Source organism: Natator depressus, chromosome 25, assembly GCF_965152275.1.
Source record: "Natator depressus isolate rNatDep1 chromosome 25, rNatDep2.hap1, whole genome shotgun sequence".
Lineage (NCBI taxonomy): Eukaryota > Metazoa > Chordata > Testudines > Cheloniidae > Natator > Natator depressus.
This window is the reverse complement of record NC_134258.1, coordinates 11,338,154-11,480,366: the sequence shown is the minus strand read 5'-3', so window position 1 is coordinate 11,480,366 and position 142,213 is coordinate 11,338,154. Positions and strand designations below refer to the sequence as shown.

At 51.4% G+C, this 142,213-nt stretch overlaps 3 protein-coding genes across 3 annotated transcripts in view; all 3 read right to left on the bottom strand.

Moving 5' to 3' along the window:
- The window catches only part of WDR18 (WD repeat domain 18), a 21,214-nt gene extending 13,244 nt beyond the window's left edge, over nt 1–7,970 (bottom strand). Inside the window, exons 1-3 of the mRNA XM_074939448.1 lie at nt 7,671–7,970; nt 5,161–5,271; nt 785–918 (exon numbers count right to left, since the gene is read on the bottom strand). Coding sequence (XP_074795549.1) covers nt 785–918; nt 5,161–5,271; nt 7,671–7,880 — 455 coding nt within the window. The 5' untranslated portion in view covers nt 7,881–7,970. The remainder of the gene's footprint in view (nt 1–784; nt 919–5,160; nt 5,272–7,670) is intronic.
- A 12,885-nt stretch (nt 7,971–20,855) lies between these two features.
- ARID3A (AT-rich interaction domain 3A) lies at nt 20,856–112,191 on the bottom strand. The gene is made up of 9 exons (XM_074939675.1): nt 111,792–112,191; nt 98,135–99,127; nt 91,536–91,869; nt 35,132–35,204; nt 25,262–25,445; nt 24,393–24,640; nt 23,228–23,539; nt 22,385–22,474; nt 20,856–21,540 (listed from the first exon to the last, which is right to left on the bottom strand). Exons 2-9 carry the CDS (start codon nt 98,557–98,559, stop codon nt 21,353–21,355), a joined length of 1,854 nt encoding a protein of 617 aa, XP_074795776.1. The 5' UTR covers nt 98,560–99,127; nt 111,792–112,191; the 3' UTR covers nt 20,856–21,352.
- Nucleotides 112,192–126,389: 14,198 nt separating this feature from the next.
- Nucleotides 126,390–137,198, bottom strand: KISS1R (KISS1 receptor). Its single transcript, XM_074939676.1, has 5 exons — nt 136,864–137,198; nt 130,634–130,758; nt 128,997–129,132; nt 128,059–128,297; nt 126,390–127,410 (listed from the first exon to the last, which is right to left on the bottom strand). The coding sequence occupies exons 1-5, from the start codon at nt 137,105–137,107 to the stop codon at nt 127,054–127,056; spliced, it is 1,101 nt and encodes a 366-aa protein (XP_074795777.1). The 5' UTR covers nt 137,108–137,198; the 3' UTR covers nt 126,390–127,053.
- Nucleotides 137,199–142,213: the final 5,015 nt, after the last annotated feature.

The window sequence follows — 142,213 nt, the reverse complement described above, 5'->3', positions numbered from 1 at the left end:
GAGCTCAGAACTGAACCCAGGACCCCCCACTCTGCTCCCTGAGCTGGAAAGAGAACCAAGGAATCCTGGCCCCCACACTCCTGCTGTAGCTAACTAGACCAGGCTTCCCTTGAAGAATTGGGACTATAACCAGGAGTCCTGTCTCCATATACCCCTGATCTAGCCACTAGACAATGCTCCCCTCAGGATGCCTGGGTTCTGTTCCTAGTTCTGTCTCCCAGTCCTCCCTCACCCTCGTTACTAGACATCATTCCCCACTCAGAGCTAGGAAGAGAACTCTGGAGGTCTGACTCCTAGCCCATGTGACACCAACTCAAACACGCACACGGGGTTACCGCATGTGTCTGGTTACATGGAGTGTGCTCCTTGGGAAGGGCCCCTTGACACAAGCAGTTTCCTCATATGCAGGAAATAGCACCTTCCTGGCAAGGTGTATCCAACCTGTTTATCTGTGTGGCTGTTTTCCTGCCTGCTGCTCCTTGGTTTCTATACGTTCGGTTTAAGGACAGAACATCCCTGGTGGAACAATCGAGTGCAACCCCTCACCAGGGAGAGAGTGAACAGCATCTGGCCTGGCTCCTACTCTGCAGCCAGAGGGTGCTGCAGCAGTGATTTGCAATTCCTTCCCCACATCGCGTGGTAGCTCCCCACAGCCACGGCTCCTGCACTGGGCTAGACAGCGTCCCCGGGTGGGAGAACACTAGGGTGGAAGATGCCCACATTTCCACTGCTCCCCAGCACCGGTGGACGGAGACCCAGCCCCTGCCCCGCAACGTGATGCTACCTGTAAAGGTTCCACACCAGGACCAGGCAGTCCTTGCCCCCAGAAAGGAAGTGACTGCTGTCATCGGTAAAGCAGAGGCATGTGAGGTCTTGGTAGTGTCGGTTCAGGATGGCGAGGAGGTTCCCGCTGGAGACCTGGAAAGCAAGAGAAAATGAACATGTGAAAGCCCCTAGACTTCCCAGCCCTGGGAGCCCGGCTTCCTGCTCTCAGTCCTTACTGGCCTCGGAGCAGCATCTAAGAACCCCAATCAAGACCCCAGTGAGCTAGGTGCTGTACAGCCAAGCAGCAAAGAGGACAGTCCCTGCCCCAAGGAGCACACAGACAGGATGCAACAGGTAAACGAAAGAGAGAAACAGCGTGTGTGAGCGCGGCTGACCTTGCTTAGTTCATCTGCGGAGTTGAACTGGACCACGGCAGCTCGATGAGCTGGTATTTCACTTCTGGAGGCTGCCCTCTTGCACTCCCCAAACTAACCTGTCATTTTAAAAGAGCCATTCGCCCCCAGGGTTGCAAAGAGACCCTTCAAAACGTGCCTGAGCGTAACTGACGCAGCGACGTCTGCAGTCAGCTTGAAACCAAGAGTTTAGAGAGGTGAGAACTGTCCCCCGTTAAGCTCAGCTGGATTAGACTCTGGAACCTAATGAGGTCAGTTAATATATCAACATTGTTACCTCTTTCGCTGCAGATCAAATGACAAAGGAACAGAAACTAACATATGATTCCCCCCTACTCTGCACCACTAGCTTTTCTCCCTCGTTTATTGCCAATAAAGTTGGAGATTCAGGGCCCTGGGATGTTCCCACCAAGAATGGCCACGCCTCTAAAAATACACAAGTTCATTTTCCTGAGATCTAAATATCAATGCAGCAGAAAACACCTCTTTCAGATCAAGATTATTAGACATTTTTATTGCACATAAAATAGTAGGCGATCGGGCAAGGGTGCATCTCAGAGTTACCATTACTGTCCCTCTGGGTTAGGCTCCCCAAAGAATAAGTTGCACCCCAACCCTGGTTCCCTCTCCTTTGAGGGGGCAGTGGATGTCAGGAAGGAATTCCCCCTGCTCAGATTCTCTCTGAACTCATCCAGGCACAGCTAATTACCCATAAGGCTGGAGGAGCTGCGAGCCCACACAGGGATGCCAGACAAACACATTTTCGGGGACATAAAGAGGGCAGCTGCTGGGATGAAATACTAGCTTCACTCCCTCGCTCTCATTAAGTCCAGGTGAAAGGCTGTCAAGGGCAGAGCCCTGGCTGGAGCTTGGTGGAAACAGGACTTCAAAGAAACCTGGCATCAGCAGTTTTGTTCCGCTTCAGGGTGGAATTATTCCGCTTTCGTGGGCTGGCACAAGGGGGAAAGCCAAACAGAGCTGTGTATCCACATAGTGAGGAACAGGTTCTGCTCTGGGTGACAGAGGGCTCAAGTCGAGAGGGCTGAGAAGGATCGATCTTTCTAGGTACTTACCTGGCTCACAATCCTTAATGTACTGATTGTGCAGCAGGGCAGTGCTGCCGTTACCCCTGTTTTACAGATGGGAAACTGAGGCACAGAAAAGAGAAGTGACTTGCCCAAGGTCATGCAGGAAGCCTGTGATGGAACTGAAGCTGGATCTCCCAAGACCTAGACTAAGGCTAGCCCAGTGGTTAGGGCTCGCCTCTCCCTCTGGGTGGCTTAGACAGCCCAGCATCAGGTGTGAAACGCTATTCTCCCTGGGACTGGAGGGTCCATGCCCTGCTCAGCCCTTCAAGGCAGGTGAACCGAGCACCACGCAGCCCATTGCGTTCTGGCGTCTCTGACGCGCCCTTACAAACCAAGATCCATTTGTTTTGCCTGCACATTAGAGCGCACACTTTTCATGGCAGTTTGTCCCCTGGTGTCTCTCCCCTACGCTGCTGTCTGTTGTGCTGGACTTGACTCCACCTGAGAGGTGGCCGCATTTCAGCCAAGCTCTGTGCTCAACAGCATAAAGTTCTTTGGGATGCTCTGGGAGAAAAGGTTGCTCAAGGTATGCCCTCACACCCTGTGCTTTTCTTGCTGAAAGGTGACACTATCTGGGGGCCTGACAGGGAGGGAGCCACACAGAAGAGACAGATCCAGTTTCCAACTTGCTTTCAGATTTCTGCATAAAAAGAAGCCAAGCCATGATGAAGTGGAGAATAGATGGACTTGCTGTTAGGCACGAGACTCCTGGGTTCCATTCCCAGCTCTGGTTCTGTGCGGCCTCAGAAAAATCCCCTCCCCATGCCTCAGTTTCTCCATCTACATGATGGAGGAAAGACACTTTCCTATCTATTGGGGGTGGGGAGTGGTTTGTCAGGTGGAGTTAGTCAGTGCAAAGCATTTTGAGAGCACTGGTTGGAAAGGGCAGTATTTAGTCGATACAGCCAGGTAGAGAGCAGGTCACATCTTTCACGGAGCTCCTCTGTGCCCAGCATTCCCAACTCAGCACTTTGAATTATTTTTATTGTACCACAAGCACATTTTAAAAGCAAAAATCTGATAAATAAATATACAGCTGCTCAAACGAGGCTCAGAAACATCCCCTGGGATTGAGAGCTTTACAAGGTAGACGCTGTGCAGTTTAGCTCTGGGGCTTGGACCAAGTCAGGTCTTTCTTATTTGCCCTAGGAAGTGTTTAGCAGTTTTGGGCCTAGCATAACTACTACTAAAAAACGCTGCAGTCATCAACACTTAAGGACCGAAAGAACTTTGAATTCAAAGATCTCAAAGCTCCTAACACGGGCAGGCGAGCAGCATGATCCTCATTTTGAGGACGGGGAAACGGAGGCACAAAGAGACAGGCTATGCCAAGGTCATCCAGCAAGTCAGTGGGCAGAGCTGGGAATAAAACCCAGGAGTCCTGACTCTTGACCCAGCTTATCCGGTCAACACTCAGATTGTCGGGATGATCAAAATGATTGTAGATTTCCCTTTAAGCCGTACCCCTACACAACACCTCCTACCAACCACTTTGGGTAGCCTCAGCTCAGAGCCCAAGGATGGAATGGGCCACAGGAGAATAAGCTCCCCTCTCACCTCTGATCCTGGGATGATCAGAGCCAGCCCGCACCTGTCACCAGCCCTAACCTCCCATACAAATATTAAGTGGGGGGAAAAAAAGTACTCAGAGATGAGACCCAGCACCCTCTCATCAGGCCGCCTGTTGGGGCCCTTTTCTCCCCTTACATACAACATGGGGAAGCATCTGCCCACACAGCTGGCTACGAAGCCCCAAAGTGTACCTGACAGCTTCTCACAGCCTTGTGCAATAAAGGAAATGCCCTGCTAGAAAGGCAGCCCCTGCCCCCTTGTGGCACTTTTTGTAACTACACAAAGGTGGTTTCCAAAGCCCACAAGAGCGAAGGAGGAGGAATTCCTAAAATATTTGTAACTGGCCTAGAAAGTCCTCAGCCAGTCAGAGCACAGATAATGTGTAATTACTGATGCCTAATGGGATGGGACTTTTCAGTAACTGGACTGTATGCAAATCTCTGCATTTGGATTGGTTGCTGTCCCTGGAACTTAGTGCCAATTGACAAACACGTGCCTCAGTTTCTCCCCCTCAAGGACTGCTGGGTTCTTGTGCCTCCTTGGAGATTAACTGGGTTAAAAAAAAAAAAAATAATAATAATAATAATTTAAGTCCCAAAAATATTTAGTGAAACTTTCAAGCTGGCTCCCAGTTCTGTGCCCATAACACATGGCACTCTTGGTTTTTGCACCTGCAGTGACTTGCCAGGGAAAAGGCATGAATGAATCAGAAGGCATAGAATGAAGGCCTAAGGCCTGTCTGAAGAATCAGACCCTTGGCACCAGATATTTCCTGAGCTAATGCACACCTTGGCCTTTGGAGGCGGAGCATGGCCTAGTGGTTAGTGCAGGAGCTAGGCCTCCTGGCATGTACTGAAGACCCTATCTTTGATTCATGGTCCTGGGCAAGCCCCCAACTCAATGTCTTAGCTCACAAATGGGTGTAATAGCCCCCTTCAGATCCCAGGAGCACTGTGGAGTCTCATTAATAAAGTGTTTTGGATGAAAGGCATTCAAGAGCTCAGGCTGTGTTCATTTTGCCTACAACACAAGCTATCATATATATAACCAAAGTACCAACGAGAAGTTCTCTCTTTATTAAGTGCCAACATGCTGAGGTTTGTACTCAACCGACAGTCCTTGCCCCTATGGGAAATGAAAGACAGAAACTGCACAATCATGCTCATTATAACAAATATTTTATTTTTTCAATATCCTATTGAACGAGCTTGCTTCACTGCAATGGTGTCAGCTGTTTACTGGGGGTTCTTTACCGATATGTGGTCTCATTTCTAACTCAACAGCCTATGCAGCTGCTTCCATGCAGCCCTAAGATTTCTTACCTCCCACAGATAGATGCTCTCAGCAATGCCTGCCAGGATGTAGAGACCATTAGGGGAAGCTGTCAGGCAGGTCACCAGCCCAGGGCAGATGATCTTCTGCTGGAGTTGATCCTAGTACAAAGAATGCAAGGGGGCATCAGCACTCAGTGTGTGGGTAGAGATTCACTGGGGGTGGGATAGGAACTGGGAAGAGGAATTAGGCCCCAGATTTAACTCCAGTCCAGGCTGTTGGTCTATTCTGATCAAAGAGATGAAACAATGGACAAAACATGAATTCACTGTTGCTTTGTAAATATGTAAAATATGTAGCTAGAACAAAAGAGATCGCAGGAAAGCAAGTGATGTCCAATGGCATATGTGCAGTGTGGCCAACTCACGATCTGTGTAGAGATTGGGTCCCAAAAATTAATGCACCAGTCATAAAAGGTAAAAAAGTCATAAATGTAAAATATAAGGTGGATGCAGCAGTCTGCTTTCAAATGTGTACATAAGCTAATACATACTTTTATATTTTAGATGTGTGGTATACCCTGCATCTACCCTATGTGTAAGTTTAATCAGCTCTGGGTAATTTAATTGTATGTCAACAAAAAAACAGTAAAAAGTTCAAAGTCAAGCTGAGTTCTTAAAAAAAAACAAAAAAACGAACAACCAAGTAAATTAAGTCTTGGATAAGGTCTCAGAGGCTACCCCAACGTACGCCATAACAGGGAAACCATTACTGACAATATCTGATTCTCACTGAGCCTCTCAATGTTTAACAAGTGCCCTTAATACATGGTTGGTTTCTCCGCCTGTACCACCGGAGTTTGCAGATGAAACAGAGAAAGGACAGAGGTGAGAAAGGAGCAGAGTAGGAAGATGGAGCAGCACGATGAAGCAGGAGGAAGATGAAGGACAGACAAAGGCACTCTCCACACTGTGGTTAAAATTGTGCTAGCAACAAGATTGCTAGGGATTTTGCTGGTTTGGTTTCAAAGGGGTGAGAGATTCAGCTAAAAAGAAAGTTAAACAGATTTTGGTTTCCCTTCTCTCCTACCCCACAAGGTTTCTGCCACTGGAGGTGGAAGGGGTGTTGAAAGGAAAGGGATTTGAATACAATTCTGCTCCATTGATGGGGAATCCTGGAGGCTCAGCAGAAAGCAGCCCAGAGGGTAAGGAGATCATAGAAAAATTAAAGAACCAAAATAATCCGAGCCCACCGATTGATGAACGGGTCTAATGCTGCCTCCTGGTGGATGCTCTTCTCTAGCTCTGTGGAGTAAGGGAGCAGATGGGAGCGCACTAAACCCTGGGATGGGAGCGAGGAAGGGGCTGTGCATGAAGATATTTGGGCTGGTTGATATCGTGCTCTACAGCTCAGCTGAATGGGAGTGACAAAGGACAGGAGACTCCAGATTTGGGGCAGAGGGTTAGGCCTGTGACATTTGGCTGTCTCATCCTGAAGGCTGATGAACATAAACACAACCTGCAGCCAGCTGGGGCTTTTCTGTGTGGGCTGGTGAAATGGGGGGCAGCTAGGTTTGAGCAAGTGGAGCCCACATTTTTGGCTGGAGTGCAAGAGGCAGAGAGTGGAAGTTGGGGGACAGGAGTCCTCAGGCTCAGGAGGAATCTCTCTGGTACGTTTCACTGCAACTCCCACACACTGGAGAGCTCTCCAGCTATGCTGGGAATTATCAGGGGTCCCTGGGATGCCCCATGGTGGCAGTCCCCGATACACTTTTCCGCAGCTCTCCTGGGGATGTGGAGCAGATCCCAGCTTTGGGGAGCCCAGAGGAACCCCAGGCATCCCCTCAGTTTTAGAGAAGGGACAGGGTGGAGAGACTGCTGTTTTTCTCAGGGTGCCTGGCCCTGGTCCCAGGCTGCCTGGAGGCTTTCTGCACACCTCCAGCACACTGTGTGGGAGGTGGGGCTCTTGGGCTCTTTCCTGGGGTGAGTCCCTGGTATCAGGGGGCCAACCAGAAACAGGGAGAAGGGGTGTCCTCACTGTCTTTCATGACCACTCAGCCCAACGCACTGGGTGGGTGGGGGGTCCCAATGGGGGCTTCCTGACCCAGAAGGTTCTTCAGGATCTTTTGATAAAGTCCCAGTCCAGAGGAAGTGGGGGGGGGGCAGGGTTGGCCCGTGCTCAAGCAGAGCTCTCTGTGGGGAGCTGCCACTTGCGGGATAAGGCGTCTGGAAATGGGGTGTCTCGGGGGCTGCTCCTGCCCCATGAAGGCTTCCACGGCCCCTTGCTGGGGTTTCTCAGGAGATTCACGTGCTGGGGGGTGGGGGGGGTGGGCTGAGCTTGGAGGTGGGTTGCGGGGCGGCGCCAGAGGGGGACTCTGAGGTGGGCCCCTGACTGTGGGGAAGAGCTGGGGGGGAGGGGTGGCAGGGAGGGGCTCTGAGGGGATCGGGTCCCGCGGGGGGGGGGATGCTGAGGCGGGCGCCGGGGGGGTGAGGCCCGAGACGAGGGGGCTGATCGGGCCGGGGGGGGTCCCGAAGGGGCTCCGGGGGGGGGGTCCCGGTACCTTTCTCTGCAGCTCCCACACATTGATGTAGCTCTTGCCCAGCTGCGCCCCCAGCAGGTGCTCCCCGCCCAGCAGCGCCAGGCCCCGCGCCCCGCTGTTGCCGCCCCGGTAGCCGGGGAGCGCGGAGCCCGAGTGCAGCTCCCACACCGAGCAATTGCTCAGCGGCCCGGCGGCGTCCGTCACCAGCGCCACCTCCATGGGCGCCGCCATCTTCTCCGGTCCGCCCAGGCCGACGAGGGCGCCGCCGGCCTAAGAGCGGCCGCCGCTTGACAACGAGGCGCCGTCCGGCCAAAAGGAAGGGCGGCTCCGGCGCCTCCCTTCGCAGGAGCGGCGTCTGCCCACGTGCGGCTAGAAGCTAAGCAGGATGCAGCCGGTCCCAGCGGTGGATGGGAGACCCAGCGGCTGCGATGGGTCCCCCCAGTAGGGGGCGTTCTCTTGAAGTTAGTCTGATTTCAATGCGCTGGGGGGTGCTGCAGGCTCAGGAGGGGGTGCCGTGCGGCATGGGGTGGGGTCTTTCCTCTCCCTGTCACTGCAGAGCACGGCACCCCAGCGCTGCAGGAAGCTGGGGGGTGACTCAGCTGGGAACACAGCCCAGGCCTAGTGGTGCCATTCTTCAGGGAGTGGAGTGGTTGATGCTGCAGGGGGTGCTCTGCACTTGCACAATTTGACTTGTTTGGTGGGCGTCCCTGGGCCAAGCTTTTCCACGACTGTAGCAAGTCAGGGTTGATAAACTTAACTTCCATGGCTGGATAAAAGGGGTGGGTGCATTTCAGGAGAAGGCTGAACCGCACTAAGGTGGATTCCTGCAGATCCCTGGTGTAACTAACTCCCTGCTGTTCCAAGGGAGAGCCCGGGATCCCTGAATTTATCTTGTGAATTCCTACGCTAGTTTGCCTGCATCGGGGCTAATGTTCCATCCACCTCCTCCCCAGCCAATCAATCTTCCTCCCCCTTTTTTTCCCTGCAGGCATCAGGATTTATTGACTACTGCCCACTGCCTTGTTTCACAGGTCAAAGGTCGCTCACTCAGCCAGACCCTGAAGCTAAATCATATGAAGATGCAAGTGACCTTTACCTGGAATGAAGAGTGGCCGGTTGTGGAAATTATGGGACAGGAAAGAGTGTGAACTTCCCCTAATGGTTTCAACACTCGCGTGTATCAGGTTTCTCTTGCCGATTAAGACAAAGGCCTCCCCAATGTAATAATAATCCTCTTTTAAATACTTTACAAACCATGATCTTGCAAGTCCTCTGCAGGCAGCATGAGTCTCACAGTGGAGGGTTTGCTGCCATATATATCCAGCACCTACAGAAACGCAGCCATGCGTGGGGTGCAGGGTAAGAGCCAATGCACAGCACAATGCACAGCGGTAGTGGCAGGAGGTGGAAATTTTGGCCGGGGTCTTAAGGCAAATGGAACCTGCCAAGGGCTCATCAGTGTCACGCACAACTCTGGGACCTTTAGAGCGTGCAAGGATTTCATCTGAGACTCTAAACGCGAGGCCCTGTCTGCCCTGCATGGACATTGCAGAACCGACAGGGCTTTGTGGAAGGTTTGTCCTGGTGTCTTTGGTTCAAGCTTCCCCTCCCTTTGCTGTCAGGGAGCATGTTTCATTTGGGGGGGGGAGGGGCTGCATTTCAGTGGTGCTGTGTGGCTATATTGTATGCTAAGGGATCCTTCAGGAAGAGGAGGGCTCCCTAGGAATGGGAGCTATTGAGCGGTAGAGCTGAAAGCCTTGTACAAAGATGGGTCAGTATCACTATCTCCGTTAGATGGGAAAAGGGAAGTGCAGGAGGTGAAGTGACTTGCCCAAGGCTATACAGCAAAGGCAGTGGCGTAGGGGGTGGGTTAAATTCTTGCCACAGGAATAAACCGAGTCGCCTCTGGAGCTTGGTGGATGCCGCCCCTGATTAGCCCACCAGGTGGTGTTACAAGGTGAGCTCCAGCCCTCAGCCCCACCCTGTCCCTATAGCTCTGGGGATGGCAGCAAGGGGCTGAGTGCAGCATTTGGACTCCTTGGTGGCTGGAATCCTCCCCTGCTTCTGGACAGCTGCAGTGCCTGCCGATAGGACTCTACACTGAACACAGATGGGCTGGAGTGGCCTCAGGTCTCCCAGATCAAGACTCTCTGCCAGCTGGATCGTCCTGCCCTACAGTCCCCTTTGGGAGCTGACCCCTCTCACACACCCCCTCAGGCCTTTTGAACGAGAATCAGCTCCCTGCTAGCCCACAGTTCCAACCCTTACAGTCAGGATTTCACTCGCTATTCAATTCTCTAAGGTTCTGGGCAATTTCTATAGAACCCTCTTGGATTCCTCCCTAATTTGGTTTGACTGGGCCCGTCCTTAAGGAAATCCCCCCCAACAGCACCAGCTGAGGCCTTGAAGAGAAAAAAGGACAGGCACCAAATTGGAGAGACTAGTAGGGACCCCCAGCTGGATTGGGTCCCTACTGAGATCAGGGCTGGGGCTGGAAAAGGAAGGGTGAAGAGGTGGCATGGAGGGAACTTTCAGGGAAACCTGTGTAGCTTTCCTCTGTGAGGGAGGCAGCCCGATCAGCAATTAGAGCAATAAACGGTGAGCCAGGACTCCTGGGTTCTATTCCCAGCTCTGACACTGCAGTCCAGGGGCTAGAGAAGGGAACTGGGAGCCAGGACTCCTGGGTTAAATTCCACTGCTGACCTCCTGTGGGGCTCAGGTCACCTCACCTCTGTGGGCCTCCGTCCCTTCCCTACCTGTGTAAAATGAAGCCCTAATCCCATTGTTTGCAAAGCCCTTTGAGAGCCCCAGCTAAGTGCAGAGTCTTATCCCACCCTCCCTGGGTGCTCCTCACCCCCATACACCACTCTGTGCCTGCTATAAAAGCCAGAGGCTCAGCCCCAGGGAAGGGATGAAGTTACCGTGCCCACATAAAGGGGGAAGGAGAGTGGCTTGAGTGACAGAGCCCAGCACATAGGCCCAGTTTGGTTCAGCCCAACCCAGCCTCCCGCTGTGCAAGGTGGATGGGAATTGCAGGATATTAACGGATGCTCCCAGCAAAGCAACCTAAAGCTTTATGGAGCTATGGCCAAGGAGGGACAGGACTAGCTCTTGCTTCCCTGGCAGTGGACTGGCCTGCAGAGTCCAAAGGGGAATCCCGCCCATGCCAGCCCCCTTCAACCCCCCCCAGCTGCAGGGATCCACTCTTCCAGAGGGCTCCTTCCCAGCACAGCTTCGTAGGAGTCAGCCAGGGAGGGTGGGATGGGGAGGAGGCTGGAGGGATCTGAGCATGAAGGCAGTGGGTTGGAGAGTGCAAAGACCAGCTGGAGGAGTTGGGGGTCCTTTTCCAAGCAGAGGGAGGCAGGGGCCAGGGGGAGGGGAGAAGCTGATGTAACTTGCAGCACAAGTCCCATCGGGCGTTAAGCACATACGTGCATTAGTGCTTCCCCGGATCAGGGCCCCAGTGACCACCCAATGGGGAGCCTAGGGAATTGTCCCAGGACAGTCGCCTGCAGATCTCCAGCGCAGTCTGCCGACCCCCTGTCTCCTTGACAGTGTTGTCAACCCCAGGCGTTCCAAAATCACGCCAGCCCCGCCTGCAAAACCATGAGAATAGCGGAAAAAACAACACGGTTTGGCAGGCTTTCTGAGCCTCCCTTCCACGCTCTTCTCCACAGCCAGTAGGGCGAGGCCCTGCGGGGGGGTGGGTTTGTAATTGGAAGTGGAAATTCTCACAGAGAAGCTGGGGGTTTAAGAGACCCTCCCCATCCCCAAACATTGCAAGAGTTCATAGACATTACGACCCGAAAGACCCATCCTACGATCAGCTAGGCAGCCCTCTGGCAGAGCCATACCCAGTTATTTCTGAATCAAGCCCACGGCTTCGCTTTTTGCTCTACTGTATCTGTTGGAAAGGGATCTATCTGCTAGGCACTGCTGCCCAGCACGGTTTCCTTGTACTCACTGTCTGTAGCAACCTGTTGTCTCTGTCCTTATGCTGAGATTGGAAGTTCTTGGAGGCAGGGACCAGCGCTTTGTTCTGTCTTTGTACCGTATCTAGCGCATTGTACCTGGCATCCTAATTCATGATGAGAGCTATTAGGTGCCACCATAATATACCTAATAATATACAGGGCCCAGCACAAAGGGGATGGGCTCCTAGGCGCTACCGTAATACACCTAATAACCCAGCGGCAACCCTGCTTTTTACAAGAGGTTTCTCCGAATGCAGAGGGACCCTGTGGATAAAGACCGGGCAACACAAGAAAGAAATCAGATGAGGATTTTAAAAGTCAGATTTTTGTTTTTGTTTTTAATATTTCATCAACTTTACAGGGTTACAATTGTCTTAAATATTCTGAAGTTTAAATACAATCTGTATAATAATGTTATTATAAAATGTAAACTTTCAGTGTTTTTATTTTATTTTATTTAATAATCACAAAGTTTTAATACCTGAATGTCTGCAAAACTGAAATATTTCACCGCGGGATTCCCAGGACAGGCAGCCTGAGGCCCGCCGTTATCAGAGGTAGAATGTGGTTTTTATTCTTTTTTTTGTGGTTTTTTGTTTTTTTTTTTTATACCTGAGTTAAGCTATGCATGCTGTATAACTGCATCTGCAGCGGTGTTCATTCCTTTTGCCTTTCAAACCCCAGAGAAACTGGGTTTTTTCAATCGATATGCAAAAAGGAAAAAAAGCCGAATGTAATATGCTTCCCCCCCCCCAAAAAAATCAAAAAACCCAACCAAAAAATTGGTGGGGGGGTGGTGGTGAGGAGAGGAATAAAACAGGGACTGTACAAATGCAAAATCTACTAAAAATCTAAACACCCCCCCTCCCCAGCACAAAAACCAGTGACAAAGAGTTCTCTGGGGGGCCATCCCGCAGGATTTCTCTTTGAAGGTAGTCAGGCAGGCCCTAAAACAGCACGTGCTACTCCTAGCGGCAAGCGCTCCATGGCATCCTCCTAGCCAGACCTTCAGAACTGAGCAGGTGGGCTCAGCAGAACTCTGGGCTAGTGGGGATTTGGGGGCCAGAGTTAAGGGGATGGGGGTGGGGAATGGCTCTTGGGCTGTCCAGTGTTTGGCATGCGGAGGTGCCCTGTGGCTTGTCTGCACCTCCAGCCCCTGCATCCATCCCCCCGGATGTGTGGCCTGCTCAGGGGCTGCTGGGTTAGCTGCTGGTAGAAGCCGTGGCAGCCCAGAGAGTTGCGTTCCCACCGGTGAGGTAGTGTGGGAGGCGAGCCCTTTCCACACACTAGCTGTCCCCGGTGTGGAACTTGAGGGTCCTCCTTGGGCACACACCCATGCAGCCCCGAGGCAGCAGGCCCACAAAGATGCACGCAGCCCCTTCTGAAGTCAAGTATCTCGGTCATGCTCGGGTCCAGGTTTCCTTGCAGCCGCGGTGCAAGCAGCCACACGGGCTCCCGCAGCGAGAGCAGGGCAGACACAAGCTGGAAGCTATGCTAGCAAAGCTGCCTCTCCTACAGAGCCAGCACTGGGGAGAAACCCAGGTCACCCACCCGCCGTGCCGGGCAACTTTAAGGCAAGTTTCTCCTGGATGAAAAATCAGGGCTAAGAAATCACACCTCACCCCCCCCACCAAAACCCCCAAACAACTGGAACTTAAAATAAATGACACAGCAAGCAAATCCTGCCCTGCCCCTTCTCCCTCCCTCCCATACCCAGTACAATCAGATCCAGACAGCAGGTCTTTTTCCCCTGAGTTACAATCCTGCTCTTGCTCCGAGAGCCCAGATTGCATAAGAAACACGTTTTACCCCGAAGGTAGGTTGGTTGGTTTTGCTTTATACGCACATTCAAAACACACACGAGATATAGAATTTGATATAGAATTTCTCCCACCCCCAACCCACCCCACTTCCTAAGGCTCCTTATACAAGGTGAGCAAAGCATTCGTTCTGAGAGAGGATACGTTTCCAGGCCAGGCTCAGAGCCAAGTATCAATGGCCTGACTGGCTAGGGCGTCTAGAGAACAGAGACACCACCTCACTGGTCCTATACCCAGCGTGGGCTGAGAACAGCCACAGATCCCTCGGCGACAAAGTCAGATGTACGGTCTGTGCCCATGAGACTTCTCTAGCTACAGCTTTTGGCACTGAGGAGGTGGGAGAGGGGAAAACCCTTTGTTTTATCTAGCTATCGAGAGAGGGATTCAGGATCTTTGATCTCGCCTGAGTTGCATACTGAACGAAGGCTGTGGGTGAGCAGGGTTGCTGGTACCAGCATGCAGGGTCAATTCCACAGCAGGAGCATAAAGAGCGAACTGCTCAGCTGAAACGGGAACTGAACGGAGTCTAGAAATCGGTCCCGTGTGTCAGGCTGCAGGGGCGGCTCTTGGTTTGCTGGAGGCGTCGGACGCCAGCAAACACACATAGTCCCTGATTCAGCCAAGCCCATCAAAGGGCTCTGGTGACTTGGGGAAGACCGAGGCGAGAGCCAGGAAGTGCTGGAAGGTTTTCGCAGGAGGGATGAAGCCCCGTGTTACAGTGCCGGCTAGCGGGGAGCAGCCAGCTCCTATCTCTGGGCTGAGCTCCGCTTTTCACTTTAGCTTTGCAGTTCACCTTTCAAAGCTGCCCAGGCACGAAAATGGAGCTCGGGGGGCAGCAGCCCAGGGCAGCTTCCAAAGCAAGGATGCAGCAAAAGGAAACAGAAGGCGTTTGGGGCTAGCAGGCAGGGAAGGAAAATGGCAATGAGGCAAAGGACCGTAACTTTTTGTGCGTCTGCACAGGACAAGAGGGGAGATGGGGAGCACTCAGAAACGTCTGTTAAAGTGTGTATATATATATATATTCACAAGTGACACCAGGCTCCACCCAAAGCCCCCTGAAGTCAGTGGGAGCTGTGCCATTGACCTCAATGGATTTTGGAGCAGGCCCTTTAAGCTTGATGCTCTCCATCCCACAAGGTGTGTCAGAAGCTCCAGCCTCCCTGGGAGTTGAGGGTCCTTTGTGCTTTACAGGCACCCTGCACTTTCGCCCTCCCCTGCTGTGTCACAAAACTGGGCAGTGTCCCTGGTGCATGCTCGGGATTCTGGAGGCTGGCTGAGGAAGTCGAGCGAGCCCCCCCTCTATAAAAACACCCCACTTTCTCCAGGGCAGGAGCTTGTATCGCCAGTGGCCTGCGGCTACAGCTGGTTCTCGCTCACCAAATCCCCTTGCTTCCATATTCTCCCTGCTTGAGCAGCGGCACAGAGAGATGGACGCTAGCTTGGATTCTCTGCAGGAGCTGTCCCCCAGGGCTTTAAAAGAGGAGATCATGCCCACCTGGCTCTTGGTATAGAAGCCACCTGAGGTCTGACTCCTTGCTGTGCTGCCTAAGGAGGATCTGTCATGCCAGGAATCTGGCAGCAGTGCCATGGGGGGAGACAGGGCCAGGGAGAGAGATGCTAATTGTCACTGAGTGCATCTACAAGCAACTTGGCAGCAGGCTGAGCAAAGGCACATCAATCTGGCTCGCTCCGAGTCAATGGGAGAGTTGGCTTCAAAGGGTTTGATCCCGGGTGCTCCAGAAGGAGCTACGGCAGCATCATGAACGTGGATATCGGTGAGAGATTTTTAAAATACAAAGCAGCTGCCTGGTTCAAAAGAAAAGAAGCAACGGCCAGGCTGGACGGAACAGAGGGGAGCGGCTTGATGGGGATACCCGTTCCCTGGCCTCTAAGGTCAAAGGGGCAGTTGCGCAAAAAGTCTAAACAAGGGAGTGCATTTCTAGCCAGATTCTCTGGGAGGCCAAGATCCCTTCAGCCACCTGAGAAGCCCGGGCTCCTCCCAGAAAGGTACAACCTCCTCCCAGGATTTCAGCGGCCAGGGAAATAAAGGAGTAGCCAAGCCAGGCCCTGCTGTTTACTGTGGGGTTCCTGGCATGGGTGCGACCAAGAGGCAGTGAGGATGCACCATCTGTGCCCAGGATTGAAAAACAGGTCGACAGCTGAGCAATGAGGCCCCATGGCTGGGCAAGCAGGGGGGTAATGGAGCAGATCCAGCCTGTTTATTTGGGAACGGGGAACCGCCAGCATTCCCCTCTGGCTGGCTCAGCTGTGTCACCACTCCACTTAGCGGAACAGAGCTCGCAACTCACAAAGATGCTTTCCCACCACCCCGGAGCAGCCGCTTTTCTTCTGCAGCATGCACTGGAGACCAACGACAGCCGTGGCATAAGCAAATGCCAAGTCCACCGAAATCAACAGAGGCTGCATCCACTTATACCAGGGCTCAACATGACCCTGTGCGTCACGGGTATGTACCCTGCAAAGCTGATACATGCACAGCCGTGGTCACATTTCCCCAGGGAAAAGAGAGGAACCCACTCTCAAGTGTAAGGCTGGGAAAGAGGACAAATCTCCACTCCACTTCAGATGGTGCCCTCTCTCTCTCTGCATGACAAAGTTGATTAAGGCTTGGACCAGAAAGCTAGGGAGACAGTTTTTAACATATAACAGGATTAAGTGCAGCCTCTTTCTGCACCACGTTTAAGCAGCTTCAGGGGTCCTCCCTCCCTCCCCAGGTAGACAGGGTATAGTTAAAGCAGCATAACCCTGCTAGTGTGGATGCAGTTACACAGGTATAAAGGTGCTCTTGCTGTAGAAGGGAAATAACTTCTACTGGGATAAGTCACCTTTATATGGCTTTACTGTAGCCCACTAGGAACTGTACCGGTAGAACTATAGTGGTAAAAAGTCACACTCCTAACCACCATCATGATATTGGTACAAACCGACCTGGCCTAGGGAACGTGTTACGGCTTCAACATTCCCAGCCCCACCCCGAGAGGAAGAATCACTGTATATGACAAAACCTAGGTGTCACAACCATCCTGCTGTTTCCAGGAGAGGGAGTTCCTGGCTAGATCCCGGCTAGATGAGAGGTGGGTCTGCTGGCACAAATAGCTGAGTTCAGTGACCATTGGTTTCAGGCAGCCACTCAGGGGAGCTTTAAGGGACCGTTTACGAAGGGACACAATCAGCTTGAGATCTTGTCCATTTCAATGAACTGGAGGGTTTTGCACCTGCTCTGCAGTCCCTCTGCCAATTTCCCTGCTTTCACCATCCCACTAAGATCCACCCTGAGGAAGGGAAACTGAGTAGCTAGGGGCTTGACCAAAGTCAGTGGAAACTGAAGTGGGCTTTGGCTCAGGCCCCGGAGAGGGGGGAAAACAGTGAAACTGACCACACACGAAGTGCTGTCAGATGCCCAAAGGAAAACAAACTAAAAATAACCCAGGGGGATTTTGTCCGGTCTCTAATCTCCTTCAGGGAGAATCAGATTAGCTGCAGCAATGCCAGGGGAACTTGTTCAGACAGAAATGCGGAGAGCCCATGGTGTCTCTTTAATATTCACGATGGGAGATTTAAAAAAAACCCAAAAAACAATCCCAGTGCACATTCTAAAAACATCACTGCAACAATATGCTTCATGGCAGGGCTCCCACCCTCGTCCGCCTAGCAGCACAGGGAGAACCAAAGGCCTGAGATGTAAAAATCTTGGGGCGTGGGGCCATATTTTCAAATGCTCAACGCCCGCCACCGGGGCTAGAAAAGCACGAGAGCTCAGCTTCCATTGGGACACCGCCGATGTTTCATTTTCAAGTTAATCAACTTTAGTTTTCACAAAACGCTCACGACCCAACGTGATGGATTCCTTTGCCAATCTGCCTACTTATTTCAGTGCCGCAAAAGAGCCCTTCTGAAAATACTAGTCCTTACATCTGCCTTTCACCAGCGACACCGTAGGAGACATCAGGAAACAGTCCCCCCCCGTGTGCTACAGCAGACCCAGACAGAAAATGGAGCGGGGGCAAGGTGCAGAGAGATGGGAAGCAGGAATCTCATTGGCTTTTATCTAGTACACCTAATTTTTTTGGTTATTTTCTTCACCTGCCCAAAAAAAAAGAAAAGAAAAAGAAAAAGAAACCTACGAAGAACCAGTTTGCTGTTTCGGCCCTGAGCAGAGGACGAGGTGTGACAAGTATCTAGACTCTGGCGAAAGAAGCAGGGAGGGCGGGCATGTGTACAACCTGGATTCTACACTGCAGTATTGACTTTAGATCAGCTTCTCTGTGCTAGCTCCCTGCTCTGCGGGAAACCATCAGGCTGGTGGCTGCTGGCAATATGCGGGGTCAGGGAGCTGGAGGCAGTCAGAGTGGCTTGTGACTCGAAAAACAGGCTGGGGAGGTTGGGAGCCGGTTTATCAAATGGAAAAGCACAAAAATCAGCAGGGAAAGACGATGTTTAAAAAATCCAGAGCGCCCCACCCCCGCTGGCTGCAAGAGAGGCCAAGCTGGGAGGCTTTGGGTCTCCATTCCATTGCTTCGCCCTTTGCGCAGATGTTCACACCGGTGCAAAAGCACTTTCACTTCACACCCACCCTCTGCGCTGGTGTACGTGACAGCAGCCGAGAATCAGAATCAGGTCCTTTATGGGCAGTGACTATTATGCAGGTAAGGGTGCTCTGGTGCCTTTATGATCCGTCACAGGACAGGGCAGAGGAAACACATGGCTACAGCAGGACACACACTTAAGGCCCGATCCTGAGAAGTGCAGAGCATGCTCAGCACGCAGCTGCTTCGGTGGGAGTTAACGGCACTCAGCACCTTGCAGGAGACGTCCCAGCTGGGGCTGTTTTAGGCTCCTCAGCCCCTTGCTGGACAGATGAATTCTGCAGCAAGCCCTAGATTGTCTCTAAAATGGAGTTTCTCCTCTGGAATATCCCCACCCCCGCACTCACATCAGGAGCACGGCACACAACACAGAGCTCATTAAATTATGCTCCCTGGACCTAATTACAGGGAGAGACTTGTACTGTAAGCCCCTGGGAACAGGGTTCCCTGGGAGGGGATACTGGGGTGGGGGGGAAGCAGAGGAGTCATCGATGTTAATTTCCTCCACCAAGAAATTAAAGAAATACACGTGAAAAATACAAAACAGACTGAGTGTAACAGGCCAGCCGGTCCCTGGTGATGACGCCAGGTAACTGCAGGGGGCTGCAAGCAGGACCCTCTCTCTCCCCCTCTCTGTGATGCAACACTGGTTGAACCACAGATTCGGTTTAAGCCTGGGATTTTCAAAGAAGCCAAATGGAATTAGGTGCAAGTCACTGGGAGTTGGGAACGTAGGTCTAGATCAGAGGGAATAAAAGAGGCAAAGGGAGAGGGAGGAAAAGACCCAACTGCAGCTGGGCTTGATTGCTGGGGAACCCAGAACCAGGTCCTAGCGACAGGCCAGCTGTGGAGTTTGGATCTGAACCCCCACATTGTTCAGGGCGCTGGATCCAGGCTTTCGGTCCAGGCACCTCCGTGATTTGAATAAACTACAGCCAGGCTTCAGCTTTTCCCATATGCCCACAGCTTTCCCAAAAGCGACAGAGAAAGCCAGAGTCCTGCCCTCTCTCCCACTGACGGTGTACATGCAGGTGGTATGGACACCTACGGACACAGGTGTGCACCCACCCGGACGGATGAGCTTTGAGATCAGGAGGAAGCCCCCGTTCACAACACCGACCGCGGCTCCCCTCGCCCTCTTCAGCACGCGGGATCCTTCAGCACCCTTGGAATAGCAACGGAACAGGTCCGCGTGGCCAACAAACCCAACTCAGTGATTCCAGCCCCTTGCGCTGCCCTGTCAGGAGTCTGGCAGGTCTTGCCCAGGAGAAAGCGTGGGAGATCAGTGGCTCTAATTTTCTGGCACACTCCCTCCCCGCAGACAAGCGGCTGCATGGCCCCTGCCCAGAGTTCAGCAGGCACTTGGGATGAGCTTTCTCCCTGCACTGTGTCTTGGCTCAAAAGCTGTTTCTCAGAGCCCGATTCTGAACAAACCGATTCCCCGCACCACACACTGCAACTCCCCGAGGTCCAACCAGCGCCCATGTGCCGCCACGGATCCACTTCCCACTTCTACAAGCCAATGGGAAAGGAAGTGCTGGCTCTCATCCACATCGGGGCGTGCACACGACGCAGCCAGACGGATGATCACGGAGCTGAGGAGGCTGCTCTAATGGAAGTCCCAGTGATTCCTTTGCCTGGGGCCTCTGGCTTAGGACTCTCCTCTGTGCTCTGACTATCTGGGAAGGCGGAGGGTGCTCTGGACTGGGGATGGGAAGAAGAACTCGGGCAGTCTCGCGATGCAAAATCTCTCTGTTTTTTGCCTCCAAAGCCTACCAGCCTGAATTGTACCCTTTGCTGCCCCTCGGGTTACGCCCGAAGAATTCCTGCCAGCCAGGGCAAGTGTGTCATTGCCGGGGGCTACGAGTGTAAAGCAACGACACCCCCACAGGCAATGCCTTCCCCCCGCTGCGCTCAGCCCCCTCCACACGGCTCTCAACCCGAAACTGTAAAGCGTTTGCTGCAGTCCCCTTCACGCCAGCGGGACGCGCTTTGCTGAAGCAGGACTCGAACGAAGCAGGCTGGCTGGGCGGACAGCTCCGCCTTATGCCCTTGGCTGCACGCTCTGGCCCTGATCCAAAGCACGGCTGTTATGCACCTGCTTAACTGGGAGCAGGTGAGTAATCCCTTCGGCTTCACTGAGGCTACGCCTGAAGTCCCAGCAGGCGCGTAAGTGCTTGTCCGGATCAGATCAAGCGCCCAGAGGACCAGGGTCCAACAGCTAGCTGTGGAGTGGAGCGGAGAGTCTGAAGGGGTGGCATCGAACCCCTTTACCTCTATCGCTGAAGGAAACGGATCCTAGAAACGCAGACTTTTCCCAGTGAGGCAGCTCTACAAAACCGTCTCCTAATAACTGCAGATCAACTACACACTTCAACCCTAAGAATCTCCAAATGGAGCTTGCTTGCCCCCCCCCCGCCCCACCCCCCATTCCCCCCTGCATACAAACACCTGAGCTCATTCGCTGGGGTCACCCTGGCTCTCTCCCGAACCTTGGGTGTCACCAGCGTTCGAAAGAAAGTAGCGCGGATCGAACTCGACCAAAGATCAACATCAGACGACCACAAGAAAAAGAGGTTACAAAGTTTTCCAAGTCCTGTTTCCCTGAACGAACACTAATATATATCTCATTTTTGTGAGTTAAGGTTTGATTTTTTTTTTTAGAGAATAAAATAGAAGCTATTTACAAAAAAAAAAAAAAAAAAAAAAAAGATCCAACTAACCACCTCATAAAATGCCATATAGCTTGAGTGTAGTTCTTAAAATAATAATAAAAAAAGATTTAAAGGACTAAAAATTCCTCCCGCTTTTGCAAATTTTGTTTTCGGTTGAAAGGAAAGGAAAGGAAAGGAAAGGTGGGGAGGTTTCATTAAAAACACAAGCCCGTGGGTGTCGGTGCGACTGTGTGTCTGCCTGGAGGTATCCAAAAGAACACAACTTCACACAACAACATTAGAAAACAAACGCACAGTGCAAAGTGGGGTGTCCGTGAGGTAAAGAGTTCTGGGGGCGGGGAACGGTGCATCACCTCCAAAGCTACCGGGTAATGACTGGCTCAGAGTCCAGGCTGCTTTTAATGAAACCCCCTGGATTAAAGCTTTTCTCCTTGCAAAACTTTCTCCAGTCCTCTCGGGAGGAGGGGGAAATGGGGCTTCCTCCCCCCACCCCCCGGGGAAGCCAGATGCAAGCTCGGGTTTTGGCGTCAGCTGAGATAGAAGCTCCACGCGTGGGTGGGTTTGCGGTTTTTTTTTGTCTTTTGGTGAGATGAGGCGCTGCCGTTTGGGGTGGGGGGTGGGGGGGAGTTAAGGCGAAGAAGAGTTATTGGAGGTAGAGGTTGGAGGGGCGGACAAACCAGCCGGGGCAGCCTGGGAGACGCCGCTGCTGCCCCCCACGCCGCTGCTGCTGCTCCGGCTGCTGCCGTTTCCTTTGCTGTAGGCGGAGGAAGGGAGCGAGGAGGACGAGGGGCCGGGGGTCTGTGCGAACAGCACACCTGGGGGAGAGACAAGAGGGAGAGGCTCGTGGGGGGCTGCTCCTAACTCCAGCGGGAACCGAGCTGTGAAGTGGGGAGAACGCTCCTTCCTTTCTCCCCGCCCCTGCTGGGACAGTGGCGCCCTGATACTAGGAACCGTCAGCCCGGATCAAAGCAGTGATCCATCCGGCCCAGCATCCGTCTCGGTCAATGGCCAGCGGCTTCAGAGGAAGGGGCAAGAAACGCTGCAAGAAGCAGCTAAGTTTCATTGGAGAGGAGTGATCTAGTGCTTAGGGCCCTGGCCTATGAGCCCACAGCTGTATTCCTAGCTAGTTACAGGGCCTCTGTTTCCCCTCGCAACCATGTCTACCTAGACTGTAAGCTCTTCAGGGCAGGGACCAGCTCTCGCTAGGTGTCTAGGCACTACCACAGTGGTGCCGATTCGTGAAAATAACTTGCAAGCATCTTTGTCCCTAGAGGAAAGAGTTTGGAAGCACATTGTCTAAGGGCAGCGAGATGTGGAGAGGCAAGTCACTACCTCCCAAACGCCAGGACCAAAAGCCTGCAAAGGGAGAGGAGTATCCGGCACGGATCAATCCAGTCCACCCCCGGAAAGGCTGGGAAGGGACTGCAGAATAGGAACTGTGAGACCAGAGACTGGGCTCTGATCAGACAGCCTGCTCTGGGTTTGTACAGCACCCAGCACGATGGGCCCCTTCAGTGCTACTGGGGTGACACGTTAACACGATCACCAGGGAGATCCAGCAGCCCCGTGTGTTGCTGTGTCAGACTCTTTGGGCCAGCAGGGGGCTGGGGAGTTGGTAAGCGAGAGGCAGAGACGGAGACTTGGCCGCGTTCCCCTTACCCGTATAGACGATGCCGTTGATCTCCACTGACATGCTGATGCTGTTCGTGCCGTTGTTGGACAGGCTCATGCCGGGGTCCTGACGGTTTTCTGCAGCAGGATAAATCAGATGATAAACAAACTGCTCAGTCAAAACAAGACCGTCCTGACCCGCCAGGCTCACAGATCCCTGCTGACGCCATCCCCAAATCCTTTCCTCTCGGCTATTAACAGAGATGGTAAAAATATCCCTCTCCATTTACAGATGGCGGATTTAGCGTCCAGGTCTGCCTTTAAATGTTACTGTGTTCCTATCGGACAGGCAGCAGGGACACACGGAAACCAGCGGGTGGGAAAACGGAGGCGCAGAACGAAAAGCGAGCCCTACGGACAAGGCTGGTCTAGGGGTCTGGCATCATCAGCAGGAGCAGAAGCAGAGGCCTCCAGCCCTGGGGAATCAAAGCTTTGGTTTTAGTCTTCAGATTTGCTAAAAGTGGGCCCAGCACAGTGCCGGGAAATGCTTTTGGTACAGGGAGCGGGAAGAGGACTGAGAGGAGAGAGGAACCTGGTCAGACGTGACACGAAAGAGGCACTTGTTTTTAAACTCTGGCTAGCAAAAGAGCCCTTCCCCTGCTGGGAGACGGGGAAAGGCCTGGCTGAGCGGCCCAAGCATGGGACGCAGCTCTTGTAGCTCATGCAGTGGACGCGCGGCATTTAAGAATCAGAGGTCCCAGGTTCAATCCCCACTGCCGACGACCCGTGCACGGGGGTGGCCTTACTCCAGCAGGCTCGGCGCCCCTAGCCTAACCTCTGGGGAAGATCCGCAGCCTCCCTTTTCTCTCCTCCAGCCCCAGCACGACCCACCTGGCGAGCGGGTCCCTTGGCTGTTAATGCGGATGCTCATGGGTAGCTGCGCTGTCATGGCCAGGAGGTTCTGCTGGATGGCCCGTTGCATCAGCCTCTGCTGCTCATCTGTCACCAGAGCCATCTTCTTCTCCGGCGGCTCCCCAGACTCCAGCTTCTCTCTCAGCTGCTCCAGGGCCGCGGCCTGAGCGGCCACCGCTGCCTGGGCTGCGGCCGCCTGCACGGCCGCTGCCTGGGCCGCGACCACCGGGTGGCCAGCCAGGGACACAGGGAGTCGGCTGGGCATGGGGATGGGGATCGGCGAGTCCTCTTCTGCAACAGGGAGAGGGCACAGGAGTCCCGTGAGCTCGCGAGGGCTGGTCCAGGCCAGCCTCTTCACGTGCATCAGAAACAAGCTTTATGTGCACCCAGACTTCCCAGCCAGCTCCCTGCTGCAGTACGGGATGGCTCCTTTGTATGGTACTCTCCTTTCACAAGTGTTCTGCATTGATTCACACGGGCATGGCACTGAGTACTAGTGGTTAGCCCAGGGGGCTGGGAATCAAGGCACCTATGTCCCAGCTGCCTTCCTGTACGACCTGGATTGAGTTACTTCCCCACACTCTGCCTCAGTTTCCCCAGTGGTAGACTAGGGATAATCCTGGCCTATTTTATGGTTGGTGAGCAGAGCAATCCCTATGGCTCCGATAATGGTTATAAATTGCTCTGAGATTCTGACATTAAAGTGGCACCATGTAAAGGAGCCAGTGTAGTATCGTGGACTGAGCACAGGTCTGGGAGCCAGGACTCCTGGGTTCTATTCCCAGCTCTTGGAGGAGAGCAGGGTCTAGTAGTTGGGGCAGGAGACTGGCAATCAGGACTCCTGGGTTCTATTCCCAGCTCTTGGAGGAGAGCAGGGTCTAGCAGTTAGAGCGCAGGGGTTGAGGGACTGGCAATCAGGACTTATGGGTTCTAATCCCGTGCTCTGCCATCATTTGCCCGTGAGTGCCATAGGAATATTATTAACTCCCCTCTCCGGAGGGCTCTGAAACCATGGGGTGAAAAGCTCTAGCTAACGGAGCCAGACCCTGAGGCCTTTACTCCCTCCCTCCCCCGCACCCGGCTTCAGCCCGCTACCCATGGCCCAGCCCGCTCATGCCAAGCAGGGCGCCAGCCAAGCCATTACCTTTCTTTATCTTTTGCCCGGGGCCGATGGGGCCGCCATTGGTGGCCGCCACCAGCCCCAAGCCAGGCACTTGCAGCTTGGGGGAGGAGAGCAGGCTGGGGGTGCCGCTGGGGGAGTAGGTGAAGAGGGAGCCCCCGAAGCCCTGCCGGCGGCCTTCTCGCCGGTTGCTGTCGATGGCGGCTTGCAGCTCGTTGGGGTTGCTGAGCCCCCGCTTCTCGCACTCGTAGGGGTACAGGTACTTCATGTATCTGCCAGAGGAAACGCCCCGCTCAGCCCGCGGCACCAGGCACCCTCCCAGCCCGCCCACCGAGGAGGCAGCTCCCACAGGCCAGCAGCTAACACGGGCGCCTGTCGGTATCGATCCAGAGGCGCCTTTTCCCCAGAGCCGTGCCGCCTCCACGCCCCGAGGATCTTGCCTTCAAGAGAAAGGGATTTCTGTAGCCCCAACCCCTCCCCAGCTGGGCACTGGAAACAGGAGGTTCGGAAACACTGATGCTCCATCCTGCACCAGCCAAACCAGGACTCCTTAAGAGGGGCTTGTCTAGATCAGCCTCTGGCTACAGACATCCCTTTCTCCATCCGGGTGGGGAAGAGAGAACGGATCTCACAGGAAGCAGAGCAATCCCGGAAACGGGGAGGGAGCCCAGCATCCCACACGATCAGCCCCACGATGGGCTGTGGCTGAGTGCCACCCCTTAAACACACAGTAGCTGTTCCCCCCACAGCCACCTCCAGCCCTTGCTGTACTAAGGAACCGTGGCTGGGATCTCCCATCGTTGTGGGAATCTGGGATCGAACACTAGGCCAGCTGGCTGGAAGGGCAGGGCGGTCTCCCACCCTCCCACTCCCCCGGATCCCACGACACTTACTGAGTGCGTAGCGTGAAGGCAGCGCTGGTGATGGAGGTGGGCAGGTTGAGCCCTTTGGTGATCTCCCGCCACAGCTTCTTGTTGATCACTTCCACCAGGCCCCCCTTCTCGGTCACCAGCATGTAGAGCATGTAAAGGTCCAGCACTTGCTTGGCCATGATGGGAATTCGGTTGACGGGGGTCCCTGTGGAGTGGGGAAGGTCAGTATGCTGGAGAGAGCTGGGCCAGGGGCAAAGAAACGTAGGAGCAAGGTACAACTGGGACTCAGAAACCTTGCATTGCATCCCTAGCTCTCGGACAAGTCACATCCCTGCTTTGTGCCTCAGTTTCCCTCCCCCCCCTTTGCCTTTCTAGCTTTTCAGGGCAGGGACTGTCCCTAACAACATCTATGTATAGCAGCTAGAACAATGGGGCCATGTTCTCAGCTGGGGCCTCCGGGATCCACTATAATGTGTGATTAACTTGAGGAAGGAAATATCTTGTCCTTCAGACAAGATGATCTTTATCCCAAGTGTGCCTGGGACACGTTTTTGAAGAAAATCCTTTTCATAGCAGCATGGAAAGGTCCCCTAAATTCCACTGACTGTTTCATCTGCGCTTAGCACAGGAACAAAACCAGCTCCCTTTCCAGCATGCCTGGCTGATATCCAATTGTGGGTGGGGGAGGGTTTGCATATTTGCATGGTGCTATTTAAACATTTTTTTATTCACAGCCCTGCCCCTGCTCTGCTGGGCTGCAGCCGGTCATGCACACATTTGAAGGAGCCTGGCGTATGGACTCGGCCGATATAGAGACCCCACTGCCTATTTGAAGGGCTAATTTTCTTGGACTTATCTGCTGCCCTGCCCTGGTCAGGGACAGCTCTTAGAAAGTGGTAGGGGGCAGGGAGGTACCACAGAAGCAATTAGGCAGTGGCTAGGAAAAGGATGTGATGGAGAGAGAAACCCAGCCCTCCCCGCCCAGGACACTCTGGCCGTTTTCCACTGCTCTGTCTTTGCATTAGCGTCAGATGCACGTCACTCTCCCCAGATCCTCGCTCTAAGACGTCAGCAGCTCCTCTGCACATCCAGTGCAGGGAGAGGAGCTTAAGGACACCGGCTTGGTCGTGTCCAGCAGGTGGCGCTAGCAACCAAAGCCCAGCAATGGGGCTTTTAAGAGGATGAGGGCATTACTCAGAGAGCGGAAGAGACAGACGCCACCATCCCAGAGCACGAGACACCAAACTGTTGTGCAACAGACAGGAAGGTCCCGTCTACTCTGCTGAGCTGGATTTAAAAACCCGCAAGGGATCACAGCTGACACCCCGCTCTCAGCCGGGCTGGAGGTGGCGAATGGGCCAATACCTTCAAATCTGCGGTCACACTCCAAGGTGGAGACTTGGGGCTAACCGGGCTTGAGCCCCAAACTTTCCCGGAGAGTCTCACTCTCCTGAACAGGGCTACAGAGGGTCCCCCACCTTCCCAGCCCCCAGTGCCCTGAGGGGCCGAAAACTGCAGGAGAGTCAGTTTCATTCCTGATAAAGATCCCGGGATCAGGGTCAGTCCAAGGATACTTTAAGGATGTGTCTATTATAAAAACTGGATGCAGACCATTATAGGGAATAGATTACGATATCTCACTGTTCTCTTGTGCTCTCCCCACCCCAGCTTCATCCATTTCTTTCTTCTAAGTAGATTGTAAATTCTTTAGAGAGGGGCTGGCGCTTTGTGATGTGTTTGTACAGCGCCTAGCGCAATGCAGCCCTGAACTAGGACTGCAGCTTCTGGGTACTACGGTTATACTAATAATAAAGTGTCTGGTGAGCCTCACAACATAGAAGGGAGGGCCCTGCCATAGAGCTGACCATCTAAGAAGGTCGTTTTTACATTTGGTCATTTTTCTTTCAAAAACAATGTTCAATGAAAAACAGCCCTAAAAAGTCTCGGGGGAGCCCCCTCCCTCCAGAAAATGTGAACAAGATTTTTCACCAAAATTTTCATTCAGTTTGGAATGTTCCAGGTTTCCACAATTTGTTTTTAGCTTTTAAAGCCAAACCTGTATCGTTTTGTCAATGTGTCCCTTCCCCAGGCTTTCTCCTCTCCCATTTGTCACTGGAAAGCAGGAGGGGGGAAGAAAAGGGGGGAAGGAAGGGTTTGAAGTTTGCATTTTTTAGTGGAAAACTGAAATGTTTCCATTGAGGGGAAAAAACCAACCTCCGCCCCCCCTAAAAAAGTAAACGTTTTCTGTAAACCCCCTTGGCTCCCCAGTTTCCTACGATGCAGAGCAAAGAGTGTCTGATCCAAAGCCAATGGGAACCTTTCCAGTGAATCCAGTGGACTTCAGATCAGGCCCGCGGGGTTTGCCTTCCGAGGGCTGAGAAAAGGCAGGTTGGCGCTAGGTTTTCCCCCACACCTGCCCTGGGAGATCCAGGCCAGCGGGACCCTGAGCGGTCACCACGCAGCAGGGTGTGTGTGCGCGCGTGACGAGATGGGCAAGGCGGTCTCAGTCATATGATATGAGAAATCAGGTAAGCAGTACAGGGGCTTCCCCTAGAGAGTGCAGTCCCCACTGTTCAGCCCACCCCAGCCCAATGCCTCCTTCTGACACCATGGAGGTGCAGTGAGCTCAATCTGGATCAGACTCACATGGTCGCAAGCCAGTTCTTACAGTGGGGTCTCTGCAGACCCCACATCATTAGTGTATCAATGGCAGCTGGGGCCCTAGGGCTTGATGGGCCTCTGAGACCGACTTCCCCCCCTCGCCCCATAGGACTACACAAAGGGGTGGGGGGCTGAGTGCCAACATTGCATGCAAGACAGTCTCTGCCCATCAAGCTTACAGTCCGCGATGGATGGACCACGTGGTTCCAACATTATGGGTTGAAGCTGCCCCAGCCCCTGTGCAGCCAGAGGTCCCTGCCCTCAGCAAAAGGCATGGGGGGGATGACTCTAGGACCCCATGCAAGGGATCCCCAACCTCTGCATGCCACTGAACCTAGCTCCCTGGCGCCTGGCTGTATGCCGGCTCATCGCAAGGGAGGGAAGGAGAATGGGGACCTGATCCAAAGCCCGCGGAAGTCAGGGGGGAAAAGCTGCCCGCGACATTACTGGGGTTTGGATCACGTCCTTGGGATGTGGCTAACCTGGGCCAACCAGCGACTCCCGATCCCAAGGAGGTGGCACTGTTACCCCGAGGCTGCAGCAGCAGCTGGGTGGGAGCGCGGCTGCTGCCTTATGGTGCACGGGCACCAGGGGAAGGATCCCGCCCCAGCCCAGCCCTCTGTCTCTCCATGCACTAAGTCCAGCTCCTCACAGCTTGGCATGATGGGTAGAATCCAGCCCAGCACAAGCAGGCATCCTGGCACTAGACGCTGGTCTTACGTCGTCCAGTCGGGCCGGCAGCCGAGCCAGCTGTGCTAGAGACGGAATGTCTGCGGTGGCTGGTCCCGGACTGTGGCACAAGCTGCCCCAGGAACAACGGCCCATCCCAAACCTCCCCACCTTCCACTCCAAGCGCCAGGCGTGTTATCTGTGGCCAGCCGTGGCGACCATCGACACAGAGCAACGCGTGTATTAAAAAAACCCCCCAAAACGACCAACTCCGCTGCCCACACGTCACAGCCACTATGGGAGGGGTGTCAGTTGCACGCCTGACTGGAAGGCGCTCGGACATTAGGGTGAGGAGCCCGGTCTAAGAATCCAACTTCAGGTGGTCCCTGGATTGAACCAGCCAATTCTGAAGGGGCACGCTACGAACACAGGGGCAGGCCCCCATCGGAAGCTGGAAAAAAACGATCCACTGAGCAATTGTGAACAGATATTTATCAAAGAAAAAAAAACACCACCACAATGACAACCAAACAACACACACACACTCTCTCTCTCTCTCTCTCTCGGTTTGTGGATAAATTTCCCCACCCATAGAACAATCGTCGGCAATAAGTCACGTGACCAGCTTTAATGCTACACTTAGCAAACACCTAGTTCCAGCCAGTATTATTCTGAACCTCCCATCTTAGCGCAGAGCTGGGGCCGAGAGTGGAAGGGGGGGGGACGGGAGGGGGGGAACACGGACACAGGATGTTTATACAAAGACACAGAGGGACCACATATATTCAGGGAGGGGGCTGGGCTATAATACATCCATTCATCAATAGCTGCCTGAAAAATCATGCCAATGATTCAATCAGACAAGCCGGGGTGGGGGGGTGGGGGTGGGGGTCTTGACCTCTGGTTTATTGTAGAGGGGAAGGGTGCAAAGGGTGGGGGAGGGAGAGAGGTGGCAAAGTCTGAAGTTGGGGGAAGCCAATGAGGATGTCTCCTCTCCCGCCTCTTCTGTTATTGATTTATTGCCTTTTTAAAACCAGGAAACAAAATTCCCACCCTGTGGTGATGCTGCTAATTTATGGCCGCTACCCGGAAGAAGGGAAACAGGCCGGGGGGGAGAGGGGGGTGTTGTTAAACCACAGCTACTGAAATGGTGCCGATCACGGTTGAGCCCTTGTTCAGTTGTAGCCGTTGTCAGCAACAGAGATTATTTATACGGCGGTAGCACCGTGAGGCCGTAAGAGATCGGGGCCCCATCACTGACCAAGCGCAGAGCATGGGGCAGTCCCTGCCCCAAAGAGCTTGCAGTCTAGACAGACAAGATCGAACAGGCTCATCCTCCTCATTTTGCAGACGGGGAAGGAAGATTACGTGACTTGCTCAAGGTCACACAGGGAGACTCTGGCAGAGCTGGAAATGAAGTCTAGATTGCCTAAGACCTAGCTCAGTGTTTTAACCTTACGGGTCAGATTTTCAAAAGAACATGCCTTGTTCGTTTAAAAATCTGGTCACTTATTCTGGCCCCTAACCAGGAGCTGAGGGCTTCCGGGGTGTGTTTACCCGGCCAAAACAGACCCGCGGCAGCGAGTCTCAGAGCCTGGGTGAACTGACTTGGACACGCGCGGCTAAAAATAGCAGCGTAGATGTTCAGGGTGCGGCTGGAGCTCAGGCTCTGAAACCTGATGACTGGGGAGAGTCTCAGAGGACCCCAGGCTGTTCTGAACCTTCATGAACAGCAGCCAGCCTGCAGCCCAAGTCCCTAGCTCCCGTGGTCCCACCCTCACGCCCGCCATAGCCCTGCCCCTACTTGGGCGAGGCAGCAGGTCTCAGCGCAAGGCTGAATGGGACAGTTCCCACCTCTTGGTTCAGGCTGTCTGCAGACTCAGGCAGACATTCCTGGGTCAGATACACTCAGGTCCCGTTTTCAACTCTTAAGATTGCTAGCAATGTTAAGGCTGGCTGGCTGGTGCTCATATGGCTCAGGGTCGAACTGATCCCCATACGTGGGGCCGGGAAGGAATTTTCCCCAGGTCAAACTGGCAATGACCTTGAGGATTTTCCACCTTTCTTTGCAGCATGGGGGGTGTGGGTCACTTGCCGGAATTATCGGGGTACATCTCACTTAACTGCTTCCCTGCCATTACGGGGGCCTCGGGCACCGTGAACATCCTATCCTCTGCCTGTAGCACCTCACAGTCTAGTCTCCTGGGGGCTGTAATATTTTGCCCTAATTCCCATTGCTGGGTCTGTGGGCAGGTGCTGGCGGCCGGTGCTACACAAGAGGTCAGACTAGATGATCTGGTGGGCGCCTTGAAGGCTGAGATTTTGGACCTCATCACGTGCTTCCGGGAGCCCGGGCCCTAGGCAAGGGCCTGTGGTCCCTACACTTGAATCCAGCCCTGCCCATTCGCTGCTCACGCCCGCCACAGGGACTGCACCAGAGCAGAAAGAGTTCACCTAAGCAGTCACAGACCGACAAGGAAAAGGGGCTCGGCCTGAAATGTCTGCCTCATCTTCTCACCGCAGTCCTGAGCCTCCCTGCCCTCACTCTGATCCCCGGGCTGATAACCCGGAAGAGGCCCCTGCCACTGGAGTTGACGGTCAACACCTGTTTGCTGGGAGCAGCTTACGGTGGCTGTCTGCCATTGATCAGCCCCAGCCATGCTTGGCCTGCATGTTGCATGAAGCACAATTGTTATTTGCTGACCATGCACAAGCAATGCTGTGTTGAGACTGCCGGCACCTCCACGAGGCTAAACGTATTTCCCGGGGACCTGGGTGTGATTTCTGAGCAGGGCAAGGCCAAGCGTGGGCAGACCCAAGCAGGTCAAACACAAAGGTCTCGCGTTGAGTCTCTATCTTGTCATTCACAGCTGCAGCCTTGCTAGGCAATTCCAAGAGGCGTGAATTTACTCTGCAGGCTCAGTGCTCATGCTCAGACCAGCCACCTGCCCTCCAGGATAACCCTTGCCACATAAACTCAGCCTGCCCACCGGCTGTTCATCACCTCGCATTGTTCTCCACTATATTCTGCCGACACATCTGCACCGTCTGCTTTCAGCATCCTCCTCACGGCGGTTTCGGCAGGCAGCGCGGTTGAGTGGTGAGGGCACGGGGCTGGGAGTCAGGACTGCTGAGTTCTGTTCCTGGCTTGGCTGAGGCCTGTGGGTGACCCTCTGGAAAGTCACAGCCACTCTGTGCCTCCGTTTCCCCCCCGGCCCCTCTGGAAAACGGCAACAGCGATGCTCTTTCAGGAGCTTTGACAGTCACCGATGAAGAGCGTTACATCAAGTATTAATTACTATAGGATGAAATCAGACCCTGTCCTCCTAATTGACTCTTGGTCAGACGGACAAGCCCTGTTGTTTAGAGGCCTCCTATGCTCCCAAAAAACTTTCCCTCAGACCCGGATGCTCAAGGCTGCATCCTCGTTCTCTGTGGGAAATTAGCTTCCGAGAACAGCTTTCCAAGGTTCCTGCGCACAGTAACAATATCCTCCACGAATTCCAGCCACTTGGCTCCGGAGGCGACCTTTCCTGCCTTGGAAGCATGTTGATTTCAGCCCCGCGTTCGCCGGGGCTCCTCCCTTCCCTCCCCCAGTCGAGGAGAGCCCACACCTTGCCGACCGCATTGTTTGTGTAAGCGCCAGGGGCTGGGAGAGGATCCAGAGGACGGAATGAGTAAACTCTGGAGAGCGCCTGGCCGATTCTTTCCCCCTCCCCGTTTCCTAGAGGCTGCCTGCTTGACAAAAGGCCCCACGCAAGCAGCAGCACCATCTGCTTTCCTTGGGAACCCGAGCCCTCCACCGAGGCAAACAGCCACCGCCTCGGCCACTGTAAACACAGCTGCAGACTCGTTTTTTCATCTCTGAATCGGCTGGCTGGAAATCTCCTCCCTGACCCACTGCTGCTTGTGAGATGGGGACCGGGTTCTCCCACCCAACGTGCCTCGGTCCTGCAACCATTCCTCGGCTTCTCGCACCCAACGTGCCTCGGTCCCACAACCATCCCTTGGCTTCTCCCACCCAACGTGCCTCGGTCCTGCAACCATCCCTCTCAAGGGGGAAGGTTTGAAACCAGCTGGGATCAACATTCCCTCACCCCCGCATTACCCGAGCGCCTACGAGTCCCAGTCTGCTGTACAAAGACGGAAAAAGAGGACAGTCCCTGACCCCAAAACCTTACAAGCTTGAGTTCTACTTCAGGCCCCCATGAGCTGGTCTATTGTTTTCCACCCCCACTTGCCCTAGCTTATCCCCGCAAGATATTATCCCAAACCCAGGGGCACTTGTGAGTTCCTGGCTATCCTTACACTGCATGCTACAGCCAGGCAGCAGGTCACAGTGACACCCAGGGTAGAATTCAGATCCTCCTGCTCCAGCGGCACAGGCTGGGCTAAAGGAGACTCTCTGTAACCTGTGAGCAGCTTGGGGCCTAAGACACACACACTAACAGTTCAGATTCCATCCAGCAGAGGCCAGCGGCGCATACTAACGTGAGTTACTTCAGTGCAAGTCACCAGCCCCTCAGCACTGAGTCACACGCACCGACGGGGACGTTCTCATGATGTGTCTCGGAGCTGGTACACACGGGCCTCCCCTTATGTGCCACAAGACATCCTGCTCTGCTTTCCCATCCCACACAGGACGGGCCGGTGCACTGGTTTTCACGGTGAAGCCTCCCCTTGATCCCCCTCCCCTTCCCCGTACGATCCCTGCTGATCCTCTCTCCTGCACCAGCAGCAGTTCCATGTTGACACAAACGTCTTGGAAGGCCCTCACTACCCCAAACCCAGAAATATTGGCTTGAGGGCCTGAGGAAAACTAGATTTTCTTCCCACAAGGCTGCACCCTAAAGCTCTGCTCTGTGTTCTGGCTTGGATGCGTGGGGAAGTTACGCTAGGGCCAGTTTCGCCCCCCAAGGCTTGTTCTGCAGCGTAGATGGGGCTCAAGGGGATTTGTGCTCATGTATGGTCGCTGCTTGTTTTGGTGTAGGATAGAAGCAACCCCACCAGTTTCTATGGGGGCCCGATCCTCTGCTGGTATATACTGGTCAGGTCAGCAGAACGAAGCTAATTTATACGGGCTGAGGATCTTGTCCTGACAGCTTCAGTGAGTCTTCAGTGACGCAGATGCCTTGCGGTAGCCTCACTGCGTGGGCATGTCTTTCGCCCCTGTGCAGAGATCTACTCTGCTGAAGCAGCGCCAAATTTGGACCACATTTAGGGTTTGGCAAAAACTAAAACTGCTGGGGTTGTGGTGCTGTGAAGTTTTACAGTCTGCCGAAAGGTTCCCACGATTATTTCCCCCCCAAAACGAAAGGCCAGCGGAAGCAGGGTTAACAAGCCAACCGCTGCAGGGCCGGGCTCCCGCAAAAGGAGCCAGGAGAAGAAAGCCACTCAAACATGATAAGCAAAGTGAAACTGGCATGTCTATTTCCACTGTCCACGTGAAGAAATGCAGGAAGTGAACAAACCAACCAGCATAAACGGCGAAAATGAGCTAGAATGGCTCAAACTCTGTCAGATTTAATCATCCAAGGTGTTTTTGTATCAAAGAAAGGAATTAAATATATATATATTCTTAACTTGACAGTGCCCTTTAATGTCACATGCCTAGATATTGCAAAAGTGACGACCAGTTTGGGGTGCCTGACTTGAGACACCTTCAATGGACCGGATTTTCAGAGAGTGGCCAGTTTAGCGCTTCTGAAAAAGGAGGCATGAAAAAATCTCTAGTCACTTTTGAGAATAATCGGCCCGGATTTTTCATCCACTCCATAGTGTTTGCCACTGAGTCGCTTTGCTGTGTTGACTCAGTTCATTGCTATTGCTCAGTGTGAAGACACCAGCTCCCTGCTTGCAAGCCAAGGGCAAGTTTGAAAAGCACATCAGTGCTCTGAAGGAGCGGCTGGAAATTGTGGATTCTACCCACGGAGCAAAGTTGCAAGGGAGGAAAAGGGATTCTAGCAGGCACTTAACAACCCTGGTAGCAAAGTTTCTGATGCAGCATCACATCCACTCAAAAATATTAAGAGATGCACAGCGGGATAGATGGGCAGAAGAGACAATGGAAGCAAATTGCTGCTCAGTGACCAGATGAAGGATGCTGCATCCGTGCATGGCAGGCAAGGGTCTCTGTTACCACGGGGCGGGAAATAAGGAAACAAACCCCATTTAAGAAGGGAGAGGCGCTTGCCCAGAAGCAGTGATGGCGGACTATCAAACTGCGATGCACAGTCGTAAGTCGGGCTTTGATAAAACGAGACCCAAAGGATGAAAAGTCAAGAAAGCAAAGCCATTGGGGCAAGGGGCCGAATCCTGCTCCACTGAAAGTCAGTCAGTGGGGACAGAGGTGCCCCCCATTTCAATGCAGCAGGATTGATCCCCATGCGCGGAGTGGTTCACGTTAAACATTAGGCCGGTGACAGCTTTCTCCTTGAGGCAAGAATATTAAGCAAGAAAATAAAACTTGGGGCTCATCGAGCTCTGAATCTCACCTGAGGTGGCGAGGGACCACACACGCGCATTAGTGCAAGCTTGCCAGGACAATACAGCAGGGCTCACCTCGCTTCTGCATAAAGCTGAAGAGGTCGTCCAGGAATTCTTTCCTCTTGGGATCGCCATCCAGCTCGTACAACTGTGCACAGAGAAGGAAGAGAAGAGATCACTCGCAAGGCACCCGGGGTGGGAGAACATGACAAACACCCGCACGTCAGAGCATCCCCCGCAGGGAGGGGCCCAGAGAGCCTGGCTCTGCACTGCCCAGCCCGCCCCGTGTCGGAGGAAGTTAAACACACTGGATGGCGCTTGGCCTAGTAGGTAGGAAACACGGCAGATCATCTATTATGAGAGACGCGTCAGCGCCACTGCTGGGTCAGCTGGTGAGCAGAGGAGGTGGTGAAATGGGGGAGGCTGCACACAGCAGAGTCCTGAAACGCAGCCAGGTCGCCGTCTCACCCACCCGGTTTCCTTTAGCGTCTAGGTTTTCCCAGCTATGCGACAAGGGTTCTAAATGCTGCTCCCTTTCGAGGCACAGCCACACTGAAGCGTGCGATACTTGCTAGGTTTGAACCATTCGCATGGCTGTGGTTTGGAGTGGTGATTAGAAGGGGGAAGAGGAGATAACTGCAGGTGAACACGTGCTTCTTTACCTGCATCTCCACCACGTGGCCCAGTGGTTAAGCTGGTTGTTATGGCTTGGAAGACTCACAGACTGTAAGGTTAGAAGGGACCATTGTGATCATCTGGTCTGACCTCCTGCATATCGCAGGCAGCTCACCCACCCACTCCTGAAATAGACCCCTAACCTCTGGCTGAGTGACTGATGTCCTCAAATCATGGTTTAAAGACTTGAAGTTACAGAATCCACCATTTACAGGAGTTTAAACCTGCAAGTGACCTGTGCTGCGTGCTGCAGAAGGCGGCGAACCCCCCCACCCACCGTCCCAGGGTCTCAGCCAATCTGACCTGGGGGAAAATTCCTTCCCGACCTCAAATATAGTGATCAATTAGACCCTGAACATGTGGGCGAGACCCACCAAACTTGCTATGTGACCTCGGTCAAGTCACTTAGCCTCTCTGTGCCTCAGATCACAATCTATAAAATGGGACTAACGGTTTCCATAATGCCCCACTTCACTGGAGGGCTGGGAGAATAAAGCCTGTACAGATTGGGAGAGGTGACAATGCTATCGTAATGGGGACCATAGATAGCTCCCGGGATAACGTCATCAGATTGGTCCATTCTGGTAATGGCAGGTTACCGCTCCAAGAGACTCACAGAAACCTCATACAAGGCAGGGGGTGGGGGTGGTTATCCCCAGCTGTGTGTTAGGGGCTGATGATGTACGAGGGGCAGCACAGCCCCTGGCCTACAGAGCTTGACGTCTAAGCCAGGCTGAACATGCTGTGCACCGATATGCCTTGGGGTCTGCTTGGGACGGCAGCAGTCATTTGGGCTTCAGTTCTGCCAGGCTCTTCAGCTGGAGCATCATGGAGTTAGGTGCCCAAACGACAAGGGAATCCAATTCAGGAGTCGGGCGCCTGACTACCGTAGGGATTTGAAATCCCCAACCGTAAGAACGGGCTTAGCTGCAAGAATGGGAGCAGGATCGGGGCCACAGCACTCAGTCCCATATGCGATCAAGTCCTTCTTTGGAAGGAGGCGAAAGCCATTCTGCTGCCCGGCTTTGTGGGACATCACTGGGTGCAGTAGCCCTGGCAGCCATTAACATTTTGCTGCTTGCTGGCAGAGCTGATCTACATTAACAGCTGAAGCACCGTGGCATGACCCCTGCTCTCTGTGATTAACATGCTCTCCTGGCACACACTTTGCACGGCTTAGGTGAAGAGCAGTAACGCTTCCTCTCCAAGAATAGGCAGCAAGCATGTCATGACCTGCAGCTGCGTTGCGGCTTTAAAGAGACTGAAAGATGGTAGGTTAACTGGAAACGGTTCCAGATTGTGCAGTCAGCAAAGCAAGCCCTGGGCAGACACACCTTTAACCATATGCAGCACTGTTGGTCACAGGGTATTAGAGAGGGCGAGGGAATCTCTTTTATTGGACCGACTTCTGTGGTTTGTGAGCTGACACTCTGTGGAGCTCGAAAGCTTGTCTCTCTCCCCAACAGGCGTTGGTCCTATAAAAGAGATGCCCTCACCCACCTTGTCTCTTTAATCCCTTTAATGGCAAATGCTCCAGATGATTATGTGACGATCCCAATTACCAAGACAGGGGACAGAAATCAACATACCCAAACTGTAAGCTCTTTGGGACAGGGAGCATCTTATGTTAGATGCACGTACAGCTCCCTGCACAATGGAGCCCTGATCCCCGACTGGGGCAGCTCGGCGCTATCACCCTACATCTAACAGCAGCAGCAATTAGAACAGCAGCAAGCCTCCAGACATTTGAATGGCAAAGCTCCCCTGATGAGGTCCCACGGAGAAGGGTGCATTCAGGGACCCAGCCAGGCTAGTTATTATGGATGATCCTTTGTTAAGGTGGGCACTGGAATCTCCTTTTCTTCAACAATATAGCGCAGCAGACTGTGCTGTAAAGCCATCAAGGGAGTGGGTGCACTGACACAGCACAGAGATCCATCCCCTTTCAAAGCTGTTTCTTTCAGGGTTTATGCAAGCGTTTCTGAGCAGTTGTTTGCAGGAAGGGAAGCCTGCGAGCCGGCAGGGGGAACGCAGCAAATCTTCGGTGCATGTAAAGCTCATTAGCTGCTGACCACATGGGTGTCGGAGTGATGCCTCAACTATTAATATTCGCCTCCCCCTCTCCCCGCGCAGCAAGTGTCAGTCACTTAAACCAGCTGGTGGGACCTTTGCCCCTCTGTCCGTTTCTAACACGACCCCAAAAGACTGCTACATTAAAGTAAACTGAGCCACCACCTCCGTCCGACCCACTCTGAACCCTTCAGAGACTGAAAACGTCACCGTAAAACCACAGCCCCAGATCTCCCGAGCAAGAACCCAGATCCTTTTCCGTTATTCGTAAAGCGTAGCTGGCCTTCTGAGTGCAGCGTGCAAGACACAATGACCTGGGCCCAGAGAGTCTCGAAGAGATTTAGGGACCTAATTCCCACTGAGGATCTGGACTCTGGGTCCGCCCCAAAGAGCTTCAACTACCTCGACGGGGCAATAAAGATACCCCCTAGGACACTTGTTCCTATTACTGCATAATGCAATGTAACTGTTGCCCTGTTGGTCCCAGGATGTTAGAGAGACAAGCTGGGTGAGGGAATCCCTTTTATTGGACAGAAATAAAGGCCATTATCACACTTGGTGTTTCTGTCAGCGTATAAAGGGCAGGGCTCATCACTTTGTTCTGTGTGCATACAGCTCCTAGCACCGTGGGGTCCTGGTTCACGACTGTGCTCCCAGGCATTACCCACAATACAAACACCAGTGGGGATTGTAACTTACGCTAACTGAATGTGTCTTGCATCCTCTGCTAGTGGAGAGTGGTCTCCTGCCGCTACCAGTTATTGGAGTTACTCCTTTAGCTCACGCAGGAGACCGGCTCTCTTTTCCTGCTGCAGGTTCCAGGTTTGAATCCTGCTGGTAACCTGTAGGTTGAACCCAGGCCTCCCATGGCCCAGGCTAGTCCCCTCTCCTATCCTTTCATGTGTCACACAAACGGCCTGGCATTAAAGAATTCACCTCGCCCCAAGGCGGGAGTTCAGTATTAACTTGGCCTGTCCTGGCTGGCACAAGTTTCCATCAGCCCCTTCAGGATACAGGGATGTTGCTTTGTCTGAAGTGCTCTGCTATGGTGCCCCGTATTTTGTCAAAGAGCATCCCCATGGGCTCACCGGGGCTCTCAGTATCCGCAAGCCCCCCCTTTTTATAACTTGGATCCAGTCTGGAGAAGCTACTGATCTTATTTACAAAGCATCTTACAGCCAACACCTCCCGCGACAGTGAATTTCGCTCCTGATGAGACCCTAGGGACAGAAGCCCCTTCCCCTCCTTTCTGTAAAGGGATCCTTTGATGCAAGACGCCCTCTTCCCACCCCCACATCCAAGCCTTACACAATACAAGGCGCTAATGCTATTGTAAACCGGACAAGATTAATGAAGCAAGGGACAGGGCATTACATGCTGCAAGGAGTCTTGGCAATATACAACGGGGGGATGTTTTTATAAGCTGTGACAGGAAGATCTATGCGAGGCGTCTAATGCAGCCTCTATGTGGTCTTCAATTTATACTCGCACCAGCTTTTCTCCTGGGACCACACCCATCGTTTGACAGCAGAGCACATTCCAGATGTGATTTATGAGAGCAGGCCTTGCCGGCCTGGGGAGGAAAAGAACTGAAGGCCACATTAAATTCTTAACCGCGTTTTGGAAGCTGGATCCCGATGCTGGTTCGAGTTTTTGCATGGGCGACGCGGATCCGATTAATAATCGTTATCGCCACACGTCCGTCGGAGGAATGGACTGATTAAAGGGCAAGTGCATGCGAAATACAGCGAAGGCTGCTTCACAAGTTAGAGAGAGAAGCAACCACTGCATCAGCCTACTGCCGGTGCATCACCCACCCGCGTGTCAGGTCCTCCTTTAACGACTGGTCCGCATGTGGCCCAATGGCAATACGGAAACGCTTTACACGGGCAGAGTTCGTCTGTGCGGGAGGCAACGGCGTGAACTCCCCAAGGAACCAAGAACCACCCCACCTTCTGGTCCAAGTGCAAGGTGAATTTCTTTGGCCTGCCGGAGCATGGGTGGCCTAGCTAGTGGGTGGAACGGGATCTCGCCTGGTGATTGTGGGAGTGATGACAAGCATAGATCCAGGAATCGCACTGAACTGGAGTCAGAAGCCAAGCCTAAGCTGAAGGGTGAGCTGGAATCACAGTTCGGGATGGAGCCGAGAGTCAGAGCCGGGAGCCGAGAGGTTGGGGGTGCAGCAGGAACTGGGTTGGGAGCAAGGACTGGAGCAGGAAGCGGAAGCGAGAGCAGCTGCAGGCTTATTACGCCTTGAGCAGCCTCCCGAAGCAAACTGCTGGCTCCCTAGCCCCGTCAGGAAACACAACCGTTTGGAGGGCGCTCACTAGGTCCAGGTGAGCTTGCTGAGTTGCCCAGCAACCAGGCTGCAAGCCGGCGGTGCTCCTGACAGCTAAACCATAGCAAAAAAAAAAAAAGCCAACCCTACCAAAACAAGATTCTCCACTGCACGTACTTCTCTCCCAAGGGAGCAGAGGAGAAAACGAGCGACTTGTGACAGATGTGAGTCACACCGCATAATGCATGATGGGAAGGTGCTCAGATTCGGCAGCTATGAGTGTGATTTAAGAACCGACACAGAACAGAAACGAACCCCCCAGAGAATAACAGCAGAACTGTTCCGAAAGTACGGCTTGGCTGCTGTGGAAAATTTCAACCGAACCTAATTCTCCCGCTGTTTTCATTGACGGTTCTGACTTTTCATTGAAATAGAAAAAAAATGGAAATATTTTGGCTTTGAGGTGTTCATTTTTAATGTGTGTGTGTGGAAAGCAGACACACGTTTCATAAAAAAGTTTATTTATAGTTGAAATCCCAGAAGAGTTCCAATGGAAAAACCTGTGACCAGCTTAGGTAACAGCTTACTACTGCTGCTAGCTAGGAACAAGTATGCTACACCGTTAATAGCCTTATTCTGTTAATCCCTCTCTCAGTCTCTCTCTCTTTTCACCTCTACCATTCTGTCACTTTAGCTCTTCAGGGTGGGGACTGTGTCTGCACTCTGTGTCAGGTGCCACATGGCCCTCGACGCTACAGACACATGATAAATAATACGGAGAATCTAGAGATGCAACGGACGCGAGACCATTAGTCACGTTTAATGACTCTAAGCTGGTTGCACGGCAGAAGGTCTGGGGAGTAGGCTGCACATCTGGCAGGGCATGAGGACAGCAGATTCGGTCAGGGTAGCACAGTGGGGTACGTTCATGGGCATGCAGCTTTGAACACAACTGCAGAAACACAGGACCTGATCTGCCAAGGTCCGGAGCGTCCCCAGGGAGGTGCTCCGCTTCCTCATGGAAGGCACTCAGCGCCAGCCAGGGGACACTAACTCCTTGCAGGATCAGACCAGGGGCTGGCAGGATCAGGTCCAGAGCTGGCATGGAAGGGAGGAGCTGGGAAGAGCAGCAGCCCCACCAGGAACCAACACAGGAGATCAGGATCCAACAAACTTTTGAGGGGGAAGGTGAAGAACCCAGAATCCCTGTGTTGTTTCCTCTCCCCCAAGATGCATCTCCCCCCGCAACCCCGTCCAGGATGCAGATCCAGGGGCTGCAGCTCCCCGGCCCCCTGCAGTGCTGACACATATGCCCTGGTCACCCCACAGGCTGGGTGCACAGTGCCGGGTGATGCAGTCCCGAAGCAGCCCGGGCTTTGCTGAATCCCACACCGTGCCATGCGCCTCTCACTTTTCTCAATGATCATTTTGAACAACTGCCAGCAGAGCCGAGGCCTCGGGGGCTGCTGCAGGCCTATGAATATCAGCAGGTATCTCAGCAGGGCACGTACTGCGGGGCTGCCGACTGCGCCTTGGCGGATTAGCACATTAACCGTGTAACCGATATGCCGGGCCCCAAGCTCCAGCTTGGCTGCCTGGGATGATTCCTCTTTGGAGAGGCATCTGGAGCTGCTTAAGAAGCCACGTGGGTTGTCAGGTCAAAGGGTCTTAACCCAGGATCTGCGAAAGTAGGTCTGCAAAGGAACTGCCTCTTCCCCTGCCCTGACTGACAAGAGGGGACAGACACAGGGTTTTCTGTCTATCTTAGGTACCACTATGGCCCCTGTTATCATCTCAATAATCAAGAGATAGCCAACTTAGTGCACAGGGCACAAGCCTGGGAAACACAAGACCTAGCTTCTATTCTTGACTCAGCCCCTGACCTGCTGTGTGTGCTTGGCCAAGTCCCTTCCCCGCTCTGTTCCTCAGTTTCCCCTCCCACTCTGTCTGTTTAGACTGGACGAGCTTTGGGGCAAGGACTCTCTCTTACTATGTGTGTGTCCATCACAATGGAGACTCTAGGATGGTGACTGTGAAATGCTCAGGGAGGTTAGAGAGGCTACAAAAAAAGAACACCCACTCATAACGAGGGATTTCAACTACCCCCATATTGACTGAGTACATGTCACCTCAAGATGGGATGCAGACGTTAAATTAAGACAACTGCTTCTTGGAGCAGCTAGTCCTGGAACCCACAAAGGGGAAGGCAATTCTTAATTTAGTCTTATGTGGAGCACTTTTTCATGGTTTGTGTGTATAAAAACATCTTCTGTACTTTCCACAGTATGCATCCGATGAAGCGAGCTGTAGCTCACGAAAGCTTATGCTCAAATAAATTGGTTAGTCTCTAAGGTGCTACAAGTCCTCCTTTTCTTTTCACAGGAGCTGGTCCACAAGGGGAATACAGCTCAACCACTCACAAACAGCGACCACAATGGAATTAAAGGTAACATCCTTGTAGGGGAGGAAATACCAAAAAACCCCACCACAGTAGCATTTAACTTCCAAAGGGGAACTACACAAAAAATGAGGAAACTAGCTAAATGCAAATTAAAAGGAACAGTCACAAGGGTGAAATGCCTGCAAGCTGCATGGAATCTAGTTAGAAACACCATAATAAAGGCTCAAACGAAACGTGTGCCCCAAATAAACAAAATCAGTAAGAGGACCAAAAAAATGCCACCATGGCTAAAGGGCACAGTAAAAAAGGCGGTTACAGGCAAAAAGGCATCCTTTAAAAATTGAAAGGTTAATCCGACTGCGGAAAACAGAAAGCAGCATAAACTCTGGCAGGTCAAGTGTCATTAGCCAGGCCAAAAAAAGAATTTGAAGAGTAACTAGCAAAAGACACAAAAACTAACAGCAACGTTGTTTTTAAGTAGTATTTCTCGAGGGTGTCAACAAGCACGTGGACAAGCACGATGCAGTGGACATTGCGTACTTGGACTTTCAGAAAGCCTTTGACAAGGACTCACATTCTTAAGCAAAGTAGGCTGTCCTGAGATAAAAAGGTCCTCTCATGGATCAGTAACGAAACAATAGGAAACGAAGGGTAGGAATAAATGTCCAGTTTTCACAATAGAAAGACGTAAATAGTGGGATCTCCCAAGGATCTGGATTAGGGATCTGGAACAGGGACTGTTCTGCTTAGAAAGGGGATGACTGAGGGGGGATATGACAGAGCTTCTGTAAAATCATGAAGGGTTTGGAGAAAGAGAATAAGGAAGTGTTATTTACCCTTTCACATAACACAAGAACCAGGGGTCACCTCATGAAATGACTAGGCAGCAGGTTTAAAACAAACATAAGGAAGTACCTCTTCACACAATGCACAGTCAACCTGTGGAACTCACTGCCAGGGGATGTTGTGAAGGCCAGAAGTAGAATTGGCTTCAAAAAAGAATTTGGTAAGTTCACTGAGGATAGGTCCAGCAGTGGCTATTAGCCAAGATGGCCAGGGATGCTGCCCCATGCTCTGGGTGTCCCTAAACCTCTGACTGCTGGAAGCTGGGACTGGACGACAGGAGGAGGATTGCTCAATAATTGCCCTGTTCTGTTCATTCCCTCTGAAGCACTGGCATTGGCCACTGTCAGAAGACAGGATACTGGGCTAGATGGACCATTGGTCCGACTCTGTGTGGCCGTTCTTATGACTATAATATAAATAATAAGAGTTCAAGAGCTTTGAGCAGGGGGTTGGACTAGATGACCTCCTGAGGTCCCTTCCAACTCTGATATTCTATGATCTGGCCCCCCCATGCTGTGGTACCTGAGCACCTCTCAGACTTTAACCACCCAGCTAGGAGGTGGGGCTATTATTGCCATTGCATAGATGGGCAAACCAAGGCACAGGAAGGCTAAGTGACTTGCCCAAGGTCCCCCGGGAAGTCTGTGGCAGAGCAGGGACTTGAAGCCAGGGCTCTGCTCCTTTGAACGACAAACTCCCACCTCCCCCCGAGTCATTTGCCCCTGGCTGGCAGGGAAGGCTGCTCACTAAGTGGGCTTTATAAGTAAGGGAACAGTGCAGAGGGCAAACATCACAGTTTCTAAAGCCTGGCATGTCTCTCTGCGCCGGAGCAGGGTGACCTGTCGAAGAGATCAGTGGGACCACACTGATAACCAGGGGTGTTAAAAGAAAGCCATAAAACCTGCAGCTCCCTGGGAAGTCTGTTAACGGCTCAACCAGCCTCTGTGCAGTGGATGCAGGCAAAGGTCAGAAGCTGCCTTTATCACCAACACCAGTTGCGAGCCCAGACTGCTTTCAAGTCGCCGCCCCCCCTCCCCCCCGCAAGCCATGCTGGCACAGGGCTGGGGAGGGAAGGGCAGCAAGGAGCTGGGAGGCAGGGGAGGGCAGCAACTCCCAAGAAGCTGCAAAGGAGACTGGGATCCAGAGATTATATGTTGGGGGGGAACCCAGGATTCCTGTATTAGGGGGACGGATTTGGAGAACAGAGCTTGGGTTTCTCTGGCTGGGGAAAGGAGGCTCCGAATTTGGCATCTGGCATGTGATGGGGACAGTGGATGGGGCGTGGTTATTGGTGGCAGCAGGAATGCAATAGACATGGCTCTGGGGGCCCAGCAGCGGAGGAAACTCCTGACCCAGCTGAGGAATCTTGGGCCCCAGCCAATGAAGAGTCCAGGAAACTTGGGGGTATTTCCCAGCAGCCACTGCCGATTCCCAGAGCCCCTGCCCCTTCCCGACACACCGGTCCGGTCTAGCGCTGAGCGCCCTCCACTCCCCGGGGAAGGGGTTGGGGAGGGGATGGTGCTCAGCAGCCTGGGGATCGAGCCCTGAGCCAGAGAGAGGCAGTGGAGGGGACTGTCCTGTCCCTCAGCTGAATTTAGTTCTTGACCAAGGCACTGCCAAACAGCTGCAGCAGCTCCAGGGGGGCACCAGAAGCCCCTCCTGGGAACAGCAGAGCTGTCGATGAGCTGAATTAAGGGGTGGGAGGTATTTCTTTAACAGCCCTCCTCACCCCTGGCCTTCCCCAGCTGTCGCACACTAGGGGACCGGATACAGCTATAGAGGCATGAAAAGGGATCATTGTGGGGCCAGGGGATCTCAGGGCTCGCAGGTGGGGGAATAAATTAGGAAAGGGCTTCTATCAATTAGGCAGATTAGGAGAGGCTCAGACTCACAGGCTTGGTGCTGTGCCCTCCCGGTCTGTGCATTTCCAGCTGGCACCAGCTCCCTGAACTCAGCACCATCCTGCAGCACAGTCCTCCCCAGATACACCCTGGTTCGTTCCCTTGCCCATGTACCACACAGACGCAAAGGCTTACAAGCCAGTAACCAAGAGCAAGGATGATCCAGGGGTGGTGGCACCAGCCTGGAATTTGGGAATGCTGGGTTCAAATCCCAGCTCTGCCACAGACTTCCTCCATGACCTTGGGCAAGTCACTTAGCCTCTCTCTGCCTCAGTTCCCCATCTGTACAATGGGAAGAACAGCACTGCCCTGCCTCAGAGAGCTGCTTTATGAGGATAAATACACAGAAGAGGGTGGGGTGCTCAGATGCTAGGTTAGCAATACAACCACAGTTAAAGTGTACAACTTCGTGACACTGAAGCAGTTACAAAGGTGCTTTTCCCAATATAGCTCTTCCTACACAGGAAGGGGAATAAGCTATGCTAGTATATAAGGTACTCTGATGCCAGCTGAAGTGTGTCCATACTGGGAGCTTGTTCCAGGATAACTATATTGATTAAAAGACAAAATTAGAAAAATCTATCCCCTACTTGACATAGTTATTCTGGTCCAATCCCACGGTACAGACCAGGCCTCAGAGTTACACCCACTTCACATTGCAGAGCAGTGTACAGGGGCCTGAATGTACATGAGAACCAGGCCTGAAGTTTTTAGGAGGTACGGGATTGTGTGGAGGGGCTTCCCGGTGCTGTTTGAGACCGATAACCCAGCACAGTAACTCTCCCCTTCACACCCACTCAGTCACTTCTGCTTCGACTCATGCCATTATCACAGCAGCCCAGCGGGTCTGATTTCAATGCTTCAGTTCCTAAAGGCTCGTCTTCCCCCCTCTACGCTGATTTTCAAGTTCCCCTCCATTGCCCCGCTACTGGAATTGTTACTAACACCATATTGCTTTCTTGTAAAGAAAGCTCCTCGGGGAATTCACCCTCACCCTCACCCCCAGCCCCTCTGCCCCTGTTGTGAACATGTGGCCACTTCCGCACCACGGCAAGTTAATTCAGTCCCTTCTCTCTTATAAAACACATCACCGGGGAGTGGAAAATAGACCGGCCAGATGCTAACGGCATGAGGACAGCAGGCTCAGAGCGCCAGCAGTGGATCCATTCGGAGCAGCATGGTGGACCTTGGAATCCCGCTTCCAAAGGAGATGGGAACCGGAATTATGTAAGATTACATGCACGGGAAGTGTGATCCTATAAGCCTCTTTCCTTATAACAGGATTCACCTAACTGGGGAATGGTTCACCCCCACCAGTTATTTCTATGGCAGTAGCACCCCCGACTGGAGATCAGGGCCCCCTGCTGTGCAAGACACTTCACAAGAGATGTTCCTCAAAGGAAACAAGGCGGATGAAGTGGGGGAGGGGGTGTCAGCGCCAAGGTCAGTGGCAGAACTGGTGCCAGAACCCATGTCTCCTGACGCCCAGTGCCTTGTCCGTTAGACTTCACTGCCTTCCTTTGTGGCAGCTTTGCTCCTCTGTGTCTCCGAGGCCCGTCTGTCTCATGATTAAAACTATGCTGAATGCTGCAGTCCAGCGGCAGGTGTTCCCAATGCCACCCCACAGGGGCAGCGTGCCTGCATCAGACCAGCACCTACCCCCTGCTCCCTAGGGCGCACGTAGAAAATCTCAGACCTCCATCTAAGAAGAAATTGACTGACCACAGACCCCACTCTACCTCTGATTGCAAAAATCAAGCGTGAAATTGTCATGGGGTTGTGGACAACGTCTGGAAAACCACTAACCAGCTTCCCACCAAGTACCTGTATCGCCTGCCAAGTACCACGTGCTCTCCCTTGCTTCACACAAAGGAGAGGTTTTGAGAATGGGAATTAAGAGGCAGGATCCTTTTAGGCTGAGCCTGCTGTTTAAATACAAATGAACGAGGGAAGGAAATGCAGCATAATCGGGGGGAGTGGGGGGGCTGTAATATGTCACAGTCCTCTTTTGCAAGGAGAAAAATGCATTAAGCAAAAAGTTCCTTGCGTTTTCTTTGGGGGAACAGAAAATGCACACACTTGGGCAGTGAGGTCAGGTAAAACAACCCACAGGGGGCTGCTCCCAGAGATCTGAAGCTAAAATCTGACCAATTCTGATTGTCTTAATCAAAACTGCGCTTCATCACAGACGTGGACTTCAAAAGCCTGGCAAACAATCAGAAAGGTCAGCCAGAAAAAGAATTACTAGCTACTTACCACCTGGAAGGTGCATAAGAAAATAGCTAACTGCAGCCAATCAGGAGGTGTTCATTTGCATGTGCAGTCTGACTGGCTGAAAACGCACCTTCAGGTATCTTATCTAAAGCCACTAGTTCAATATTAGCCAATCAGGCTGGGCAATTTCTCTCTTCTCCATAACAATCAAACAGAAGTTTTTTTTTTTCAGTTTATGGGGAAATTTTATATCTCTTGGGATGGAAAAGTAAACTCACAAGTGCAACAAAGGCCCCTCCCTGTAATCTGGATATTGTACCCCAGTGCTGGTCTCTCATAAGAGTTAGATATGAAATAATCATAGTTGTCATCCAGTTCACAGAACAATAGTTCTCAGCTACAGACCTCAATTTCAGTCCCTATATATGTAAATAGTTACAGTACATACCATCGGCTATCCAAATAGCGTGGCTACCTGGTGAAACCAATGAAAATAAACAGCTTGAATTTCTATAGCATCTTTTTGGACATTACTGAATTAAGCTTCACCACACTTCGAGATAATATCTATCTACACTTTATGGATGGAAAACAGAGATTCAGAGGGTAAGGCCCAAATATTCAACAGCGGCCTCTAAATTTGTGTCTCAGTTTCGGGTGCCCACATTTACACACCTGGGGCCTGATTTTCACAAGGCCCGAGCACCCACCCCTCCATCTGAAGGCGATGGGAGCTGCAGGTGCTCAGCTCCTCTGAAACGTCAAGCCCCAAGGATCTAAGGCTGGGCTCCCAAGAACCGGGAGTCAGCGATAGTCATAGAAAGAACCCAGGCATCCTGACTCCGTGTCCTGGGCATTAGCCACAACACCCCCCTTCCCCTCTATGCTGGGTTAGGCAGCTAGTGCCCATCAGTTTCACATGCCCAACGGCAGAGTGGTCACTCACCGGCCAGTGCACTCCCTCGTGGCCAGGCATGGTGCAGCAGCCTCTTCCGCTCCAGCGCCCTGCTCGACGGTCCCTCCGAGCCTGCGGTGCTTTCCCCTTTCCCACCACCCAGCCCTCCAGCCAGGCCGCTTACAATCCCCACCCCTTCCGTGGTTATGGAGAGTCCAATGGAGCAGCAGTCTAGTGACCTTGCCGCCGGCCTTCAGCCCCACGCTGGACTCGACAGTCCTTGTCCCTCCTTGCATGAAGGCGGGGGGAGAGTTTACATCCCTTTTCTTGGGGGTCAGCTGGGGACCCCAGGCCCGTCCTCTACTCTGGGCTCTGGTCCAAGGACCCCGTATTGAGAAGCTAAGGGCTGCTTCCTCAGACTCCGTGCTGGTTCCCTGGGCCACTGGCTACCTTCCTCTGCCTCCAGGTCTCTTTTGCAGAGTAACTCCCTCTAATATGCTCTCTGGAGGGTCTGGCTCCTTGTGCCTCTTCCTGCCAGTTTGTGGCCGATACAGTGGCTGGGGTCAGATAGCTGGCCTGTCAGATAACACATGATCAAACCGCTCAGAGTGTGTGTGTGTGTGTGTGTGTGTGTGTTGGGAGGGGCGGGGCGGGCAGATCAATGAATGGTTGCATTGTTTTTCCCTCCACTCAGTGTTGCCATGAGGCAGGTAACACAGGCAGAAAATGCACCGTGTCCAGCCCGGAGGGAAGGGGTGGGATAGCACGGTACCAGCGTGGCGCTTGGGAGACCTGCTACTAACTCCCTGCGTGACCTTGGGCAACTCCCTTAGTCTCTCTGGGTCACAGGTCTCCATCGGTGCAGAATGGCAAATATTTGTGTGAAAAAAGGAACTGACTTGACGGGTTGTGCAGGCCACACCTTAAGTACGGCTTAGAAAGAGTTAATACGAGGACTACTGATATTGCATTGATGAGCAAAGTAGGAGAGCCTACAGAGAGAGAACAGATGCTATAAGCTATAAGCAGGTGGTATAGATGGTTATAAGCAATCTATTGACCTGGGGGTCCCTAACAATTGATTAACCATTTGTTAAAACATCTGTTCCTGGTTTATTTACCAGTTATAAAATGTACCCATTCTATAAAATGTGACCCTCTCTCACTAACCCTTATTCATGAACATTCAGATACGCGCTGTGAATTCATGAAAACATCTGCAAATCCAGGAACTTGCGTTATTTCTATTTATTTATTTCTGATTTTAGCAGAGAGGATTATTCAGCCACAGAGACAGTCTCCTGTTTGAAACTTTTTCGGACACATCCAGTCCAGGAGCAGAGCTAACACCATGTGGTCTAGTCATCCAATGGCACAGCCGGAGTGAATACCAAATAGCTGAAGCAAAAGGTTTACGAGCAGGTTTATCAGGTGTCCGGTTTTCGATTGGAACACCTGGTCGAATAAGGACGCTGGCGTCCATTAAAAATCCGGTTGGCGCAGGGCTGGCAGGCTCCCTACAGCTCCCTGGAAGCAGCGACAAGTCCCTCAGCTCCTACGTGGAGGCGCGGCCGTGGGAGCTCCGCACGCTGCCCCTACCCAGCACTGGCTCCGCAGCTCCCATTGGCTGGGAACCGCAGCCAATGGGAGGTGTGGGGGTGGCACCTGCGGGCAAAGGCAGTGTGCAGAGCCACCTGGCGATGCCTCCACCTAGGAGCCGAGGGACTTGTCACCGCTTCCCCGGAGCCCGCACCCCTTACCCACTCCCGCACCCCAACTCCCTGCCCCAGCCCTGAGCCTCCTCCACACCTGAACTCCCTCCCAGAGTCTGCACCCGACAAACACCCTGCACCCCAACCCCCTGCCAGGAGCCCCCTCCCACACTCTGAACCCCACATTTCTGGCCCCACCCCGGAGCCCAGAGACCATACCCCTTCCCACTCCCCAACCCCCTGCCTCAGCCCAGAGCCCCCTCCTCATTCCAAACCTCTCAGCTCCACCCCCCAGCACAGAGCCCCCTTCTGCACCCCAAACCTCTTACTCCTGGCCCCACCCCACAGCCCGCATCCACAGCCTTCACCCCTCCCGAACCCCAACGCCCCGCTCCAGCCCATGAAAATGAGTGAGGGTGGGGGAGAGTGAGTGACGGGGGGGGGTTGGAGTGAGTGGGGGCGGGGCAGGGGGCACAAGACTATTGTGAGAAGGTAATTGGCTATGAGGCTTCTTTCCCCCTCTAGGCCAACACACTGGAGTCAGCTGTGGCCTGTGCGAGAAGTTAGGTGTCAGTCCAGACCCCAGGGGACAGACACTCTAGGCCAGATTTTCAAAGGTATTTAGGTGCCTAAAGATGCGAATGGGTGCTTTTGTAAACCCCACCAGGCACCTAAGCAGGTTAAGTGCCTAACTCCCCTTGGAATCAAGAGGAGTAAGGCGCCTTTTGACGGTTCTCTCCCCTCTCGTTACCGGAATCAAAACAACAAAGTCTTGCAATACATCATTGCTAAAAGCCTACTCCAAACTGCTGACGTCAGCGTTTGCACAACCACGGAGCAGATTTTCAAAAAGGCTCTGAGAGCAATGGAGAATCACCCACCCCAGCCCCGCTGAGAACAGCAGGAGCTGCCGGGAGGTTAAACACCAAATGGAAGCAGGAAGGTCTTTGGAGAAGCTGGCCCTCAATCTGAACCAGTTTGGGTTCCCAAGGAGGACAGTATTTCTGAATTGAAGAGGCGGATAGAAAACTCACTGCAGGCGAACAATAATGTTTCCGTCTAAGCTCTATTCAGAGCCAATAGATAATACCAAGGTAGCAGCTATGCAGCCTGCTCAGTGCCAGTGCGCGTGAACCATTCGACGTGGCTTTGATCCCTCAACTAGTTGCAAGCTTAAAAGTGGAGGGAAAACGCGCCAACGTGCTCCCGAGCTGGCTAGCAAATGAGCCAAGACAGGTCACCATGCCAAAGTCCACCGAGCCAGCAGCCCCATTCCCCAATTTAAAAAAATAAACAAAACCCAAAATATTTGGGGCCTACATTTTCAAAAGTGATTCTGTGGACGCCCCATTGGAAATGCCTGAATTATCCTAAAAATCACGGGTTACTTTTGAACCTGTAGGCTGTCTAGGATTCCAGAACATGAGATGAGCTGCTAGACTTATTTCCCCCCCAGACCACCCCCCGCTTTGAATACATAAAAAGGACTATTCTCGGGAAACAGATTAAATTCCATACAAGCAGAACGTTAGGGGTTCACTCCCTGAGCTTACACTTCCTACCGTTATCTCAAAAACGGCTCTATAGTGGAAGAGACCTCTTCTTGGACCCCAGAAGGGCACCACACCAGCACATCTGCTACTATGTTGCCTCCTGGCAAGAGGGACCGGAATAGTGGACTTCTAAGGCAGCTTTCTGAAGGGACGAGCTAAATACAGCTCTGTTCTTGAGTGAAAGAAAAGAGGTGGAGAGCTCTCTTTTTTAATTCACTGGGGGTCAAAGCCGCAGCCAATCCATGTGTATAACCTCTGCCCCTTAAATGGAAGGGCAATAAGTTTAGGCTTAGAAGCCAAAATCTCCTGCCCAGAAAGTTTAATCCACACAAACCAGGCTGAACACCGTAACTCTGAAACTAGAGACAGAGCTCCGGAAGCATGACGTTCAACACGAACCTGCTGCACCCGATCTGCACGAACCTTTCAGGACAGCCTTGCTGCTTCCTAAGCTGCTCAACTCAGGCCCCGTACGAGGAATAAATAGCTGCATTTAAAGCTGTGGGAGGATGGCGTGTAATACTCTCAAACTTGAGTCTATCTTTCAACAGGGTCTTTCAGTCATACACCTGCTGAAGAGTAACAGAAGACTTTAGGGCAAGCCAGTGCAGCATGGGATATGTGGGAACCGGTTATGTCCAGCCTGGCAGGCTAAATTTTGAAAACTCTGCAGAATTTGACCGATGTTGACTGGATACTTAGCACTGAGATCAACCCACTGTTCCTCCAGCATAGACGGTGCTCTTAGATGTGAAGCAGGAGAATGGTCCGAGACCTTGACAGATACTCTGATGAGTGAGTGTGTCCTCTGTGTCTACCTTAAACTGCTAGAAGAACCCCAGTGTCTCCCCTGACCTCTTTTGCTCCAGGGAGATGCTGTGTCTTTGCATCTCCCATGGAATCTGCATTGGCTGCCTCTGGATGGAGCAACTCCTAGAAGGTGCCTGCTTTTAAAAGTGCTTTGTTGGGATGGCCAGACAGGGACAGGTGCAGAGAGACCAGCTTCATGAGATGAGCATTAGCCTCTTTTTCCCCAAGAGGAAAGGGGGTGGGAATCCACAGAATCCACTTGATTGAGGGAGAGGACAAAACGGCTCTGCAAATGTCAGGCGTCAGGAGCTGCCTTTTGCCCTATGCTGGGCGTCACAGGGTGAGCAGGACCTTTAAGCAAGTCTTGGGTTCAGCCTCGCTTGCAACTAAGTTTACTTCTCGGTCCAGTGGTCAGGGACTAAGACCTTGTCTTCAGTAGGAACGAAGGTGCATTCTTAACTCACATTAGCAAACAGAAGGTAAAGTCCTAATGGAGACAAGGCAGTTTGTAGCTTTCACATGAGTTAGCAGGTTGAGGTAAAGACTGTGCAGGAGCCTAGAGCTTTCATGTGAAGATGCACCCTGGGATGGTGGGGAGGGGGAGACACAAAAGTTTGGCCGCCCACTTGTTGACAGGTTTTTGCTTTTTTTCCCCCACCAAAATGCCTTAAAAAAATTCTTTGCATCACATCACCAATGCATCCATCATTACTGAGACGGAGCTGCATATTAAAGACAGAGAGATGGAAATGCCCAGACGTTAACATGAGTGAATTCCAAAAACCCTCCATGGGATTTCTTTGCCTTGTTCTGCCTAGAATGCCTTATTTCCTATCTATTTCTCTATACCATTTTTCTGCTAAATTACATGAGAGATGACACAGCGCAGATAAAAATAAGCGTGAAATCCCAATGCATCTTTTTTTGTCCCTTTATGAACAATGAAACTTAAAAGTACTGATCGTAAAAAGCTGAGATCTCAGATTTTTTTTTTTTTTTTTTTTTAAATTGAGGAACTGAAATTCATTTCTGTTTAAGCAATATGTGAAACTGACAAACCAGTCGGCAAGTGTTTAGTTTGAATATAGCTACCGCTTACGCCACAGGACTGAAATTAGCAGGTGCATGGGTGTAGAACTTTGGTTCGTGCCAATTTTCATAAGTTGCTCTCTAGGGCAAACAGCTTTTATACATGTTTATACCATTAAAAAACCTACTACCCATTAGGGAAATTCAATTAAAGATTGCAAGGAACTGTGCAAGTATAATAAAGGTTTGATTAGACACTAAGCTACCCAGCAATACAGCGCTGCCAAGGGTTATACTGACAGGCTGTTGCATTTAGGTTTTATAATTAACAATGCTATTAGGATTTAGAAATATTGTTAATATTTGAATGACCTAGTGGTCCCAGCAGAGATGGGGGCCCCACAGTGCCAGGCGCTGTACAGTCCCAGCCTCAAGGAGCTTGCAGTCTCAGCAGACAGGAGAGACAAGAGGAGGAAAAGAAAGGAAGTGACTTGCCTCCGTTCACCCAGTCGGTCAGAGCAGAGCTGGGGACTAGACCCCAGGTCTCCCGAGTCTACGGGCTTATCTGCACTACCGACGGGCTGCTGTAGTGCTACTGTATACAGGGGTGGGCAAACTACGGCCCCTCAGAGCTTTGGATCCGGCCCGTGGGATTGCCCCCCCCATGGTGCCGCAGGCCCCACGCCACTCTCAGAAGCAGCCGGCACCACGTCCTTGGGGGGGGCGGGCAGAGGGCTCTGTGCGTTGCCCTTGTCTCCAGACACCCCCGCCTCCACTGCTCCCTTTGGCTGAGAACGGGGAACCGCGGCCAATGGGAGCTTCGGGAGAAGATACCTGGAGGCATGGCAAGGGCAACGCGCAGAGCCCTGTGCGCCCCCGCCCCAGGGGCCGTGCAGGGATGTGGTGCCGGCCGCTTCCCGGAGCAGCGTGGTGTGGGGCCAGGGCAGGCAGGGAGCCTGCCCTGGCCCTGGTGCCCGCCGCTGCCACCCTGGAGCCACTTTAAGTAAGTGGCGCTGGGCTGGAGCCTGCACCCCGAAGCCCGCCTGCCCCTGTCCCCCAACTCCCTGCCCTAAGCCCCCTGCCTGCACCTCACACCCCTTCTGCACCCCAACCTCCTGCCCTGAGCCCCCGCCGCACCCCAACCCCATGCCCTGAGCTCCCTCCCGCAGACCGCACCCCTCCTCTGCCCCAATCCCTTGCCCTGAACCCATTCCTCCACACCGCACCCCCTCCCACACCCGCACTCCCTCCTGCACCCCAACCCCCTGCCCTGGCCCTGCATACAATTTCCCCACCCAGCCCACCCAGATGTGGCCCTCGGCCCAAAAAATTTGCCCACCCCTGTGCTACACCTACCGAAGGGGTTTGTCTGTCAGTCACTGTAGTTAACCCACCCCCTCGAGAGGTGGGAGCCTCAGTGATGGAAGAATTCTTTTGCCAACCTACCAGGGTCTATACTGAGACTTAGGTCAGCTTAACTGCACCTCTCAGTGGTGTGAATTGGTCAAACACCTGAGCACCGTAACTAGGACGACCTGAGTTTTAGGTGTAGACAAGGCCTGAGTCTGGTGCCAGTTAAGCTCTCACTAAGGGCAGGGGGATGAATGCCATCCCTCACCATCAACTCCTTTCCAACAGTGAATCTCTCTCGTGTCCACGGCTGCCAGGGAGATGTTACGGTCTCATGAACAGGAAGAGGGGGTGAATCTTGGCAAGACGCTCGCCATTAAGATACGGTGCCCGTGCTTCATGGCGTGTGGTTCGTCTGAAGCACCTTTGAGGACTCGCCCCACACTCAGTGACGTGGCCCACGCCCTGTAGAGATCCGAGGCCATCTGGTCTGCTAGCTCACAGAGAACGCAGCTCGGCCTAAGGGTAAAGCAAGCACTCCTCCCAGGTGACACACAATTCCCCGAACAGGGCAGGCAGCGGGGCCTAGCACCCTGATCTCCTAACTCCATGCCTGGCACTGACACTGACCTGCTGCCTGACCGAGAGCAAATCACTTCCTGTCCCAGTGGCCCTTTGCAGCAGGGACTGCGTTTGTATCACGCCACGCACAATGGAGGCCTCGAGGCACTTGCTACCATCAGCGTCCTTTTGAAAGCTTTGCTTTCAATGGCCACCCTGCCTGTTATTAGAGCACGGGGCTTCTCTGCAAGCTGCTCCGTTACCCACCACTTTCCAGATCTGTTCCGTTTCCCAGCGTTTCTCTTTCACTGCCTCACCTTGCAAAAGGTGTTTGCCCCTACGCACAGGGACAGCAAATATTCTCTGCGCATACTGTCTCTGTGACAAAAAAAAAAAAAAAAACCACATCTGGGACAACCCACGCATCTCAGCTTCTCCTTCCGTGTTACTGGTGAGGAGGGGAAAACTGCACCGTGAGGCAATCGGTGTCCCGACACGCAGGCTTGCCTATGCAGAAGTCTATCCCCTGCAGAAGTCCGGTCTATGCAAACAGCAAACAAATATCATCAAGGGATGTTTTAATGTTAGGCCAGCTCATTGCTGCATAATCAGATGTGGTTTCCTGGAGAAAAACAGTCCAGGGTTGCACATGGCATGTCACAGGAACCAGGTATTCTGAGCCTGACACAGATGATAACCCCTATCCCAAAGCCACTGGGTTTGAACCTGCCCAGCACAGGTGCTGAGGGCCGCATGGATAAGCTCCGAAGGGTAAAGCAATAGAGGGCAGGCGCGTCTGATCCTGCATTAATGAGATGATGCTCTTGCTACAAAGCAGGACTGAGGCCTAACAGGGCAGAGGGAAGCCTGCAGCTAAACCACTCTGTGGCATGGGGAGGATAGTGCTTGCTCCCAAAACACGCCTGTTTTCTGTCCGCACTCCGCCCCCTTCTTCAAGCTATACCCTAGGGCAGCCAGTGCACTGGGGCTTGAGAGTCCTGCTCAGCACAGAGCATGCACCTAGTGCTTATGTAACACTGGTAAAACGAGTCACAGCCACTAGAGGATAACAGCCTACTACTGTTACCTTGGTGTAACAGTACTGAAAGTCCCAGGTTCTAACCCTGCTGACAACCCGGTGGGGGAGGAGAGGAATCCTTCCACTGAATTTTACTCACTCACACACACAATTTCTGCTCCTACCTGCCCTGCAGAGCAACAACCTCATGCTCTCTGCAAGAGTCATGGGATCAGCCTTTACTCTAAACAACTCACCCGTCCTCCCCACACAAGGTCTCCATATACCTCCACCCTTGCTTGATGCTCACTAAAAGCTGCATGTGTGGAAGAGCACGCTAACAGAGGGAAAATGCTAAAAAAAAAAGAAAAGAAAAGAAAAGGAGGAACTAATCGCAGGAGGTGAGCAGAACGATACTAGCCCTCTAGGAAAACAGCCTGTCCCCCGGTAGATTTCCAGCCCAGGGATTTAGTGCACATTCTTATGCCATTAGCCGACAAGTAGATTAACGTTTCAAGTCAGACTACGCCAAAATCCCAGCCGTTTGACTTTAAATGGGCTTGCCAGAATTCTGCAACCCGTCTGAACAATGTCAGGAATGCCGGAGAAAGTGCCCCTCCATGTGGACACACACCAGAGCTCCCACTGCATTCCCGGCTTCCCCACCCCCTCCCCAGCCTCCTGGCCAAGACTCACTGTGGAATTTGTTAGGAGGGCCCGCAAAGGAAAGAATAAAATAAAATGCACATTAAAAAAAAATTAACGCCGAGGGTTTGGGGTAGAGAGAAAGGATCACAGGGAGCTGCCTCCACCTCTGGTTTTATTTGCAGATGAAGCCTAGTTTCAAATGAAACTGCTCCACCAATAATAAGCAAAAACTGGAATTAAAACCGACCACACAAGGCTGCCTTTTAATAAGGCTCCTGAGGCAGACACCCTGCAACTTCAGGAGCCAGACAAATTTTTTCATCAAACCCTTGGCTGCTGATTCACATGCAGGAGCCAAGTCTTTATATAGGGCCTCCCCTTGCAAAGGGACTCTGCAGGACTTGATCCTGCAAAGACTTACGCGCAGGCTTGACTTCATAATCGGCGCGTAGTCCCCCAGTTTTGCCAACCACAAGTATTCCAAAATTGTCAGTCGGACCCCAAAAGTCACGAGATTTAAAAGCCACAATTCTAGGGGGCATGTTTTCAAAGTCTTTCTCCACAATCACAAGGGCCAGAACTTTTGTTTTTAAGCAAGCAGAGAGTCCCATGTAATCACACAACACCAGGAGCTGTGACTTTAAAACACACACAAAAATCATGCAATAGAAATCCTGAGCACTGACAACTTGGCAGTCCCACTGAAATCACGACAGTTCAGCTCATGCTTTGATCTTTGGAGGACGGGGGCCTAAAAGGGTCAAACTTCAGCAGTACAAAAATCAGGGTCTTTTCAAAGATGGGCATGGCATCGTGGTGCTTTAAAAATGGCCAGAGGAGTCAGCTGTGAACATGGATGTTTCTAAAAATTACAAGAGGCTTTTCCACAGGGGACGGGGCTCCCTCTTCGCCCAGGGCCGCCCTGGGGTGGGGAGAAGAGCTGCTGTTCAAGGCACATGCTCAGAAGGTCGTTAACGAGGAGCGCACATAGGGATCGGGTCTCCAATGCGAACGCACACGCCCCAGGTATACATTGGAGCCAGCTGGCATTTTTCAAAACTAAAAACAGCCCGTGGTCAAAAAACCTGCGTTCTCCCTCACCCACTCAACCAACCAAAACAAAACCCAAAGCTTTCCGCGCAAAAGTTTCCTGAATAAATGACTGGTTTGCATTTACCAATCAATTTAAAAACAACCAACCAAGCACACTGAACACACAGAAAGGAAGACAACTTCCAAACTTTCTGGGTGAAAACAGCATTTCATTTATCAACCAGCTCTAACTTCATTCTCTCGTAGGTTACGTATGGGCTTTACAGGAACCTAGGTAGGCCAGCAATGTGGCCCCGATAAATGCCATAGGTTGGATAAGATAAACAACCTACGGGAGATGGGGTCCCAGTTGCAAAGCTCCACATCTAGTCCTTATTGCATTCTGAAACGGGACAAGGCAACCTCCATGTTGAATCTGACGGGCCTCACTGCAAAAATTAGCCCATTGATCTAACAGCTGTGCAGAAATGTCAAGTTTCTATTGTGCTTCACCCAACTCCAGAGACTGGGACAGAGACTGCACTGGTCAGTAGTTTATCCTCTTACTATCTGCCTTTGTCACTCATCTAGCCCTGTGGATGGGGTGAACAAAGGAGATTTGCCAAGACTTTTCCCTCCCTGGTCATCAAAAGAGGAAAATTCCTCCCACAATCTGCGGCAAGAGACCCGTTAACTGGGTGTTGGTCCATGGAATCGCCTCCCCGTTTCCCCCACCTCAGTCGGCCACGTGTATAAACTCTCTTGTGAAAGCAAGGCGTGCTAAAAAAACCCCAACAGGGTCACAGACTAAATCAAGCCAAGCGCCAGTCCCGGGCCCTGTTGGAGTCTCCTTATGGAGCTTGCTAGCAAGCAGTGAGATTTGCCTGGGAGAGTTCCGAGACCACTATAGGGAATCTCACCCGTGTGTAAAGAGGACATGTCTTCTTTTGTTGCTCCATTGTTCGACGGGCGTGTAAGACAGAACCCTGCTGGGCTGGTCAGCGGACTCCTGAGCCGGGCCGCTGGGGCGAAGGAGGCTGGCAAGCATCAAGATGAAATGGCCAGGAACAGAATTTTTAAAAAAAAAGAGCAGGCAGGCCCAACCGAGAGGAAGCAGGCTAGAAATGAGACCCCAGGAAGCGGTGTGATGCAATGAGAGAGAAGAGGAAGGCGGCATTCATTGTTGAGAAAATTTAAAAAAAAAAAAAAAAAGGGAAGAGAAGGCCTGGGAAGTAATTGTTGGAAGGCCTCTGGGCTCCCGTGAGCGAGCTGCAGAACTATCCAGGAGGGAATTGGTTTCCAAAGCATACACGGAGACACCGGACAGCTCACTAGTCAGAGCGTCTCTGCAGGACGAAGATGAAGGGCTTCCCACTCGGGCTGCTGTGCTAACCATTCCCATCACCGGCCCCGCCTGCTGGGGAGCGCCCCGCTGCAGGTTTCCCATCTGCTGGCCCCGCACGCTCACCCTGCGAGGGTTCAGTTTGAACTGACTGCACGATGGGCCACCCTCCAGTGACTGCCCTGGGAGGAACACAGACATTGCCAGACTGGCTCACACCCCAGGGCCAGCTAGTCAGTAAGCTCTGACAATGGCCAAAACCAGATACTTTGGAAGAAGGTGCAAGGAACCCTGCAGGAGGCAGACAAAGGATAAGCTGCTCTCCACATTAGGTCTCTAGTAGCTAGAGATCGGCCCAAACCCAAGATTTAAATAGCCCTTCTAATGTTGCTATAATCTATTACGATCACGCTGATATTCTTACCCTCTGTAGAGATATCCAATCTTTTTGAATCTCATTAAATCCTTGGCCTCAATGACTTCATGTGGCAGTGAGTTCCGTGGTCTAATTATGCAGTGTGAAAAAGTATTTCCTTTGATCAGTTTTGAAATTATCACCTTTCAGTTTCATTGAATGCCCTCTTTGTTCTTGTGTTATAAGACTGTGAGAACAAAAGTCCCTGATCTACTTTTTCCACCCCATTCATTATTTGATATTATTTTATGTCACCTCTTGCTAAAAAGGATAGGAAAGATTTGAGGTTACAGAACCTGGGACTCAGAGCTCCGGGTTCAATTCCCAGCTGTGCTACAGACTCACTATGTGATCCTAGGAAAGTCACTTGATCAAACTCTACCTCAGTTTCCACTCTCCTCCATCTACAAAATGGGGATAATAATTCATTCATCTTGGCTATTTAGCATGTAAACTCTTCAGAGCAGGGAGGTGTCTCATTGTGAGTGGTTTCAGAGTAGCAGCCGTGTTAGTCTGTATTCACAAAAAGAAAAGGAGTACTTGTGGCATCTTAAGAGACTAACAAATTTATTTGAGCATAAGCTTTCGTGAGCTACAGCTCATTTCATCGGATGCATTCAGTGGAAAATAAAGTGGGGAGATTTATATACACAGACAACATGAAACAATGGGTGTTACCATATACACTGTAACGAGAGTGATCACTTAAGGTGAGCTATTATCAGCAGGAGAGCGCGGGGGAAGGGGGTGCTGAATTGGAATTAATTTGCAAACTGGATACAATTAACTTAGGCTTGAATAGAGACTGGGAGTGGATGGGTCATTACACAAAGTAAAACTATTCCCCGCCTCCACCGTTCCTCAGACATTCTTGTCGACTGCTGGAAATGGCCCACCTTGATTATCACTACAAAAGGTTTCCCCCCCTCCTCCCCACTCTCCTGCTGGTAATAGCTCATCTTAAGTGATCACTCTCGTTACAGTGTGTATGGTAACACCCATTGTTTCATAAAAAGAAAAGGAGTACCTGTGGCACCTTAGAGACTAACCAATTTATTTGAGCATAAGCTTTCGTGAGCTACAGCTCACTTCATCGGATGCTGTAGCTCACGAAAGCTTATGCTCAAATAAATTGGTTAGTCTCTAAGGTGCCACAGGTACTCCTTTTCTTTTTGCGAATACAGACTAACACGGCTGCTACTCTGAAACCTGCCATTGTTTCATGTTCTCTATGTATATAAATCTCCCCACTGTATTTTCCACTGAATGCATCCGATGAAGTGAGCTGTAGCTCACGAAAGCTTATGCTCAAATAAATTGGTTAGTCTCTAAGGTAAGGTAAGCCAAGGGTGGGACTGGGTTTGATTCCATTGCAGCAAAACAGAACTTTAAATGGGATCGTGAATACTACATTCATGGAGCGCCGTTCCCAGCTGCGGTCTTCCTTCAGAGTAAAGAGAGGAACCAAGTCAGGATGGCAGCACCTTGCACTGGTGCACAGGGTGCAGCTGGGCAGTGAAGACTCACACCCCCCAATGTTAGTCCAGCAGGGAGCTGGAGAGTCACCCTTTTGCAAAGGGGGAAAGTTAAAAATCACTGCAGAGGAGTCAAAAGGCCACCTTGACAACCCAGCTTTATAAGGAAGGGAGTAGGCTCTTAACCGTGCAGCCACAGCAGAGCGCTGCTCTCCACGGCTTCACCTTCTTCCCCAAGCCCAGGGAGAACATGAAGCGGAGGAGAAGCCAAAGGCTTCTCACCCTCGAGAGAGAGGCAGAGTTGTCCATCAAGAGCCTGGACCGCCCAACCAGATCCGTCCAAGCCTGTGCCCCGGTCTTTGGAATGTGGCTTAATTCCCCTTGACACAGCATTCCAGAGACAAGTCACATCCCGACCAACCCCTGAGCGGCAGCAGGGCAAGGGTCAGAGTGAAGCAAGAAGCCCAGTAAACCACAGGCAACATTTAATCCCAGAGGAAGCCGCTCGGAACTCCTTCGCCGGGTGCAGACACAAATAAGACTTTGCTCTTCTGCCCAAGGATCCCCGAGTGCTTTGGAAACACGGGGCTGGAGCATCTCTAGTGAAAAAGGCCGCCTTCTGGTCAGTGATCATGTGCATGTACAGCACGTCGCTCCACGGGACCCTGATTTGGTTGGTGCTGCCATAAAACCAATAATAATCTTCACTTGGGGAAACCGAGTCACAGAGGGACAATTCCTTGGATGCGGTTACACAGCAAGACCATGCAAGTGCTGGGGAAAGAACCCAGGAGCCTTGGCTCCCAGCCATGTGCTGTAACTGTTAGCCCTTGCTCCTCGGAGGGGCACAGTCTCTGTCCCATCACATCCACATTCTTGCAGAACCAACTGAGGCCATTGCAAGACACACAGATGGGAACGCGCGTCCGGTTTGGATCCTTGCGGGCAGCTAGAACAAAGCACTTTCAGCCCTTTAGAAAGCCAGCTGCCTTTCAAACCAATCAGCAATCTACAAAGTTGCAAGAGTATTTCTGGAACTGGCTACTGGGAATGTAGAATCTCACTTAGGGGTTAAGGGTAAACAGACAGCAAGAAATAAATGTTTAGGGCCCGGTCTCTGTGCTCAGAGGAGCAGATTTCTGGTGGGTACAGCACTTGCAGGGAGAGCGGAGCAGCTCCCCTTCCAAACCAAGATGCAATGAACATTGTGGGCAGCGTTCCCAGCTGTCCCAGCGCCACCCTGGGCTGCACGTTCACCTGGATGCACATCTCTCTCCGGACGGCCGCTGCAGCCATCCAGCCTTCTCTGGGCCACAGGAATGATGCAGAACAGTGTCAGTGGCTAACAACGAGGGTGTCACTGAAGCACAGACGGCCATTCAATGGGTGAATTAGTTACCGTTTAACCTCCATGACCCCCAATTGTCCTCTGTTTGTTAGCTGTCCTCCCCTGCACTATAGGAGAGGGGAAGAATTAAAAAAATGTATGGGGGGGGGGGGACATGGGACGGCAGGATAGACGTAAGAGGCTGATCCTGTGACCTCCTAAGCACCCTCCAGTCCCGCCAGCATTAGTGGGGCAAATTCCATCAGGGTCCAATCCTGCCAAGGCTCCCTCTGGGGTGAATGGCATTTGAAGGCGTTCAGCCCCAGGCCGCATCAGGCCCCCTAGATGAATTCGGCCCGGTTTTGTCTATCAGATTGAATCACTGGGAGAAAAAGAAAACTAGGAAGGTATTTTCCTTCCCTTTTTGATTCCCCCAGCTTTTCTCTTTCCCTCTTTCCAGGCCGGGATGAAAGCCAGAGGCATCCGAGAAGGTGACCCCCCCTCTCCCTTCCCCGCGTATCACATTGCCCCATTCACAAGAAGTTATTGTCCGTGGTCAAGGTTCTCTAAAGCAGCTGGGGGGGGGGGGGGGGGGGGGTTCCAAAGGAAATGATCACCAGGCACAATTATAACATGTAAAATTAAAAAACTGAATTGAAGGAAAGGATGGTTCAGTGGTTAGTGCCCCAGCCTAGAACCCAGGAGACCTGCGTTCGAGTCCCTGCTCCACTCCCTGGGAGATCCCTTCCAGAGTGCCAGATTTTCAGGAGGAATTGGTGCTTGCTGCAAACCAGGTCCCTGCGAGGTGTCCCCCTGCCCCATCACTGTTGAAAAGCCTGCTGTCTAGGTGTGTTTATAAACTAGACTGTTACCCCCATTTTACAGGTGGGAAACTGAGGCACCAAGAGGCTAAGCACCTTGCCCAAGGTCACGCTAGGAGTCTGTGCAGAGCAGGGAATCAAACCCAGCTCTGCCAAGTTTGTGGCTAGAGCGTGAGCCACTGAGCCAGCCTGCCGCTCCTTTCCCTTGCATTGTTTCAAAGGGCCTGGCCAGGAAGACAGAAATCAGCAGGAAAGTCCACAGGTTTTTAGCTGCCTGGGGATCTGGCCCAGAGGATCTGAAACCATGAGAGGCCTTTCTAGCTCACCTCCCCAACCCCACCTGGAATTGCACCTGCAAGAGCAATCAGAGAGCTTGTGCCAGCATTACTATCTATCTAACTTTATTTTAAAATCACGCTTCCTTTAACTGCTGTTTCTAATCTTCAAAAGCCAGGGCCGGAGCCAAAGCCCATCAAAGTCCGTGGGGATTCCCCCTCACTTTAATGGGCTTTGGATATGGCCTCAGTGTAACTAACTTACTGCACTTCCAAGGAGGAGGCTTGGAGCCTGAGGCAGTCAGGTGCCTGGAGCAAAGCATGCCGGGGGCCCCAGAACAGCAGGGGCCACTAGTCCAGGTGTTGCTGGCAGAGGGCCCGGGATACTCTCTGCTGCATTGTCATTGAAATGCTACAGGATTTGGGCACCTCTCCCTTGAAAATCCCAGCTGTGAGCTTTTAATTGCTTCTTTTCATCCAACCAGCTGCTTAGGACACAGTCCGTTTCTCCTGCCACATCCTTTCAAACAGGAAGGTGGGAGGCCGGGGAGGGGGAAGCGGATTTAACATCTGAACACACTCCATGTGGCTTAAGGTCTGTCAGATAATGTCAACACAGTAGTTAGCAGGGAGCGCGAATTGAAAGCTCAGGGCTGCGGCCTCCAGCAGCTCCAGGGCTACCATTTTGGGCTAGGAGGAAGTGAATGCTGCTGCGATTGCATTTTGAATATATATTTCGACAAACCTGCCAGATGGGAGGTTTTCTGGGGGTCAGCCCTACAAGTAACGATTTATTTCTAATTATAGGCTGTGACCTGGAGACTAGGTTTGACAGGCTGAGTGTCTGGGTCACAGCCTCTCACAGATCGCCAGGAGAAACACAGCTCTGAAAGGCAGTGCAATCTGAGCTATGAAACAACAGAGCCTGCGGTTCTAATCCCAGCTTTGCCACTGGATTTACTGTTTGGCCTTGGGCAGGTCACTCCACCTTTTTGCCTCGTTTTCTCCCTCTGTCAAATAAGGGTTAACACTCACCTCAAGGGAGTGAGGTGAAGATTAGTGTCCCCACAGCGCTCTGAACAGATGAGGCGCTGTGACAACGTTCAATAATTTGTTTAAAATAAACCCCAACCCACTGCTAGCTGCAAAGCAATTTGGCTTCCAAGTGTATCAGCAGAATAGTTCTCTCCAGACATTCGCACTGTGAGCGGACGTGGCCTCGACATGAGCTCCCTCCCCTCCCTTATATAAATATTAATTCAGTAGAGTCAATACTTATTGAGAAAGACTGGCTACCAGAGCTCCACCCTGGCGTCTGATTATGCTGCTTATGCTGTTTGCTCTGACGTCCTGTCTCGACAGGTCCCTGGCGTGGGTGTGGCTCATTTTTGCCAATGTTAGCCGTGGCTGCGGCTAGTTATTGACCGAAGCTGTCCCCCCTCAACGACAGCCCTGGGAGGTAAGTATCCCTCACTTACAGGTGGGGAAACTGAGGCACAGAGCGGTTACACTATTTGTCCAAAGGTCACTCAGGGAGTCAGCAATAGACTCCAGGAGTCCTGCCTCCGAATGCCCTACCTCAGCCTCTACACAGGGTACAGAGTCCCCTAATTTCCTGGGTTGCTCTTCCCCAGTTATGGCTTCAGCTGTTGATCGCTGCCTGTAACAACAACATCCAGATCCCCTGTCTAGCACTAGCTCTAGCTTTGTGGTGGTTCCACAGGTAATTAAACACCACTGAAAGCTCCTCTAGCCACGGGTGAGCATCCATTTCCTATGGAAACGTAATGGGGGGGCAGGCCAATGGGGGTTCCTGGAAGCACCTGTTCTGAGCGACGCACAGAGGTGCAGAAGCCAAGAGGCAGCCTGAGCCTTTGCTGGTGATCACAGTTCCAAATTCCACCATATGTAAATGATCATCTTTGAAAAGCCATCACTCTAAGCCAAAGCGGATGAGTCACCCCGGGGTTTCCACCAGGGCTCACTCTCAGACTGACATGGCCAGGGATTTGTGCACTTGCAAACCTGGCAGGCAAGCCCTGTTCCTGAAATGCAGGGCACCACACCTAGATCAGACCTTAGACACGTCCTTTTGGATGGGCCGCCCAGCACCTTGGATGCACCCCATTTAAAGCACCACTGCCAAGAAATTCTGGTTCATTACAGTCTGTCCCCGAGAGCTCCCAGTGCCCTCCCAGCCACGGAGAGTTCAATATCTGGACGGGGTCCAGCAGCCACAGATGGTTTTGACAAGCGTCCAGCTGTGGGCCGTCACTGCTGTGAACAATCACCACAAATCTTTTCCGACGCCCGGTGAAACCCAGCCGCTTTCTAGTAGTGGAGAGCGAAGAGGCAGGAGATTCGGGGGTGGGGGGAGCAGGTCTGCCAGCTGCCGGGTGGCATTTCTCCAGCTCATTCACCAACTCCAGCAGCAGGCGGATCTTTGCCAAGATGCAGGCAGCAGGTTACCGGAATGAGGCGCCAAGCGCTTGTTTCAGATCTCCAGATGACACACCCCTGCAGTCATTCTTCCCTGAGCTCCCCCGTCCCGCCCCTGCCTCACCCCCCACTTCCATCCTGAAACCAAGGCAGCCTCAACAAGGCACAGCACTTCTATCGCTCTTTACAAACACTGTATCGATCCTCGGAACGCCCTGGGACGAAAGGAATCGTCATCCCTGTTTGACAGATGGGGAAACTGAGGCAGAAGGTAACGTCACTTGCCTGTGGTCAGAAAAGGAAACTGAGCCACAAAATGACTCAGGAAGTTCTTGTCTCTCATCTGTACACTTCTCTACATCAGAGAACTGCAGGAGCTACTTCCAGTTCTTATCCAGCCCGCTCCACTGTGCTAGGGAGGAGGATCCTCTCCTAAAACAGCAGCCGCAGTTCAGAAAAGGCCTCAAAAGGACATTATGCAGGTCCAGGCTCACGCTCTGGATGTCCCAACCTACACCACAGTAGCAACTAAAAGCCACACCCAGGACCAGAACCCCCGCCATACTAGGGGAGTCCCTGCCTCAGACAGTCTGAATAGACCTGACAAAGGGTGAGAGAAGGGAAAGATTATCAGGTCCACTTTGTAAGACAGGGCAAAGAGCGATTCAGTGACTTATTTAAAGGGTCACAGACAGAGCCAGGAATTGAACCCTGATCTTCTCAGGCCTAGTCCAGCACCTTACTCACATGGCCACCTCTCTCCTTGATGGGTGCTTTATGAATAATAATCCCTAGCTCTTACACAGCCGCTTTCACCAATAGCTTTTAAAGCACTTTACAAAGGAGGTCAGGATCATCAGCCCATTTTACAGATAAGGAAAGGGAGGCACCGAGAGGGAAAGTGGCTTGCCCAAGCACTGATTCTTTGGGGGCCCTAGCACACGCCACTCCCCCTTCATTTCTCTTTAGATCACTGCGTTCACAGGACAGCTGATGGCTGGCTGCAGGAGGACCGTGGGCGTTGGGCAGGCAGCAGGTGCGTTCTCAGGAGCATGTACATGAGGGGTTACTGCCATAACAACAAAACCACCCCCTTCCCCTATCTGCTTCCCACTCTCCGCACGACCCGGCAGCAAGGAAATTGCACCATCTCCGGCGCCGCCCGACAGCCATCGGCACGGCAAGCGCAGCTCTGGTCAGAAAAGTGATGAGGTGGCAACAGTGCCTCCTTACTCAACAGCTCTGCTTCCCCTGGGGATCCGCTCTCCCCGGCCTACCGACAAAGACGTGGGCTGGCTGTTGTTGTTGATTTTCAAGCAGCCTCTATTCCCATGAGCGCAGCTGTGTGGGATCCGCAACCAGCCCGATTCCGTTACAGCCCACGCACCATGCAAAAGAGTCGATGCTTCAGGCTTCCCAGGCCACAATTCAGCATGTGACTCAAGCACTGCAGGCAAGGGGATGACATGTGCATTTCAAGTTGGGCATGTGCTTCCTGCATTGGTGCTGGGGGGGCGAGGGGGGGCTGGGAGAATGTTTGTGATTGGGTGGGGAGGGCTTGGGGGTGGAAAATGGGGCGTGAACCAGAAATAACCCAGCTTGGCTCTCAGATCCCAGGCAGAGTTGTGGGGCAGTTAGGAAACATAGTTTACTTGCTAAGGGCTCATCTTTGATATGGCATCATTGAGAGGAAGGGAGATCGCGTTAGGGAACCACACGGAGACTCAAGGGATCAGTTCCCAGCTCTGCCACAAACTCCCAGGGTGGCCTTGAAAAACGGGTGGTAATAATCTTCTCTCTTGTCTCTTTGTAAGATGTTAAGGGCTTTGGGGCAGGGACTGTCTCTCGCTGGGTGTCTGAACAACACCTAGCAGATCTCCACTGGGACCTCTAGAGGAAGGTAACTGAGGCACAGAGACTTGGCCATGGCCACACAAGGAATCTGTAGCGAAGCCGGGAATTGAACCTGCGTCTCTGTTCTGTGGCGTAACCACCGGGACCCTCTTTTCTCTGTTGACTGTAGCACGTTTCAGCCTTGAAGTTCTCTTTGGAATAAACATAACCGGCCATTATTAACCAAGGAAAACTGAGCAAGGCTAAAACACCACCAGGCTCCCTGCACCTAAGACTCTGCAAGGATAAACTCCTAGAGTTAAAAGGGAGCCGCTGGCCCTTGCCTTGCGGACCTCTGATGGATTACAGCCCCAGAACCACTCGCTTATTATGGCTAATAGCCGATCACAAGACTGGAGTCCCTGCAAGAAAGGTACTTTAATGAACCAGGCATTAGAAGGAAGGAGGTAGAGAGGCCAGAGGGCTCAAGAAAGGTTTCTCTGAGGGGATCAGTGTTGGGAGGGGCAGCACATGCTGATCAGAGGTGGTAATAAAAGAACAGGGAGGGAGGGGCAACAGCAGCTCTACAGATAAACTCAGGCCCCACTAACTTCAGCATACGATGGGGAGATGGGGCAGATCAAACTGCTCTGCTACGGGCAATCCCAAGGGCTTTAGAATAACAGCTGCCTGCAGTCCTAGGGTGGCTCTTAACACACCCCGTTGATTCGAGGATGACAGAGGCCTGTCCCGCTGCTGGGAGAATTTGGTTCGTATTAGGCTTGGGGCATCTGGGACGCCTACAGGAGCGTTGCTGGGTTTGAGGGGGATCAAGGGAACACTAGTAAGAGCTGCCAATGCGCGTGATTTTATTGCAAGTCTCATCCTACTTGGCGGTTTGTTTCCACCCCAGCTCCCAAGAGTCCTGTGAGTGTGGGCGAAAGTCAGGTCGTTTACACAAAAAGGCACATTTCTAGCTCTCCTGGTCCCGGAGATGAGCTTGACAAGGTGCCACTTAGAGGCTCAAATCCCAGAAAGCAAGTTCCAAAGAAACCCTCCCCCCATTCTAAAATGGTGGGGTTTAACCCCAGTCTCCTGATTCTGGGGTCCTAACTCCCAGTTTTGGAATGCTTGGGGCTGGCCATACATAACTTGTCTAGTTATCGAGCCTACTTATCCCCCGGCCCTCAACCACCTCACAGGGCTGTACTGAATTTACCCTCCCAACCCCCTGGTTGCAACCCCATTTTACAGATGGGAAACTGAGGCCCAGCAACGCTTAAGTGACTGCCCAATATCACACAGGAAGGCTGGGGTAGAGCAGGGACTTAGACCCATATCTCCCTTGCCTGAAAATCAGACCGATCACTGGACTCCTTGATCTCATTAAAATGTATTCTAACATGCCTAACCCACTGCCGAGTGCTATGGAAGTGCAAGCTAAGCAAGCTCCCCCCCCCCGCCCCTCCCAGACTTTTCCTGCAACCTTTCGAATTGCCAGTATCGTTTCCCTCCTCGCCCTCTTATCTGCCTGCGGGGTCTGGCAAGAGACGGCAATCGCTCTCCGGCCAGCAGCAGAAAGATCTGGCTCCAAAAAAGGGCCCCCAAAGATGATGCCGTTTGCAGGGGTTTTATCAGCTTGATCCCTGCGTGACAGCTGCAAGAGCAAAAACGCACATGGCGGGGGTGGGAGGGGGAAGAACACCTTCCCACCCCCGCCCCGAGCTGCCTGTCATATTTCAGCCAAGCCAGCAAAAGTTATTGCACTTCGGGAAAAGGAAAGAGAAAAGGGAGGCAAAAAAACCCACTATCTGCTCTAGGTTTTTCTTACATCCCCCAGTCGCTTCAGTTCCCAGACCTTAGCTGGGACTTCCCTTTCCTCTCATTCTGCTCAACAGCCAACCTCATTACTCCATTAGCTGGCTGAGCAGAGCAAAGCACTAATCAATATTTTAAAGAAAGGAAGCTGACCCATCTGCAGTCATTATGAGAGACACACGATCCATTCCCCCCTGGGACCGAGACTGCCTGAAGTACCAACACGCCTGCACCCACTCCCCACCTACACAACCTCTCGGACCCCGATGTAATAAATTGCTACATTAGAGGCTTGTCTACTGTAGTGGGTTTGCATCGAAAGAGCTACGGCCGTGAAGACATGCACAGGTGTAAAGAGAGCCCTGGTGCCTCTAACCCCCCGGTAGCGCTAAGCCCACCTCAGAAATCCCCAGTGAGGGCTGGGGGGAAATTTCCAACTTAGATTGGTGTCGGAAAATCGGTTGAGTCTTTAATGAAAATTTATTTTTTTGCCAAAAGTGTCTGTACCGGCAGAGAACTTCGATATTTTCCCAATCAGAGACAGAATGGCTGAAAAAATTTGGCCCAAAGCCTCCCAAACAAACAAACAAAAAACCCAACAACCGAAAACCGTTTTAAGGTTTTAAGTTTGGTTCTCAGCCCACACTTTTCTATTTTCTGGCAGAAAACAGAAATCTTCCACAGGAAAAAAAAAAATCTCCATTTTGGGACCAGCTCTCTCCCTAAGATGGGCATGCCCTGACTTCACTGCATTAAGTACTGCCAGAAAACATTACCAGTGCTCTCCGTCCAGGGGAGGCACATTGGCCCCAAGAGTCTGCACTTCCAGCCCTGATTAGACAAAGAAATGCTCCTTTCCCCCTCCACCCACGGGCGGGAGAGCTCTGCAGAACATTAGGAAGTAGTTATTGAAGTCTGAGCATGATAGATAAGCCATCAAATAAGAGCCACACAAACAAGAGACGGTAAGACGCACGGGCCTGGACAAAGAAAGGCTGCATTCTAGAATAACAAGGTGTTACGATCAGTGGCTGGAACGGATGACCCAAGCAGAGAAATTAAATGTGAAATGCAATAAGACGTGAAGGAGAGTTCTTTGAAGCTCAAAAGCTTGTATCTTCTGCCAACGGAAGACGATCCAATAGACGTGCTTACCTCACCTAATTTGTCTCTGCCATGAGAAATAAAATCGTTCTGCAGAAAGTCACCCAGAATTAGGGGAGTCTTGCTGCTTAAATGGGAGTGACACAGACAGGAAAACAGGAAGGATTCTAGTGGATTACAGAACTGGGTATCAGGAGATCTGGGAGGTTATGTCTACACTACATTGTAAACCCAGGCTCAGATTCGAGTCCACACTCTCCTACTGTCCACAAACAAATCTGTCCAACTAGGGACAGCAAGCGCTCAGGACCCAGGTCCTAACATCCACCCAAGGGGATGGGTCTGAACCCGGGTCCCACTGTGACTCAGCACCAAGCCCTGTCATTTTGTAGCGTGGACGCAGCTCAAGCCGCAGACACGAGTCAGAAAGTCTGTGTAGTCCAGTATGGATGCATTAGCATGGTTGTGAAGCCTAGGTCCAGCAACTGTAAACCAGGTTTTACCACAGATGCTCAAGCATGGGCTTGGAAACACCAAATTCACAAACAGGGATCCCACAGACCCAGGTTTGCAATTCAATGTGGACATATTTTAAGTGACAGGGAACACGTCTTAGGGACTTCTACGGTTCCTACTGGGAAATTATGTACCTGGTTCCAGTCAAAGTTTGGTGTAAGACAAGGGGGGAAATGGAATCCCCATCACTTTACACCATGCTCTTAAACTGGACGTTTAAACTGGCAGATGAGTCGGAGGGCGCAACATTGGGTGAGCTAGAGTTAAGTTCTTTAACTTATGCAGATGACATTGTACAACCGGCAGACACAACCAATACTCTTCTCTACCTTGGAAAAATTGGTGTAGTCCACTGGGACGGACAATAAATGGCAAGACGGCAAAGTGGCAGAGGGACAACAGATAAAGTGCTGACACGCAGTAGCAGAGAAGTTGTGGAACGAGTAAAATCTCATGTACCTAGAAAGCTGGATCAGTCCTGATGGTTCCAGCCAGGGTGGGGTTAAAAGAAGATGCGTTTAGCTACACAGCAGTTGATGGAATTATGGGATGATTAAATCGTTCTGTTTAGGACAAAAGTGAAAGTTTAGCAAACCGGTAATACTCTACAGCAGATGGCTGTTTCATTTCATGCAGCTGCTTCCAGCAGGAGGCGGTAGAGATGGGAGTGGAATGGTTTTAAGACAAATGAAGAAGTGAGAAGGAGAGTAGGATGTGAAATCAGGATATGGGATTAGCTGTAATCGAAGAGATTACAATGGTGGGAACACTGTAGAAGACAAACAGAGGAGAGGATACCAAAGAACATTATGCAAATGCAACCAAGGTCAGTCCACCTACAGGCCGACCTAGATGGCAGGACAGCGCAAGTAGGGACATGACCAGGCTGGGTTTAATGGAGGAATAAGCCACGGACAGGAACGAATGGCAACGCTGTCCTGCTCCCTGTATCGGCAAAGATGCTTTGGGATGAGAAGAACGGTCCCCACTTCTGTAATATTTAAGTGCCTCAAAATCTTTAATGTATTTACCCTCTTCAGCCCCCAGAGGGGTTGAGAAGTACTCTTAGCCCCAGTTCAGATCCTCAAAACATTGTAGGCACTGGTTGCTTTAAATGGGAGTGGGCTCTGTAATATCTTTGAGGACCTGGCCCAGAGGCACGGAGTAACTCGCCCATGCTCACACAGGAAGTCTGGGGAGATGCGTCACAACCCTGGAGACAGACAGACAGGCTCTTGACTTCAAAGACCTTGATTTAAGCCATTCATGACCTTTTTTGCTTCAATCATTCTTTTAAAAATTTCTCCTAAATTTGGGTTCTCTTGATTTGCCTTCTGCGTTTTGAGCTTTAAGGGGGGGGGGGTGTCACTATTTTATTTAATTTATTTATTTATTTACGTTTGTTTTTTAATGCTTTTGCTCAAGGGACAGAATTTTAATTTTCATTAAAAAAAAACAAACCAACCAAACAAACAAACCAAAGCTGCGATTCTCACGCACTCACCAGACTCCAGGAGCTGGGGCTTTAAAAACAAAAACACACCAAATACCTTAAGACCAGCGACAAAAATCTGCCACGCTCTGCAGAGCCATACTGTTATGATACTAACAGCCAAAAGACAGTTTTTACTTACATTTAAAAAAAAAAAAAAAGCTCCCCGTATCTCCTCCACCATCACCCCCCTCCCCCCCCACAGTGATTTTTCCACAGCATAAACCATTAGAGAAGTCTCTCTCCCTGACAAAAGTAACATCCAACCCAAAGCCATATCCTGAGGAGCAATCAAAAGAGAAAACTGGCTCTATTCAAAGGGCGCCTTTGAACGAGAAATCCGCCACTTCCTCCACCTCCCCAGACCCTCATGCATTTCCCCCTTTTCAGCTTTAATTGCTGGCCGAGTCATGTGAACAGCATGAAACTATTCACAGCACCTGCCCCTAAGGGCAATGGACTCCTGGATCTGGGCACAAGGTCTGAAGAACCAGAAAGCTAGCAAGCGGAGGGGGGAAGTGTCACTTTTGATTGCAGGCTGGGTTTCTGTGTGTGCCTGTGTGTGTGTGTTTGTTTTAAACAATCCTAAAAACCACTCGCTACCCGTTCCCAAAAGGCCACCCCACTGACACAAGATGAAGGGAAAACAAAGTCCTTTTCCAGATCTACAAGTTCCCTGTGTTTGCAAAGCCCGCACTTTCCCGGACTGTCTATTGCCCCATCATTTAGTGGATTACCCCATCATTTAGAAGAAAATCAAAAGCGGTGTCTCCTAGAGAGGGCATGGCTTGTTTTTCCTAAGAGTTAATAGCAGCCCATGCTAAATGCAGAGTCTAGACTAGTCTATAAGTTGGAGATAGGGGGAGGGTTGGTAGAGAAATTGGTTTCCAACCCTATTCCCACCCCCCAGCATATAGGTCACATGAGAAGTTGCGAAGTTCCCCTCCCTTCTATAACCTTAGGCTGCTTTAAAAAAAAAAAAACAATATTTTTAGGAGGGGAAAAGTTCTGGAGAGGAAAAAGTAAAGTCGAGATTTCACAACAGACTAGTGATTTCTGAATGCCCAACTTGGGACATCTTAAAGTGGCCTGATTTTCAAAAAGCACCAGCATCCCACCCTCTGGCAATCAGGCTGCTTTAAGGTGTCCCTAGCTGGGCACTAAACCCTTAGCTGCTCTTTTCAAATCAGGGATGGCCAGGCGGGTATTTCGAATGAACCTGGGGTATGCAAAAGTAGCATGAATTCTGCAGGGCACGCCCTAAACAAGAGCAAGGTCAGAGCGAGAGGCCACATTTCCAGCATGAGATTTGTAACCTCCTGGCTCCTCGGCGCAGGGTCAGAGAGCCTAGCAACCTACGGTCTCCTTTCTCCCTTTCCAGACTCCTGGAGTCCCAGAAGTCTAATATTAAACATTGAGCACCTTTCGAGAGGGGGATCTCAAAGCACTCCATGAATATTAAGACCTCACACCCCCTATACCAGTTGCTACGCTTTAGCCTGACTTATGTACAGATGGGGAAACTTAATGCACAGGGAAGGGTAGCTGTGTGACAACAGAACCAAGCCCCCAGTGTTCCAAAGCTCAGAACCATGCTCCAACCACTAGGCTACCTGGTATCTGCATGCACACTCAACAGATCCTTGGACAGGCGAATGCACCCAATAGCCCAGGGCACTTCTATTCTATTTCTTAGAGGGCAAGTGAGGGGGTGGGGAATTCCATGTGATCGGAGGCTGTGGCATGCACCTCCCAATTTAATGATTAATCAAATCCGTGCTCCGGCCTGCTGAATTCCGGGACAGCGTGAGCAAACCAGAAAGCAGCTGGCTTTCGCATTAGTACACAGGAAACTCCAAAAAGGGCAGCAACAGGAAACTCGGAGGCTGAATGTTGCAAACTCACTTAAGTTCAATACTCCTGATATTAGTAAACTGCGGTAAGAAAATTAATCCAGAACAGAAAGGTCAGAGGTGGGATTCTCCACCGTGCACCAGTAGTGCAAAGGCATCAGGTGGAATTTTTTTTACATGTAGAGTACTCTGCAAGTTGTGGGGGCGGGGGGCGGGGGTGCTCAAAAGCAGGTGTTGCCTTAGACAGTTAAGATGCTGACTAAATACAGAGCAGGCTTATTTAAGAAGAACCTTTTGGGGCCAGCAGCAGACGTGGCATTACGCAGCAATTTGCAGTGAATCAGTCCTAATCACCCACCTCCAGCCAGCAGCCATGGTCAGGTGGTTACAGCAGAGACCGGAGTTCTAGTCCTGACTCTCCCATAGGGACTCCCTGGGTGAGCTTGGGCAAGTCACTTCCCCTCTCCATGCCTCAGTTTCACCCTCTGTAACGCTGGGCTGAGAGTTATTTGCCTTTCTCTTTACTGCTCAAGTTTGTGAAGCTTAAATAGTTAGGGTTTGCAGAGCGCATCCAGCTCCTCAGCTGTAAAGTGCTGGAGAGGGACTAACCCTTAAAAAAAAAACAAAAAACAACAGTCAGGTGTCAGCTTTTATTTTGCTGCAAGTGTACTGCAGAGACGGGGGCTGCCAGTGTCACGGATGTCATAGATTTTACAGCCCTAAGGGACCCTTTAGAATGGTCTACTGTGACCCCCGCACTGCCAAAGCCATAGAACCTCAACCAGTAACTTCTGCAGCTGGCCCATAAACCCCTGGTTGGGCCACGGTGTATCTTTAAAAGAGATATCCAGGAGTGATTTCAACACTTCAACTGCTGGAGAATCCACCCCAGCCCTAGCTCAGTTGCTTTGATGGTTAAGTTCCCTGCCTGTTGAAACCGTACACCTTGTTTCTTGGGGCGAATCTGTCTAGCACTGCGTCTCCTTGTGACTTTTTCCCTCCCCTGCTAGCTTAAGGAGTCACCTCTGATCAGAGATCTCTCCCCAGCCTCACGTGGCGCAGACTCGGAAGGGGAATGAAACCTGCCCGAAGAGGACAGAACGTTTCGCTGTTGGGGCGGGAGGTGAACAAACATAAAACCAAAAGGGCTGCGTTCAACCTTCGGACTCCCCCTCCCACCCGAGTCAGCATTTACAGAGGAAAGGCTCTGCTGATATGATATCAGGATGCCCGAGGGGTTTATTCTTGAGAGGGGGGAGGGGAGGGTCAGTGCAGGTAGGAAAAACTACTATTCACAGGTAAGCATTTCTGTGGGGCAGGTTTTCAGCCATCCTAAGGGGGTCGGTGTCAATAGACATTTAGGCCCAGATCCTCAAATATACTTTGGCGCCTAACTCCCCTTGATTTTAGCAGGAGACAGGCACCTCAATACTTTAGTCAGTTCCAAAAACAGGAGTTAAAAGCAGCTTCAGATGGGTGGATCCAAGGAGCTCGAAAGGAAGTAGACGGCCAAATGCCCATTGTCTTTTAAATACCCCCCTCCCACTCTGAACCACAACAATTAGCCTGGGAATTCAATAACCATATTTTCCTAAATGTTTCTCTCTCACGCAGGAGCAGAGGGAACTGACTGTGGCCCGATTTTGCACAGGGTTTCAGCTCTGAGGATGTGCATAGACTTCCAGCGGGATCGAAGCCCCCAGGAGTGTTTGGCTGAACTGAGCAGGAGATGGAAAGAAAAGAGTGAAACTGACAACATGCACTAGAGCTGGCTGGAAGGGTTTGAAATTAAAATAAATAAGACTAGATTAGATAGACAGAGGCTGAATTCTTCCTATTTCTGCCTCCCGACTCATTTTTGCCAAGCTCTATGCAGAGTGCTATGAAATGTACGAAGTAAAAATGAAAGACCTCCTTCCTCTAACCCATCTCTTTGGTTAGCGTCACCTTCGGTGTGACGTAATACCGGGAGGCTAAGCAGGGTTTCAAGCAGCAACATGATTTCTAAATTTCACGATCACTAGGAGAGCCAGTGTTGTCCGGCAGACAGAGCACTGGACTGGGAGTCAGGAGACTTAGGTTCTACTCTGAGCTTTGCCGGTGACTTTGGGCAAGTCACTGCCCTGCTTTGTGACTCAGTTTCCCCTTTCGCCCTGGGGCTATTTTGTCCAGAGGGACTGCAAGCTCTTAGAGGCAGGGACTCTTCCAATGTGTCCAGTCCCCAGCACAGCAGGGCCCCTAAATCCAGCCAAGACTTTTGTTCACGTCTTTATGCACCAAATTAGACCCACTGACTTCAACAAAGCCAGCCAGGGGAGTAAAGTTACCGACAGGACTGTGTGCAGGATCAGGTCCTTTTTTGGGGGCAGTTGTCCCCTCTCCTGGATGATCCTGCCTGCCCCACATGTAGACTTAGCCAGCTTTTGATCCTTACATTATTTCAGGAGCTATATACTTGTGCAGCAAGAGTCAAGGTCGTTTCAGGGTTTTCACTACAAACCCTGCCTAATTCTTAGGATTTCGTCACTCGGCTATAAAAATTCACTCAGGCCCAGAACATTGCATGCAAGAACACAGCCAGGCAGCTATTCACTGCCCTTTGAACAGTGTCCGTTAGCTAGGAAGATTTTAAAGCGTGGAGCAGAGTTTAATACACTCCCAAAATTAACCTTAAAAGTGGTTGCAACCAGCTGATCGTTAACACAAGATAGCAACTAGGGTAAAACAGAAAATGTTTTACTAGATCTGAGAAGTAGATATGTCCCCGTGGTGTAAATCAAAAGCAACTCCATTTGAGGTCTTTTGCTTACACCACTTACACGCTGGGGTCACTAGCATTACGATGAAAGAGGAAAATAAGACCCAATGCATGTTGTCTTACCCTGGTCTACACTTGAAAGTCATACCAGTATGACTATCTCAGGAGGAAGGGGGGGTAGTTATACCAGAATAAGCCTTAGCATGCAAACAGTTACAGCGACATGAAGGTGGTTTATATTAATATAGCTCATTCACCTTCCAATCTAGGAACAGCATCTTTACCCCGCTGTAACTGCCTCCACGGTAGGGGCATTGTATGGCTTTAATTACCCGAGTATAGTTAAAGAGATACAACTTTATCGCCTCAACGAGACCTCAGCTTGTTCCGTTAGTGTGTGTGCCAGAGGCAAGAGGTAAACACAAATCTTTCCACAAAGGGTTTAAAAAAAAAAAAAAATTAAGCTAACCAAAAAGGAGCTGGCAGTTGCGAGTGTGCGACTGACTGCGATGCCAGCAAGAGTCGAACAAAGGGAGTGTTCGCTTTAATGTTTTGACATCCTTTGGGGGGAGGTGAGTGGGTGTTGGCATTTGCAATATCCTTAGTAATTAACCAGCGCAGCAAGGGCAACAAGGCAGTTATCGGGGTGCCCTTCAGCCTGTTTGCAGAGCAACACCAACTTCCCGCAGCTCAGCACGAGAACTAGTTTGACAACTTGGTGGAAAGTCACGCTTGGAGCTCCCCCCCCTCCCCCCCCTCCCGGGTTGAAATCTCTGAACCTGTAAGAAGCTTTGTGGGGACTTATCTTTCCAAGGAGAAAAGAAAAACGCATCTTTGTTTCTTTTGCCATGAGAACGCCCACTGCCAAATCAATCATTAAGCCGGGGGAAGGCTGTGAGAAGAGAGGTAACATGGTCCAGTGGATAAGGTGTTGGACTGGGAGACTGTAGCGCTGTAGTGTAGATGTGCCCTGGGAGTCAGGGGCACTTGGGGTCTATTCCCAGGTCTACCACTATGTGACTTTGGGGCAAGCCACTTCACTGCTGTGTCCCGCCTACACTAGGGAAAAGGTGGTGCTTTTACACCCAGAGAGCCAACACCCGGCAAGCATCTGTGTGCAAGCTGTACTTTTACCTTTATTCACCCACTTAAGGGAAGCTATAGAAAGCTGGGATTCAACACAGTCAGCTGCATCGAGCTAGAACTGCACCTTGTCTTTGCTACACTAGGATTCCACAAGGCGTTGGCTACTAGCGTTTGAGCATCTCTTAAGCATTAGTGAATTCATCTTCAAAACATACCCTGTAGGGCAGGTCGACCCTACTATCCCCATTTTACAGACGGGGAAACTGAGGCACTGAGCCAGCAAGTGGTTAGCCCAAGGTCACCCAGAGGGAGGCTGCAGCAGAGTAGGGAATTGAACCTATACCTCCTGCCTCTGTGCCTGGGCGTGGAGAGACAGGCGGGGTAACATTTTCCAAAAGCACCGAAGTCCCATTTTCAAAAGCAAGGTCGACACCAAAGTCCCCATTGACTTTCAACGAGACGCAGGGTGTGGCTGACATTAGAGATGCTATAGCGGGAACAAATACTACAGTGATGGAAGGGGTTTCCCCCTGCAGTCCACCTCTCTGAGAGAGAGTAGCCAGGTCAACGGAAAAAATCCCTCTGTCAACCAAGCGCTGGCTACACTGGGGCTTCGACTGTCGTAAAAACTTCGCCCCCCTGAGAGACGTTGTTAAATCTCTGAGCAACATACCTAGGTCGACCTGAGTTCTGGGTGCAGACCAGGCCTCGGGCTCCTACTTGACTCCTGAAAACAGGCCTTGGGCACTTCTGGAAAATGTTACCCGTGCCTTCTAAGCCCTAGTGCGCTGGGAGCCTGGAACAGGCCCACGACCTCACAGGGTCCACCCTCCACAGGGACACCTGCGGGCAGCACTGATGCAACGTGGTTCCACGCACCGGTTCTACCCGAGGAGAAGGCTGTTGCAGGGCTACAATTCCTCCATTTCTAGTGCTACCATTTCCTCTTCCACAGATTTCATTAGAGGTCACCACCAGAGCCCCGGCCCCGCGCTGCGCAGAACGGGGAGGAAAGCAGCCCTTTGAACGTTCTGGGAACCCGGCAGGTCTGCTGCAGCTTGTTCTCTATCCACTCCTCCTCCCTCCAGCCCCACCCTTCTTTTTTGTGACTTGCCCCTACACCTTTTCCTGACAAGCCAGGACAATGGCCTCGCGCCTGTCCCTTTGTGCATGCCTCCTTTGTTCTCCTCCCCGAGGAGGCTGGCTGGCATGTCAGCGGCCAGGAGGTCAACCTCGGATCTGACCTCAGCTGGTTCAGTAGCTCGCTGGCTCTCACAAGCGGAGAAGTTGCCATGGACTGGCTTCCTAACTCAATGATTCTTGCTCACACCCTCAGATCCGGGACCAGGTTCCTGGGGGTGGGGAGCCTTTTCCGCCTCCTTCTCCCCCCACCAACCCATTTAAGGAACCCTGGATCCCCTTTCCCATGTGGCCTTGCAGTACTCCCGAGGTCAATAAAAACCTCGTGTCGGCCTCGGGCAAGGGGTGGCGCGTTCGGTTTTCGATACCACCAGAGAATGATCCGAGCCCAGTGGATTATCCGTCTCATCCTGAGCCTTCTGCTAACCAGCCCAGCCACCGAGGCCCGCAGTTCCAGTGAGAAAAGTCACAGGGTCAGGGAATACTTCACTAGCCCACTAGCAAGTCTTCGATCCCTTTGCAAGGCAGAAGGCGTCAGCAGGGCTGGCCTTACCCTGAGGCGGCCGCCTCAGGTGCCAGACTTTGGCGGGGGGCGCCACTGGGAGCCAGAGTGTAGAAAATGGCGTCTGCTGCTGGTGCATCTGGATTCTCTCTGCTCGAGATGCACAGAGATGGTGCAGTGCTGGGCTGGAGGAAGGAGGGCACAAGAGACAGAACAGGCAGGCAGGAGAAAAGGTGAGAGGGAATCACAGAAAGCAGCAGGAGCTGCAGGGAGAGAGAGGAGGAGGAGCCGCTTATGTACCCCTCGAGCACCCCTAGGAGCCTGGACTGATTAACCCCAGCTTCTCAGGGATCTTCCTGTTTCCTGCTGCTTCCCTGGACCCACTTGAGGAGAACAGGCAGTCAACTGAAGTAGTAGGAGCCAGTTAGGCCCTTAAGACGCTGATATCTTCCCTCACTCAGGCGCTGCTACCAGCCTGCTTATTTGTCCCCTTCAATTGAGTGTTGAGAGCCACTATAGCTGGCACAGAACAGCAGCCATGAGTGAAAGAAGAAAACGTCCCTCTGGGGCAGCTTTCAGAAAAAGAAAAAAAGCAAAAAGGAAGCTTTTCCATCTAAGCAGGAAGGAGCTCTCCTGAGAGACAGACACAGACACAAATGTTCACGGTGAGCCTTCCGGCCCCAGTGAGGAGTGAGTGGTGCGGAGATGCCTGATCTTCCAGTTAGTCAGAGTGCAGGTGACCGGGCAGCTACTGCAGCATCCATATCTCCATCTCAAATGGATGTAACCATGCACAGTCCTGAAGAAAAGTGTGGATCAGAGAAGAGTGCGGTGGAGGTGCAAGGAAACAGCTGCTGCTGAGTTTAGTTCCTTAAGTCGAGATGATCCAGGACTGTGGACCCACTTGAGCAGTAGCCTGAGGGACTTCCTTGTACTGCATGGGCCACAGCAAGTGAAAAACTTCACGTTCCCCAAAGACAATGAAAATAGAAGTTTCCTTCCAACACATTACTGGTGTGAAATCCCCAATGGTGACAAAGTGGAGAGGCCATGGCTTATGTACTCAAAAACCCAGAATGCTGCATACTGGTTTTGTTGCAAACTCTTCCAGTCTAATGTTCCAGCCACATTGGGTTCTACAGGAACAAAGGACTGGAAAAATCTGGCATGCCATGAGAAGGCAGCAAATCACCAGAGAGCATTCCATAGGTGGAAAGAGCTTGAGATGAGACTAAGGTTAAAGGCCACCAGAGATGATCAGCATCAAGAGAAGATTGCATCAGAGTCTCTTTACTGGCAAAGTGTTCTGAAAAAGCTCATTGCCATTGTGAGAACGCTTACTACCCAAAACCGAGCCCTGCGTGGCACTGCAGATCAGCTGTGTGCGCCAAACCATGGAAACCTCCTTAAAACTGTGGAGCGGATGGCGGAGTTTGATGCCGTATCCAGGAACATCTAAGAAGAGTCACCATCCACGACCTTGGAAAAACAATTCAAAATGAGATCATCCAGTTCCTGGGAACAAAAGTCAAACAGAAGATTGTGGCAGATCTGAAGTCAGCAAGATATTACTGTTATTCTGGACTACCCACCTGACATCAGCCACACGGAACAAATGACTTTAATGGTGCGTTTTGTAACAACAACAGAACCTAGGGAAAATGTCCCTGCAATGGTGACGGTCCGAGAGCATTTCCTAGAATTTATTGACATTGTCACACCAGCTCCTGTAGTATCATCAAACGTGCTTCTTAAAAAGCTGGACGATACGGGAATTGCGATAGCTGACATGAGAGGTCAGGGCTACGATAATGGAGCCAACATGAGGGGAAAGAACAGAGGAGAGCAGACACGGATCCAAGAGTTAAACCCTCGAGCTTTTTCTTGTCCCATGGAGTTCTCATTCACTGAACTTGGTGGTCATTGATGCAGCAGCAGCTTCTCGTGAGGCTGCTGAATTTTTTAATGTAATTCAAAGCATCTACGTATTTTTCTCTGCATCAACTCATCGATGGCAAATTTTGAAGCAACATCTGGGAACATCCTCTCTGACACTGAAACCACCGAATGCCACACGATGGGAAAGTCGAGTGGAGGCGATAAAGCCTATCAAACACCAAATTGGGAAGATAGATGATGCCTTAGTTGCCATTATGGAGGATAATGCTATGACAGGAACTGTTCGTGGGAGAACAGTGGCAGAGGGAAATGGAATCACCAGAAACATACGTAACTTCACATTTCTGTGCGGCTTAGTGTTGTGGCATGACATACTGTTTGAAATAAATGTTGTAAGCAAGAGACTCCAAAGAGTTGACCTTGACATATCTGGAGCAATGGAAAAACTGGACAAAGCAAAGTCAGACCTACAGTCTTACCGGTCAGATGGGGGATTTCAAAACGTTCCGAAGAGTGCACAGAAGTGGGCAGAGGAACTTCACACTGAAGCTATTTCCCCACCCATTCAAGACTACAAGAGTCACCGAAGAAGACGACGACATTTTGATTACGAGGCGCGGGATAATCCCATAAGAGACCCCAAACAACAATTCGAAGTTGAATTCTTTAACCAGGTACTACACTGTGCAATCCAGTCAGCTGAAGAACGTTTCATGCAGCTCAAGGAACACAGCAGTATATTCGGGTTGTTGTATGATATTCCAAAACTCCTCACTATACCTGAAGAAGACCTGCACCAGCAATGCAGGGCACTAGAGACCGTGCTGACACATGATGACATGCACGATGCTGATGCGAGTGATTTAGGTGATGAACTGAAAGCCCTTTCAAGATACATTTCAGCAGGATCAATTCCAAAGGCTGTTCTGGAATAGAAGTGCACAAATAAGATGGCCACCCTCTTTCCAAATGCTTTTGTTGCTCTGCCTATACTTCTAACACTTCCTGTAACAGTTGCCAGTGGAGAACACAGCTTCTCCAAGCTGAAGTTAATAAAAACACATCTACGCTCCACAAGGACACAGGAGAGGCTGGTCGGCCTTGCAACCATCTCAACAGAGCATGAGCTGGCACAGACTGTGGACCTTCAGGAAGCAGTTCAATCTTTGCAACCAAGGAGGCAGGGAAAGCCCCATTTTGACTAGTCAAACAGATAAAAATGCCAGTGCCTACTATGCAGACAAGAAAAGTTACCTTTGCTGTTCAGGCGTTTGAAAGTTAAGTGTTACTTAAAATTTTTGAACAAGGCACTCTAAGTTGTTAGCTCTCCTTTATTGGGGTAGGTAGCAGAGCCGTACCATGAGAGGATTAGAACAGGAAGAAGGCAGAATTTAGACCTTTCAAAGTTTTGGCCCAAGCGAGGGGGCATCATTTGAGCTCCCCACCTCAGGTGCCAAAATGTTGTGGGCCAGCCCTGGGCATCAGTAGTGAGACCTTACGGGGGTGGAAGGATTAAATTTGGCGGCGGGGGGGGGGGGGGGGCGCTCCTGAAGCGAGAGGGCTTAGGAAGATCATTCAGACTCATGTTTCACTAGAACTCGGCCACTCCACATATTTAAGCCACATGCAGCACTGTAGCCTCTGAGCAGCTATTTGAAACTCAGATAAATTATCGGTCTCCCTAAGCCCCGCCCCAGTCCTTGGCGCTTGTCAGACGGGGCACGCATCCACAGCATGCTAGGAACAGACTAGTTTACAGGCAGCTTTCTCTGCCTCGCCCCGCACCTGTAAAACCCCTGAGGTTACAGACAGACTAACCAGCTACAGCATCTTCACAGGTTGGGGGGGAGTTTCACCAAGGAAGCCAGGGGCTCGGGTCACGCTTGTACAGCACCCAGCACACTGAGGCGCAACCTGGCTGAGGCCCCTGGGCACTCCTGCAATATCAGATGTTAAATTGTACGAGTTCCCTTCACGAACAGAAATGCATTCCCTTTCCTGTGGGGCTGGCTGGCAAGCGCTCAGCTCCCTCTTGGGCACAGAGACGCAAAGGAGGGGTAAGTTATCCTCCTTCTACAGACAGGGATCTAAGACCCAGAGAGATGAAGTGACTTGCTCAAGGTCACCCAGGTCTCCCAAGTCACAGGCCAAATGCCTTAGCCCCCAGGGCAGCCTCCACCTGTAGGCCAGCCCTGATGGAGCAGATTTTCAGAAGAGTTCAGCACCCACTAATGGGGCCACATGTTCAAAAGTCCCCATCAGCCACCCTGCAGAGAGCGCCTCTGAAAGTCTGGCCCCTGGAGCGGAGCCGTTCGTACAAATGACGCTGGGGGTGGGGGCAGGAAAAAAAGTAACAATGCATGAAACAAGGCTGCAGGTAGACAGAGGGAGAGATTTTTCAAAGGCACAAGAAGGAAGTTGAGTGCTCAACTCCCATGGACAGTCAATGGGAGTTGGGTGCGTAACTATTCTTTTGTGCCTTTGAAAAAATCTTCCACAGAAATACTTGTCAGACTCTGACCTTACATATGGATCTCCATTGCTGCTCACATTTGGTGCAGTGACTTTTTTTTGCGCGGGGGCGGGAGGGAAGCAGTGTCTCAGGTTTCTTTCCAGGGGGGTACAGCACCCTGTCCTCCCCCCCCCACACACACTTTCTTAAGGAAAGAGGTTGGGGGAGGCAATTGCTTAGTCAAGGTTAACGTAATGCTAAATGCGATGTGTGCCCGGGGCTGGCTGGTGTAACAGCAAGCAGAGTTATTCCCACCAGTAACCTGAGAGTAGCTCATTTGCAAATGCGAAGGAACCCCAAACCAGCACCTGTCTCCTGCTGGATTTTCCAAAAGATGAGACAATGCATGGAAGCCAGAATATAAAGACGACAAGCAGACAACCCACGCCCAAGCTTGTCTGTAACCCCTCCCGATAGCGTTTATGTCTGGCTGTCAGGATGAGAAGCCGTCTATTGGAGTTTTACAAGACTAACTAGAACCCTGGCATTTTTTGCAAATGCGCAGGAACACTGAATAAAATGAAAGACAAAAACGTATGAAACAAAATAATCTCGCCCCGCAACTGCAGCGCCTGTCCCACGGGGCTGGGCTCCGCTGCCCGCTCCAGGCATTGTGACCTGGCACACGGGGGGCAGCGCCATTTGCATTCAGACCGGCCACACCTCCATCACGACGGGGACAGCCAAGCCAGATCTGAGCAAGTGGCGTTGCAACCTGGCACACGAGGTCGCAGCACTGCCCGCTCACATCTGGTCCCTTGGATATCGTGACGGAGGGGCAGCTGGGCCAAACCTAAATGGTGCGGCGACCCTGGGCACCAGGTCCCAATGTCTATAGCTAGGAGCCAGGACAGCAGCTGCCTCTGTGGGGCAGAGTGAACGTGCCCCACACTCACAATACCCCCCAGGGATGGACTCGACCCCCTCATCCGCCAAACCCTCCCACCTCTGCAGGGGCAGAACGCTACTTCCCCCCCTCCCCACATGGAACCAAACAACAAAATCCCCAGAAAATTTGGAAAAACAGAAGGGATTTCATGGGGCTCTACCTATAACTAGACTGTACAAACCATCAGAAAAACCAGGGAAGAGGAAAGTTACATTCCACACCCAAGAGTTGCTTAAAAGGAGAAGCATCTGCAGAATTAGGGCAGAAGTGCCTGTTGCTTTGGGTCGGATTCTGTAACGCTCTACACCTTGCATAGAGCTTTACCCCGAAGTACAATGGGAGTCACATTTATGATTTGTCCCAAGACAGCACCTGGCAGCCCCTGCCCGAAGAACTCCCACTCGAAATGGGCCAGGCAAAGGGGAGGGATATTATCTCCACTTCACAGCTAGAGAACAGAGACCCAGAGAAAAGAAAAGACTTGCTCCAGGCAACCCTGGCAGAGCTAGGAATTGAACCCAGGTTTCTCAAGCTCCAGTCTAGTGTCTTAACCGCACTGTAGTTGCAAGCTTCACGGGTGCCTTCGCATAGCGATCAGAATCCTCATGCTCTGAGCTGGAAGCTGGGGGGAAGCTTGCAATGGTCAAACACTTCAAAGGGGACTTTATAGGAGGAAATTAGCTACTCTGTGGAAGTCAGCTCCCATTTTTATACCCCCAACCCCATTCGGACTTATTTCAAAGGCAGCCTTGCTGCGCTCTGTCCAAGGGATGGAGAAGACGCAGCAGGTCCCGCTGGAGCTCAGGCAAGCCTTGTGCTGTGTATGAACACAGCAGCACCAGACATCTGATGTTATACCATGAACCGTCCTGGGCTTCCAGCGACCACAGCTCGCCCTCCCCACTCGTTTGACCGTGACCCCGTGCAACCCACGCGCCAGTTCTCTCGGTTACTATGTCAGGGGGAAACCCCGCCCACCCCACCCATATGCATCCCTCGAGAGTCAACAGCATCCAAGCCAGATCCCTACAAAGCAGGAGGAATAGCCTGCGTAACTCAAATGCTTCCCACTCTGGGTTACCGGGCAGACTGAGCCATGAGATGCTGCCAAATGCCCTCTTAAGCCAATGCTTAAGTGCTATCCAGGACACCAGCCAAGGTGTACTATCCTCTGCCTCCCCCAACCGCACATAGGAAAACAAGGTGTGTGTGTGAAGGGAGGGGGGGGCGCAGAAATCAGACAGGCACTTAGAGAATCAAGGAACTGCACAAGGGGAAAGATAAGAGACTTTGCTTTTGTCCTTGGCTAGAGTTACTGGCAGTGGGCTGAAATAAGTCTTGAGTGATAAATGGTCCAGATTATTCCTGGTATTTGGACTGCGCACAGAAGCATGCAGGGCTCTAGGAGTGTAACGGGGAGGGATGCTCTCGCAGCGACCTCAAGTCAGGAGGCTGGAGCTGCGTCCCCAGCTCTGGCAATGACTCAGTGGAAGTCACGGCTGACCCGGTTTTAGGAAATGCTACAGCTCGGGAGCAGCGCCTATGAAAAGCTGGTTTCAGACCGTGAGCCGCCGATTCTCTTGGGGGAGGGACAGAAACCACTCAGGAGTTTGAGGCTTTGCTCTCTACGGGGCAGGGACCAGCTTTTTGTTCTGTGTCTGTACAGCACCTAGCGCAGTGGGGACCTGGTCCACACCGAGGGCTCCTAGGTGCTGCAGTGATTAATTAGCCTCTGTGATGCTGGTAGGTCTCCCGGCCATGAAGGAATCTTCAAAAAAGGATTTACGTTACATTTTTTAAAAAACTCTGTATCTTAAATCTCAAGGGGGAAAAATAAACAAACTCAAGCTGGCGTGGAGAACTGGAGAGCAGGGGCGAAGGAAGTCATAAAGTACTCGCTGTCAATAACTCCTCCGGGGACGGCACCTCCAGCAGTGCAGCAGAAACTGTACCGCACATCCTGCTAACAATCACTGTTTACATTCCTTCTGCTCCTTCCCAGCGAGCAGGGCTGCTCCCCATCAGCTGGGGCTGGAGCCCAGTCAAAAGCCTGCGCTGGAGGGAGGCCAAACGGAGCTCCCGGCCAAAGGCTTCGCTGAGAAACCTCTGGCGGAGGTCCAGAGGCCGACACATTTGCTTTCTGACATGCTCAGCTGCGGGGGAAAAGGGCTTTCCCCAAACCAGGCGGGTCTGTAGCACTCTCCTCCGCCCACAGAGCGGGCACGCCAGGGCTGAAAGCTTCAGAACAGGGATGCCGGGGAGCTCTCGGAATTGTACCATGCTTTGAAGGACAGAGCTCGCCGTGCCCAGCCCAGACAGGAAAACAGGGCAGCAGCAGAGAGCTTCTGGCTGGGATGGTCAAATGAGCCCAAGGGAATTAAGCACTGAAGTCCCTTGAGGGCTCTTGAAAAAAATCTTAACCTCTGCTCCCTGGATCTGGTTTTGCCACCGCTGGCCAGACCAGTGCCCTTGCATGGCCGGCAGCCCTGTTCTCATGCACAGTGAGGTGGCATCTGCACCAGCTCATGCCCCGTAAGGTCCACCACTGGAGCTGTACCCAGGGGAGCAGATTGAATTTGGAATGCTCCCTGGCATTTTAAAGTCTTGATGCTACCTTGGCTTGCTCTAAGCGGGGTTACACAACACGGTGCTAAAGCGGCCAGCAGCCTGTCTACACCGGTGTTCCCACACCTGCCACCCCTGGTAGAACTGGACATTGCTACAGCAGTGGTGGCATTGCTCCCACCTGAGTCGACCCCCAAGGTCCCCGCTTCCCCAAAAGAAAACAAAAAACAAACAAACAAAAAGCATCAACACAGCCTGAGGTAAGATTAAAAAAAAAGGGGGGGGCAATTTGTCTTCTATTTGTGAGTCTTTCAGAGTCACGTTTTCCAGCTTTCGTCTGCAACCACAAAGGCTAGAAACATACTTTACTGTAAAACGAAAACAGTCTCACTCTAATCACATGACTCCAGGAGCTGCATCTCGAAGAGAAACGCTAAATATCACAAGACTTGGGTTAAAAAAGCCACAAGCGTTGGCAAGCTCCGTCAACCTAAACAGTCACAGATTTTCTGGCCCAGCATAGTGTTAAATTAAGAACCGCAAACTTTCAACCTGTTAACAAATCAACCTGTTAACCATCAAACAAATACCCCAGGTAACAAGCTGCCATGTTGGTCACTTTCAGTCTAACATTAGCTTCCAAAAGCTGAGAGAGGCACACCAGACTTTGTGATCTTGCTGTCCCAAGAGCAGGGTTTTGGCAGTAACCGTGTGACAAAACAGGAAGATCACAGCTGCTGTATTTAAAAGCTTTTTCCACAGATAAAAAGATTCCGTCCCCCCACTCTCTATTTACAGGAAGTACAAAAGAAGCCACATTAAGAAGATACATATCAGCCAGAGGAAGGTGTAAATAAGAGCTCAAGAAGACAACACAAGAAGAATTAATATATTTAAAAAAAAACAAAACCACAAGTACGTTAGAGATATGAAAGGATCAGCAGAGTTTTGGAAAGTGAGTGTGTAGACCGACTGTAACCATGCTCATAGTAACACTTCAAGGAGGCAGTGCGGACTAGCAGATAGAGCACTAGACAGACTCCGAGAATAGAGGGTTTTTAAATCCCAGCACTGTCCCTGACCTGTTGTGTGACCCTTAAGACAAGTCACTTCCCTCTCTCTGTGCCTCAGGAGTTTCCCCTCCCCACTCTGACCATCTTCTCTTCTTAATCTGCAGACTCATTGGGGCCAAAAAATGTCTTGCGTGCATGTACAGTGCCTAGCACAGGGGGACCCAGACCTCAGACGGGGCCTCTAGGTGCTACTGTGACACAAACTTAGTAAGAGACCATCTAGGTCAGAGGAAGTGGAAAGAGAGGAAGACTCCATTTAAGCCAGTCTCAAGGAGTTTCTTTCTAGGCTCCAACTATTTAAAATTGATCAGATCCTGGAAAAAAGGGCTAGTTCCACAAAAATGTTAAGCAATGGGAGGATGAAAATGTTATATAATACAGAAAACTGGACAGACACACTGTTTCAATCAGCAGCCCTGTTATTTTTCTGAGTCGGAAAGCGGCATTGTACCGTTACGGAAATAGACACACCAGGGCTCCTGATCCTTCTAGCAAACACTTTCTCTGCAAGTATTGCTCTGACTGACCCAGGCGCGCCCACACGCAGCACCCCGGAGCGATCTCAAATGCTGGGCACCCTAGCCAGCTGTTCCCCTGGAGTGGTTTCTCTACCCTTGGTTGGCCAGGGACCCCAAAATAAAAGGGCACAGCCAATAAAAAAAAAAGGCACCCCAAAAGCAGCACATAAACCTCCTTTTGCTCCCCCCTTTTTCCCCACTCCATCTGGATTCCATCTGCTGCTACTGTCTGCGTAACGTCCCCTCCCCCCAGCCCTAAACTCAGATGGTACTTAAACACATACATCAAAGGAGCCTCTGTGTGTCTGGGGAGCCCTGCTTTAAGCACATTTCCTTCTATTAGCCAAAGGCTTACTGATTCAATACCCAGCTCTGGCCAATCACCAAGGGGAAGGGGGGGGGGGGGGGAAATGAATGAGAGGAGAGAGAATCTTTGCTTCCCCAGAGCGAGGCTTGGCAAACAAGGAGCAGGGGACCCAGAAGGGAAGGAAAGACGGGGGCTGGGGGGGGGGGGGGGCGCAGTTAAAGAGTGAAACCCAAGAGAAAGCTAGTTTATGATCTCCAATCAGGTACATGTTTCAGAGTAACAGCCGTGTTAGTCTGTATTCGCAAAAAGAAAAGGAGTACTTGTGGCACTTAGAGACTAACCAATTTATTTGAGCATGAGCTTTCGTTGGATGGGCCTGCCCTTAGAGTCAGGCCCATGTTTAAATCACATACTTAATCAGGGCTGAAATGACCACCATTCAAATACCCAGTGCCCCTGCCTTCACAGATCTCTGCAGAAGGACGCCAGGAGGTCAGATCTGCCTCAGAAACCAATGGTTCCGGGGATGGGGCACACCACACGGGCTAGCTTTTCGAAAAAGCTAAGGCCAACACAAGGGAATCTCAACGGCGAGCTTGGAGTGCCGTGTAGACGCCTACGCGGATTCCTTATTGCATTTGCAAACCAAACGTTGCAGAGTGGTGCTAGTACGTGAGAACCCGACCAGAATGCTCCCCTCGAGATACTCACACCCCAGCCAGGCAGGCAGACGCATGAAGAGCAGAGTTTAAAAATCAGATGATTAAAGACGGAAAAAAGCTGAAGCATTATTGACACAAGTAAAAACGTTTGGTTTGAAGACACATGCATCCAAATACTCCATTTAGATGGCACACAGTGCCGTCATTCACACCAGCGCAAAACACCTGCATTAGCACTGGTGTGAATGACTGACCAAGGTATCAGAGTTCCCTGGTTCTTTGACTTGGCCACCTTCCTCTGAAGTGGTACCAAACTGTTCCCGGTGGCTCAGGGCCAAGATCTTAACCGGAGGTTGGCAGCATGTGAACTGCAAGGACAAAACAAGGAACCAGTCAAAAGAGCGCTTCCCCGCAAGGAGCAGCAAAATTTCCAAACTACAAAATCCATCTAAGTCTCTGAAGCACAAACTAACAGAGGTTTGGGCTCTCCAGCCTCTATCCTAGAGACTTCATTCACACACAGCGTCGGACCCGCCTGCCACCCTTCAAAATCCCTTCCAAGCTACTCCAGCCATTCCAAACATGTCCAAGGATGTCTCAGTCTCTTGGCACGAGCAGCTCTCAATACACCAGCATTCCCAGCTTAGCCAGGAATGCAACACACCTCTTGACATCTTAAAGGACATCTTAATTCTGGCAACGAGGAGGAGGCGATTTCCCCCTGCATCAATGGGGAAGAACTCCTTGACCCGGCTCAAGGTCCCCAAGGGATTAAATACTGGAGATGCAGTATTAAAAGTAACCGGCTTATAAACTCAATGCCAGCAAGTCATTTAAAGGGACATATGCCTTTACAGGTACCTACTTGCTTGAACTGCTCCTCGTAAGTCCAGTCTCCATGGTCTGGAGCCTGCTGCTGTAGCTGCAAGTGCCCCTGATGGCTCAATCCAGACGACAGCCGCTCCTGGCCCCCCGGCAGCCTCTGGGGCTCACCTCTGTACTGCTGGGGGGCCTGCGGCTTGCGAAGAAGCAGAGATCCCGGACCAGATCTCACCGCTTCTGCTGAGCCCAGCCCTTCATCCTCCCCCATTTCTTCATCCTCTTCATAATCATCTTCCTCCTCCTCTTCTTCCTCTTCCTCCTCCTCCTCCTCCTCCCCCATGTCCTCTTCAAAGTCATCTTCATCCCATTTGCGCTTCCTAGGAGTTATAAAAAAAAAAAGGGGGGGGAGGGGTGGGGGAGAGAAGAGAAGGTTCATGATGTAGCATTTGGAGATAGCTCACTAAAAATCAACACACAAACAGAGACGCTACCCGATTTTATGTGCCCCACCTCCACGCCAAGAACTGCCCTCCCCGCAGTGGAGAAGGCACCAGATTCAATGCAATCAAGATTATTAGAGGGACACTCGATGAAACCAAAAAAGGAACAAATCCAGAACCGGTAAAGGAAATGCTTTTTTCACACCGTTCACCCGTGGAACTCCTTCCCACAAGATATGAGAAAGTTTAGGATGGCATATAAATCCTCCTATCCCAAGGCTTCAGCAGGAAACTTGTCCTGGGGCAGGTTATCCCATAACCACCTATTGCAGGGCTCCCCTGGCTTGGTCTGATCCAGACTGGCTCTGTTCTACATAGCTTATTATACCATGCCATCACCACAGCATCTGAGGCCCAGATCCCCAAAGGGATTTAGGCTCCTAATTTCCACTGATTTCTGTGGAAGTTGGGTGCCTAAATCTGAGCATTAAGCAACACGACTACCATAGGTCACATGTTGTTTGAGTGCACAGGAACACGGGCATTACCCATTCCCATGTCAGGGCACCACCTTTCCCTTGCGCCATCTGGAGCATTAGCATCTTACATCTGGCCAGCAACATACTGCGGGGTTAAGAGGTCACTGGACAAGGCAGCTCCCCACCCCCTTCCAGTGCTGCATGGTCAATGGTGCCTTTGCACAGGCTAGGAGGAGAAGCCAAGGGTCGATCCCTTGGTCTCATATAAACACTTTTCATCAGCAGAGCTCAGAGCACTCTATAAAGCCACTCAGTACTGTGCTCCATTTTACAGATGGGAAGAGACTTGCCCTAGGAGCATACAGCAGGCCAGTGGCAAGAATAGAACCCAGTCCTCCCGAGTCCCAGTCCAGTGCTCTAACCAATAGGAACCGTTGCCTCCCAATTTAACAACTACCCAGTGCCCGCTTTTGGCTGCAGAAGACTTGGATGTTCTTGGCCATAAACAAGAAAGCCCATCTGCAGGAGAGTCTTATTTTATCTCCTTCTAGCTTACTACCCTGGAGCAACGGTCAGGAAAGCCTGAGACAGGCTATATATTGAGAGGAACATCAGGGCAGGATAAAACCAAGGAGTCTCATTACACAGCCCTTAGCAGCCTAATCTAAATCTCACTGATCCAGCAAGCAGGCCCACTGTTCCAAACTCCACAGCGCAATCATGCACGTTTGCAAGTCCTCCAGAGCTGCCCCAGTTGCCTTTTGAACCATTCATTCTCCCTTGTAAGCTTTTTGGGGCAAGGGCTGTGTCTCACTAGGTGTTTGTGCCCAGATCGCAGTTGGGGCCTCTGTGCTGTGTGCATTGCAAACAATTCGTACCAAACTCCAGGCGGTTTGCATTGCAAACAATTAGTAAGAGTTTGTACGCTAGCAGAAATAAATAATCTGTTCCACACACTAGGCAATAGAAGCACCGAACATTTTCACATTTTCCAGTTTCCCTGAATAACTGGGGCAGTTCTGTCCCCTCTCCACCCCAGCCCAGTTCACTTCCTCGGTGAGTCCATACTGGCCAAAGCGCGATGGGCAGCCTTAGCACAAAGCACGGTGCAGCTGCAAACCCTTTTCCTTCTCAATAATAATAAAAAAAAAAAAGAGTCACAATATTCTACATACACACTCGGAAGACAGTCTCCTTAAACCAGCTTCTGCTCCCGTTTACAGCGGTGTGAATTCACAGTAACTGCATAGATTCCTCTGCTACATCAGATGATCCCATGTCCCCCGAATGTACCCATCCAGACTGAGTCAAAGTCCACGCTCTCTTCCATCATGGCGACCCATCCTCCGTGGAAGTAGCAGCACACCCTTCAACTGGGAGCTGCGCCCAAGACACTAGGGATTTAGATTTGCTGCCACATCTCCGAGGGACCCGTTTCTACTGGAGAAATTTTCTAACTGGTTTCAAAAGTGGCTCAGATAAGCCAGTCAGAGCTGTAGCACTGACCCAGTTTGAGGTGATCTAAGGCACCCTGGCTCTCCCCCACAAACAGGTCAGACCATCTTAGAAACAAAAACAAGTCTCCACTAGGACTCCGGCCAGCTTAGCTGAAGCAATTTTAGAACCGATTCGAAATTTTTCCCCTTAGTGCCGACAGCCCTGGATCCGAGCCCATCTTAGCACTGGTGAGGAAGCTCTCCTCTCCTGGAATAGGAAAACAAACCAACCAGTTGGGCTGGTTATCGACAACGTCGGGGTGGAGACACCTTGGGAATGCATGAAATAGACAGGGATGGGGAGGCACAGCCATAGCCCTTCAGTGCAGACGCCAGCGCCAGAGGGGTTCTCCCGTTGCTGTAGTTAATCCACTTCCCTGAGAGGCGGCAGCTAAATCGACAGAAGAATTTTTCTGTCAGCCTAGCGCTGTCTATGCAGGAACTTCGGTCAGCTTGACTACATGGCTCAGGAGTGTGGATTTTTCACACCTCTGAGGGAGGTAGACGGGGTGACCTAATTTTTTTAGTGCAGACCCAGCTTTAGGGGCTGACAGGATTAGCATCTCCTGAAGAAGGCCCTAAACTGCGTTTAGTCTTGGTTAGGGAAGTTTCCTTCCTGCTCCTTCAAGGGGCAAAGGGGAGAAGCCCTCTGTGTAACCCAGCTCTCTTCCTAGCCAGCATTTCAGCTCCCACCCTCCCCACCCCACGATAACCGGGTTTCTCATCACATCTGAGTGCAGACTGGGATGGAGACGAGTGAGCGTGTGCATGCAAGGGGGTGGGTGGGGAACAGGGATCTCAGCTCTCCCGGTGCCAGGTGAGAGTGGGGACCCAGAACAAGAGATGGTGCTGGCCCCTGAGAAGCGAGGGAGCAAGAGCCATCACTGGGCCTGCACGGCTGCCTGAAAAGGAGATCAGAGTGTCTTTCTGTGGGAAGGAGAATCCTTAAGCTCCCCCACTCAACCAAAAATGTATATGGGACAGTGGTGAGGACAAAGGGTTTATTAGCTCTAGGTCCTGCTTAATCTCCATTCTCCCAAGCGCGAGTGGGAAGCTTTGCCTGGCACTAACGTAGCCCTGCACTGTCCTGTTCCTCTGTGCAGAGAAGTGTTTCTTTTGGTGGGCAGTGTTGAAATCTCACTTGGGATTCTCAAGGGGAGTGGCTGGCAAGTTGACACCACGGGGCACACTTTACATTAACGGATTCCATGTAGAGATGGTTTATAAAGGAACAACTACAGAGCGGATGATACAGGCCTGCAAGCAGATCGCTTGCAAGGGCCATCGGGGGCTGTAAGTGTGAACACCGCCATTCCGCAGACTGGCTGGGACCTCCAGAACCAAAAGCGTGAGCTGCTATAGCATGTGCTGAAGAGCGAAGATTCCCCTAGCTGGCCGGGTAACAGGCTCATCTGCTGCAGATTGGGCACCGAGAATCTCCAGCACACTCGCCAGTGGTTTACCTGAGCACATCAGTACCAGGTGTTTATAAGTGGCTGTCAGCTATGGTTATAAGCCACCTATTAGATTGATTAACCGTTTATTAAAACAATCATTTATACACTGACCTTTAGTAAGGAGTGTCACTGTTCTGGGTCTACACAGGTGAGTTTCCTGAGAGGTTTGCAAGTCTGCTCTGATCAAAATGGTCCAATTGTTATTTTCTATGCCACATGCCCCCCGGAAGGCTGGTGCCAGACCCTGGTTGCATCCAAAAAAGTGCCATCTGTTGTACATCAACAGTTATCCCCCATTAAAGAGGGGCTTGCAACAGAGCTGGGCACAGATTGCCAATGAGGCATAAAACTGACATATTCAGCTCTAAAGGCAGGAGCCTCCACCAACTGATCTAGAAGAGTAACAATTAGCTGGCAGCAGTAGTAGGCACTTGTCTTCTTATATGGCCCCGCCACTAGAATGGGACACACCCTGAACAGGTAGGTTACAGGTGCCCTATGGCTGATTTCTCATCATGCACAATGGGTATCTGCTGGGCAAAGAGCAATTAGATACGGTTGCTCTTCACTCCATCAGAGTCAGAGTTTTTGGGCACATACAGCCCTGTCACCTTCCCCAAGGAGGTGTGGACGGGCCCCACCTCTCTGCTTGGAGAGACAGAGACACACCCTGCCAATGTTTGCTCCGGCTGAACATGCTGCCAAAATGCAACTGTGTATTTTTCTCTCAGATTAGACAGATATTAAAGAGAAAGGGGGCCCATGCACTGAGCCGCGCCCCTGGAGAGCCCCCAGCACTGCTACTTGGCTCCTGCCACTTGCAAATAGAAAGGAAAAGACAAAAGGGGGAACAAAATCCAGTGCATCCATTTAATTTGAAAGGTAGCTAGTCGTGCTATGGGTGTGAACTTGCCTTAAGCAAACAGGCTCGCACAGACGAAGGTGTGTCACCAGTTCAGCTTTTAAAAAAAAAAAAAAAAAGAGGCAGATTTTCACATCAGGTTTCCAGTCCCGTTCTCCCTCCCCAGCCAATAGTATAATTGTCCCAGATGTGTCATCGTTACCATACTTTATGGCACTTGTAACTTCACAGCGACAGCAGAGACCAAACTTCGATCCCTCTCCCCCAAAAAGTCACAGTCCTGTCCCTCCCCCCCACCACACACACTATACTTGAGCCTAACGAGAATCTTCATAAGCTGTTTGTACTATAGGGCATGTGACACACATCTGAAAAGTTCCAATTCCATCCTGTGGAGAGCAGTGGTTGACATACACTTAACCAGTTTATTACAGTACGGCGATTCCCTCTCTACTCCCAACTCCACAAGTTAGGCAGAGAGAGAGGCAGAAGACACACCCAACTTCTGTTTTCATGGCCCAAGCCAAGGGGGGGGGGGGGGGGGAGAGTGACAAAAAAAAAAAAAACACCCCACCACCATTATTTTGAAATATTTAATTTTCAATTTTAAATGATCTAACTTATTAGTGACACAGGAAATTTTGTCCATCAGAAATATGGATTTAATTTGACAGCGACCCTTTAACTGAAGGGGGAAAGGGCCCTATTGCTGTCCCAGTGAAAAATGCAGACAACTGTTGACAGACAGTTCCCGCGGCTGTCCTATATGGGGTGGCAGTGGACAGGTGGCCTGGCACCGGCCAGAGGCTACAGAACAACCGATTGCCTGGGTAATTTAAGACTAGAAAGGGCTGCTTTAAGGACACTGCACTGACTGACAGAGAAGATGAGGACCAAATTACCCTGCAATTCCTACCATTCTAAATGAAAGTTATACCTGAGTACGGCATTTGTGTCCCAGCATGCTCCGGAAGGACCACAATGGCCATGGTATAGAGATGTAAACAGAAAAGTCTCCCACCCCCTTCCCCCAGGCTGAGTCCATGGGATTCTCTCCCCCAAAAAGCAGTTCCAGGGCTGCCCCCGAACAAGGCTCTTCCCACCAGCTGCCAAAGGTCAACCCTGCTTCTTGCACAGAGCTGAAGTGCTATCGGAGAGTCAGCAAAAAGCGATGCCATTGCAACATTCGGACTGTACGTGGGCAGGCCCTGGAAGAGACGGCTCTCAGCCCCCACAATGACTTCCAACACAACACACACCCAAAGGGGTGTTTGGCAACGCTTCGGCCCGTCGCCATAGGGCACCATGCCGCCAAGAATCTGACCAGTGGTGGAGGCTAAACCATCCGACACCCGCTTGAGAAAGGTGGCACCCGTATTTATACTGCAGAAGGGAGACATCAGTGCGAATCCCTCGGCGCACCATGTGATTTTAGTTAACATGAGACTTGTATGCTAAAATTCAGTTAAATATAAGCGTGATGGTTTTCAAACATTCAAAATCCGTTTATGGCACTTTTCTTAAATCAGGATAAGTCTCCGTGCAATCTAAGAACGCTCCTATGTTAATTTGTATAAAACCAAGCTACTTTACCTCATTAGGATGTTATACACACACACGCGCGTGTCAATGTAACATACCGTCCAAGCACTCTAGTATCCCCATTCAGTGGCTGGGCCAGAAGATAAAAGCCCATTACTGTTCAACACTAAGGGATGTACTCGCGTAGCTCAAGGAGAAAAGGCCTGTACTTTCAGCAGTGAAGGTCCAAAGTTCAATCCTTGCTCACAACATACGGTGGGGATAGAAGTGCATTAATTTATGCGCTGCTGCATTAATTCAAGTCAGCATGCAATGCCTATGCCATGGGAGGTGTTAATTTATGCAAATTTATACATCCATACTCACAGCTCCTCCTCTTCCTCCGAGCCCATCTCCTGCTGGTACCCGCCATCCTCCTCCTCTTCTCCCTGCTCTTCCTCTTCTTCCTCCTCTGAGGCTTGGCTCTCATCTGACATTCCTGGACTGGGCGAGTGGCTGAGTCCAGCAGCTGCTGCCCGCATAGCGGCCAGGGCAGCCATCTGGGCGCGCTGGATGCGGGCGCTCTCAAGCTCCACCCCCTCCTCAGATGGGACGGGGTCCTGGCTGCGGCCACGGGCCGACAGCGAGGCCCCAGCAGGGAGGGCAATGTTCTGTCCGGAGGGCGGCGGAGGGGGCAGGGCTGGCGGGGGAGGCGTGGAGCGCTGCTGCTCCTGCTGCCGCGCCTCGAGCTCCTGCTGCAGCCGCGCCCGCTGCTGCCGCTGCAGGTTCTCCATCACCGCCTGCAGCTTCATGGCTCTGCCAGCCGAGGGCAGCTCCCTGGGGGGGTTGGCGGGCAATGCACCCGGGGTGCAAGGCCCTGGAGTGGAGGATGCAATGTCCTGGAGGGGAGGGGTATCTGCAGGACAATGCCCTGTGGGGTGCAGTGCTCCACGGGAGCTGGCCGGCAAGTTCCTAAGAGGGAATAAAGCCGTGGACTGGTACCCTGGGAGAAGGGAGGTTGCAACGCCCTGGGGGAAATGGGCACCAAGGCGGTACACTAGGGGCTGCTTTGCATCGAGGGGCCGACACCCTGATGACACCAGTACGTTTTCCTGGGGACCGGGGACGGGACCCTCGGAGCAACCAGCTGGTTGCAAGCACCCAGGCCGTCAGTCTCTGCAAACAAGACACCTCAGGGCCAATGCCCCTCTGGCTCAGCAGGCAGCCAGCGCAGTCCTGTACATTGCACGCCCCTTAGCTCGACGGGCACTCCCCAGGCTGGACTGCAACTTCCTTCCTTCCTCTGGCTCTGCTGCAGTGGTAGGGCTGGGTCCCACTAGTCCTTGGCCAATTCTGCTTCATCCAGGTGTCTGCGCAAACCTGGGGACGGGGGAAAAAAAAGAGAAAGCAGGGTTAAGTGCGGACTGGGTTGGGGTTGTCTTCTTGTGGGTGACGGCAGGGAGGAGAGAGTTAACCAGGAGCCTCATTAATCCAGAATTAATGCAAGAGGGGAGGGAGGCTGGGCCCTGCCTGGCCAGGAGGGAGGAAGAAGAGGGAGGAGTGTAGGGGAAAAAGACGACAGGGGAGAGGAAGATGTGGGGAATGAAGTTGGGCGTGGGGAGGGACCGTCCTTCAGCTTGTTCTAGAAGCCTGTTGCGGCTGCTTTGCAATCCGAGAGCTCCCGAGCAGGGCCGCCTGCTCATTAGACACCCGCCTCCCACCACCTCCAAGCAGCCCTGGTGTCACTGACCCACAGCTAATGGGCTCCCCTCCCCCCACATCCAACACCTACCAGGTGATTCCCTCACCCCAGGCCTCCGCTGTTCCTCCAAGGTCGGTGGGAGGAGAGGGGCTACTGGAAGAACCATACACAGACCCTCCTCCTCCACCGAAGCCCTGCCCCGAGGACGCAGAGCTGAGACTGCCCTGACCTTGGAGACAGAGTCAGGGAAACTGGCTAGTGGCAACTGCATGGAGGAAGGCCTGCACTAGGACTACCTCTCCCCGTCCTCCCCTACGGCGTACTCATGCGCCCCGACCTGCTCGGTCCGAAGTCGGGTGACCAGATAGCAAGCGTGAAAAGTCGGGACGGGGTGGGGAGGTAATAGGCGCCTATATAAGACAAAACCCTGAATATCGGGACTGTCCCTATAAAATCAGGACATCTGGTCACCCTAGTCCAAGGCTGCGGGGGAGGGGGGGGTGTCTCAGACCCTCACACACTGAATATCAGCCAGCCCCCAGCTTGTCTGGAGTTGAAAATGGCTTGTCCAGTGGCATTAAAAAAATGGGGGGGGGGGGGTTGAGCCATTTACCTCTCATTAGCAGCTAGGCCACCTGTTTAGACTGGACCAGCAAAAACCAGTTTCTAACAAGGTGAGGGGGCCAGCATGGATGGGGCCCAGACAGGGGGAAGATCTAGGCTAGAACATGTCCTTAGAGCCCTGCAAATCTGCGGCTATCCGCTTTATATCTGCAAACCATGTCTGCGGATCAGAGGCAGAAATAAATTTTGTGTCCGCGTAGGGCTCTACCCGTCCATACCCACGTCCTGCTGGTGGATGGAATTAGTTTACCTGGCACAGAGTTTACACACAGTTCCTCAGACTTGGTTTGAGATCCACTGTCAACGGGTCCTGAAGAAGGGTCCCTCCCGCAGATCCCAATACTCCCACTCATAGGGGTGTCAGTATGTTATGACGCAGGGGTTCCCAGACTTGGGTGACCCAGGATGCCACGTTGACAAATTGCCAGGCGCACAAGGGCTACATGTAGTTTGCCAGCACATTTACACAATTAAGGAAAATAAACGCTTGAAAAGTCTGTCTGCCCTTTTCTTGAAAGAGAGAAGTTCCTGTGAAAACAAGAGCCCACTTCCCCTCCAGCCCTCAGGTTTTCCCAGTACTATTAAAAAAAAAAAAAAAATAAAATCTGTCTATACTAGACTAAGATTTCCCAACACTGGGCTTTTATTACAGTAATATCCAGCCACGACCCAGGCCCCCTTGGGCTGGGAGCTGCACAGACACATAGTGAAAGAGTCCCTGCCCCAACGAGCCCAGGCGAAAGAGACAAAGGGCGGGAGGGGAAAGACACGGAATAGGGAAGTGACATGCCCATGAGTCACATAGCGCAGAGCTGGGAACAGAAGACACGTCTCCTGACTCCCAGTCCGGTGCCCTATCCACTAGGCCACGCTCCCAGCAGTTCAGCTCCCCTGGCAGCCGGGAAGCACAGACTGGAGTGCGTCTAACCCGGTTCAGGACAGGTCTAGATGACACCAGAGACTTGTTAACTCGGGCACTCCCATTGTCGCTGGCACGGAGGGAAGCTGCGGCCGGAAGCATGCCCAAAGCTCCTGAGAGGACTGACAGAGTTGGATTCTGGTCTGGTAAAGTCATTAGCCCCCTGCGGGCTGGACTGCCAGATCTAAGATCCAGTACAACAGAAGGCAGCTGCCGCGCTAATTTGTCCCTTGGGCTTCACTGCTTAGAGGTCCAATCCACACCCTAAGTGCCACCATTTTGAGGTCAACCCGGCTGCAAGACGGTAGTTCCAACGCAGTTACAAATACACTAGGAGCTTGAGGCCCAGATAGGATCAAGCTGCATTTTAAACAGCGTTCTTGGAGTGGGCAAGAGATGGGGGGGGGGGGGAAGGGAGGGGGAACGTGGCATAAAACAAAACCCCTCATTTTTTATTTTAAGTCTCCACCAATATTGTTCTAGTTCTTCGACAAGGAACCTCACTTCCATCCCTTCTGCATTTGTTTCCCTGCAATCGTTCAGGGGATTGAGTTTTCCTGCTGTGAATGAGGACTGGGAGCAATTTAACTCCATTTTAAACTTAGCAGCAATGAACCACAGTGTAACCGCGCCGGGGGAACCATCAGGCTGTATCAGAGATTCCTCAAGGTGGTAGAAATAACAGTGTAACTGGACCTTAGGCCTGGTCCAGTTTAACTGAAAGTGTGATTAAACTGGCTTTAAACCAGCGCTGGGTGGGGGTGTGTCACATTTCTAGCCCTGCCCATCCACACTGGAGACAGAGAAGCAGCACTTCCAAGGCGAGTGCATCAGACAACAGAGCTCTGCTGGGAGAAATCTGCAGACGAATCCAGGCATAAGCAGGACAGCGACCCATTTCATGAAGGACCCATTTCATGAACGACTTTGAGCGCTTCCGAGACACGGGGGTCAGTTTATTCTGAACCAGTTGGAGCAGGTGCAGAAATCTAGTCCCTTTTGAAGAGAACGTATTACAGAGAAATCAGTAGGTGGAGCAGGACACATGATTTCCAGAGACAGCTAGAGAAGCTGGATCAGACTTGCATGATTTACACAGGAAAAAAATAGAGAAGGAGGGAAATGTTTCTAGACCATCTCGTGTATGTGTTTAAGCCAGAGTGACTGTTTATGTTTGCAAAATGCAGGCTGTGGACTATACGCTAGGGGATTGTCAATGCAATTTTTGCACCGCTTTAATTTTAATCTGTTCAGAAGCTGGCGTACAGAAAGCAGTAGAATCCCCTGGCTGTACACAGGCAATTATATATCTGTATAGTAAATATGCAGGAATAAGCTGTACCTTAAAGCACCTTTGTCCAGACAGAACTGCATTTGTGCTGTTGGCTTTGAGCATTGTACCAATTTACATATCCGCTGAAGCAGTTCAACTGGAGTGTTTAGCTCTAAACTGGTCTCGGTGTTAATGGCTGGAGGTCTAAGACCCTCTTGAGTCTCGGCATGTTAAATAAAATGGAATTAGGTGGAAAGAGGCGAGAAGAGGGCTATGAATGGGGTTTAGACTATTTGTGCGCTGGTGTGAATTTACCAGCGTAAGGATTGAATGTCGTATTTGAAGGATTACGTCCATGTAGATTATTTTTTAAAACTCCTTATTTTGTCATTATTAAAGTGAATAAAGTCCCGTTCTTAGCAATATCATGGCCAGGAGTAAGGAGTTCATTCGTTGCTGAAGACAAGGCAAACAGATTTTTTGGGACCCTGGCAGCTCACAGGTGGTAGGGTCCTAGCCCAGTGGTTACAAACAATTCAGAGACATGTCGGGCTGGAAGGGTCCTGGAGAATTTATCAAGTCCAGCCCCCCTGCGCGGAGGCTGGACCAAGTAAACCCTAGACTATACCTGACAGGTGTTTGTCCAACCTGTTCTTAAAAAAAAAAAAAAGAAGAAGAAAAAAAAATCTCCAATGATGGAAATTTTACAACCTCCCTTAGAAGCCTGTTCCAGAGCTGAACTATCTTAGAGTCAGAAAGATTTCCTAATATTGAACCTAAATCTCCCTTGCTACAAATTAAGCCCATTACTTCTTGTCCTGCCTTCCGTGGATAAGAACTGATCTCAGACCAGTTCTCCAAGAGGTTACAGCTGGGAAAAACAGAGCCAAGAAAAAGCTGAGCAAGCATCTTAGCAGGGAAGGCATTTTGAGTCATGGAGACATTAGTTGTTTAATGATGTTGTAGGCAGCAGAGGGGACAGGAGACAAAAGCAGGTTTATAAAAGGCCGATATAGAGAGGTTTATACCAGTGTAGCTGCTTCCCATAAGGAAAGGGGAATAAGCTATACCAGTGCAAAGGGGCCGTCTACCAGTGTAACTGTGTCCACATTGGGGGTTGTGCTAATATGTATTTTTTTTTAAACCAAAAGTCACACACGGAGCCAAAAGTTACACCAGTACAAAAACGGTGTTTAGACCAGGCCTGTCTCGTGTTGGTGCTTAATACAGAGCGTACCCACCTGTTGTTTCTTCTTCTACTTGCTCTTTGGGGCAGACACAGTCTTTGTGCAGTGCCTAGCACACTGGGGTCCTGGTCCATGACCGAGGCTCCCAGGTGCTACCACAAACACACACCACACATACCGTGGCCTTGCCTGCATGGGGGCGTTTCAGTGTCGCTGCCCCAGTGCGGAGGCAAAGCCACTGCAAGCCGTGAGGCCTACCAGAGTTGGAAGTTAGGCCTCCAGCGTACACACCTCTTACGTTTGTACAGCCCCAAGCACAGTGGCTGGGGCTCTCATGTGCTACTGTAATGCATAATAAATAAGACTAGGACATGGTGGATTCCACTCTTATAAAGGGAGGGTCTCTCTCTATCTCTCTGACACTCACACTCCACAACTGGTGCCTCTAAGCTGTTCTAGTAACAGTCCCTTGTTGAGCAGTAAAAAGTAGCAGCTGGAACCTAACGCAGGGTGAAGGAGAAAGGGCCTTTCCTGAAAGCATCTACCGCCTTCTCCAGCATTCAGCAAGGACCTGGGCACCCAGGAGAAGGATCACATCAAAGGGTGCCCCGTGTGGTCTGTCTGGCTAGGGCACATGCAGCCTGCCCATGCCACAGGTTCTCCATCCAAGCCTCAGGAGTTACCAGCCGTGTTGTGGCACAAGGCTGGAGTCGACGCTCTTACCGTCTTGTCTGGACAGCCAAAGGCACTCACCTGGAGACCAGTGACATCACCCTAGCGAGCCCTGACACAAAGGCCTGGACTGTGGCTTCTCCTCTAAGCAGAGGCTGGAGGGGAGCCACTAATCTATTGAAAGGTCAGCTCCCACCCCCAGAATCCCCACAACCCCTCCCTGCTGCAAAGCAAACAGCAGGATCAACTGGCTTTTAAGACAATTCCTAGAAAGTCTGATCAACAGCCAGGGCACCCAAGAGAGAACAAGAAGCTGCTTCTAGAGAGCAGCACTGAGAACACCGCAGTTCATTAACCCGAGTTGTCCTTGTCCACAGGTATCCCAGTAGCACCTGGAGGCTTAGACTAGATACTGTATAGACACATAGTAAGAGACAGCACCTGCCCTAAGGAACTTACAGTGTAAACAGACAGATAAGGTGGCAGGGAAAACAGGATCACTGACAGGTGAAATGACTTGGACAAGGTCACACAACAGGGCTGGGAATGGAACCCAGGGCTCCCGAGTCTCGGTCCAGGGCTCTATCCACTAGCCCATGCTGCCACTAAACACTGAGATTCTCTTACCTCTATGAACGAGGCTTTTCGAGCTTTCCTGCCTGCCATGCCATAAAACAAGGTCCCAGCTGGACTGTGGCTGGGACCTTAATTGTGTCTATGTACCCAGATTTCTTGCACCTTCCTATGAAGCGGGGAGTGGGGGAGGTTTAGGTTGGATGTTAGGAAAAACTTTTTCACTAGGAGGGTGGTGAAGCACTGGAATGGGTTACCTAGGGAGGTGGTGGAATCTCCTTCCTTAGAGATTTTCAAGGTCAGGCTTGACAAAGCCCTGGCTGGTATGATTTAGTTGTGGATTGGTCCTGCGTTGAACAGGGGGTTGGACTAGATGACCTCCTGAGGTCCCTTCCAACCCCGATATTCTATGATTCTATGAAGCACCAGTGCTGTCAGAATATTGGACTAGCCGGACCACTGGTCCGGCCCCAGATGGCAGCTCCTGCGTTCCTAATTATACAGCGGAGGTGGGGAAGGGGTTGCTCCCATATGGTCTGACAAGCACAGTTCTCAGAATAGGAAGACTCCCATGCACACCAGTCAGAGGAAGCTGGGCGAGACCTCTGCTTTCAAAACCCAGTTCTGGGCAGAGCTCCAAGTACAAGTCCAGCAAGGAGTGACGGGCTCGCCCAGCCCTTCTCCGCTGACCGCTGCAAATGTGGTTCTGTCTCGCAGCGCACGTGGGCCTGATCAGTCTTAACTTTGTCCCCACGTTGCCCTGCTAAAGCCAGACGCCACAGTGCCAACGGAACAGAACCTGGATATCGCTTTCTCCCTTCCGTGCTGCAAGAGGAGAAAGCATTTCTAAGGCATGAGGTGGGGACTGATTTATATAACCGGGTCCCATAATCTCACAGCTGTTGTGGCAGAGAAACAAGCAGAAGTACTGCTAGCCCACTGGGGGCCCTAACCAGGAATATTTTGGGCCCCCTTTCCCACCCCTTAAAAATACTAATTGCATTATTTCCATAAATTTTTTTTTTTTTATTACACACACACACTTACTTGTTAAAAAGTCCACAGTAAATAAGACGCACGGCCTTTTGAGGACGATCAGGGCCCCAGAAAATTGCTTGGTCTGCTTACGCTTTGTGCCACCACTGGAAACATGTTAGATTTCATAGCAGTCCCCTGCAGTACGGGACAGCTGTAAGGGACATCCTCAACCCCTGACCGAAGCAGGTGTAGGAGAGAGGACGGCTCAAATACCGGCAGCACTGGCCCATACTAGGGCTCCCACCATGGACTGGAGGACAGGGCAATGGAAGCAGGAGTGAGGAGAGCTGAAGTCTTATTCCCATCTCTGCCACTGACCTGCTGGGTCACCTTGGGCAAGTCACTTCGCCTATTTCTGCTCCTGCATTTTATCTGTCTGGTCTATTTAGATCATAAGCGCTTAGAGCAGGGACTGTCTCTTATCTGTTTGTGCAATGCCTAGCCCAATGGGGCCCCCGAGCTCAGCCCAGGCCTCTAGGCACTACTGCAAAATAAATAATACCAGCAGTTACCAACTGGGGGGAGGGAGGGGCAGTGATCACAACGGCGGGAAAGGCGCAAACAAGGCTGAGAAGTCTCTGCTCATTCCTCCACCCTCTCCATTTACAAGAAAAGGGTGGTGAGCTTCATTCATAGAGAGACAGATCACTACTGGAACACAAGTCATTACAGTAACCATGAGCTCGTTGGTCACACTTCTTTGGTGGTTGGCTCTCTGTTTTGCTATGAGTTGCCAACTTTGATCAATGCACTGATCAAAAACCAGAGCAACTAGAAGTCTCTTTTGTACAGTTAGCTTAATTTAACCCAACACCTACTGGCAATACAAAGGATCTTTTATTAGGTAAGAAGTTGCTCAATGAGGGACTGAGGGTGGGGGGAATCCATTGCCTTCTGATAAAGCTAAAGCAGAGGTGTAGTGTATTCTTTGGGAGTGGGGAGGTATTTTGGGGCACCTACATTAAGTGATCTCTTGTACAGGTTTCTACTATATTCCTGTGCAAAATGAATATCTAAGCACGCTTATGAAAGCGGGCAAGAGGGCTTGGGATGCCAGTGTGGAAATCTGGTCTTGTGGATTGGACAAACATATCCGGGGGGGGGCAAACTGCTTTCCAGTGAGGCTTCCACCTATGCAATGGGTAGATGCGCATGTCTAGAGACAATTCTCATGTTCAGTTCTTAAACTGGGTGCCCGATTTGTGCAAAGGAGGGAAACGTTCTGAAGTGACCATGGCAGGGCGAGATCAGGGCCCCGTCTTGACGCACAAAGAGATTTATTGGGGACAACAACTATTAACAGCGTGCGCACACACCCCAGCAGCCAGGGCATGCACACAACCAGGGCCAGCGCAGCAGGGTTGAAGTAGTTTAGCCACTGTGACCCGTGCTAGACACCTGCTGAACACACACAAACACACACACACACACACAGCCAAACTGTTTTCATCCCTGGCTGAGGGGCAGCAAACGAAGGGGGTGTTGCCACGGGATGCCTGCCGTTTGACCTCCATGGATCATTTCCTTAATGGAGATGGACGTAGCGTCAAAATAAATATTTTCTAAGTAAGGGGTTCCCTCCTGAACCCCCAGCCAGAACAGATCCATTTAACGGACCTTGAAAGCCACACCAGAATGTATAGGAGAAGGGGCCTTGAATTAAATGAGATTCAGACACAAGGGCCTGGTGATATCTGTGGAAGCCAATTAAAACCACACCCTATGCAAGGCAGTGTTGTCTAGTGGATAGGGATTCTAGAGATTAGCTGCTGACCTACTGTGTGACTTGGGTAAGCCACTTCCCCTCCCACCCTTTAGATTGTAAGCACTTTAGACTGTAAGATTATTTTATGACGTGTCTGTACAGCACCTGACACACTGGGGCCTGGATCTCGGGCACTGCTGTACTCATTTTAAAAATAGTCTCCAAAGTCTGATGTGCTAGAAACAAGCATGTTGGCACTTCAGCTGCTAACCCCACTGACTTCCCACGAGAGCAGGTGCTCAAAAGAGGAAAAAAAGAAAGCAAAAAAAAAAAAAAGGGGGGGTATCAGTTGAATTCAGCTAAAAATAAGCCATAGCAGACAGTTAGGGTTTCGCAAGCTGATGGACAGCTCTGTTGTGTCACACTGCCTCGCCACATAGTGCATGCACAGACACGGTGTAATGACCTGGAGTGGACAACTGGTTTCAGCTTACTTTGAATCCATTTAAGGAACAATCAGAAGATCAACAACGCTGGGGGGTGGGGGGGAGGGGAGTGTTTCTCACAAGTACTACTGGCATGGTTTAAAAATTAAATCAGGTGAGGAAAAAAAGAAATCAGAAAAGCCAGACACCCTGCATCAGGACACGGGGAAAATGGGACAGAAGGGTACAGAACTGTCCGGTTTCAAAGAGACGCTGCAGATCCTCCTTTAGCACAGGCAGGCTGCTTTGCATTTTGGTTTTTAAATGTATTTTTTTGCCCACTGTGTCCGTTCCCCTCCCCTTTTGGTCTTCCCACACATTAAAGCAAGAGAAGCCATTTCCTCCCTTCCAGAATTTGTTTGTTGCTATGGCACGGTTGAGCTAGCTGCAGGAGAGAACAGGGAACTCCATCGATAACCCACATTGATCGCGTTGGGGAGTGTTAGAAAGTGGCTTTTGGTCTTGCCTGTACCGATGCGGTGTCGCTAGCCCCAAGTGTCCAAAAGCTTGAGAGTCAGGCCCCGCAAAAAATCATGGAATTTACACCATGAGAGCTAGAAACAATTAAAAATAAATAAATAAATCTGAGATTTGCACATCGTCTCGGAGCTGAAGCTCTAAGAGAAACAGCCAATACCACAAGACTCACAATTTAAGAACACACACACACACACCCTGACACCAAACAAGGGAGTGTGGTGTTTGTCCTGTGTCTATTGTCATCATTGGCACCAGTCCAGAATACTACCATCCTGATGGTGTCAGAAATCTACCCACCCATGCACCAGCTACATGAGGCAGTGGGGAAGTAGCCCTGGGATCCCACAAAAAATACAGTTAGAACAATTAAAGAATATTTGTATTGCCGTGGTGCCTCAGAGGCACAGTCATGGACCAGAAACCATGGAACAAATGGAAATGCAGAAGGAAAGATAGTCCCAGGCCACAGGGCCTACTTTAATTGTAACCCCACCTTCTTGAATGGATATGAACCCCATTTCACAGATACAGAAATTGAGGCCAGAGAGAAGTGACTTCCCTAGGATCACACAGCAAATGAATGCAGTTTAGTGGCTAGGGCAGGGCTCTAAGAGTCACTGCGATTCACTTTCATTCCAAGTTCTGAAGGATACACGGACCATCAGTTTATTCATGACACACACACAATTACAAAAGGTTGGAAAGTATCCTTTTGAATTCTGAAGTTTTGTTGCTGTTGAAGATACAAAGGGGGGGGAATCTGTCAGAACATATTCTAAACAAGCTGCTTACAACATTAGCTTGTAGTTAAAATAATCTGAGTTCAGGGGAAAAGTGCACCTACTCAGCTTTTGGTGAAAGAAAAATCGCTGCAGGCTCTAAGAACAGCCAAACCACAGGCATTAGGAATATGAAACAAGGATGCTGGTGTAACCTTAAATATAAACTATTTCTACTAGATCACAGCAACTTTTTAAATAGCACCTTTTGTCCCCCAGGGCCCCAAGCCACTTTACAAACTAAAATACAGAACGTATCATGACATCCATCAGCGTAGGGCAGCCACCTCTGGAGCAGATGGAAGCAGCTGTTCTAACTGCACCCAGCAACTCGAAGCTACAGTCGAGGACAGGAAAAGAAGGAAAACACCATGGTAATTTGAATTCCTAGAGCCACCAGGTCAGTAAATTATTTATATTACAGTAACAACCAAGGGCCTTAATTGGGAATCAGGGCCCCGTTTTGCTAGGCAGAGCCAAAACAAGCAAACAAATCTTAAAAAGAATGTGCCTGTCAATAAATTCCATTTAATATTTCCCACCAGCTGCCCTGATTAGAAGTTTGTGGTCTCATTAACAGGACGGACTAATATTAGCCACGAAGCGGTACAGTAACAACTCTGCAATCCTGACACACAATCGCTTTCCGGTGTCAGACCTCTGCCTCTCAAGAAGCAACCTCCAGCAAAGGTTTTGAGTTTGCAGCGGACAAGTCGAGATCCAGGACAGGGCTGAGATGCTGTGGGAGGGCGACCATAAAGCTGGGAAGCAAAAGATTTTGCAGTTGCGGGGTGGGACGCGTGTTGAACGCGAGCCTTGCTTATTCCATGCTCGGCCCCAGACAGTGCGACTTGTTCTTCAGTTTCGTGAACGCTAAATTCCCACATTTCTTTTTGAATTGTGATATTGACCCCATTGTTTTACTAAGGTGGATCTTAGTGAGGCAAACTGACAGGCAATGCAGGCTAACACTGGAGACACCAGAGACTGCAGAAACCTGCCTTCTGTTCCCAGATCTGCCACAGACCTGCTGCTGCCTGACCTCAGACAAGTCTCAGCTTCCCCTCCAATACCGTCTTGTCCATTTACACACAGCTCCTAGCACAATAGGTCTCTCGGCACTACTGTAATAACGATCAAACAGTAATAAGTCATTTAGATTCTAGCAAGCACAGAATTTGTTATTTTTGGGGGCAGACACCTGGCCTAAATGGAGATTATGGGGAAGGGGAAAAAACTTGTTACGTGACAGGTTAAATACGCTCTCTTACCACCCCCATTTTCATGCAAGTCAAGCTGTCCCAAGCTTTTCTATTTTGGAGGGTGGGTGGAAATCAAACTTCAGTCATTCGGCTTGAAAAAAAACACATGCAACAATTGACAACTGGAAATGGCGTGGAGGCAGGACAGACACACACACACAAGCAATCGGAGGAGGGGGTTACATTTAAAAAGCCAGAAGTAACAAAGGTTAAGTTCAGACGTGGCAAGAAACAAGGCAAACAAAAAGACACCAAGAGTTTTGTATATCAAAAAGAAAAAAAAAAAAAATCTAAAGGCAATTCCAAGAGCTTCCTTAGAGAATTTCTAGCAGCAGCATTCATATCCACCCCTCCCTCCCCAAATATGGATTTTATTTGCAAGTCAGCCCTGTAGAATCAATAGACCCTGATCCCCAACCATGTAAGCAACCGCGGGGGGGAGAATCATACAATCGACATGGTTTTACTGGGTTCTTTCTTTAACCTGCTACGTGAAGAGGGTTCCTCTACAAATCTCATACACGGGGGGGTGGGGGGCATCAGCCCCAGCAAAACTCAGGATTTAAATGGGGAATCGCCGGTGAGTGCCTGGAACTATCCAGGGCCTTTCTAGCTGGGGGGCGGGTTTGAAATGCTTTGCCCTGCACGGGAAGGTCAGTGTCCAACTCTTGCTGGTGCGAGAAAAAAAAAATGGAGCCTTTTGCAAAGCCAGAGACAAGCCCTTTAAAAATAAAACAGGCGGAGAGTTCGCATTTAACCCTCCCCGGGCGCATGGCCCCTCTCCCCCGGGGAAAGGCTGCACGGCCTTTCACGGCACCACACCAGCTTCTTTGCTTCCCCCTCCCCCCCCCCACGGGTGGGGGAGAAGCCCCTTTCCTCCCCCCCGCAAAAAGGGGGTCCGATCTCTTATTTGCCAAGAGGATTTCCTCCCAGAAGCACAAAAAGGGATCTTTGCATTCCAGCCCCAACCGGCTACGTTTCTTTGGAAGTTGCACAGAATTTAAAGGGGGCGCAAAAAAAAAAAAAGGGGGGGGGGAAGACGGGTTGTCGGGTGATCGTGCTAATAAAGCCTCGAGACGGGGGAAGTCGATAAAAGTGGCATCCAGCGCTCAGCTGTAGGAAATCCCCCCCCCCCGCCGGCCCCATTCATGCGGCAACTTTGTTTAGAGGGGACCCCCACTCCGCCCCCCCCCTTTTTTTTAAATTTTTTCCCTAATGCAAAAATAAAAGCCCCCCGCAAACCTGCGCCTCCTCCCAGCGACTTAGATTTCAGCCAGCGGGGTGGCCTATGGCTTTGAACCCACTTTAAAGGGGAGAAGGAGGAGAAGGAAAGAGCTTCGCTCACCCAAGGCAGCCGCTCCGCTGGGGAGCTCCATGGCAGCGCGAGCGTCCCCGGGCAGCTGGCCCACCTCGCTGCCCAGGAACCCGGCCGATCCTGGTTTCTTTTTCTTTTTTCGGTATCTCTCTTTTAATTGGGTTTGTTTTAATGCACCCCTATCTGGCCTGATTGGTAAATTTCTCATTTCAGGCAATGCAAGCCCTGGCCCCTTCCCCTCCCCCTTCTGCCTAAGGCGTGCTCATGGCTGGATAGACAAATCATTGGGTGACAAATAGCAATCAGATGCAAATTCCTAACCTCTGAATCAGAGACCTGCCATAGGAGTGGGCTGCCCAGCTAGGGACCATCTCCCATTTCCCCAGCGGCTCCCGAAAACGCGCAGAGGGTAGGGGCTGCCCAGATTATTCAGTGATGATTGGAGATTAAAAATCCCAGAAGCTATTTTTGAGCCTCGTGGCCATCCCATTACCTGGTTGTTGGTTTTTTTGGTACTTATTATCTTTGCAGGCACGACCCTTGTTCTAAGTGGCTGGTGTAATTTTGGTGTAAACTGTTGATCTGTAGTTTTTTTTTTTTAAATTACCTATTTGCAAAATTTAAAATTAAGGGCTCGATCCTGCAACCACACACTCAAGCCCTTTTAAAAGCTGATGGGGAGGAGGGGCTGTGTCCATGAATATTAGTTGCTTGCCTAAAACGTTTGCAGAATTAGGATTTTAAAGCTCTGAAAGGGGTTCAAACCCACGCAGGTCTGTGCCTCAGTTCCCCCATCTGGAAAATGGGGTGGGAAAGATACAAAGGGCTTTGAGATCTGCAGCTGAGAGTCTGCTTTTTGAGTTGTTTTGTTATAATTTGAAGTTTCCCATAAAGATTGTACCCCCAAAGCATCAGAAATCATCCCCTAGACTCCTGACTCTGCATTTGTTTACAAGATAAATACCGGTTTCTATTCTCTGCCGATGGGGTTGGATGTGCTGTCCATGGGCACAAACGTATATATAGCCGTGGCTCCTTTAAATTTAAAAAAAAAAGAAAAGAAAAAAAGGCTGAAACGTAACTGCCTTTAGGTTGGTGGTATTGCACATTAGGAAGCGTCTCAAAAGAGCCCGGAAGGTAGAATTTAAAGGGGCACTCTCCATTTCACTTTTTGGGGGTTTTTTTTTGCAAACACTCAAAGCACGTGTGTAATAACTTTACTCGCAGGAGAAGTTCCATTTACTGCAAGGGGGGCTACTCCCATTACCCACCTGTGCTTAAATCTTTGCAGAATCAGCCCCTAACTCTTTTTTAAATTTTATTTAATTTTATTTTAATCTAGCTCTGGACTATCGTTCTCTAAAATAGTATGTGTCCTGGATTTTATTTTATTTTTTACTTTCCTTGACATTTTCAGCTCCCTTGAAGATATTCAGAGGGATGTTTCAGTCAGGGAAAAACTGAATAAATCTTAACATTTACAGGAGGTCAGACCAGAGGATCATAATGTTTCCCTTGATCTCCTGTACAGCGCAGGCCAGATGACTGTTTCTGTGCGAGTCCTGCATCAAGCCTGTAATTTCTGCTTGAGCTACAGCCTCTCTTTGATTTGGTCTTTGAGCCCACAAACAGGAGTAAAGACTACTCTGGGAAGTCAGATCAGCAGCTGTGACTAGAAGACACACAGGGAGCAGTGGGGAAGGTATAAAAAGGTGTCATTTTTATAAGAAAAATTACAATACACAGCACAAAAAGAAAAGGAGGACTCGTGGCATCTTAGAGACTAACAAATTTATTTGCACGTAAGCTTTTGTGAGCTACAGCTCACTTCATCTGTAGCTCACGAAAGCTTACGTGCAAATAAATTGGTTAGTCTCTAAGGTGCCACAAGTCCTCCTTTTCTTTTTGCGAATACAGACTAACACGGCTGCTACTCTGAAACTTATAAATACACAGCACGTTTCCTTTATAGATTTCAAAGCACTTTACAAAGGTCGGTCTCGCTGTCTTCGTTTCACAGGGAGGGAAACCGAGGCACGGAACGTTTACAGTCAAAAGCTCACAGGTGTGCCCACTGATTTGGGGTGTCTAACTTCAGACAGAACAGACTATCATGAATCTGACACTCTGGTACCCCCAGTTTTCAGAAGTGCTCAGAACTCACTACTCCAGTTGAATTCAGTGCAAATGGAAGGTGCTCAGCACAAGTGAGAATCAGGCACAAAGAGTCTGCCGCGGGGTCACTCAACATTTCTGCCTTGTGTTCACTAGAAAGAGAAATGTGTTTAACACATCGGCTGACACATGGTAAAATCCTACTGTGGACAAGGCCGCTGTAGTTTTAACACGTGTTAGCTGGTCAGTTACCTTGACCCCTAACACATATTAACCAGCCAGCTCTCAGGTTTCCTGAGAGTTGACAACACTGATTTAAGCATGTTCATTGAAGAGAAACTTTCACAGCAGCACTGTTGCATTTTGTACAGTGCCATGCACATTGCTGGCACTAAACAAATACTAAATCCTATTTATTTCCCAGCTGCAACCTCAATCACTAGAAGATCACAGCATCCTCAGAGTCTGTATTGTTGTTTGGATTCCCTTGCGGATGTTATCCTTGCAACTATTTAATTTCATGCAGGAAATTAGTGTATTTCAAACAACCAAGTCAATACCAGGGGACTTGAATTTTATTTTTATAAACACAAGTTATTTCCTGCTATAAAATTGCAATGCAGCAGTTTAATAGAAGGTCAAGAAGGCTATGAAGATCAACCCAGAAAGGTTCAAATAGATGCTTTTGTTAGGGACACAAGTCTCTGTTAACACAACCCAGTGATTGCAATTTTAATTATACAAAAAAAAAATCAAGAAATTCAGAAAGTTAGGGTGTACAGCTGCCTTGATCGGCAAACTGACCCGTATGCTTCACTTGACACTTTTGTGTAAAGTTAAGCACACTCCATTGTCACAGGGCACATACAAATGAGTCAGCCCGGTCTTATGGTTAGCGCTATGGAATGGGAGTCAGGACTCCTGCGTTCTTCAGGGCATTGGACTAGGACTCAGGAGGCCTGCATGCAGTCTGAGTTGTGCCGGTGACCTGCTGGGCAGGTCACGTTCCTGCTCTGTGCCTCAGTTTCCCCATTTAGAAAATCTGACCTGTCAAGCGCTTTGAGATCAGAGGTGAAGAGTGCTGTATGAGAGTTAGGGATTATTGTCTTATGTTATGGCTTGTGATGTTAACTGTAGTATGTGCATGTCTCAGTTACAGATGCCATGAGAATGCTAGGTCTTTCTCAATCATAACGGTGCATTAAGAATAATTATTTAACCTTGCATTGTGTTTCATTGTTGACAATAAAAACAAACTTACTGGTGCACAGGTAAAGAAAAGTACATTACCTAAACTAGGAAAGAATCCAGCATGTCTTAATAATTAGCACTTAATATGCCCAAAGCTCACTAAAACACCAATCAGTCCTCACAGATACATTGCAACACAGTCAAGTATCTCCCCTCCCCCCCGCCCGCATTTTTACAGATGAGCAAATTAAGGCACACAGAAGGTAAGGCCAAAAGTTCCAGAAGGGGACACTAATTTTAGGCACCCAACCTGAGACATGGTGGGCCTGATTTTAAGAGGTGCTGGGCACCCAAAAACTCACCTCAAAAATCAGCCCAGGTTGTGTCAAGTTGTGGACCCCAACCTAGGGACCACTTTTGTAAAGTTGGGCCTAAGTGACTCGCCCAAAGCCACAGACGGAAAGAGAAGCCGAGCTAGGAATCGAATTCCTGGCTCCCAGTCCAATGTTCTCACCATACTGCTTCTCCTGCAAACTTTCGTGCCAGGCACTGCTGCACAGATGATGATGCAGGACACACAATGCACAAAACCAGAGGCCTTGGGGGCCCAGCAGAGAGAGCGAAAGACCTTCTGGTCCCAATTGTAGGGGATTTAAGTTGCATCAGGAGGCTAAAGGGGAGAAACAATGGGCTGGGAGATCCTGCGGATGAAGATCCAGATGCAGCTAATCATCTGCACAGCTGCTGTTCAGGATGACCTGCCCTCCATACGCACTGAAACTGGGAGAGAAAAAAGCACCCTGGGCATTTGCACTGAAATGTCTTAGGTCAGAACTTTATTACGACCTTTCAGAGCTCACCCTGTCATCCCCTTAGCTTCTTGAAGAGGGCGTGGTGAGAAGATGGAACATTTCCTGTGATGCAATGGGTTGCTCAGACCCAATGATCCTAGGAACCGTCACCTGAGTCCTAAATGTGAGCTGAGAGGCAGCTAACTGCTCTAAGCTGCTCCAAGTTACCAGCTGCATCAGAAGAAGGGGGAGGATCTTATTATGCCTTTGTCTAGATCCAATGACTGAAAGCTGAAGTTGGTCAGATAACATTGGTCCCCCAAGTCTGGAATTCTCTCTGCCAGTGGCCAGTATCTAATGCTGTAGAGAGGGACATACGTGCGGTGACCTGGACAATTGTGCAATGCTGGACATGGGTGGGGCAAATTCCTTCCTGACCCCTGCAGGCAAACTGCTTATGCCCTGAAGCATGACATTTGATGATTACCCTTATCATAGAATGCATCATTACGGGTGCGATTTAGGATCACTACATCACACACCCTTTCCTTCTGGTTACTGCTGTGGTGAGCAACGCAAGGATGGAAGGCACAAAACAAAATCTTGATTTTCTGCCTTACAAAGTTAACCTTACTTGAAAAATATCACAATTTCTTTGTACTCTCCTGCCTGTCTGTATCCCTCTGTCTCTTGTCTTATAGTTAGATGTAAGCTCCTTGGGGCAGAGCCTAGTGCAACCGGGTCTTGGTCCATAACTAAGGCTCCTCGGCGCTATGCAAACAAAAAGAAATAATAATGATGCAGGGAATGTTATGTAGTGGCTAAAGGAGATGAGGAGGAGTCAGGACTCCTGGGTTCAATTCTCAGATATGGGAGGACCCAGTATGGACAAGCCAAGAGCAGTTTTAACACGTGTTAACAGCTCAAGATAAACACTGGCCTCGTGTTTAACTGTTAATGCATGTCACTGCTACAACTGCCTTGTCCACACTGGGATTTTACCACAGTAGTTTCCATGTATCAGCTCCCATATGGTTTAACCCCCACCATGCCTTTGTTCCTAACATAGGTGCACCCTATGTCGGACAGAGCAGTACTTCGCAATGTGGAATGTGACACCCTGGAAACATCTTATCTCCGTGCGGTGGGGTGAGCCTCTCCCCAAGTGCAGCGTTCCTCATGACCCTAGTTCAGAACTCGCATGGAAAAAAAAAACAAAAACAAAATCAAACAAAGGCGTGCTGAGCTGCGGGAGAGGACACAGCAATGTGTTTGAAATTCAGGATCTCTCTGGCTGGGTGATCACTCGGCTTGTCTAGCTGAGGAAGCCGGCGGGACCTGTATTTGGTAGGTTGTTATTGACATAGGGCCAAATCAGCATTTTAAAAGAACCTGTTTCAATATTACATTATTGTCCTTTATTATTTGTATTGCTGGAGTGCCCAGCAGCCCTGGTCATTCACCATCTCCCCATTGTGTTAGGTGCTGTACGGATGCAGAACAAACTGTTTTACTGTAGAGGCCGCAACCGAGATCAGGTCCCCACTGTGTTAGGCGCTGAATAGAGAGGTAGTAGGAAGCACTCCCTGCCTGGAGAATGCTTTGGATGGGAAAGTGTCTCAAAATTACTTACTAGTGTCAGGAGGGTTTCTTAATAAAAGATTAATACCACAGTGTAGTCTGATGACTAGGATACTGGATTGGCAGTCAGGAGACTTCTAGTCCCAGCATAGGCTTCCCTGCTCTGTGCCTCAGTTTCCCCTATTGGGGCTCATGATACTTATCTTGGTAAAGTGCTGTGGGATCTAGGGATGAAATTCACTCTACATTAGGGTGTTTCCATAGTAACTGTCATATTTGGAAGTGTCTCCTCTAATTTATCACCTCAGCTACACGACCCTTGTCCCTGCTGGCTGGACAAAGCTGTTTGATTCAGAAGCAGGGAGAGCCCTGCTTGCTTTCCTCATGGGAGCAGGCACGCTGAAGTCAACCAACCTGTTTGTCTAGCCCCCGCCCCAAACTGGTTTGGAACTTGAGGTCTTTCCCTCATGTGAAGCACACCGGGCAGTGAGACGTCTTGGGTCTGATTCTCCAGGCAGCAAAGTGAGTGCAAACAGCCACTGGGCTGAATGGTGCAGAAGCTAAGCGGGCGTCCACTGTGCCAGCCTGTGTGCTGCTGTCAAGGCAATCTCCATTTTTGGATCCTGTTGAGTTAGGCACCTGGAGGCCAAATGGCCACTGCTCTTTAAATCAGCCTCTCTTGGCCTCTGGCTTGTGGAGGGGAACTGAATTGCACCAGTCCCAGCTGGGCATGCAGGTTAAAGGCCCACAGGGAGCCAGCGTAAGGAAAATAATCACCTGCATTCAAAGGAAGTGGAAAGAAAATGTTTCACTTTGGGGACGCTCCCTAAAGCGGATCAAGGCTCGTAGTAAACAAACCAGAGTGGCTGTAACTATATCCTGCCTGCTAGGCAGGATAGTAGCCCTTAGGGTCTCTGGGGGAGGGTAGAATTACAAGCAAGGCTAGTGAGGGGAGTGGCTACTGGAAAGGGCTTCTGGGCAAATAAAGGAGCAGGATGAGCCAGGGTTATCAGCTCCCATATTCATTATAATATAGGTTGTGCCCAAAACATATGCCTTGCAGAAGGGGGTTTATAGGGCAAACGTGTCTGTGATTTCACGTCAGAACCAGCTTCTCCTCCCCACCATGAGATCTGAGCGTGGGCAAATAGAAAAATCTGCTCCTGGGTCCTTCAAATCCCACCGGCTAAGGTCGGAAGCATGTTATGAATCTCACAGTGGGGGCGTGGCCCCCAAAGGATCCTGGATACAAGAACAGGATTCACCTGGGAGCAGGGGTGGCTGGTCCTTTCCAATAGCCTGCACAGGCCAGTGATGTAGTAAAAGTGTTTGTTTGGATCAGATGCTCCAGAGCACTCAGCGGCTCCCAATTCTGGGTGCCGAGCACTTGGGAAAACCCACCTTTCCAAGGCTTCTGCACATCTATGAAGGAGCCTTTCGAAGGTAAAAGCAAGCTGAATTCACATGGGGATGGACCCGAGCACGCGCGCACACACACACACTGGCTGCCCCTTAAAAGGAAGCATCTGCCGGATCTAGGATGAAGCAGTACATGACAAACACCCGGCAGGGCTGGGCTAGGTATACTTAATCCTGCTTCAGCCCCATAGTTCCCTACCCCTAGGGGCCTCTAACCCAGATCTGATCTTCCGTTGCTGCCTGCTCCGGTCTGCAGCCTGAGACTCCCCACATCCCCCTGGTGCACCCCTGCGGAATAGGAGCAGGCACCTTCAACCCTCTGGGAAAAGGGTCTTCAGAATGGGAGTCTGGAGTCCTGGGTTCCGTTCCCAGCCTGACTCACCATGCGACCTGGAACAACTCACGTCTGCCTCTCTGTGCCTCAGTTTCCCCCTCTTTAAACCAGAGAATAAATAATGCTTCTTCCGGCTTTATCACATGGTAGCTGAAAAGTACTAGATGGGCTTGGCCCTACAGCTCCCATTGCCTTTAATGGGGCACAGTTGGGGTCTGATTGCAAATGAATGCATTATTATTTCAGCAATAGCTTGTCCTCCCTGCGCCTGGCTTTCATTCTGGTGGGGCCATTTCTCCATCTAGTGGCGCGAGAAGCAATGACCACAGAGGCCTGCTGGAGGCAGGTGAGTTGTGCATGTATCTCACAGAACTGGGATGTCATCGGGCCTGAAACACCAGGCACTGGGGAGCTCAGATGCACAGATCTCTATGCAAGGTTCAGGTGCAGCATGAGGCTCGGCAAGGAGGCCAAGCATCTTCCAAGAAATACATTTATAAATTATGTTTTTTCTCTTGCAAAAATTACACCTTGGAAGAGCAGGCGGAGGTAAAGGGAGCTGGCGGTTTGTGGTCTTGCCAGAGCCAAGGTTTTTCTCCGTCTAAACAGTAACGTTACAGATTTTTAACCTGCCGAGGACAAGCTTTCTAATGGCTAGAGCAGGGGAGGGGGAGTCCGGACTCCTGGGTTCTTTCCCAGCTCTGAGAGTGGAGTGAGGTTAGAGCAAAGGACTGAGTTAAACACCTGGGTTCTGTTCCCGGGGGGAGTAGAGTCTAGTGGTTAGAGCAGAGGACTGGGAATCGGGATTACTGCTGGATGCTATGCCCAGCTCTAGTAGGGACGATTGTGTGGTGGTTACAGCACAGGGGACTGGGAGTCACTGGCTGGATACAAACGCTTTGATGCCACGCTTTGCCAAAGCTGTAGGCTGAATTAGAAACTCCCTTGTCCCCAGTCATTCTTTCCTCTAAGCGCTCTCCCATCCCAGCACTTGGAAAGCCAATGTAATGTTTGGCCCATTTTCCATTTCTCTTCACACAAAAGCCAGAGCAGGCACGAACATTTCAGTTCATTCATCCATTCATTTCCCTCCACTGCCTCTTATTCCCTTTCTGCCTGGAACACGCAGAGACCCTCCCTCCAGCCTGAGAACACCACGCACTGCTTAAAACTGATTGAGGCATTGGCAGGGGACGAAGACAGGGCAGGTGAAGTTAGATATTCAGAAAGGGAGACCCCCGTCCCCTCCGTCCCCAGGTGCTGTCACAGCTGGGCTCACTTGTTCCATTGTCAAGGGTAGACTTTACAGGCTTCAGTATTGCTAGCAAGGCTGTCTATTTGGTACCATCCAGTTAGACACACACAAAAGCCGACACTAGTCACCAGCTATTGAGGAGACCCACAATCCCCCCCTCTGGGATGATCAGCTACTTCACCCAGCAGGATGTACTCCAACAGGCACTAGGTTGGTACATTTCAGCATCAGGGGATCAAAGATGAGGTTTATTTTCCCCTATGTCCCCCGCAAGGCTACAACCCCCCCCGACAATGAACTCTTCCACAACCAGGGCTGGTGGTCTTCCTGTACCAGCTCCCCTTACTCTGCTCTGCTGCTGTTTCTCAACTCTGAGGTTATCAGACCTCCCCCACCGGGCCCCGGGGCTGACTGGGGAGTTCAGGCTTCGTGGCCTACTTAGTTCTTGGTCTCTCTGCATGAGGCTTCTAGCAAGGGGACTAGTTGAGCGCTGCAGTTTCTGGGGACTCAGCTACTGTGGTATAACTGGCTAGGGCTGGGTGTTTCAAAAGAGCAGGAGATCTGAGAGGCTCTGGCAGAGCCGGGGGAACAGGATGCCCAGCTCTTTCCCCAGACTCCTCCCCACCCTCATTCATAGCGGCTGTGTAACCATCCCCACTTATTTCATGCATTTTTTGCAAGTTTTTTGGACAGTCAGACTTGTTTTGAATGGGTTTTATGGCAAATCACCACCACTAGAGGGCTACCAACACCTGCCATAGCCTGCTACAGTCCAGTGCAGCTGCTGCATACAGGACACTGGCTGCAGGAACTGGACCCCATGGCTCCAAGTCCAAAATCCATTGGGGAGCAGGACCAAAGCTGGGGTCTGCTTGCAAACCAATGGTAACTCCAGCCTTCCAGACACATCATCCCCAGCCAGCGTGCTTCTTACTCTGCTCTTCAGGAGCACGAGCTGAGTTCAGGCTACCTCACCTGTGGGAGCCCTTTGCCTCTCTCAAATTGTTGCCCTGAAGCAGGACAGTTGCAATGGGGGTTTGGCAGGCAGGCCCATTGGTGGGGGTGGTGGCCGGGAGGCCTGGGCCCTTTTAAATTGCCCGGGCAGGCCCCAGGGCCCACTCTGCAGAAGCGGCAGGCGGGGGAAGTCAGTGGCTGCCCCATGCTGCCCCTGCAAGGAAATGCCTCCTCTCCACCGCAGGCACCAGCGCCAGGCAGGTACGGATGGGCGGGGCCCTGGCAGATTGGACCGCTCTGTGCTCCCAAGCTTCAGCTGTTCTGCCCCCTAGGACTGTGCTGGGAGGGGGGATCCCTGCTCTGCGCTGGCAATGGGGCTGCTCCCTCCATGCCATGCCCCATTGCCCCTGGCCAGCCCCTTGCACCAGGCACTGACCTCCCCGCACCATGCTCCATTACCCACATGGGGGCCCACAAAAAGTTCATCCGGCCCTGACTCCTAGGCGCAAGCAAGGTGATACTTTCTAGGGGGCCCATTGACTGGTCTGCCCCGGGGCCCGGAATTGCTGTCTGCAGGCCTGTCGGTGGGGTCTCAAGTACGCCAGCTCACACAGGCCACCAAACAGCTATAGCTACAGGGCTGTCAATGCCCTGCTGGCTTCTGGTGCCCGGCCCCAGGAGCAAAACCAATCGGCCTGGACTCCACAGGATTCTGAATCTCTCTTCGCAGCCTGTGTCTCGCCAAGGTGCCCTGCTCAATGGGACCATGCACAGGGACTAATTGAACTGCTAGGGGTTTAATAAATACAAAGGCCGGCAGGGCTGTTGGGATCTTCGATGCTGTCCTCGTGCATAACCCGGGCCAGAGAACCTCGACCAGTACTTCCTGCATCCAGCCCATTCACTTGGGGTCTAATGAGGGTGTATATTTTATCTCCAACCTTGATTGAAAGATTCCCAGTGACAGAGAATTCACCCCACCCCTTGGCCACCTGCTCCAGCGGCTAATCACCCTCACTGTGACAAACCTGTACCTTGCCAGTCTGAACTCAGCTGACTTCATCTTCCAGCTCCTGTGTCTTACACCAGGGGCTCTCCACCTTTCCAGACGACTGTCCCCGTTTCAGGAGTCTCATTTGTCTTGCCTACCCTTAAGTTTCAACTCACTTAAGAGATACTTGCTTATAAAATCAGACACAAAAGTGTCACAGCACACCAGTACTGAACAATGGCTGACTCTCTCATTTCTACTATATAATTATAAAAGAAATCCATTGGAATATAAATATTGTACTTACATTTCAGTGTACAGGATACAGAGCAGTATAACCAAGTCATTGTCTGTACGAAATTTTAGTTTGTCCTGACTTCACTGGTGCTTTTTATGTAGCCTGTTGTAAAACTAGGCCAATATCTAGATGAGTGGATGTTCCCCTGGGGGTACGCATACCCCTGGTTGAGAATCACTGTCCTACAACACTGTGTGTGTGAGTGTGAGGTAGGGTTCCCAATGCTCCAGGATTGTCCTGGAGTCTCCAGGAATTAAAGATGAATCTTTAACTAAAAAGATGTGAGGAAACCTCCAGGAATTCATCCAACCAAAGATGGCAAAGTGTCAGGAGTTGTGCAAGATTTAGGGACAACGGAGGGCAGAGCAGGACCCTGAGGAGTACCCAAAGGGGAGCATAAAGCTCCTGACCTGTCTCCCCAGCCCACACTCAAAGCCTCTTCAGGCCTATGCCTTAGGGCACAATTGATTTATAAGGCAGCTATTCCCCTGACCTGGCTGCGGGGCCCTTTGCCTCACTCTTCCACCAGCAATGGGCACTAATTTCCTTCCTGTATCTCCCCACCTCTAACAAAGCCCTTTATAGCAATCACTGGCCCCTTCCCAGCTGGGTCTGATAATCTAACAGGGCTGGCCCCGGCCCCCCGGCCCTTAAAGGGGCAGAGCTCCCCATTACAGGGAGCCACGAACAAAGCCCAGGGAGCCATGTGGGGTTAGGCCTTTCCCGCCTGGGCCGAAACCCAACCACGCCGAGGGGCTGCATGCACCTGCCCCTGGCAGGGAGGAGAGACGATGCCACCTGCCACCCTGAGCTGCTGCCGCTGCCACGTCCACAGCCACGGGGCGGCCGAAGAGATGATGGGACACCACCGAGCAGCGCCCACTGCTGGGCAACCCAGTACCCACAATTCTTTGTTGCCCACCTGCCCCCAGCAACGCAGGAGGAGTAACTACATGGGCACCAGCCAGAGCCCCAACAAGAGGCCGGTGGTGCCCAGCAAGGATGCTGAGCCCATGGACCGGTCTCAGATGGGCGGAGTGTGGGAGAGTCTCGCGCCTTCCCCTCCCGCCCCAGTTCGAGCCCTGCCTTGGAGCAGAGAACGTCTGGGTTTCCGCAGCACCCCGACTGTGGCTCTGCCAGAGATGTGCCGTCAAACCAAGCAGGGGGATTTCAGCTCCCCTCCCCTCCAGCAGAGTTCGGTCACAAGCGAGATGAGTTTTCCGCTCTCAGCAGGCACTAATCAACTCCATGAAAATACCGAGGGGCTAATCCGTTATAAGCACAGGAGGTGCTGGGCTCCGGGAGTCCTGGAACAGATGGAGACAGACTCTGTGTGCGAGGCTAACGAAAGACTTGGCTTTACTCTATTTATAAATAAACGGCAATTTTTTCTCCCCACGCTCACAAGAGTGGGAACTGGAGCAAAGCCACCACAAGCACAAAGCAGTGGGTGGCGTTTTTACGTAGCTGCCTCTGCAAAGAGCCCCGTTTGTACAGGAACTCAGGGCACCGCACCCATCCCGACACCACCTGGCCTCTTTGGGAATCTGATTCACCTCTTTTTGTACCGTGAGCGATGCCTTGAGCTGCAGACCCCACTTCTCCCGCAGGGAGCTGCGGTTAACCGCCTGCTCTCCCCGGCCTTCCGTGGTCACAGGTGTCATGAGCTGGGATAGGCTCAGATTTCCCCCCACCATGATATAAATTCCTCAGGCCCAGCAATCTTCTCCCCTGCAGATGGAGAGAGCACAGCATGCTCTTCAGAGGCCGGTGGCAAACAGGAGCTGCTAGCCCCTGTTCAGACATTTCCCCCTTGGCAGGCTCAGCTAGTCCTAGCCAGGATCAATGGGTCACTTAAGCTCAAGGCAGTCTCCCAGTAGCAGGCTCTCTCAGAGTCTTTATAAGGACAGGAACAGCCAGGCTGGATCAGTCCAGGGGGTCTGCTGAGTAGCCCATCTCTGAGAGTGGCCAGTACCAGCTGCTTCAGAGAAAGGTGGAGGAGCTCCCACAGGAAGAACCTGGCCCAGGGGTTAGGACACTAGACGTGCATCCTGGCAAGCTGTGTTTGTGTCTTTGCTCTGCTACTGGCTCCCTGTGTGACCTTAGGCAAGTCACTTAACTTCTCTGTGCCTGAGTTCCCCCTCTGTAAAAAGGGGATCACAGTTCCCATAATTCTCTGCATGACCAGAGGATGGGAGGCTAAGAGTGTGAGGTGGCCAGATGCCGTGGTGATGGGAGCCACATAATTACTTAAGTTAGACCTGACCCCAGGAAAAGTTTATTCCCAAACCCTCCATTAAGTGAGTCCTTAATGATGGTCCCCAGTTTTCAGTGGCCATGGCTGGGAGGATTTGTAGGGAGATGGTTGGGTTTTCATTGACCCTAGATGAGTGCCTCTGGAAACCAGCCCAGTCTAGTGTTTATATGACAGAAGCAATTCCCTGGATTTGAGATATAAACCTTTCCCCGCAGCCAGGTCTAACACGGTGGGTGAATTACACAACAAGTCCAAGCTTGGGCTGAGCTACTGGACGGTCTTGCTGGACCCCACTTAGATGGGAGACTGATGAAATAACATCCAAGGTGCTGCTAGTGATCCAGAAGGTGGCGCTCTCCTCCACTGAGTGAGCTCGGTGCTGTTGGAGGGAGGGTGACATCTTTACTCCTAGGGGAATTCTGCGCCACTGCGCATGTGCATAATTCATGTCCCCCGCCAATTTCTTTGCTTCCCTGAAGAAAAATGACTTTCTGACAGGGAAGCCAAGGGAAGCTGCAAGAGCAGCCCTGCACCACTCCCTAGCTGCATAGGTACATCGTTTCAGACACCCAGAGCAGCCGGCGGAGAGGTAAATCACTGCAGGGCTGGGGACACCCCTGCCAGTGGCTCCTACCCTGAGCCAGGATCAGTTGCTAATCCTGGCTAGGCTGGAGGCAGGAGAGGACAGGACTTCCTCTTCCTCTGCAAGGAGTGGCTGGGGCTGTGTCAAACCCCGCCCCCCCCCCAGACCTCCCCCCCACCAGCTGCAGGAAGCTCAGCATCCTCCCCTGCTTCCTGCCCCCATCGCTCCTCAGCTGCAGGGAGAAGGGTCACTGTATGGGGACCTGATCCCCCATCTGCCCAACCCCCATGCATCCAGACCTCCCATACCCAGACACCCACGCTAAGCCTAACCCTGTACACCCAGAACCCCACTAGCCCTCCATACCTGAACCCAACCCCACCCCATGGAACATCAACCCCTGTATCTGGAGCCCCTTGCACCCAGACCCCCTGCCTCTGGCCCTCCACCTGTGCACCCAGACCACCCCCCACTGAGCTCCCTGCACTCAAACCCCCACCCTGATGAGCCCCACGCCCTGCACCCCCCTGATCCCTCACATCCAGATCCCCATGCAACTGACCCCCAACTAGTTGCATGCAGACCGCCACCCACCAACACCCACTCTCCCAGCACCCAGGCCCCCCTGCTGAGACCCCCACACCCAGACCCCTCCACTGAGCCCCACCCACCTTCACCTGGAAGAGTCCCATTACCCATGCACCTGGAACCCCCCCCTCCAATGAGCCTGTGCATCCAGATCCCCCCACATCTAGACCCGCCACTGAGCTGCCTGCTCCCAGATTGTCCCACACCTGATCCTCTCACCCCAGACCTGGATCCCCCCACACTGAGCCCCTCCACTCTTGGATTCTGCCTGGTTGAGCCTGTCTGTCCCACACCTGGTGTGCCTGGCGCAGAGGGGCAGGGCCCCAGGGTGTTTCTGGGGCAAGCCCAGGCCTTGTGCTGTGTCAGGGTCAGGTGCAGCCTCACCGCTGAGTCCATGTCCCGGGGGCGAGGATGGGGAGGCTGCAGCGTGATCTCCCACCTTCATGCAGCCAGTGGCCTGTGCTCCCCGCTGCCATGCTGGAGCCCCTGTATTTATTTACTGACAAATAAAACTTGCAGAATTTTAAAATATTGTATGCAGAATTGTTAATTTTTTGGTGCTGAATGCCCTCAGGAGCACATCTTTCAAAGGAAAAGCAGAGGTTCTGTTTCTGTGGGGTTAAAAGTCCCAGGCCGTTTTTAGTGGGAATGGTTTAGCCATTTAGCCCTGGTCTCTTTGGGGTAATTACATACCGCCTGCCTGCCTCTCCTTCGGAGTGTCCTCCTTCACTTTCTGTCCTAAACTGCCAGGCAGTGTTGCTCTGGGCTATACAAACAGCTGCTGCCTTCCACTCCAGAGGTGGCTGCATTACAATGGTGAGTGAGATGGTTTGTAAAGCAGTTTGGGATGAAAGGCTCTATGAGCTGCAAGTTCTTATCAGCAAAGAGAGTCATCCGGTCTCATGTTCTGGGCAGGGAGGGGCATGTCCACCCCCCTATGTGCCCGAGGACACGAAGTGCATCTCGGTGTTGATGTTGGTGTTGCCCGCATGGGTGCAGCCCACCTTTTGCTTGAAGATGAAGGGGAAGACCTTCTTGAAGGCTTTCCTGAAGTTGAGGCCCATGAAGGCGTAAACGATCGGGTTGACGGAGGAGTTGGTGTAGGACATGCAGTGGGCCCAGATCTTCACCTTGTAGATGTAGTAATTGTGCTGGAAGCTGGGGCTGAAGGCCTGGACGAGGATGAGGAATTGCACGGGTCCCCAGCAGACGGTGAAGAGTACCACGATGCTGGCCACCATGCGGGAGATCTTGGCCCGCATCGCCGCGGAGCGCTCGGCCAGCTGCTGCACCTTGCAAGCCACAGAGACAGGGTGTGTGTGTTAGCATTCACAGCCAGGCCGTTCTGGTGGGAGTTGAGCCATCATGCCAGTGGGTGGACATGTGCAAAGAGGTATACACACAAAGTGGTTGCATGTGTGTATAACACCACACCCCTAGGAGGTGGTTGGCAGTGGGGATTGAACCTGGGACCTCTGGATTGGAGCGCATGAACCTCTGCTGCCTGAACTAAAAGAACAGTGCCGTGGCAAGCTTATCCACCTCTAGTTATGGGCCACCACCGGGGGCAACAGAGCATCACATGGGGTGGGTCACACGTGCAAGTATTGGTGGGTGCCTCTGCATGCATTCATGTGCAAACAACACGGTGGGTGCATGGGTGCAAATGGCAGCATGTGTTGTTCACAAGCATGTGGACACAGGTGCATGTATATGCAAGTATCTGCAGACACAGGCCATGCACCCGAGCATCACTGTACATGCACCGTTGGATACAGAGGCCAGGGATGAATCTGGCCCTGTGGTCGAGGAGTCCTGAGCACCATCAACTCCTGCTGGAGCCAGTGGAAGTCTCTGGAGATCAGGTCTTATGTAGATCTATGCATGCACACGCCCCCTATGGGCGTGTGCGGGGAGTGCAGGGGGGAGGAGCCAGGTACCTGGTAGTTGTTATCGACGGGCTCCACGGTGGGATGTCCCATCTGGTAGAGCATGGCCATGTAGCAGACGCAGATGGTCAGTAGGGGCAGCAGGTAGACGGCCAGGAAGTTGTAAAGGATGAAGGCCTTCTCGTGGGAGGCGGAGGGGAAGGACTCACTGCAATAGGTCTGCGGCCCGAACCAGTAGCCCTCCGTCAACCTGTTGTACATCAGCACCGGGGTGGAGACGATAAAGGAACCTGCCGTGGGCAGCAAGGCCAGAGTCAGGGACCCAGCGCCAGGCTGGATGCTTGCGTTAGTGGTCAGCAGGGGATGAAGGGACCGAACTGAACTGAACCAGGATCCCAGCCAGTGGGGGAGCAGGATGGAGGGACAGACCTAAGCCAGAACCAGGAAGGATCATGGGTCGCAGGGGGAATGAGTTGGAGGGACAAAGGGAAGGGTCAGAACCAGGTTATGAGGATGATAGGTGCCAACGGTCCATTCCCCGAGGGTGGGGAAGGACTCCACTGGATACAGCCAGCAGCTTCAGCTCATGCCTGTGTTACAGCTGTCCCCTCCCTTCTTACATCCCCCAAATTCCTATTTCAGCCCCCATCCTTGAACATCCCCAACCTCCCCAGGTAGGGCTTGGCTTTGCAAACCACGCCCAGGGGTGGTTCAGATGCAGGTCCCATTTTATCTGAACCCTGACATTTATTGGGTCGGGGGTTGGGCCAGGGGTTGCATAAATGGTTCTAGGCAGTTTCTTTAAAAAATAAAGGGGCCCTTACCCAGCAGGCTCTGTCCCCTCATGCCCACATGGACCTCTCCATCCCCCTTCCTCCTCTGAGAGCGCCAGTGACAGCCCCTCCCGGCCAGCTCACCCCAGCTGCCCGGCACCACTTCAGGAGGGCCACGTTTCCCCAGTCTCCCCTACCCACGCCGGCTCTACTCACAGATCCAGATGCCCACACTGACGGCAACGGCGACGCGGGGGGTGCGCTGGCGCAGAGCGCGCAGCGGGAACACGGTCACGTACCAGCGGTCCACGCTCATGGCCGTCAGGGTGACGCAGGTGGCCTGCACGGAGACCTGCCAGGGGAGGGAGAAGCGGAGAGGGGAGCGCCTTGGAGTGGAGTTGGCTGGGGAACCACGCACCCACCCCGTGCATTGTTGGCGCCAGATCGACTGTAACAGAGATACGGCAATACACAGCAGCTGAGTATCTGGCTCTGTGTCTGAGTATTCTACCCTTGGAAGCCGATGATCTCAGTTTGCGTGGTGTGGTGTGTTGGAAATGCAAGCTGCCACCACAAGAGCAGGGGGGTTCCTGGCCTTGCTTGCAGGCTGTGTATGGACGTGTGCCATCTCGGACATTTCCAGTTAGTCTGGAAAATGTCAGCCTAAATCAAGGTGGGGGGATTTACATAAGAACATCAGTGCTGCCAAAATGGGTCAGACCAATGGTTCATCTCGCCCTGTATCCCATCTCCAACAGTGCCAGATGCTTCAGGAAGAATGTACACAAGGCAATTTTGCAGCGATCCACCCTGTCTTCCACTCTCGGCTTCTGGCAGTCAGAGGTTTAGGGTCACCCCGAGCATGGCGTTGCATCCCTGACCATGTTGGCTATTAGCCATCGATGGACCTGTCCTCCAGGAACTTATCTAGCCCTTTTTTTGAACCCATTTATACTTTTATACTCACAACATCTCATGGCCCGGAGATCCACGGGTTGCCTGTGTGTTGGGTGAAGAAGTACTCCCTTGTGTTTGTTTTAAACATGCTGCGGATTAATTTCGTCGGGTGATCCCTGATTTTTGTATTACATGAAAGGGTAAATAACGCTTCTCTAGTGGCTTTTTCCAAGTCCTTCAGAATGATAGAGACCTCTCTCATATCCCTCCTTCGTCATCCCTTTTCTAAGCCAAACAGCCCTAATCTTTTTAGTCTCTCTTTGTACAGAAGCTGTTTCATACCCTTGATCATCTTTGTTTCCCCTCTCGGAACCTTTTCCAATTCCACTTTCTCCTTTTTGAGATGGGGTGACCAGAACTGGACACAGTACTGAAGATGTAGGCATACCATGGATTTATATAGTAGCATTATGATATTTTTGTCTTATTTTCTATCCTTTTCCTAGTCGTTCCTACCATTCTGTTAGACATTTGGACTGCTGCTTCTGCATATTGAGCTGAAATTTTCAGAGAACTATCCAGGTGATGCCAAGATCTATGCCTCGCTGCAGGGAGCAGCCTGCTTTGTCTCTCTCTGGTTTTGGTCACTGTGTGTTTATCATAAAGTCGTGTTATGCTGCAACCTTCCAGCAAGAGTATGTTTTTTATCTAACTTTTCTGTTTGTATAGCATGCACATAGGCCATGTGTGTGTATAGCTTGCACCCGTGCAAGGCATGGGTGTGTGCCCTGTTGTACAACTGCATGAGAAATATATGTGTGAGGTGCCTGCGTGGAAGGAGAGGACAAAGCTCGCCCTGTTGCTGCCCACGCAGTCTCTCTTTTGAAGACTAAATCCCCCGCAGTCACCCCAGCACTGCCCACAGTAATGAGGGAAGCCCTAAGCCAATGCCTCACCTGTTGGATGTAATTGACAAACTTGCACATGAACTCCCCGAAGATCCAGCCGGGAAGGGGATACAGCATGGCAGTGAACGGCACGCAGCACACCAGGAAGATAATATCTGTGGTGGCAAGGTTGGCTGTCAAAAGAAAGAAAGGGTCATGCTGTGATTAGGGCACAAGCCTTGGACTTAGGAGGCCTCAGTTCAAATCCTGCCTCTGCCACAGGCTCCCTATACCACCTTGGGCAAGTCACTTAGTAGCTCTGTGCCTCAGTTTCCCACCTGTGTGATGGGGAGAACAGCCTCTTAGGGGTGTGGTGAGGCTAAATCCATTAAAGATGGCAAGGTGCTTAGATACGGCAGCAACGGGGTCGATTTAAAAGGCGAATGAGCTGGCCTTTGCTGTTTCAGTTCTCGTCACCCCCCTTGCCGTTCTGGCAACAACGGGTCTGAAACAAAGACTTTGCTGCTGGGAAATGGACATGTCCAGGACACCGACCCTCTTTCTATTGATGCTGCAGACCTTGGTTTATGTCCCCTCCTCTTCACCCCACGTAAAGGGCCAGTCTCCACTGCAGCCAGTACTGTGTGGTTCCACTTTCAGCGGCATGGTCTGGGGCAGAGAGCACCAGGCTTGGAGCCTTTCTGTTTCCACCCCTCTGTTAGTTGCTTTCCCGGCTGCACCCACAGATTCACAGGGGCTGTGCCTCCGCGGATGGGAATTGCCTCCGCTCCAGTGAAGTCAATGGAGCTGGGTCACTTTGCACCGGCCGAAGATCTGCAAGGGACCAGAAAACATCACCTGCATCAAGCTTATAACTCCATCTTCCAGCTCCTGGGCCTGTTGGTTAAACCAGCTTTGATTCCCTCTCAGATTCCACTATACCCGGTAGGCCAAATTCAGAGGAAATGTGTGAGGGGAGATTGGGGTGTCTAAGGGTCCGCTGGCCGTAAAAGAGAGGAAGGGTCTCCTGTATGCTAGTATGAATCTGGATTAACTCCATTGGCTTTAGGGGTGTTACTCCAGGTTTACACCAGTGCAAGAGGGAATCTACATACACAATGAAGGGCTGGAAGAAGGTGTAAGTCACACCCTGTCTCAATAGCCTCTGAACCGTCTCAGACTTGCCCCTGTGAGCTAACCCCAGTGTGGGGGGGCTGGGAGCCCAGGGTTTGGAGCTGAGCCCCATCCCTGACGGCACAGAGCCTTGACACTGGCTAAGTGGCAGTAATTGCTCTAGTGGAGTGGAAGTTTGAGCCTGGAGGATGCTGAGTACTTCCCGGATCCTGCTTGGCTCCTTGCTGGATCGGGGCCATATGCAAAGAGCACCTGGAGTGAGATTTGTGAGGTGTACAGAGGGGGAGTTTCTAGTAACGTCAGCATCAAGAGGCAACAAGGTCTAGTGCTTAGAGCATGGGGCTGGGAGCCAGGAACGCCTAAGATCTAATCTCAGCTCTGACACTTGGCTCACTGTGCAGCCTGGGATAAGTCATCAAACCCCTCTTGTGCCTCAGTTTCCCCACCTGTAGAAAGGGGATCACATTTACCTCCCTCCTGGGGCTGGGAAGAGGATCTATATAACCTTGGTTCTCAGCTGGGGTAAATAGGCGTAGCGCCATTGCTTTCAATGGGATTATGCTGATTTACACCAGGCACCAGCCCTCTCTCTCTAATGCATTGCATGACGATAATTTTTTTAAGCAATCAAGGTCAAGAAAGTCAATATCCCCCAGGACCAGGGTTTCCTCTGAGTCAGGGGGCGTCGCGGTATTGGCTCATTTCAGGTTCAGCCCGGATGTCCTGGTTAACCCCTGTGCTCCTGGACTGCAGCAGGGTTCTGGTAAGCACGGATGGATTGACAGCGCTTCCATAAGGGATGTACAAGCTATGCGGGGCCGCCCTGAAGGTTTGCTTTGCCCATGCAGCACTGACCAGAGCTGCCTTAGTCAGGTGAAGACATTCATGCAGTTTCAGCCAGTTCGGTACAGCTGAGTGTCACTTACTTCACCGTCCTATCCCAGGTGCCTGCTCCTACTTGCACTGCAAGGGATGGTGACATTTGGAAGAGCCTGATCCAGCCCTGCCTGGCGCTTTGTCTGGTCACTGACCCCATAAACCAGTGAGTGGAAACCTGTGAGCTGATCTTGCATCTTGCACCCACTTTGCACAGGTGTAAACGAGGACAGAAAGCACAGGGCAGCTACAGATCAGGCCCCTATTGACTCTATTGTGCCGGATCAGGCCCCTCAATATTTTAGCTGAGGAAAAAGCTCTCGGTAACCTGGGTTACTGCACACAGAACAGGAGATTCTCACAGTGAGCCAGGAGATTAATTGTAAAAGCAGCGGATGCAAGGATGGTGGGGGAGGGACTGGGATAGGCAGACTTTAGACTCTAATTTTCTGTCATTGTGCATCACAAAAAGGTCAAAATCTCTCCAAAGAAACTAGATACAAAGCGACAAATAACCGGCCTGCGGCTACATGTTGTAACTGATGCCTGCGGCTAGGAGGAGCGGAGATTGCTGGGGCGAAGGGAGAGGTGGAACTCCGGGGCAGAATAGCTGGGTCACAAGTCTGAATACTATATTACTCGTATGGGCTCTCAGAGATACTGATCTTCCCTAGGGCTGATTCCCAACCTCCAAACAGCCTCCTTCCTAGTATTCCCACTGTACCCCAATGGGCCCTTCATGGGCCTAGAAAATGGCCTGTAATTTCCCCTGGCTGGGCAGAATTTTGCATTGTTACCAGCGGTCACTTCCAGCTCCTGGGCACAGAGAAACCCCAACGTGGGGACACTAGGCAGGGCAGCTAGAAAGCCAGAGAGAACCACAGGGTCTGTCTGTGCCGAGCAGCTTCAGTGAGGAAGCCCCGTTACCTTCATTACAACCGATTCCGGCTCTTCTGCATCACCTGAGGTACCACGACACCCGTGTCCAAGAGTCTACGAGAGCGATAGCAACACTTAGCATGTTAGGGCCCAGTCCGGCCGGCCAAAACCCTACGGAAGCATCACCTGAGTACGACTAGCAGGATTAAGCCCAATGTCTTCAAAGCACCATAGAATGAATATCCCTCTGTATTGGGGATGTTTGGTTTGGTTTTGTTTTTAACAACTAGCCGTCACAACGTACAAGATCTTCAAGCACAAAAAGGGGAAAGCTCCTGCCTAAAATGTCTCCCCCGGAGTCACTAATAAATCATCACCATGAACGGACTCCGAAGATTTGGGCTGTCAGGAGTTTTGTTAAACCCTCTGCAAAATCCCTGCGCTGGAGGGGGCTCAAAGGCCCGAGTTCTCCTTTGACTTTCCTTCACAGTTTCGCAGTGCCTCCGTCTTCCTGAGGGCACTGATCAGGATGCCTCTCACTCCATGCTTAATTTGTAATGAAAAAGGTGCCATGCCAGGGTAGCGGGGCTCAAGCAATTTTTTTACTTTCATAACTGATGTGGCAAGCCCAGAGGTGCCAGGACTACGAACTGCCAGGCCCAGAGGTGCCGGGGCTAAGTTCTGGCAAGCCCCGGCACAAATTAAGCCCGTCTCTCACTCCTACATGTGCTTGAGCAGCTCCTGTTCTGTTTTACCCGCATTCTGCCCTAGATTTCATGTTATAGCAGTCTCGGATGATGACCCAGCCCATGTTCGTTTTAAGAACACTTCCACTGCAGATTTGACAAAACGCAAAGAAGGTACCAATGTGAGATTTCTAAAGATCGCTACCGCACTCGACCCAAGGTTTAAGAATCTGAAGTGCCCTCCAAAATCTGGTCAGGACGGGGTGTGGCGCATGCTTTCAGAAGTCTTAAAAGAGCAACACTCCAATGCGGAAACTACAGAACCCGAACCATCAAAAAAAAAGAAAATCAACCTTCTGCTGGTGGCATCTGACTCAGATGATGAAAATGAACATGCGTCGGTCCACCCTGCTTTGGATCATTATCGAGCAGAACCCGTCATCATGTCCTCTGGAATGGGGGTTGAAGCATGAAGGGACATGTGAATCTTTAGCGCATCTGGCACGTTAATATCTTGCGACGCCGGCTACAACAGCGCCATGCGAATGCCTGTTCTCCCTTTCAGGTGACATTGTAAACCAGACGCAGGCAGCGTTATCTCCTGCAAATTGTAACCAAACTTGTTTGTCTGAGCGATTGGCTGAAGTAGGACTGAGTGCACCTGAAGGCGCTAAAGTTTTACACTGTTTTATTTTTGAATGCAGTTATTTTGCGTACATTATTCTACATTTGTACGTTCAACTTTCGTGATAAAGTGATTGCACTGCAGTTCTTGTACTAGATGAATTGAAAAATACGATTTCTTTTGTTTTTTACTGTGAAAATATTTGTAATAAAAATATAAAGTGAACACTGTATAGATAAGTGGGATGCAATTATTGTTTAAGAGCGTGATTAATCACGCAATTAATTTTTTTAATCGCTTGGCAGCCCTAATATAAATATTGTACTTACACTTCAGCGTGGTACTTGAACTCGTTTTTCACTTGTGAGCCTTGTTTGAAGCCCGAGCCCCAGCTTGTAACTTAGCTTCGTGGGGTCCCTTGTGGTGTGGGGACCCAGGCAGTTGCCCTGCTTGCCACCCCCTAATGCCAGCCATGCACTTGCAACCCCCCTAAACCCATCCCACCACTCCCTGATCTAGATGATTTGAGTACCCCCTGGAAGACCTCGGTGTACCTCCAAGGGTACACATACCCCTGGTTGAGAACCACTGATCTCGGCTGACCTTCTGTATAGCCCAGGCCAGAGAACTGCCCCAAAATAAATTCTAGATCAGATCTTTTAGGAAAACATTAAAAATTGTCAGTGGTGGAGAATCCAAAACGACACTTGGCAAATTCTTCCACTGATTAATTACTCTCACCCTTAACATTTTACACCTTATTTCCGGTCTGAATTTGTCCAGCTTCAACTTCCAGCCACTGGATCGTGTTCAACCTTTCTCTGCTAGTTTGAAGAGCCCATTATTAAATATTTGTTCCCCATGTAGGTACTTATGGACTGTGATCAAGTCACCCCTTAACATTTTCTTTGTTAAGCTACATAAATTGAGCTCCTGGAGTCTATCACTCTAAGGCAGGTTTTCTAATCTTTTAATCATTCTTGAGGTTTTTCTCTGAAGCCCCTCTAATTTATCAACTCCCTTCTTGAATTGTGGGCACCAGAACTGGACACAGGATTCCAGCAGTGGTCACACCAGTGTCAAATACAGAGGTAAAATTGCCTCTCTGCTCCTACTTGAGATTCCCCTGTTTATGCCTCCCAGGATCGCATTAGCTCTTTTGACCGCAGTATCGCACCGGGAGCTCCTAATCAGCTGATTATCCACCACAGCCCCCAAATCTTTTACAGAGTCCCTGCTTCCCAGGAGAGAGACCCCCATCCTGGCCTACGTTCTTTGTTCTCAGCTGCATATGTTTACACTGAGCAGTATTAAAACGCATATTGTTTGCTTGAGCCCAAGTGATCCATATTGCTCTGAATAAGTGACCTGTCTTCTGCATTACTTACCACGCCTGCAATTTTGGGGGTCAGCTGCCAGCTTTAGCAGCGAGATTTTATGTTTTCCTCCAGGCCCTTGACAAGGAGGTTAAATAGCGCAAATAATTCTGTAGGTCAATTTTGTTTCAAAGGAAATTAACCCCTGAAGGACTGCTCTGGAATACGCCCCCTCTCTTCTGAGGCATCCATCCACCAGCGTGAATCTTCAACGCTAATGGGTTCGCTCTCTTGCCACTGCCTGCACATTGATTTCTGTGTAAATCTTTTGCGTCTTTCTCTGACAATTTGCTTTCTCTTTTCTCTCATACTTTCTTGGGCTGGGACGCAGGCTCGGCCGTTGCTTTTTAACACTACCAGATGATCTTCAACTCTGGCTGACTCCTAATATATATATTGATGTTATATTCTTCATTGTCCATTGCTCCCTCCACTGATAGCAGACCCTCTGCTCCCTCACATCCTGAGATGCACATCCTGTCCACGTCTTGATTGATAGTCATTAGATTATGAATCACCAGGAGATTTCTTGTTTGGAAGTTAATTTTTTCTTCTCCTCTTGATTCTTACTTGATCACTCTGGCAGTGTATCATTCTACTAATGGCTCGGATCAAATTTTTCTAAATTTCTAAGCCCCACCGCGCCCCCGTGCCCAGGCCCAGGGTTCCTCTGTGCCCAGCCCCACCGCGCCCCCGTGCCCAGCCCCACCGCGCCCAACTCACCGATGTAGAAGTTGGTGACCGTCCTCATCTGCTTGTGCTTGGTGATCACGTAGATGACCAGGGAGTTGCCCGCCAGCCCCAGCGCCATCAGCAGGGCGAAGAAGAGGGGTACCAGCCAGGCGTCCACCAGGCGCGGGGGGCTCCGCGGCTCTGAGCTGTTGGCGCAGAGCAGCCCCCCGGGGCAGGAGCGGTTGGGGAGCAGGAGAGAGGCGTTGAGCAGGGCGCTGGCAGATGCTCCCCGCATGGTCCTGGGGCGCAGAGCGCAGGACCCCTGCCTTTCCCTGGAGGGGGAAGGGGCCGCTCGCTAGCAGGACTCCTGGGTTCTCTCCTTAGCCCTAACCCGCAATGGAGCTGGCGGGTCTCCTGCCAGGGGACCCCAGGGAGGCTCCCCGCTCGCCCCTAGGGTCAGGGGTGGGGTTCTCCCAGAGCTGCCTTCAGCAACCCGAACTCCCCGAGCCTGGCGAGCTCCCTTCCCGAGGGGCGGCTCTAAGCAGCTCAGGAAGTTTGGGGCCGGGGGGGGGTTTAGCTCCCGCGCTAACCTTAAGGCTGCTACCCGGCGTCCTCCGTCCGGAGCAGCAACTCCGCGGCGGGGAACCCAGGAGTCCGAGCGCTGCCCTAGGAGGGAATCAAGCCCCAAAGGCAGAGAAAGCCCCTCCAGCAGGACGCCGCGTCCCCTCTGCTCCGCCGCGCTCCGAATCCGCTCTGGTTTCCCGCTCGCCCTCCTCTTGTAGTGGAGACGCCGGGAGCCCCTCCTGGGGGGAGGCGCCTCTGGGGAGCGGCGCGTCCGCAGGGAGACGGGCGAGGGGGGGTTGCTGCTCCCGACCCGAAGCGGTGGGAAAAGTCCCACCCAGTGGGCAGCTGCCCCAGGTCCAGGAGTTGTTCTCTCTGCTGGGGGGTGCCGCGCGGAGATGCCCCCCACCCTGTTAAAGAAATAAACAGCAGCTGAGAACAAATCAAAAGTGGGGTTTTTTTTAAATGCACAGTCAGAGGGGCGGGGGGGGGGGTGAGATGCAGGAGTTCAGAGGCCAGGACTCCTGGGTTCATTCCCTGCCGATTCTCCCCATCACCCGGGGCACAGCCCTCAGCTTCTCTGCGCCTTGGGTCCCCCAAGAATAAAGCCAGCGGAGAGCATAAGATTTACCGGCCCTACGGGAGTGGGGTGAACAGTCAGGAATCAGGTGCTTTAAAATGAAAGGCGCTGGGGAAATGCCAGGTGTTCTTCTGGACTGGTTCTATTCTCTCAGCTCAGGGCATCTCTTGGGGAAACATCTTATTACCAAGGCCTTGTACCTTGGATAAAGAGAAGATCCATCCAAGCTTCTCCGGCTACCATAGGATGAGAACCTCACAACACCCTGTAGGTAAGGCGGTGCTGTTATCCCCATTGCACAGGTGGGAAACTGAGGCCCAGAGAGACTCGGTCGACCTAACTGCATGGTTCAGGGCTGTGGAAAAGGTCATGCCCTGCGCAACTGAAACTATGTCTACACTACAGACCTTACAAAGGCCCGGCTCTTCCTTTCCCCAGTAGAGCCCTCAGAGAAAGGTGCCCCCCGAAGACATGCACCTAATTGCACTTTATACCCTGAAGCATGAGGACTGAGAGCCCAGGCCCTTTTAATCTTACCTAGTGTAATCACAGTTGTTGGTCTCATCCACATAGACAGCTGATCCTTTTTTATTACTGTTGCTTCAGACATGTCATGTGGGGGGTAGTTCCAAAGGTTAACGATATCTTGCATTTTTAAAAAAAAAGAATATTTCAGCTGGTAGGATCCAGGAGTGGCTGTCAACCTGCTAGCACTTTAAAAGCCAGCTAGTTGGGCAGTAATCATCATGGTTGAAGGGGGAAATGATTCTTCTCATGTAGCAGGGAGATCTAGGGGCTAGCTGTCCGTAGCATTAAAAAATAAAAAGCGGTTCCATCTTGCAGGACCCTGGAACAGCTGTCAGCCTGCTAGTGCTTGCTTGTTGGCTGGTGATTGCAGAATGGCCAAATTATCACGGCTGACGGGGGAAAGAAAACTTTGCACAGAAGCTGATGCAGTGTCAGAAAGCCAGCATCAAACTCATTCACTGTCCGGTGGGAGATGAGCCCCCCAACTGGTCTGGATCCACCTCCAGGCGTCTGTTGTCAGACTCAGAACAGCGCTCGGCCTAGGCCATGTCTACACTTACCAGCGTACAAGCAGCGCAGCTGTCCCGACAAAACGTTTTGCTGAGGTCCGTGCTGGTGCAGACATGGCCTTCGGGGATTTTAGTGCTGCTGATGAAGACTTTCCGATGCAAGGCGTACACAGACACAAGGGGCAAGGAGAGAATGTGAGCGGTGGGATGGGGGAAGAGAGGCCAAGCAGCAAAACAGCGGGGAATTAAAGTGAGAAAGGACCCGTGTGTGAGCTGAATACAAAAGTGGGAGACGGTAAAAGGTCTATCCCAGAGAGCACTCAGGCCATATTCGCAAAGGGATTTCAGCACCTAACCCCCATTGACTTCAGGACTATGGAAACCTTCTTCTCTTTCACCTGTGCACGCCAGCTAGAATTGGGCAGTGAACAGGGCTGCTTCTAGGCACCCAGAGCCTGGTGCAGGAGGATGCGGGGCACCCACTGAACAAAGATGCCCATTCGGGGCCGGGGGGTGATAACCCCCTCTGCATGGTTTTTGCAATTGCTTAAAATTCTACAGGCCCAAGAGTGAGGGGGGCATGGCTGGAGCACTTTTAAGCTGTGGTCCCGTACTAAACCAGGACAGCCGCTGCTACAGCTGTCCAGAGCATCGCTCGAGCTTCGTGATGGTAACAGACAGCGGAGCAACTGGGCCAAATAGCAGCAAGTGGTGTTGTGACCTGGCTCACGGGGCTGCAACGCTGCTCAAATCTGGCCCAGCTGTCCCTCCGTCCTGACAGAGGGGCGGCCAGGTCCAATGGTGCCGTGACCTGCTGCATGGGGAGTCAGTTCCTATGTAGCGGGGTGCAGGGGAGAGCTCAGCTCTTGGGGGCAGCAGCTCGTGCACTGTGTGGGTAAGAGAGAGGTGGGGTCTCTGCGAGAGGAGGGGGGCTGAGCATGGGGACCAGCATTCCCCACCCCCACCCCAGAAATATCTGAATTGTTGCCACTGCCACTGAAATCAATAGGCACTCTCAGGAGGTGCTGAGCACCCTGCAGGAGCTGGCCCATGAGCCTCCCCCATCCCGGGGATCAGAAGCAGGGATTGAAGCGGGTGTCGTGATTTTGTTCAGGGTGTCCCTGCTTCAGCGCTGGCCCGTACGGCCTTGGCACAGCCTCGGCTTTAGCCTTTGAGCCTGTAAGGGGCACAGAGTCTCATTGTCTTGCACGTGGGCATTGCGGCCTCTCACCCCTGCACCTGGCCTCACTGGAACAGGCTCCTCTTGAAGCCAGAAGGACACGTGCATTTGCCTGAGGTCTACTAATGTCACCGTGCAGCACATCTCCGAATTGTCATCTGGTGTCTCTGCGGCACCGGCTGACCTGACTGATTCTGTCCTCTCACCTCAGAGCAGGTGTAATTGTTTGGTATTCAGACTCTCGGGTCACTCTCTTGCCACTCATCTGATCTTCTTCTTCTCCTCCTCCTTCCCCATCTCCTCCTTCTCCTTCTGCTCTTCCTTCTTCTTCTAATTTCTCAGCCTCACACAGGGCCCTGAGATTATAATTGTTCTGCAGCCAGGATTTTACAAATATTGCCAAGGTTACAGAGAAAAATAGACACCAAATTGCTCCTGGATTGAGACAGCTCTGTGCAGCTCTCCAAGGATGATTCTAAAGGCCCAGAGAACCCACTGATCCCCACGCCGGCCCAGGCCCAGATTCTCTCCCACTGCCAAGCTCTACACAGCTCAAAAAGTGGGGAGAACCAGGGATCTGGTTATAGTTATCTCTTTCTGAGGCCCAGTCTCTGACTGCCTCAGTATGAGTTAGAACAGCCTAGGGGCTGCTCTGACTTATGCCAGTGGTGGATGGTCCCTAGGGATACATCTACACGGCAATAAAAGACCTGCAGCAGCTGACTCAGGCTCACAAGGCTCATGCTGCGAGGCTAAAACTTGCAATGCAGATGTTTGGGCTCAGGCTCTGAGATCCCACAAGGGGGGAGGGTCTCAGACCCTGGGCCTGAACGTCTACATTACAATTTTGAGCCCTGCGGCCTAAGCACCGTGAGCCGGAATCAGTTGACCCAGGCTCTGAGACTCGGTGCCTCAGATTTTTTGTTGCAGTGGAGACGTACCCTAAGGGGCCATATATCAGCTGAGGACCGGCATGGCAAAGTGGAATTCTGCCACCTGGTGGCATCTCCTCATTCCCCTAACTGATGTAGGAGTTGGCACTGATGGCTGTACACCAGCTGAGAGCTTGGAGAGAATGTCTCAGCTAACCAGAGGTACCAGAATCTGGCTCCTTTTACAGCGTCAGAAGGCCGCTCGCTATCCCACTCTGCGCGAGCCCTGTGTCTGAGTCCTGCAGGCACAGGTAACACGCAAGGACCCCCACGTGCAGCTAGCATCCTAAACACCGCCACCTCTGGCGACCGTCACACCAAGGAGTTGGCATTTTCTCCTTGCCGTCGGTTCACTGTGCATCGGAGAGCACGCTGTGCGTCCTCAGCTTCCGTTGGGTAGTCAATTGCTTCCTACCTGAAGAGTCCCTTGCAAACATTAGCAAGACCACTCTCGAAAGATTGTATGTCGTGACGTCCCGTATAAGCAGGGCTTATAGTTCTGAAGAGATGCTCAGTGGCTCTTGAGTGACCAGATGCGTTAAAATAATTACATTGCTAATGACTGCTTATGGAATAGTTAGAGCTCCTCGTGTTCCAGAAGTACACCAACTCATTAAGGACTACATATTGATTAAGGAGAAGGAAGAGGGAAGCAGATGGGGGGGGAGGGGGCGACACTTAACACTGAAACTAGCTGGGAACATCAGGCCGCTGGAGGGTCAATAAGTTGGTTATATGCAGGTTTAATTAACGCTCCATCCCAATGTCTGGTCTTTGGTATTGACAGTGCCACATGAATGAGGCACTGTGGCTTTGAGTCAGCCATGCCGGGGCTGTTTAAACCCAGCCAAAGGCCTCTCTTTGACTTTCCAGACAGTTGGTTGGTTTTTCTGCTGCCCGGGGACTCACTGGAGAAAGGAAGAGAGAAGGGTAGAGGCCTCACCAGCCTTCCTCTGCGTGGGCGATGGACAGAGTGCACAGCACAGACTTGCTGGCATTGTTTGCAATGGTACGGGCTGCAACTAGTCCCCTGTCTAGAGTGCAGCTGCATCTGTGGAGTAGCAGTCGCCCGAAGCGTCTCCAGTGGCAGAGCTGGGAACCAAACACGGGT

What these genes read in the sequence shown, in the direction of transcription:
- KISS1R (XM_074939676.1), bottom strand. Translation starts at nt 137,107, where the DNA reads ATGCGGGGAGCATCTGCCAGCGCCCTGCTCAACGCCTCTCTCCTGCTC. An exon ending in TTGTCAATTACATCCAACAG is followed by an intron (nt 129,133 to 130,633) that starts GTGAGGCATTGG and finishes CTCCCCTGGCAG; the next exon opens with GTCTCCGTGCAGGCCACCTG. An exon ending in CCGTCGATAACAACTACCAG is followed by an intron (nt 127,411 to 128,058) that starts GTACCTGGCTCC and finishes GTGGCTTGCAAG; the next exon opens with GTGCAGCAGCTGGCCGAGCG.
- ARID3A (XM_074939675.1), bottom strand. Translation starts at nt 98,559, where the DNA reads ATGAAGCTGCAGGCGGTGATGGAGAACCTGCAGCGGCAGCAGCGGGCG. An exon ending in ACGAGGAGCAGTTCAAGCAA is followed by an intron (nt 35,205 to 91,535) that starts GTAGGTACCTGT and finishes CTCTGTGCACAG; the next exon opens with TTGTACGAGCTGGATGGCGA. An exon ending in CAGCTTTATGCAGAAGCGAG is followed by an intron (nt 25,446 to 35,131) that starts GTGAGCCCTGCT and finishes CCCACTCCACAG; the next exon opens with GGACCCCCGTCAACCGAATT.